Here is a 112,182-nt window from a genome sequence, read left to right on the forward strand (position 1 = left end):
TTTTTGACAAAAACGACATGCTATAGTATGACTTTTTTTATCAGGACCAAATACATAATGTGCCTTTTTTCCAGAAGTACCTTCCTAAGCTGTCTTTAGACACATTCAGAACATTCAATGTTTTGATATATCAAGCTAGAAAGTTCATGGACTTCATTATAAATATCGATAGTTTGTTCTATAAAGTTTTCAGACAAATCAGATGGTTCAGCAGAAGGCCTCCGACGATTTGTGATGGAATAACTATTTTTGGTTGTAATGGCAAATTCGGGGAGAAGAAAAAGGTTAAGAGAAAAACGAGTCCCAAACCATAAATTAGAACTTTGTTTCTGTATCTTTATTATAATTCTAACAATTTATTATCTCTTAAAACATTTGAAATTCATATATATTTATATGAATGTGTGTATATGCATATCACATATACATATATATTCTGTAAGTTACCTTTCATCAGTTCATATTCTCATTTTTTAAAAGATCTCTTAAAGGAAAAGAAATGCTTTCTATAGAGTCAGACCGATTCCCTCTGATCTGAGCTTTTTCTCCTGACACCAGCGATGAGCCGTCACCCTTGATTACAACTACTAAATGCAAAGAAAGGCTTAAAAAAGATTTCTCACCAGTCACTAAACGAGAAGATCATTGTATTAGCGAGAGATGTTTTTTTTTTGTGTTAATAATAATTTCTTATCCAGAGTTCTTAACTGGCCCTATTTACACTAGCAAACCTTTTTAGAGACCTGATAGAAAATGCAACGAATGTGGAGCCACAATCTGCTTGTTTCTTTCTCAGATGCGTGAAAATTACTTCAAAACCTCTAAAGGGAAATGTGAAGAGTCACGGTTGCTAATGGAAATAGGGTCATTGCATAATATGCTGGTAATAAACAATGAGCTGTGAGCATACTGGCACATGTTAGCGACTGCAGAAGGTGCTTTGTACAAACGAGAGGATGCAAATGGCGAGTGGAGCTCTTAACGCTGGACGGGGGGCAGATGCAGAGAACGGGTCGAACTGTATAGAAAGCAGAATAGTTAAATAAATACATTGTACCTTTTCATTGTTAAACATTATTTGGAAGACAGAGATTCTTTAGAACTTTTTGAGACTTTTTTCTCTCTTTTTTTTTTTTTTTAACATCTTAAACCATAGTTAGGTGACCATTATTTTCATCGTCCTTATTGCTATTTCCCTTTGCGTTCAACTATAATCTCTCCTAAACCGTCAGTACAGAGCAAATACAAAAACAAATCACCTCTAGTAACCTTATCTGGTTCACATTTATAGCCTGTGTGTGTCTATATATATATATGTGTGTGTGTGTGCACGTCGAGCAACATGATCTATGAAATCTTTTAATCTTTCGGCAAAAATAGACTTGAGGATAGCAGAGGCGGGAGGGGAGTGAACTCGCCATCGACGCCCTGATGTAAAATGCACGTTTGATATGTGTTCATGGACTCAAAAGCAGCAGGAGAGGTGAAGCGTTGTTCAAGGTAGAGAGGTCATGAGAGAGCCCTTATATTTGATCTCAGCAACAGTAAGACGAGCAGGACTTGGCGTATGATGGGATGTAAATGTGCCATGAGAGCTGATAGGGGAAAAGAAAGATTTCAGAACAATACGGTGACTAAGAGAATATTTAAATGATCAATCAAGAAGGGGGGGCTGTTGTCCAGAATTGAAATAAATCATTTATATTATTCCACTTGTATGAATCATGGGCATCAGTTGCTACATTTTACAGCATTAACTTTTTAAGTGAAAAATTATATTCGTAGGTTTTAACATGTGATTTTAGATTAAAGCTTCACAGTCTGACAACATTTAAAAAAAAAAACAATAAGGAGAAAAGATGTTGGAAAATGTGCTTCACATTTAGTTGCAGTGCTTCTCGTCACATAGAAGCAATGTTCAGGGTACAGTGCACCAATAACACAGTGTGCATCTTTCAATTCAAAAATACATATACATATATTTATATATCTATTTATTTATAACCATGACGATTATCTTCACTATTCGCCATCATAGCCACCAAAGGCAGAAACCGAGACTCTCTGAGGCTGTAATAACAGTAAGGACGATGATAGTAATGATAAAAAGTAACAATAAATCTCTTCATATCAATATCCAGTATTCCCATTTAAAGTTTAAAAATTGTAAGAACAATCATAGTATTAAAACTCGATATAAGCGTTTTTCTCTCGGATCCCCCTCGGCCCGGGTGGCTGCGTGTTTCCTCCTGGATTATGTCGAGAGAGAGAGAGAGAGAGAGGGAGGCCACTCCTGGAAGGAGCAGGGGGGATTGGGTGGGAAAGAACAAGAAAATGGCAGTTTTTACTCTTCCCCTCCCCTCTCCTTTCCAGTCTCCCTCGCACAGAAGGTTCTGAATGAGTGTACAACATTTTGCCTTGACGCCGAGAGAGTCTTTCTCGGTAAATAAAATCCTCTGGAAGATTTCTCTCCGCATTGTCACAAATCCCCGTCTAACAGTTGAAAGCACAGTCTGTCTCCTTTTTGTGTAAGTACATCTTGGATCCAAACATAGTGTGTGTCTATATATAAGGTGTCCCATAAATTCTAACACAAACACTGGTAAGTGCTTGTGTTTATCTGTGTGTCTACATGTTGGTGTATGCATGCAGGCATGTATAGTAGTAACTTGGGTGCCTGTGTGTGCATATCAGTGTGTCTATTTATTTTTTTATGTTGTTGGTCTGGGCACTTATTTTTGCTACAAATTTGTGATACAGTGACCAGTCTGTATATATGTCATTATAAGACTTAAGATGATAAAGAGCTATAGAGAAACACATATGATCCTGCTGACAGGATCTGCAGTGAGGACAGAGCCCTACCAGTGGTGAGGTAAAAACAAGACGTAACCGATCAAAGCCACAGCGAGCCGCCTCGGCCTGAACCGAGGACACGAGTTTTTCCATCTGCGCCTTCGTCACCTCTAAAAGACGTGGAAGCTGTCGTGATATACTGCCCTGCGTCGCCCTACGTTAAATAAAGCCTGCACACACTCACCCTCAAGTACTCATGTTTTAAAAGCAGCATCCACTCACACAGGGAGGGGTGGTCAGTGATTGCACGCTAAATATTCTTGTTCTTAAACCTGAACAGATTGAACCCGCCAGCTGAGGGGCAAGAGGATGACTGCATGACAGAAGACACCTTCATCGTAGCCAACAATACAACCTGCTCAGATTTTTAGGAAATCTAACCGGCTTTTATTGTTCCTCTTAAGTATTTGGTTCGGTTTCATCTCTTGTAATCTCTGCTGCAGCCATAGAGTCTTCGTACACATTTTGGATGAGAGGGTGTTTGTGTTACTCGTGTTGATTAGTGTGACCGTGCATGCATGTATGTGGGGAGTGCACTTGTGTAAATCAGCCTGGCACAACTGGAGAGCGCCAGACGGTGTCTTTATGGATCGTCAGTCCTTCTTCCATCCCCGTGTTCCATCTCCCTTTGGGACTCGAGTCCCTCTTTCGGTTGCTCTCGGTGTGAAATCTGTTCCCCCCTCATTTGTTGTGTGAATCCACCATGGATAGCAGCAGTTGTGTCTTCCTCCCTCATTGACTTCAACCCCTCCTTCCGTCCCTCTGTGCCTCTCTTTCTGTCTCTGCATTTGCAACCTCAGCTTCGACTCCCGTCGTCCCTCCTCCTCTCAGTCTGTCCGTCCCGAGGTGAGAGAACAGAAATGGGAAACGGGCTGCTGGACAGCCTGCGGACAAAAGAACAGACACAGGACACGCGTGATGTTTGAGGCTATTTGTGAGAAGACGATGAAACGTGTTTGCTCTTTCATCGCGTAGCTGTGAGTTGTTCCACTGTATGAGTCACGCTTTTAAAACGAAGAGAATCATTTGTTCATTAAGAATCTACGGTGACGCTTGTAATGGTTACAGGCAACATGAGTAATAAGACTGGGAAAATGTTGGTCATCACACTCTTGACGCCTCAAGAATTTGTCAATGCACAGTTTAAGGTAGAAAAAGGGCCGTCACCAAAAACTAACGAGACAATCACTGATTAGACCTTAGTGTGGCTTTATAGTGCAGAAAGAGGGTGCTGCTGTTTAGTGAAAATGAATCAGAAGCTTTTAAAGGGGTGGTTTGGTGTCTTTGACGTGGGGTTGCATGTGAAACTTATCAACATGTATTTTAGTCACCTAAAGAAATTCTATACGGGTTTAGGCGTGTGCTATACATAAAGTATTTTTACAGTTTTATCTTGTCGTCAGAACGTTCCGATGGGAATCTGAAACTTTTATAGAGCTCTTTGCTCTCGTCAAAGCAACAAAAGCAGTAGTCATGGAACACGGGAGCGGCTGGTCTACTGCTGCATTTGGCTGAACGATGTGGGAGAAATGTCTAACCGCAATTTTTCCTGACAGATATTGTCATTTGATTTGTCATACAATTTTTTTTTTTTTTCAAAAGTCAAACTTCCGTTCAATATTCACTATGCAAATGGATTTAAAATGAGCATTACCACATGAGACAGCATCAAATGTGCGACTGTAAAACAAAGAAGAGAAACCAGTGAACAGCTTAAACCCTGGGTCAGATGTGCTACACGACATTTATGCAACCTTTGTGACTTGTGCTGCATTGTTTATCGCATGGACAATTTAGATTTTTTAAATTGTTCTGCCCGACTGCTGCCTTGATCAATTTGTTTGTGCTGTTGTGAGACTTTAACACGTTACTTCAAAACTAACATATTAAAACACCAGCAACACGTGCTCTCTGAGGTCAAACGATTGATTCGTTAACAGAGTTTGGTGGCTTTGACAAGAGCAATAAACTTCTTCAGTTCCCTGCTGGAAAGGCTTGTAAAGCTTCAACTTATCTTAAACTTTCTTCAGATGGGCTTTTATAAAGTGGCTAAAATATGTTTTGTTTCCGACGCCGTCCACACTAACACACTGCTCAGGATCCTTGCTGCTCCTCCGTCTGCTTCTCTAAAGTGGAGGCGAACTTGTCGACATCTGTCATCCGTCAATCTTGGCACATTCTCAGGCGAATAATTTACACATTCCTGCACACTGCAAATATTTCTGTTACTTTACAAGTGCTTACTCAAAGGGACTCGAAAGGAAACTGGTTTTGTTGGGTTTCTCTACATACGTTTTGTCAGGTCTTCACGTTACTATGTGAAGTGCCGTGATGTGACATATATGTTGTGAATTGGCGCTATAGAAATAATCCCTCGGACTTACATCACCTGCTGTTTATATGTATTCACAACACTTGCTCTTTTTAGAAATCTTTCTCAAATTCCTTGGATGTGCAATCTGCTAGGCAATAAAATAACAAGCCTTCTGGTTCTGATCTATAGTAGGTCATACACTGACTGTGGCTCAGTACCTCATACAGCCCCACTTAAAAGAAACCAAACTATCCCTTTAAGGAGTTTAAGGTGAGGGCAGATGATGAAACAAGAAACTGGCCAAAGGAAAATCATTTCCAATTTGTTTATTTGGAATGGAAGAATATCTAAAACAATGTTTAGCGTACTGGAGTAAAAGATGTGTAGTTTGTTACAATCACAATGACCTCTGTCTTCTGTTTCATATTTGGATCAATGCAGGGAGATTCAAGGTAAAGAGAGGTCAAAGGAAGCTTGTTTCTCCCACAGAAAACACTGCTCCTTACCTTCCTGAAACACCTCGTTTGAAGTCCCAGCTTTTCTTTACTTACTTATGTCACCATGTACCACATTTGCATAAAGTGTGGCCAGTTTGGCACAGCCTTAAACAAAGAATTAGCAGCTTTCTCGCAATCCGCCATTATTTTCTCACTTCTACTCGGGCTACATCTCTCTGCCTACACTCCTGCTCTGCGTTCCAAATCTCACTCAGTACACACTGCAGCTTAAAAAGTATGTACTGTTACGGGTAGTATGCATACAACTGGGACATGCTACTTTATCCTAATATTACACCTTAAACTTTTACCGTCTTAAGCTGTCATCTGTCGCTGCTCTCTCAGAGGCTCAAGCTTGTTTATACTCATACCAGACACTGATGCGGTGACATATGCGGTGTAGCTTTCAATGCTCAAAGGATTGTTAGTCAAAATGGCTGGAAAAGCATGCTGGCTTGCATACTGCAAAATATTACTGGATGTAGTAGGTAGCGCTGAACAATTAATTGATTTTAAATTGAAAATGTGTTTTCTACACATTTGCATATTCACTAATCACAAAGGTTGCAATTGACGGTGTTTGCTCTGCAGCACACTTGACCCAGGCTTTAAGCTGTTGTGTCAGTAGTTTTTTAAAAAGTGATGCTGCCCTGTGTGTGTGTGTGTGTGACAGTCACACTTTTGATTGTGTGCAGTGTTCAAGCTGCATCACATTTTAAATCTATTACACTGTGAATACTGAACTGAAACCTGTCTGAAAAACACATCGCAAATCAAATTGCAGTATCTGTTTTTTGGAATACTTTATTTAAGATTTTATTTATTGGGAAATAAAGTAGTATATTATGTTAGTATGGATATTGGAATTCATCTATAGATCTAGGGTTGAAGTATGTAATCAAAGTTACCTCACTTTCAGTGGGCCATCTGCCCGAATAGAGAGGGTTGGGGTTTTTGGTAAGGGGGACCTAAAGATACTCAAGTGTTTCAAAGAGAGGTGCCAATATTATGCACATTTAAAGGTTCATAACTGTATTTTTGGGTCTACTAAAATATGTTTACATGCTTTAATGTGAACAAATCACATTATTTTTAGCAGCAGCTTTTCTTAGCCTTTGTCTGAAATGCTTCATTTTCGCTGCTGTCTCTTAAGGACCCTGCTGCTGAAAAAATTAGTTTGCTCTATTTGGACCTGATGTACAGGAGGTAGCATTGGTTACGTACCTTAACCCTAAATCTATAAGTAGAGGCAGAGAGGCCTTGCAGAAGCAGCTTTAGTAAGGGAATTATGGCGGCCTGTGAGAGAGTTTTCCATTCTGTTTGATGGTGTGCCAAAGTAACCACAAGGCAGGAATTATGCTAAATGTATTACACGATGACATAAATAAGAAACTGTATTAAAGCCCAGTCATCTCAACCGGTTGAGGCTGATGGGTATCTTCCCTGAGCCTCGTTCTGCTGGAGGTCTGTTACTGTTATAAAGGAAGTTATGCTTTTCCACTTGCAACAATATGCTGGCTCAGAGGAAATCTTTGGATTCTTTGTTGTCGTTTTTTGTCCTGTATAAGGTTGAAGTTTATTAACCTTCATCACTCATGTAATTTGGTACAGTATATAATATTTCAGGGCCTTAACTTTAATATAAAAATTAGTCATGCAAAATGATACAGTGTACAATATTGCAAGGGCGTACCCTCAATATTTAAATTAATCAGCCAAATTTGTATAATATACAACATTGTAGGATTGTAACCCTAATATGTGATAGTCAGGTAATTTTTTTGTTTTTAAATTTAGTATTGTAGAGTCCTAACCTTAATATTACTCAGGCAAATTTGTATTATAACCATAGCATTAAATTATTCAGATAAATTTGTTTCATATACATTATTATAGGGCCTTACCCTTTATATTTGAAGTATTCAGGAACATTTGTATAATATACAATGTTGTACAGCCCAAACTGCAATATTTAAATGACTTGGGCACAGTTATATAATACATAATATTGTAGGGCCCTAACCTTAATATTTAAATGACTTAGGTACATTTGTATTATTTACAGTATTGTAGTGCCCTAACAGTAATATTTCAGTGACTTGAAAGGTGACAATATTGTAGGGCCTTAACCGTAATATTCAAATTAGTCTGGTAGATTTTTGTAGGGCCTGAACCTTCAATTTAAATTCATTCAACTTTTTTCTGTATTATACATTATTGTATTGTTTTAACCTAAATATTTAAACTCGTTAGGTCAATTTGTAATGTCAATAGACACAAATGCTTTCTATTCAAAACCATTTGGGGTAAGTGACTTGTTTTAAATGTGCTTTATAATTACCAGTGACTCGACTTCAAATTAGGTGCTTTAGGCAGGGAAGGAGCAGTGTTTTCTGTGGAAGTGAATAGCTCTCACTGCAAACCTTCAACATGCACAAAAAAAGTTAAATAACATATTTGAGGACCGATAAACTCCCAAAAAGCATAATATGGGCTTTTTAAGAAGCTGCAAATGTGTCTTTCAGCTGCCATACCTGTCCATTACTGTCCTCAGGGCTCGTTCTATATTCATGCGGTGACCCACTCGTGTCACACCCAAATCCAGATAGTCGTCCTTGGTCAGGGAGGGCAGGTGGGTGCCATCAATCTCATTGTCCAGGAAACGCTCTCTGTGTTCACCCAGGTTCAGGTACCCCAGCCAGTCAGCAACATCATACTTGGTCCAGTAGGGCAGCGGCTTGGAGGCAAAAGGCTTCGTAGGGGAAGGGGGCGGCAGATGGGGGTAACTCAAGCAGGGAGGTGGAGGGAGGGGGTGCAAGGGTGGTGAAGAGGTCCCAGACAGGAAATGAGTTGGAGAAAGGGATCGAGAAACAACTAAGGTTGAGTTTGGAGGAGGAGGTGCACCAGAGGGGGCAAACAGGGGGGGAGAGGGAGAGAAATACGGATCTCCAAGAGGGTTTCCAGGTGATGGTGGGGTGATTGAACCTCTGAGGTCATAGATGGCACTATATAGAGGTGTGGTAGGAAGAAGGGGAAGGGACGATGGGCGTGGTGGGCCCAGCTTGGGCCTCTCTGATGGGGAGATGAGGGGGCTGGGTGCTCGCCTACGCTGGAGGATGTGTGATTCTGCTTTACGGGACTCACGACTTGGAATGAACTGGAATTCCAGGGCTTTGGTCCGGTACACAGGTCTGTGTTTGGGGGAGGTAGGGTAAGGGGAATAAGATGTCGGGGACAGCGGGGAATGTGAACGTGGAGGCTGAACAGCTGCTGGAGGCTGAGGAGACGGAGATCGTCCCCAGTTGGGGTACTGGGAGGCAGGAGTGGGGGACGGAGATAATGATGGTTGTGATAACGAGATTGGAGACGGTGACTGAGATCGAGCTGAGGGGGGGCTCAGAGCTGAGGCTGAGTCTTCTGAAAATCTGTGAATACAAACAGAGAGAAACTATTGCAGAAGAAAAGCAAAAATCAGAAAACCATGAGATAAAAAACATGCACACACACTCTAAGGGAAACACTGTCCAGCTATTTTTAGAACCTGTGGATGTAAATTGTTTCATTCTGTCAACATTTTCTAAGTGTAACATGGTTTCCTCTCCCTCCTTACAGTCTCACAACAGGCTGTAAATTCAAGCAGGTCAAAGTTTTATGTTCTTCCAGACAGAAAAACAAAATAGAGTGGAAGTGGCTCTATTACCTGTTTCTGCTTCTGAGTGAAACACATGGAAAAAGCCAGAGAAATAAAGAGAGGTTTACACAGTATAGACACAACACACACGAGACATGAACAGACGATCCACAGACTTTTCACTGAAGGCTTGAACATCAGTTGTGGCACGTATAGAATTCAAAGGTGCCACACTGATGTATTCACATAAGTGAAACACCAATAGAATGGCCATGTTAAAAGCAACAAAAAATGTAATTTATGCTGTAACATAAACAAACTAATGCTAACAAGTATTATCAAATAGTTACCTGTGTCTGCTCAGGGGTCTCTGGCTGCTCCAGCTGTCCTTGCCTCTCTGCTGCAGTTTGCTGCTCAGCTCGTTGATGATGCTGGGCTTCATACTGGATGCCGGAGGATAAATCTTCTTTCCCTCCAAAAGCGACTGGCCGTCACCGGACATCTGACTGTCGCCCCAGAGGGGCTTCATCTCAGGAGTGCGTGGCCGATCAAAGTATGGTGAAGTGGGACGTCCTAAGTTCTGCATGTCCCTTACACCATAACCATCCTGGCCACTCTCATCCTCTGTCACTCCCTCCTCGAGCTCGTCGTCATCCTGTTCATCTCTTCGTCTGTGGGAGTGGAAGGATGGAGGAGCAGTGCTGGTCTGTCTGTGTAGCTCCCCGGCGCGACCTCCCTCTCTGTACCTGTTGGTTTTAGGGTAAGTGGAGGCTGCTGCTGTGGCATTCTGCATCTCAAAAGTTTGTCCATCCAGATAGCTCATGTAAGATTCCAGAAAATCTCCTCCCCTGTCTGTTTCCCCTGTCCCACCTCCCCCTCCCATCCGTCCTCCAGCTCCAACTCTCTCTCCTCGGTCCAGTCTGTCTCCCCGGACACCGGCTCCACTTAGAGCCAGGATGCTGTCCAGGTGATGGTCACTGCTGCTGCGGCTGTCCAGTTCTTCAATCCCAGAGTCCACCACGGTCTCCTGGGACTCTCCTTTCTTGGTAGTGGGGGGAGGACGGTGGTGCTCCCCTGCCCTGCGACCTCCCATGATGCCGGTGGAGGATGTTGTATGTGTTCGCTCCTGGTAGAGCTGAGTGGAGGTGCTTGTTGTGGTGGCAGCAGCGGTGGTTGTAGCAGCACAGCTAGCGGTCGTGGCATGGGAGGCAGTGCCCCTATGTGGGACAGAGGTGGCAGCAGTGGAAGAGGGTGCTTGGGAACCACGGTAGGCTGGAGGAGGTGCGACTGCATGTGGGGGAGGCGTGGGTGAGGAGCGCCCGGGTGTATGTGTGCTGTTGTAAAGGTGGTGGGACATAGAGAAGGGTCTGTGGTAGGATCCAGGAGGAGGTGGGGGTGAGACTGATGGAGGAGGCGGAGGGCCTGAGGTGGGCTGTAGAGTGGAGGGTGAGGGAGGGGGTGGTGGGTTGGGTGATGTCTGTGACGGAGAAGGAGCAGACTGAGTCAGGTTTGCCACTTCACTGTCGTAAGATGTGAGGCTAGAGGCGGTGGAGTCTCCTGCCTGAGGTGAGGGCAGGGGTGTATGAGCAGGAAACCCACTTACAAATTGTTCTTTTTGGGGGGGTGGAGGGGGTGGCGGTGGTGGGGGAGGAGGAGGAGGTGGAGGGGGTGGGACTTGCTGTTGGCGGGAGGCCAGGCTGTTGGAGAGCATCCCGCGTTGAGCGTATCCCGATATTCCCCTGTCAAAGCTGTTAGCAAACTCTAACGGAGGTGGGAGGGGGTCTGCATACACAAATTCATCATCTGCATCAACTGAGGGGGCAGGAGGGGGAAGAACCATCAGGCCGCTCCCAGTGCTCCCAGTAGTGTTCGCTGTCTGCTGTGTACCGGTAGGTGGAGGAGAGGGAGGTGTGAGGGACAAGATATAGGCATCAGCTTGACTTTCCATCCTGAGAAAAGACGGCCTGCGAGGCTGCTGAGACTGAGATGCCTGCTGAGCAGCGCTATCAGCAGCAGCTGCATTAGCCGCAGCCTGCTCTGCTCTCCTCATGTAACCTTCTCTCTCTTTGTCCCTCTCCCTCTCTCTCGATAGCTCCCTCTCCCGTTCCCTTGACCTCTCCCGCTCCCTCTCCTTGTAGGTTGGTTGATACGGCTGTGACTGATAGTGGTGTGTGTGCACCGTTTTGTCCTCAGAGAAGCGAACTCTCAGCCCCTCACGAGCCCCTCCTCCTTCCCGCTCCCTCTCCCCTCCACCACCTTCCTCACCCCAGACACTCCCGACTCCTCTGAGGATTCTGGGTGAGGGTGGCCGGCCAACAGTGGGCGTGGTGGCAGCCAAGGAAGAGGAGGTGACCAGGTAGGAGCTTGAGGACTGGGCAGCGGACGACACTGGCTGAGAGGTGACAGTAGACGAAGGAAACACCACACTCGACATCTGGCGCGTGAAATGGTGCTCTGTTCGACTTCTTAACCTGCTGTCATCCCTCAGAGCTCGTTCTCTGGCAGCCAGGGCAAGACCTAGTGGGGATGTGGGGTCAAGAGCCTTCCCTGTTAGAGGGTGAATGAAGGTGGTGGTAGTGGAGGGTGCTGGCTGTCTGCCTGCTGCTGTGTACAGATCAGTAGGCACAGACTTGGGCTGATAGTCCAGGGCAGGTGAGGAGTACTCAGGAAGGCCAAAGGCGGGGGGCATACTGCGAGTGTGATGGATGAAGGTATCACCAGAAAACATGCCTTCATCAATGGACTTTGACGGGCGCAGCCGTGTTGATGAACTTTCAGCCTGTGCGCTAAGCTGTTGCTGTGACACCTGAGTCCTTGTTACTCCTCCTATTCCATCACTTACCCCCCCAAGACTCACATCCTCCTCAGCAGACATGAACAAGGAGGCACTCTTTCTGCGGGCTTCATGGAACCGCTCCCTGTCTCGGCGAGCTGCACCAACAATGGCAGCCCCAAACTGGCTGGTAAAGTCCAGGTTATCCTGGGCTCGCATAGAAGGCAAGGATGGAGGCGGTGGAGCTGGGATGGACGGTGGAGCAGGGGGCTGTGGAGCAGGAGTGGACGGAGGAGGACCATGCGGTGTTTTGACTTCATCTGCTTCTCCTGATGCAGGAACATCAGCCTCCACACTGCTGCCCTGACTGCTCCGTCCACTGCTGCTGGTTGAAGGGGCCTTGACGATAATAGTGGGGATCGGGATGGAGCTTTTCTCCACTGAGCCTTTGCCCCCCAGTGTACCCTGGCCCATGCGTAGGTCCTCTACCTTAGATTGCTTTACCAGAGGACCCTTACCTCTCCGGGCCCCTCCTTTAGGACCACCCGCTCCAGCCCCAGCTGCACTGCGGTCTGCACGCTGGGGTTGACTCTGGGTAGTCTGTTGTTGCTGGGGCATTACAGTGGCAATGCTGGATGGGGGGACGGCAGTGCTGTAGCCTCTCCTAAGACCTGCTGCCTTGGCTCCTGCACTTGCCCCTATCCCAGCTCCAACAGGCTCCCCAGTATAGGCAACCTTCCGCGAAGCAGTCCTGCTTTGAGCAGTGTGGGCAGTTGCATGTGCATACGAGGTGGTGTGGTCCGCCGCTCCACCACTGGGGCCGGTGCTGGGACCACCCGCCCTCTCCCTGCCTCCATGGGTGAAGTGCACTGCCTGGGAGTAGGGCTGGTAGTGTGCAGAGGTGGATGTGGACTGGGACACGGAGACAGAGGGCTGCTGGGATGACTTTGCTCTCCAACCAAGTGGCGGAGCAGAGGAAAATGGAGGATCCGGTGGAGCTGTGGTGGGAGGAGGAGGGATGTCGTCTGGGCCAGGCACCGACAGACTCCGTGCAAACTTCATGGCTGGAGGATGTAGGAACTGCTTCTCCTCCTCAGGCACCCCTACAACATTCACAAACAAAGAACAAGTATGAGTGAAAGAGGGATTTACAGACGGAGGAAAGTGAGACTCAGAGAGGCTGAAGAACAAGGGAAAAAAGAAAAGTTTTCTGGGGAATAAGTAAGAGTGTCTGTCTAAATCTGCCTGCCCAAGTACCTGCCAGCAAGTCTGTCCTCAATACTTGTGTTTGTTAGTATACAAGTCAGTTAGTGCTACATATTCCACAAACAAGTAGCAAATAGGCAGCATTGCACAGCAGAATTTGTTTTGGTCACTTGAGAGGACATAACTATTTCTGAGGGAAATTAGCAAAGCCTTAGTAAGCAACAAACCAGAAAACATCTTATCAAAATAAGATAACAAGGAGATTAGTGGAACTGCGCTATGTAACAAATAGTAGTAGGGTGAGTATATAACAAACAAGCATCTTATTTTTCTACTACAGGTATAGAGTGACTTTAACGAGTAAGTGTAAAGCGTACAATCAGCTACAGATAAAGTGCACAAATTTTTGGCCACAGACAAGACATTGTCGGCTACAGACAAACAGGTCAGCACAGCATAGACCTCTACTGGCCCAGAGGACAGACAGACAGGCAGACAGAGGGGCAGACGGAAAAAACAGACAACCTCACCGATGGATTTCTGCCGCAGCATACCGTGCTGTGGGGCGTGACCTGAGGTGTACTGTCCACGCTCATAGCCCAGGCCCAGCCCTGACGACATCATCCCCATCCCAGACTGATCCCCATAGTTTGGCTGAAATTATAAAAGTCAAGAGCATGTGAAGGAGAGCACAACACACTGTAGTAGGAGTCATGAAAACCAAACATACAATATAGGAGAGGACTGAACACCTAAAATAATAGAAGAGATTATAATCTGGGAAGAGCAGCAGTTTTGATTTAGTGTTAATTTCAACACAGCTTCATGAAGGTTCGAACAAGTCAAGAATAAAAGACTGATAGCGATTTCTAATTTTGTCTGTCTGTTTATACAGGAATCTACTTATCAATTGGTACAGTTGTGGTTCACTTAGCAACATTTTCATGTCTTTAAATATAACACAAGATGCTGCCTTAGACATTACCATGTTAAAAATCGTTGGATGACACATATCCACACACATTGGTTGTAGTTAAGAGGCCACATGATACAGAAACAAGTCAACAAGTACGTATATGTAACAATACAGGTCTAAACTTTTAGAGTTTCCTGTTGAATCCACCAGTGGTCTCAAGTTTTGCTTTGACATTCTTTAAATGTATGTACTCAATATACTTCTATAGATCTATTTTTGCTGGATAGGCACAACCTAAAAAAACAAACAAAAAAAAAACCCAGTCATCACAGGAACATACATTTCTATCTTAGGACCATAGATTTTATATAAAAGATGGACGTTTCCACCAATGCTTGAAATTTGCCCACTGTGTGTGACATGTGAGGGGTAGATTTGTCTCAGAACTCTTATCAGTTACTTGTCAACGAAAAGGTGCCCCCCTCCCTCAAACATTTCCTGCTTTATCATCTATTTTAATCGAAATGGAACCATTATTTAATAAATGAAAACCATGGTGATAGGCGATAAAGGAGACTCAAAACTACCAATTGAAACTATAAACTGATTTGGAAAATCACTACTGAGGTAATAAATAAAGTCAGAAGTACATTCATTTTCTCATAAACCTCTATACAATCTGACTTCTTTTTCAACCAGCGGAGTTGTCAGAAGAAAAAAAAAGGCAGGTTTAGGGTTCAGGGACTTCTGTTTTACTTTTCAGACTCAGAGGCTACGTCCATATTTTATATACACTTTATGATCAAAACCTGTATTTTGTTTTTCTAGGGTGGCCAGGGGAAACCTCATGAATATTAATTTGAAAAGTGCTACCTGATTGGTCGATGAATGAAGATGTGAGGACTGAGATTGGTTAGAAATAATAAGAATGTTAGGATTGGTTAAGGCTTCGCTAAAAATGTCAGGGTAAGCCGAGCAGAGGCAGAATAGGACGTTTTTGACTTCCTGCTATATTAAAACTCATGCTCAGGATACATGTAAATCAACTGTGGCATGTGTCGCGATACACACCTCATTGCCATAGAAACTTCTTCCCCTGTCTCGTTTTGGCCCCTGTCCCCGTGTCCCTGGTGCTTCATTGGTGCTGATTGTCTGCTGAGCTGCTGCAAGAATTTCATCTAGTTTATCTGAGAGGAAAAAAAGGGGAGAAAGAGACAGACAGGGAGAAACAGAGAGAGAGAGAGAAAGGGACATACGACAATGAAACAGAAAAATGGACGGCAACAAAACGAAGGAAACAGTATGTGGAAAGGGACACACTTGATGAAGGTGGATGAAAAAGAGAGGGAGAGATTCAGGAAACATCCACTGACAAACATGAGCTTCCTTACTCAGAGCCATCTGATAGACTGTCCTCTTCTTCTCTGTAACTTGGGAGGATTCGAATTCTAAAAGAGGAGAAACACGGCATACGTCCAGTAAGACACTGAGTGGCGAGTGCCAAGTCGTTTTGGACAGACATAAATACAATGCCTTAAGCGGGAGTGCACCAGAGCATACCTGATTTTTTTTTCCAAGGGGTAGCAGCTGGAAGGAGGACAAAAGGAGACTTAAGTTTTGGCAGGAGTGAAAGTGCGATAGTGTTGTTACAGTGAATACTAATCATATTCCCCGGAGCCTGACAAACTGAGTCACCTCGTCAGGCTTTTCGATCTTCGATGTAAAAGAGCGTACATAACACCCACACTTTAAGACAGCTGAAGCATGCACACTCATGGTACAGTAAATATGCTGCACACACACAGTATGCTTCTTGCAGTTACTCGCTTTAACACACACAAATGTGGAATTAGTCTGAAGCTGACTCCCACCTCTTTCCACTGTTAAATGGTTAAGATCCCGTCAGCGGTGAAGTGAGGACAAAGGAGACAGAGAAAAGGCAGAATTAGTAGTTAAACCGGTGAACAAAAAGGCACAAGTTCAGCCAGAAGTAAAAAGGAGGAATTAAAAGGTGACCCTTTGCATCCACTGGTGTGAGTGACTTTGTGTGTGTGAAAAGAATAGGGATATTCTTATCTGTCATACTCGAGCCATTATATTTCATAATGTGTGATTTATTGAGCTTAATTAAAGAGGAATTAAATTTTATTGTAAAATAGTTAAACCAACTATGAAGGGTTCTTGAATTTGTTTATTTCATTTCTTACTTGTATGCTGCACAAATCCTCTCGAAAATAAGCCATAGTTTTATTGAAACACATGCCCAAACATATTTAAACAACACTTGCGTGAAATTACTGTCGGCAAAACAACAATTTGTCGACTTAAGTGCACTGCAGGATCCTTTCCATTTTAATGTCCTTGTTATCTTGCAGCATGACTTCTAGGTGAACTGGGACACTGCACCAATCACAGAGGTGAGAAAGTTTAACAGGCGTCACAGCTAAATGAATTCTAATGCATTAGAATAAGCATATGGCAGCAGCTGACATGGCTTCATCAGACATTGTGCTCCTCTTACCTTGATTCAGAAGGAGGCACAAATAACGAGAATCTCAGTTAAAAGGTATCTGGCTGAAAATTAAGCAACTAGATCCCAAGGAACTTGGGATATTTATTGATAATCGCACTTCACATCGAGAAAAAATTGAATGACAAAGTTGAGCATTACATGCTGTGTATAGCCCAATAGAATGCTGCATTTTTTTAGGCCAACAATATTTGAGAAAGCCATATGAGAAAATCTGATAAAAATACAATTATCCCTATTTTTTTGCTTCTTTAAGTATTAAGATGATATACAAAAAGTCTGACATTTTCCATGTGTCAAAGCTAACCTGTGGACAAATTTTGCAATGGTGTCACAGTTTCTAAATGACCTCAAATCTAGTTTGGCATTTTTATGCAGCAATTTCTTGTTACTGACTGACTATGCTGTTTTTAAGTGCACTAAAATGTTACTTTCCATTTATAAGTTTTATTTCTATACTAAAATTGAGTTCTTTGAATGTGGACATTGATTTAGTTGATATATTTTCGAATTTAAAGTAAGTGCAGTGCAGACAGAGTGCAGATCTACTTCAGCAAACAGAGACATTTGAGACAGTAACGGCTAACTTAAACGTTAAGTTCAGTCGTTTTGTCTCACTTGTTATCATTACTAAATTGCTTTATTCTATCAGATGGAACCCCCCACCCAAAACAAAAAAAATAACATCAGCGATTGGCCATCCTATACTCTAAATATTGGCATCAACATCAGCCACTGAAAAACCCACATTGGACGACACCAGATAATACATATAGTATCACTGCACACATACTGTACAGTGATACTGATAATAGAGTATATAGTAGATATATAGTGAGCACTGGGGCAGTAGGAAGGTGCTTTGGGGAGTCAGGAAACCAGTACCTGTGTGTCAGAGTGGGTTCTCATGCTTTGTGCTGGTCAGGTGAGGTCACACCACAGAGAGAAGGCAGGTGAGGGGAGGAGATGGGGGAGGGATGAAGCAACGGCCTGATCTCTACACTTAGGATAAACTTTAGTCAGATCCTGACTTACGGCAGCAGGACATGACTCATTGTAATTGCTGTTGTTTACAGGGTTGGGCAAATGTCCATCACTGTTTGTAAGCGAGAGTAACCAGATTTGGGAACAGCTGACGAAGCCCTACTGATTCTTCTCCAGCAGCTCCACGTGTCATCAGCTTTCATATATCATCGGCTGCTTACTGGGCATGCTCAGAACCAGACAGCAGCAGAAGCAAGTACCATAAATGTTTAGAAGATATAATCCAATCACCAATAAAACACTGGCCAACATTCTGATATGCAAATGGGGGCGTTGACCCTCACCATGCACTCTCCTCCCACTATTTTGCCTCAAATAGAGATGGCATACGCATAGCCACACATAATGCTGTTACCATAGCAACAGACCTGGAACAAAGTTGCGTGTGTTTTTTTTTTTTTTTCCCTTAAAAATTACTCATCTCAATAATTTTATCCTCGGTGTGATTTCTTCCAAATGAATCAAAGACATTTTCAACAAAGGACGATCACAGCAGAAGAGGGACATATATTACAAGTCGCTTGCTCACTGACACGTTATGACCAGATACTTTGCTATGATGTTTGTGGCACCCGGAAACTCTTCGCAGGTGACGCCCATTCCCCTGCAGTGTTACCTTGGCAACAAATACTTGCAGAGTGTCAGCATGTGTGTGTGTGTGTGTGTGTGTGTGTGTGTGTATGAGCGTGTTGAGCAGAGGGGCTGCTAGACTGCTCTGTGGGCGCCGGGGTTAAAGCTGTGGGCGGGCCAGGGAGCAGAAGGGGGGTGCAGGGGGGTAAGAGGTAACAGAAGCGGCAGTGAGAGAGGGATCACAGGGTGGATGGCGACACTTTTTTCTGGGTGGGGTTACCTGTAGTGGGGGTGCTGGAAGTGACAGTGTGGAACCTCTGAAAGAACAGTGAAATGCATTGAGACCGTCATCCTCGGCGACAGTCAATCTTCTTTTCCTCTTGTTTCTGCCACTGAATAACTACAATATCTCCCCCTCTACTGTCTTGTTGTCTAAATTTAGCCCTAGCTCAACCCCCCTTCACACTTTCAGTATCTTTACAACCTCCAACACTAGTTTCACACTGTTTCTATCATTCCTCATTACCTCAATCTGTTTCTACCCAGTAAAGCAACCCTAATCTTTGTCTACACCTAACTAGCAGTCTGTTTCTTTATTCTTTGTAATCCTTCTTGTTTCATCCTCATGTAAGTTTACCAAAGCTTGTTTCTTACCCATCTCCTCCAGCTCTGAAGTCATGGATTTGGATCGTAGGGCAATGGCCGGAGTGCTCAGCCTCTTACTCTGCTGGGGGACTGAAGAGAAAACGGCAGCAGTGGTCAGTCGACCGCTTCAGGAACACCTTCAGTTACAACCAGCAATCAACAGCAGCACTCCAGGGAGAAGAAGACACATTCTTACTTTTCTTCCTCGAACCCTCCTCCATGTCAGGGTTACGGGTTACCATGACAACCTTAACCATGAGGCTGTTGCCACCTTGCCGGATCATGTTGACGACCTGCCGATGACCAACCTTCACCACATTCTGACCGTTGACCTGGAACAGGGACACAGAGGAGGCGTTTACTGATGGTTTTGCAATACTTTCTTAATTGCATTGACAGTCTGACGCTGTGGCTACACTGAACACGTAACGTATGTGGAGCAGCTGCTACATAACTATGCTTCCACTGTAATCAATTAAACTGGCTACATTAGGCGTGCAAGCAATGCTTAAGTGGTGTGTATGTGCTGCTGCAAATGTAAAAAATAGGCCAGTTTTCTCATTATGTTTTTTTATGCAAGATTTACACTGCCCTCATACACAGAAATGGTCATTCAGTGTCTATTTTTGTTTGTTTGAACTACTGGTATACAGGAAATTAGTACTTTGTATGAAACTGTGATTATTTGTGGTTTAGAGTTTTTGGACATACATTCTAGTCTAAGTATATCTAAAGGCAAATGTCACAGTATAAGAAATAACTGCAGGTCTGCAAACTTGAACCATGAAATCATACTGTTGGTGTTCAGCCACATAGCCAGCTATGAGATCCCTCGGTACCGCTGCAGTTTTTTTTTCACCTCTCAGGCTGATGTTTTGCATTCATTTTCTGTGTAAATGGGAAGAAGAGTCACCAAAACTTAGCAAATTTTTTGTATGTTCTTGTTGATCCTCCCTAGAAGACCTATTTCAGCCTTTATAAAACAACTTTGTGTTTTTAAAACAGCACTCCCAGCACCAAAACAATACATTACAAGCCAATTAGAACGTATTCCAGACTGATAAGCAGCTGTGTTTCTGTCACATAATCAGAGAAGTAACAACAATAAGAGCCAACCAGCTGTGAGAAACCTTTTAGTGTCTTCTGGTATTCTGCTTCTTGTCAGTGTGATTTCATGTAACAGCACTGGTAAGCCTCACAATGTAATAGCTTTGAAATGTACATTACCTGTGTAATATGGTCCAACAGAGTTACCGCTCTCTATTTTGGTATTTCAACTAAGTTACAGTAGCCCAATCAAGGTTTGCCAGATAAGATTGGCTAGCTAGTGTGGGTCACCTCAGGCCACTATATTTTTTAACCCACTGATGTCCATAACATGAATGGAATAGTGTACTGATTTTACAGGGACAGTTCAAAATGCCTTAAAGGTGAGTTATTGGTAAGAAAGAAAAGACTGTTTTGTAGCCACACATATAGTAATAGCCTCCTAGAACACACTGTTTGCTCTCAAGCAGACCTTATTATTGGATTAGTTGATTTTAATACATTATCAATGCATCATTCTTAGTGCCAATAATGACAGAACAATGTCTGTATAACACTAATATAAAGGAATCACTGTTAAAAGACCTGTAAACAGATGAATAAAATATGAGTAGTAGAATAAAATATAAGTAGAAATGTACAGCTTTAAAGTAAAACCCACTCATTTACAGTTAGGCAGAAGTGTTTCTGTCTTTGGTTTGGCTGCTGCCTTTTTGTTTTGTTTACAAGGTGTATTCACTTCTAGTGTTTGTCTTTGGATTTATACCTGTAACTTGTGTGTTTTAATCCTGCCTGCAAACTTAGTTTCCTTAAGGATAATATTAAAGCTAAATCTGTCACTATATTTTTAGCACAAGGTGAAAATCCTCTGCAAACCAGATTACTTTGTTTTCAATCCTGTCTGTTTCTTAAGTATCCAAAAAATATATATATTAAAAAAACTTTAGTGGAATTTGGTAAACAGTATAGCCATGAAACAAGCTCAGGTGTGGCTTCACATGTTCTGTAAAAAAGAACATTTTGAACAGAACATTTTGATGAGGTTTCAGACACAACATTTTTAAATAAACTGCCTTACATGTGATAAAAATCCCCACATGAAAGGCTGATGCACCCTTGCACTTTGTGATTGCGATCTCTATGTCTGCAAACTCTCAGAAACACCAATAGGAAATCTGTCAGAGATTTTCAAACCTCATACTGCATGTGTAAATCAGGGTAGTACCTCTATGAGGAAATCTCCCATCCTGAGACCGGCTCTCCAGGCCACTCCTCCCTCGTCGACTGACTCCAGATACTGCAGGGCAGGGAAAGCCGGGGTGGGAGTAAACTCTTCGATCGGAGTCTGAGCTGGAAACACCATGAAAATGTGATAATACATTAACATAGCATGTGATACCATATATTCCATGTGATTAAAACTACCATACATGAGCCACTGAGCATGCCTGCAGTGCAAAAAGTTTGTTTTTATTTCACATCTCTTACCTTTGGCCCCTCTTAGCACAAAGCCGAAACCCTCGCTGTCTTTTTTCTGCAGAAGCACTGTCTTCTCCTTGATTATATAGTCACTAGCAGAGAGGAGACAGAAGAGAGACAAAGAGAGAGAGATGCTGAAATAACACATCCTGGCACATCAGTTTTAAAATCTGCATTGCTTTTCTCATGTCCAACCACACACCTCTTCCTGTGTCCCCCTTTGATGACATCACAACCAATACAAGGTAGAAAGTCATTTTAACTGTACATTGGATTGAAATTGAGCCTTTTTTATATATATAATTAAAATGTATCATGGCCTCCCTCCTATTTTAGTTTTTCTCATGTTGAATTGCTTTTGTAACTTTTCATTACCAATGCACTGTTACAATAATTGTTAAAAATGTACTGAATTGATAATTGTTTGTACAATAACTTTGATTTAGAGCAGAGCAGATAGAAAGGTGACTGTTGTCAAACAAGTTTTAAACTGATTATCAAAAAATGTTGCAGTTTCAGCTCAAAATTACTGCAATCAGCCAAAATATAAAGCAAACGCTAACCACCAATAAACTGCATTATATTTCATGATTGCTAAAGCACAGTGGCAACTTAAAGCAGTGTTTTGCTGTCCTTCAATTTCCTGTATGTTTTTGACAGAGAGCCCAGAGCTGGTTTCTACCAGAACCTCAGTAAGAGATGCTATATACAGTACGATGGTGCTGCTTGTTGCCTCAGCAACAGCTAGAACTGGACGCAGGGAAACTTGGGTAGGTCTACAGCAGAGCCAAGCTATGTAATGGTAAACTATTAGTCACTGACAGCAGAGAACAGGCACTGCATGCTCACAGGTGGAGCTCTTATAGCATGGTACACGTTCTGCTCTGCACTGTGGCACAAACAGATGGGAAATATGCAACTTGTGGTGGAATGCAGTAGTTCAGATTTACTCAAGTACTGTACTAAGGTGAGGAATTTTGCCTTCCATTTCCATTTTTGACTGTTTTTGACTTGTTGTGAGCAACATTTTAGGTGGAAGTGTATATTATATCATACTAGTTAAAACCTACTTTTCATCTAAGATTTCCCTCAGGTTAGAGAAACATGCACTGATGACAGTTTAAGTAATGGTTCTCAACCATTTCGGCTTGTGACCCCTTATGAAAAGCTTTGTCTGGTTGGGTTTTTTACTTTGCTTCACACGCCTGTGAGGAGTTTATCAAAGAGGTATTCACCCTGTTAACTTCTTAAATGGTTATATTTAAATAACTATTGAAAGCCCAAAGCAGTAGCGTTATCCAACAACTCAGAAAAAAAGCAAAGCTTACAGAAAACTAAAAAAACATCACAAATTTCAGAATTTAGGTGTTCTGCTTTCCTGATCTGTTAATTATCTCCATACCCATCAGACCTGCCTTAGAGAGGCACAAGCTCAAGTTTGGGAACTACTGAATAAAGTAATGAGGTCCACCCCTACCAGCTACACCAGCTACAACAGTACATTCTGTGTATTAATGCTTCAGTATTCAAAATCTAATAAAAAAAAAAGTAAATGGGGATATTTTTCTGTATCATTGTGTTTCAGCTTTTGATATTTTAATTACATTTTGTTACTGATACTTTTTGGATCATGAATACCGGAACTTGTTTTTAAAGGAATATTTTGACATTGTAGTATTTCTACTTAAGCAAACATTCCTCCATCACTGTAAGCAACGATGAAAGACAATCAAAATGCACTTGCCACAATCCATCAAGTCCTTCAGAAGGTGTGTTTTTAAAAAAAAACAACAACAAAGAAACATATCTGTGCAGCATGCATTCACAATCAGAGGCTTTTGTTGACCTCCTAACATTAGCGATCAGATGTGAGACATTTGTGACTCGGTGGGTTTAAACCACTTTGGACAAGCTGGGTAAAAGGAATCATCTCTAAGCTATTAGGGACTCTGGTCTTGTTATGAATGAAAAGGCCATATGAACAGCCATTCAGTCAGTCAGTGAGTCAGAGAGGTATATATACGGTGTCAGCTGTAACATACTGTAACCACATGCTGATAATCCCATCGTGCACCAAAATAGTCCCAGCCCACTCCATCTGTTCATCCCTCTCTCTTTCTCTCTTCACTGGCTTTTCTTCTTTTTACATTTTTCCATCCTGATGGCTACTCCATACTGCTCTCTAAATTGGCTTCCTGCCCTTGTTCTCCAAACTTCTAATCATACACTAACTTTCCTTCTAATCACATTTCCTCCTTTTTCATTCAGTCTATTGAGTGTGTGATGCTCTCCACAGGCTGTGAGAGCCTCTCTGTCTCTGCCAAAGCTCTGTCTCTTTGTTATTCTCGTCTTATTTTATCCATTGCTGCTTCCCATCCCAAACCTCTGAAGGACCAAGTTATTACACAGTGCACTGTACACATTAATACACTAACACATTGTAGAAGTGAATAGTGGCACAAAAAAAAAACACTATTCCCACACTTAAACAGTAACTATTTCACCTAAAAAGTAAATTGGCAGAATGGTACAATCAAACATCGGTAAATGCAGACACACATCAAATTCACACTGTAGGTGTTTCCAACTCTGTCCCTGCTGGCAACACAAGCAACAAGTTACTGGAGCCCATTCATTTATTAAGCTGAACTACAATGGAGATTCAGAGAAGTTCAGAAATTTCACCACCACCAACAAACATATTGTTAAGCAGGATTTAGGCTGATAAATAGTAGTTCTGCACAATGAAAATGAAAGTTGTGATTACCATAGAAGAAGTTTTAAATTCTACATGAGAGACTGTGTGAAAAAAAAAAAGTCTCAAAAATTACCCTTGAAGAACTATCGCATCCGTCACTGTGGTAACTAATAAGCTCTGAAGTAATGGTCTTGACTTTTTTGTTATTTAAAACAAATGGTGCCTTACAATTGGCTGGCCCAGCTCTACCAATCCATCAGCATCCTGTAACATTATGAAATGTGATAGGAAAACAGAAGAAAATGCAGGGTTTTCTTGATCAAAATGTTGAGGACCACTGTGGTAGCCCCGTCTGAACGGTCAACAGAGTGACACCGAGCACACCAAATCTTCAACAATGTAAAGTAAATAAGCTTAGCAACTGCTTTAAAATGTGCTTTTCATGAAGAGCTGGAGGATGTGTCTGATCATATGCATGTTGTGCTCATGCTATACTGACTCAGGGTGTCAGCATGTGCTTGTGTGAGGGATTGCATCCCATCTAACCTAACTATCTCTTACTCTAACTCATGCTCTGCTGTGTACAAGGATGTCATCAACTTTAAGTGACATTAGCTCCATCCCAGTTCAGTGGCTAGATCCTCTGAAGTCCAAATTTCAAGACCGAATACATCACAAATGGCCAACAAGGCCTGTCCCATTTCAAAAAGCTCCCAGAGAAGAAACGCAGCCGACTTTTGCTCACAAGCTGCGCATCCTTGGAAGCGTCAAGCGTCTCTCATTCCAAGATGAGCTGCTCAGTGGTTCAGTAGACTGTTCAGACAACATGTATAGTCAGGGAATGTTGCATAAGGCGGTCATTTAGCAGGGTTTGCATTCAGGTAGTCATCAGTCAGTAGTAAATATACTACATGCAGGATGGTGCAAGGTGTAACTCACAGAAGCCAGCAACAAACACTTGTTGTTAGCAGTCTAGTTGTGCAGAAAAACAGAACTTGAGTGTGTTTGCAATGTTTCTATAAAGTACTTTTCAAACTTGTACGTATCCCAGTTTATATTCCCACTTCTTGGGGTTTGGAAATTGTTCTAAAATCAAGTTGATACCTGAACACAACATTGGTGTCAGTTTCTGTGAGGCTCCACCATCTCATTTAGAGATGAAGAGCACATTGTGGACTGCATCCTTCAGCGGATCCAGCCACTGTCCTGGGATACAGAACTGTCATCAGAGAGTGACCAGGCTGGACAATGCAGCATGGTGTACAGTGTGCCACATACTGCATAGGTGAGAAGTCAAAGCATTAAACAGGTTTGGGGCAAGCAGGCTCCCATAGAGGTGTCAGAAAGAAGCTGGAACTTGTCATGCATGCTGCATCGTTAAAACTCCCTCACCATGCGCTGTTTCCTTTCTGCTGGCAGTCTCCCTCTCCCTATCTCCCTCTCTCTTTCACACACACGCACACACAGAAACAGTGGTAAACATACAGAAACACACCACACATAACACAAGAACACATGCATGAACTAGCCAAAAGAGGGGGGGGGGGGAAATTTGCCCTCCACACCTCTGTTTTTGTGATGGACAACAGCAAACACACACACACGGAGCACGCACACACACACACAGACACGCGCACACACACACACACACGCACACGCAGATATTGGCATGCATGCACACAAACAAACACGCGATCATTCTGCACATCACTAAAAGCAGCGAGCATCACTTCTGCCAGTGCAGCATTGCTAGAGGACATTTGTTCAGAGAGCGATTCAAAGAAGAGAGAGAAAGAAAAAACGACACACATACACATGTTCATACAGCGAAACACAGAACGACTGCACTGCTCATACGCCGGGCTGTGCAGCAGCAGCTCTCGTCCGTCTCCACACACATGCATCACACACTCAAGCACATCTGTCTGCAAGCATGCTTTGTAACATCTGTCAATCTATCTCATCGATCCTGCCCTGACATCCATGATGTCCACATGCATGCATCCCTTCCTCCGCCTCCCCCAACCTCCCCCCCCCGGCAACTGGAGGAAGAGAGGGAAAGAGAGGGAGGGGAGGATAAGGGGGGGTATAAAAAGCCATGGCAGGTACCTGTAAATGAACCAGACGCTCCTATTCACAGGGCCGAGCGACGGCCAGGAAGAAGAGAGGGAGAGGGAGAGGGAGAGATCCTCCTCGCCGCATGCCCCCATCGCCATTTCCTCCCCTCCCTCTCCTCCTCCTCCTTCTCCTGCTCCTTCTCCTTCTCCTTCTCGTCTTCCAGCGAGACAGCAGCGAGCGCGAGCCGCGAGAGAGGAGGAGGAGGAGGAGAGGAGGAGGAAGAGGAGGAGAGAGAGATGGAAGAAGGGAAAGGGAGAGGGAGAGGGCCGAGCTCTCCCAGCCCCTTCATACTTAAGACAGAGAGAGAGGAGGACTGGGAGAGAGAGAGTGAGGGATGGAGATGGTTTGCTGTGACTGCGACACAGAGAGAGAGAGAGAGGGAGAGAGGAAGAGAGAGGAGAGGAGGGGGGGGAGAGGAAGGGGAATAAGGTGGTTTAAAAAAGGAGAGAGAGAAATGAGGTAATTTAGAGAGAGAGAGAGAGAGAGAGAGGTGATTGGGTTTGTTCACGGGGGGCTTCATGCACAAACATACACATACAGTCCAGACACACCAGCGTTCATGCAATCAACTCACACACAAAACCCCACGCACTTTCTATCCTCTTCACCTTCATCCTCATTCTCTGCACTCCTCCACTTCCTATAGTTTATATGTATAGTATTCACACTGCCTATTTATCACTGTCATGATTTCCCATTCATAAAAATGGATGCGACTGAGATAATGCCATACAGTAATTCATTCAAAGGGGGAGGGGGGGGAATGATGGAGGCCTCTCAAGTGACTGAAGAGGTATCATCACCATATGACATAATGTTAAAGAATAAACCAAATTATCATTATGTAATGTTACACAGGAAAAAAAAAAATGCAATGTTTAAGAATAACTTTGTGCAGATCCTTCTGGAGCCTCTGCTGCTGTCCTCCTGCTGTTATTGACCCCATGTGCCTTTAAATCACACTTAACTAACCTCACCCACCCCCCCTTTTTTTTTCTCCTTCTTCCTCTTTTCTTCCCAGCCTCCAACATGCACACACAAACACACACACATGCGCACACACGCACCCTTTTCTCACATTTGCTGTAAACAAAGCATGAATGAGAGGGTAGAGCAAAGGAGAGAGGGGTGGGTGGGGGGTATCAATGCAGACAGGAAGAGGAGAGAGGACAGAGAAACAGCTGGCAGATGAGTGGCGGAAGGAGGAAGAGGAGGAGGAGGAGAGAGAGGAGATTCTCTCGAATAGGCACTCACATCATCTCTTAGTCAGAGCCTTCTTCCACGTATGTCGAAGTTGTCCTCCGTCGCCTTGCCCTCCCTCCCTTCTTCCCTCTCTACGTTTGCTCTCTCTATCTCCCTCTCTTTCTCTCATCCTCTTGCCTCCCTCCTGCATTCGAGGATGATCACAGCTCTTGTCCTCTCTCTTCTCACATCTCTGCCTTTTTGTTTCTCTCCCTGCATGTCAGGCTATACCACTGTGATTCTGTGTGTACAGTATGTCTGTGGAAGCATGTGCGATGAGAGAGAGAGAGGGAGAGAGGTGGGGCAGGAAGCAAATGTTGACAGAAGGTCCACATGATTGTGTCTTTATATTTATCTGCATATCTGCTGAATGTGTGTGCATCAGTGCATCTGTTACATATGAACAAATCTAGACACACACTCTGATACCTTTGTCCCTCTCTTTCTCATATTTCAGCCAAAAAGTATTTTAAACGTGTGGAAAATATAAAAGATGACATTCAGCGACTGCTGCTTCATGCATGCACATGTGAAAGACAATGCTCGACACAACGAACCGCCACAGCAGTGTTTAACAGGCTACTCTGCAGCGCTCTTCCAAACTGTGTACTCGCTTGTCCTTATTTGACCCACTGTTGGCCCAAAAATGGGCTCGTGTGGACTGGCTGAGGAGCAGCAGCATGTACAGATTGTGTATAGTCGAGTGCATCTGTGGCAATGACATCAGTTTAGAGCTTTTAACTCTTTTAAAAAAGAGCAGCAGTGTTCAGAGTGTTTTTCAAAGCTCATTCAAAGCTAAGCATGTGACAAATGCAGTGAAAATGCTTTAAAACAATACCAATATTTTTACCAATATTATTTTAGATGCTGGTGGTCTTCATGTGAGTGCAAGAAGCACACCATGCATATGTAACACATGAGAGCAGTAATTGTCACAAGTGAGGTGACTGACAACGGCATGACCTATGTTAGACATATTTTTATGACTAACGGTTAGTGTGCATTAATAATTTCCTCACTAACATGAACAGAGAGCAAACGTCACATTCAGTATCAGTCAGTAGCATGGATGATCCAACATTCATGTGGAGGGTCATCATTGGTGACTTGAGGTGGGCCTGCAGCTCCAACACAGACACTAAATAGCAGTTTCCATAGTGGAAGAGCTGCAGTCTTCAAGACCAGAGAAGGTGTCCGGTCACGAGTGCATGCTCGAGTTTGCTTGAGATTTACATTGTTGTGCAACATGAATGTGTACCTCAAGGTTGGACTGTCAAGGCAGAGTTCTAGTGTGACGCCCTGAGGTGTCTGATTGAGAACATTTCGTCCAAATCACCTGAACATTGCCCACCACAGCACAATCATTACACCCTACTTGTGAGACTGGGCTCCGATGCGACTTCTTCCTCTTCCACAAAATGATATTCAAGTTGAAGAGTAGCTGTTTTGACACAGACATTCAGCTCCTATCATAGGATGCACTAGGAGACTACTTTGACAGGAATGGCAGGCAAATATAATTCAGAAGCAGTTTGAAATGTTTATAGGCATAATCTTGGAACTTTTTGATCACCCCTCGTACATTTTACTGTACATGCAGTTAGAGCAAGGGTATGAGAGAGTGTAAGTTGCTATATGTTTATAAGACTCCGATACAGTCTGCATGAAGTAAGGTCTTACACCAGTGAACCTCTTTTAGATGTATGGGTAGACTGGGAGAGCTCAGAGCACTGCAGTGTAAGAAGACACAAACAACAACAACCAACTGCAAAAACATTTCCACCACTTTGACATCACATACGTCACACAAAAAACTGCTGCGTACATATTTACTGCTCTAGTTATACTTAAGCAGCATAAAAACATGTTGACAATACGACATGTCACATAAGCAGAGAAACACTGCCAGTCGTATTTACCAACTGAACACATTTATACAGCAGTTTAAAGTAGTTACCAGTGACTATGATCAGTTTATGTTGCTAGTTCTACAGCAAAAAAACATAAAAATAATTTTAACATCCTAAACTCTTGCTTTGAACATTACCGTCATGTGGTCAGTGTGTTCATCACTTTTTAGAAGAACCACAGTCATTTTTTTTGCGCAATTCTGAGTTTCCTATATTTTCAGCAGGTTTCTTTGTGCTGCTAATGTGCTGTAAAGTTGGAGAATGTGTTTATCAGTGCTTGTGTTTCATTGCACTGAGCTGAGTTTTCCTAAATACTTTGTAAATGTGGTCACAGAGGTGACAAGGTCTGGTCTATTTACATGTGTTTTCTTCAGCCGCAGTGTGTTGAGCTCTCTCTGTCCACTGTATGCAATGTATGATGGCCTTCTTTCACAATTGGCTGTTGGAGTTTTATGAAACATCACATCTAAATTGCAATGACTAAAAGCTGTATTGACTGTAAATTCACATTTCTTACTACAGAACAGGGGCTGCAAGGTGGCTTGGTTGTTAGCACCATCGCCTCACAGCTAGAAGATCCCCAGTTCGGGGTCTTTCTGTGTGGAGTTTGTATGTTCTCCCTGTGCAGTTTGGGTTTTCTCCGGGTTCTCTGGCTTCAATTGGTGATTCTTAATTGTCCATAGGTGTGAATGTGAGTGTGCTTGTTTGTCTCTCTGTGTAGCCCTGTGATAGACTGGTGACCTGTCCAGGGTGTCCCCTGCCTTTGTCCTAAGTCAGCTGGGATAGGCTCCAGCCCCCCCATGACCCTCGTGTGGATTAAGTGGTGTATAGATAATGGATGGATGGACTACAAAACAGACATGATGAGGTTTCATATCATCCAAATATTCAATCATTTCTAATTTTGCACAGACTGACAAACCTGAATTTGCACACATAGCATCTTTAGAACATAAGGAAAACAGAAAAAGTGTGGAATATTAGTACAGCCATTCAAAGGGGAAAAGGCTAATATGGGTGGAGGAGGAGAAGCAAAAGGGATGAATGATGGAAGTAGAGCGAGGACAAACAGGCGGCGTGATTAAAAAGACATCTGAGGTGAAGGGGCATGGCAAGTGTACATAATAATTCTTCATTTGTTTATCATTTGTCACTGATGGCTTCTAAGCCGTCGTATCCCCTAGTCCTTTTGCTCTTGTTAATGTAATCGCCACATCACATTATCAAGTTAAAGCAGTTCATCTTGCAGACTGCTGGGTTTCCCTTATCACGCTTTGTTATAATATCGCAGCTCGTCCCGTGCAGTAACCGTCAATTGACAAAATATATACAGCTTTTAGGAACAGGCAGTGGGACGGACAAGAGGTGAGGATGAATGTGCAGCAAAGAGGACAACTCTGTTCATTAGAGATGAGCCAAATGTTGATATTGTGGGACATTTATAAAAACACTGAATATCAACCCTTAAGTCTTTTCCAAACACTTCCATTCCAATCACAGTCAGCTTTATATATTCCAGGCTATACGACAAAACCAACCTTAAGTGGGAAACTTTTGAAAAGAAAAAAAAAAAAACTTTGTTTCTCTTGCAAAAGGAAAGTAAACTCTTTGGCAATAAAAGGCGTCACTGGCTTGATTTAATGTGCTTAGATTTTCTTTTCTTTTTTTCTTTTGTCGTCTGGCATGACCTGCTTTTTTTTTTGTGTCAGAGTCGTGCTTTGGTCAACTTAAACTAAACAGAAGCTGCAGTTTAAAATGTACTACCTAAAAAACAGTTTCTTCTGGTTGTTAGTGGCTGTTTATGAAAGAAAATCAGTTTCTGCTACAACCATAATTTTGTCAAAAACAGACATATAAACTGTCATATGCTACACAGCATAAAACATCTGTTGCTTTTTATTGGAACTTTAAAAATGTATCTATGAAATCTATCTGTGAGAGAGAGGTTGGCTGCAAGCAGTCCTCAGAGTATAGTTTAACTGATCCCTCTAAAAAATGCGTTCTTTCAACAGACAACTTTGTTTTTCAGGAGCTTCTCTTAGAAAAACACAATCCTAGAAGAAACACTGGACACACTCTAATTAAAATATCAGTTCATATCACCCAATCAGTCATGTCACTATGGACAAACTGTCTGATGGGATTTTTAGCAAATAGGTAAAGAACAGGATCATAACTAGACTAAAACATTTATAGAAGTCTAACTTTGATCAGGATGAACAAAGTGAAAACAAAGAAGAGGGCCGCGTTCTTTCAGATTTTTTCTGCCCTACTAGACCTCCTGTTGCATGCACATGAAACCATTGATGTCCCTTTCCACCCATTTGTAAGCACGGGATGCCTTTCTTCCTCCTTCCAAGCTCTTCATGCCTCTTTCCAATCCCCCTCTCCCCTTTGAGTGCCCTTCACTGTCTGACCTCCAGATGGAGACACCACAGGGAGGACAGGGTGATAGAAAGAAAATTAAAAAGTACAGGGGGGTTAGCAATACAGTGATGAATAGAAAGCGAGGGAGGGATGCAGAGATGGTCAGGAGATGTGGCCAAATATAGAGGGATGAAAAGAGGAATAGGTGAGATATTACATGTAGTGATAAAGGCTGTGAAAGTAGGCCCATGTGAGGGCGGTTCTGAGTCAGCCATGCCTGCCTTCCTGCCTGGCCAAACAAACAGTCTCGGGCTCCGTCTATGCTGCAACACAGCTTTAATTATCTATGATGTGTGTGCTAGCGTGTGCGTACAAACATATGTGTGTGAGTTTGCATGGCTGAGCGTGTCGCTTGCATGAAATGTCACTGTTGATGAAAAGCGTGTTAATAATAAATGATAGTGTGGGTAAGTCTGTGCGAGCGAAGCGCAGTTAGAGGAGAAATTATAAAGAAAAAAAGCAGGTACAAGTTAAGGAATTATGATGAGTGAAGGAATGATAAAAGAGGGAGAGCGAGAGGGAGAGGAAGAAGGCATGATTTGGTGTAAATAATACATGTGATTGGTAATGGCTTTATTTCTATGTAAATAATTCTCTCTTTGCTCAGTCCAGGTCCTGGACACTGAAATGAGTTTGCCTCAAAGCGACTCACCATGATGCAGATGCAAGACATTAAAGGGAATTACATTATATTAGGCTGAGTTAATGATGAGAAGTCACACAAACAAAGTCAATACAGTGTCAATGCAGTGTTTTCTCTCCAAAGAACAGCCGAATATGAACATTTTCCTTCCCATATTTGCTTAACTCGGTTGTCATCAATAAAATGTTAGAAATTTTACCAACAGAAACTATGAGGAAAGTTTTTTTGTTTGTTTGTGTTGTTTTTGTTTTAATGGTGGACTATGACCAGAGAAAACAGAATATTGAAGGGCGTGTCACTCTCAGTGTAGGTGCAAAGGAAGGAAGAAAACATACTTAACATGCATGCTGTATGCTTTCATTTTATAATGATAAAACGCCTGTTTAAAATCTGTGAAGTTGCCCTTTAAGATTGAATAGCTGTGTAAGACTGGATGCTGATTAAGTCGCAGTGGGTGGATGGTAGCTGTATTACCGCATAAAAGCCTAATAACCTTCTGTTAAAAGTTAAAGATCTCAGCTGCTGTATTCGTGGCTGGTCCCATGGCACAGTAATACATATGCAACACCTCAGACTGCGTGGTCACTGAGGGCAGGAATGATCATCTGGTGATTTCATAACAGTGGTCAACACAAAGAAATTTCAGGCTTAGTCATCAAAGTGGTCTGAACGCACCAAGAAGTTCAGCCCACCCTAAAAACTGCAATCTAGCAAAGCAGCTCTGCACCTTGGAGCCAAAATGCAGACGTTCAAAAGGAAGAAACTTGCTCTAAAATCCTGATATGAAAAAAAAAAATCTGCCTGTCTGCCCAGGTTGAATTCAGCAAAACCAACTAGTCAAAACACAACTGGTAAACCTCTGGCAATGAGGATGACTCCAGTATAAAAGCAGGCGGATCAGTTTCTAGACCGGAGGCAGCGAACCCTCGCACATCGTCATCCTACTGCATGAATCACTCACAACACATTACATCATGCAAAGTATCACTGGAACTTATGAATCATCTTATCTGGGTAGATGTATACAGTATGTCACCATACAAACAAATCCCCTGCCAGGATGTGCTGTAAGTTTAAACAGTGAAGCAGCGGGCTCATAATGAAAAGGCTGTCAGTTTGAGTTCCAGAACCCACTGGGAGGATGCACGAGTCACATCATGCTCTTTAGTAAAGTACTTAACCCCTCATTTCCTGAGCAGAGCTGCTCAGCTGCTCAGAGGACAACAATAGGAAACAGTCATGGTTAAACCTTCATTTAACCAGGATCGGATGCTTTCTGGCAGCTGCAGCATGTAAATGCCTCTTTTGTTAATCCAAGTGCCCCAAACTTCTTTTGTATTTAGTTTCAATACATAAATGAATAAAAACAAAAAAACCCTACCACCAGTCCTGTAAATGGACAGTGGTATAGAGTTTGTTTATGCCCACAGTGTTTGTCGAATCTGTGCACATCACTGCATCTTTGGATAAAACAGGCAGTTGCTCAGTTTACTGTTTAGTCGCAGTTAATGGAAAGCTCTTACCTGGGAGCGTCAAAGCTGTCGTAGGATCCCACAGTGTAATGGCGGAACAGCCGCTTGGCTCGTTCTCCACGGCTCTCTGAAACACAACATCACAGGGACTTCAGCACAGTTAGGCCTACGTTGACTTTTCTTGCAGGACTTAATGTTCGATTACATTACTGCTATCACTGTAATAATCTATTACTGGAGCATCTCTATTCTACAAGCAGCTTATTTTTCAGGTCACCTATAAGCTAAAACTAAAGCTATGACTTTATTATATATATTATTGACATAAAAACTATTTTATAGTGGTTAGAAGCTAAAATCATGATTGTGATAAATAATTCTTCCCGCGTGCATCAACAGGTGTGTATGAGTCGGACCTCTAACTCTCTGTTGGTTGAGGACCGCACATGAGCTCAATAGCTCGCTTTACACATCAGGCAGGAACCACTATGGCTAATGCAGTAGCTGCGTGTGCTGGTTAAAGCAACAAAAAAACAGTTAAATCATCACCATACACTCATACAAACCACAGGAAATTTTAATTCTCAAAAAATGTCGAGCATTAAAGTTTTATCTTGTGAGCAATACCAGTGTCTGCGGTCCCTTCCCCTTTCCTGAGTCTGCACACTATGTCAGTAAACATTAACATATTTGCAAGATTCAGAAAGTAATCTTATTCGTCAAAAAAGCTTTAAGGTTCTTTTGTTTCCCATGTACTTTGTACGACAGTAGTCGAAACATTCAATGGTCGATGCAGAGATGACTGCTTTAAGTCAGATCTTGTAGTGTTTCAGTGGCAATTACAGGATTACAAATGGTAAATAAAAGTATAAAAATTATTAATACTGAAAAGAATTCTGCATTTTAGGGGAGAGCAAAAATCCTAAACTTTTCAACCACATTCCTGACAATCTACAGCCATTTAAGTTTGGATATGCCACTTGTGCTCAAAAATGGGGGAGCATGGGTTACTTTTAAAAAAATCCAAACTGTTTGGGGGTTTCGGATTATTTGGACAAATGAAAGATGTCACTTGAGGCCAGAAAAGTTATGATTGGTCTTGTTTTAGCGCTAGAGAACTAGAGCTGTTAACATCTTGTCAATAGGCAGGGCATGGTGATAATCAGTAAATATTAGCATGCTAACATAGCAAACTAAAGTGGTGACTATTATTTATGCTACACATCAGCATGTAAAATCATCATTGTTACTGTGAGCACGCGGTGTTAGCATTTAGCTCAAAGCACCTCGATACAGCTTCACTAAGCAGCTATAGCATGATTGCAGACTCTAAGTCTTGTTTAATTATTTTAAAATATTTTAATGGAAAAAAAAAACCTGTTAATCCAAACAATTCATATGTTGATCAGTAACTACAATAACACTCTTAGTTGCAGACCTGATCAGGTTAAATTCGCACCAACCTCCTACAAAATTCAACAGCAGACCATAGATGTCTTTTGTACTCCAAATCTTTATAGTCACATGAACTCAAAACTAGCAGTTAACTCATTGTCAGGCTTTTACAAGACACTAAACTAGATGAATGGTCAAGTGGAGGATAAATGTGAAATTCCCTGCCAAAAGAAATGCTTTTCAGGATGAGCCCGCAGTGTGTGTCTGTGTGCGACCGGCGGTGATCACCTGATCGGTTGTCTTGGCTTCGAAGCATCACTTCCTCCACACAGTCAGAGGGGAACCAACCTGTGCGACCCCTGACCGTCCCCTCCCAGTACCCGCCTTCGCCAACACTCAGCACTAGAGGTGGGAGCAGGAAAGAGCAGCTTGTCAAGAAAAGGCGACACAACATGCACCAAACCACACACATACACACACGCAGAAAATCAATGAGAAATGAACACACACAAAAAGACAACAACGTTATACAGACGGAAAAAAAAAAAGAATGTGGACACGCACACGGACATGCAAACCTCTTACATACTCACCAAGACATACATACCTGGTGACACCTTAGACTCACTCACAAACACACACATATTCACACCTGCAGACATTAAATACAAACATATATAGAGACCTTACACTCATGTTAGGACACAACCATTTTACAAACTCATCTGAAGACACGACTTGGATCTGGCCTGGGTGCTGATGTGCTGCCTATAAACCTGGTGTTAGCATCTTCTGTCAGACGGTCTACCAGTCTGATTCTGACTTAAATATCCCAACAACATTAGGTTGGATGACTATGAAATTGTGTTTAATCATTCATGGTCTCTAGCAGATGAAGCCTACTAGCTGTGGTGAACCTCTTTTTTTTTCTCGTCTTCTTAGTGTTCCTAAAGTCATCAAGGGATTCTGAACAGCCACAATGCATGCCTCTCGCAGTCAACCCATCTGTAGTCTCCAGGCTTGAGTGAATATCAGAGGTTTGCTACCAACGCTGAAGATTCACAGAGATTTTTAGCCACTTTAGCTCCTTTATAGCCTTGGTTTTTTTGGCCTTTACATAGCACAGTGGCTAGATCTCACACAACATCACTCCATACATATTGGAGGCAGTAAACAAACACAGAAAAGCTGTGAATTAATCTCATGGCTAGACATATAACTTTAATCAAATGCTTATGCTGCTGTGTGTCTGCTAGATGTACTGTACGATAACATGTTCGCAGTCACACCTTGATTAGTCCATGACTGTGTCCAGGATAACTGCATGTTCTGGGGATGCAGCATCTGGCTTTGTGTCCAAAATACTTTGTCAGTTAGCTAAACGGTGTTAACTTAAAAGCTGTAAATTAAATCTCACCTCTGAAATTGTTAAACCCCTGCAGTCAGCAGCTTAGTTATTATATGGAGCTGGTTGGGGCCATGCCAAAACCCCAAACAGAGACAGGCTGCGGCACATGCAACCTCATGTTACATTAAATCTTTTAAAGGTGTCTGTAAAGTTGCTTTATATGTCTCTCAATGTGCTTTCAGTGTCATTTTTACAAGTGTACGCCTGTCATGTAGTAAATACTCTTCCACATACCTCTGGAAGTAACATAAGCGAGCAGAGCTTCAGTGGTTTTTATTACAATCCAGTCATGTTAGTACCAGGGGAAATACAAAGTCACAAACAGATTTGAAACCAGACAGACACCTTGGGTTTACATAGAAGACAAAGTGAAGTATATGCTTCTGCACACATACACACACACTTACGCATGGAAAGTATGATGATATGAAAATGCACATATATCCACCTTTGACCCTGTCTCCCTTATTGAAGCTGATTTCTCGCTCTCCCTGTGCAGAGTGTGCTCGAGTGGCTACAAAGACTCGTCCTGGGACGGCGCTGTAGAGGCGTCTCCGCTGGCCTGCGGTCTGTACAGTGGTGGTGGTGGCAGGGGCAGGTCTGTGAGGAAGGAACAGAAGGTGAGCAGGTGATTTGAGACTGCAGTTTCAAGCTCAAAGCTCCCTATAGGTGTGTGCGACTAAATTACTGCATGCAATTTCTACTTCAAGAGAAATCTTTGATAGACTGGCTACTTTAGGATGGAAATGTGATGATTATTAAGACTTGTCAGCCAGATTTTAAATAAATTTTGACTGAAGAGTGAATTTTGAAGGTTTAATTGTACAAATGTAAACCATTACTTTTTTGTTAAAATACAGCAATGTGCAATATCCAGGAGTGTAACATTACTTACACTGCTGCTTTTATAATGCTCTAATACACCAAATATGCAATCTTTACATCAGTGCATTTTTGTTGTGTGTGTGTTTTTTTTAAACACTTGTGTCTGGTTGTGTGAATGCAGTGAAATGATTGTTCATATATGTTGCACATTGTACAGTGTAATGACAAAAAATGTACTTCTTTTCTACTTTATTCTAATAACTGACATATTGATTGAATTCTCCCTATCAACAGTAATATTGTAACTTATTATGAGTCAGATTGAGTTTTTGTTTTCAGAAAAATTGCATTGCTCAGGTCTCCAGAAGATGGCATTCCTACAGTTAAGCTCAATTCCTTAATTACATTCTGAGAAAACCAGGATTGAATGTCAGATTGCATAGGTGACGTATCGCGAATTAGTTTCAAATCAACATGCCTTCATCATTTATTTTATTTCTTTCCAACTGTCTCAGTCAACTAATTATAATTTAGATGGGAGGAACATGTAACCTTGGTAACCCAGAAAATGTAGAAGAAGCTTCCAACACATTGTGAACGAGTATGATTTAACCTAAACCATATTTTCCAAAACCTAGCCAAGTAGTTGTGGTGCCTAAACTGAACCAAACAGTAAGTGAAAAACGAAATTTAAGTGTAAAAATGATGGTTCTACACAGAGCACAAACCCCACTCTCCTGGGTCAATGTCCTGCCCTAAGTTTTTTTTAGTATCTCTCCCTATAACACTACTACACATTTTAACTGCACACAATACATTTGTAGACATCTAAAAACACATGTTTAGGACTTTTACAGCTGTTTGAGAAACTAACTCGTCTAATCTGACCCCTTTAGGACTTGTACACACCCAGCTGAAAGACTCAGGGGTACTCAACCAATATGAACATGCAGCATTCCAAACGGTGGAAGGAGACATCCATGATCAGCAGCTCCTTGTTCTCAGACTTCTCCACTCACCCCTGTCTTCGACTCTGCCTGCTGCGGTCCTCCTTATCTCCAATCCTCCCACGGGACGGGGAGCGTGTCCTCGCCCCTCTGGGACTGCTGGAGCTCCGCAGGGTTCCTGTATGCTTATAGCCCTGTGAAAGACAGAGAGAGAGGGAGAGAAAGAGGTGAGAAAATATAGCTATATGTACATATATACAAATATACACACATAATAGTGTCCTCATGAATTGTTGAACTATACTGTATTATTTCAAATAAATTCGCGCAAGCTACACAAATTTCTTGTCCTCTTCAATTTTCATTGTTAACCATTTTCTCCTATGTGGTTCTGACAAATTAACTTTCTCTGGCATTAACATTTATAATAAGTAATGAAAGCAGTCCTAATTCCTATTATCTGTGCTTTTAAGAGCATGTGTACATATTAAAACATCAACAGGAATAACAACATGATAAACATAATAAATTGCATGTATAAACGTCTTATCAATCATGTATTTTATTACATTTTTCATGTTTATAAACTATCAACCTAAAGAAGACGATAATGAAAGATGATTTATTTATTTTCTGCCCCAATGCACACAAGAACTAAAATACATGGAAGACTACAGATAAGGTGCTGCAATTAGTAACGTTCACCACTAGAGGTTGATAAAGGTCATCTGTTTCATTGTATTATCATGAATAGTTGGAACAAAGCCATTCAATGCTCCTCCTGTGCAATGGAAATATTCATTATTTGGGCATTAACCATTTCTCCAAGCTGTCAGGTTTAGAGGAAATGATGAAACTAACTATAGCTGTTCTTCTATTGGATTAATCAAACAAAACGTAGAATGAAACAGGCAACTCAACAGAAATCTAAACTTCAAAGCCAATTTTCTGGCCGAGCTCTTTTAAGAGTTGTTCAAGGACTTCAAAGCTCCTGGTCAAACACACTCCTAGACAGAAAAACACCAAGCTCCACATCACAGCAGCAACAGCATGGACAGTTCCGCTGAAAAGTCCTTGTTTTTGATGAATTAAATTTTGATGTAACGTTGCTTTTGTGCAAATTGTTGTGGTGTTACAGCAGTCACACTAAAAATGAGCTAATATGCTTTCAAAGCCTTCTTAAATAAACCTTGAGGAGCGATTGTTTTGTTAGATGCTGATTCCAATGTCCATAATCATCCTCCTCCTGTGGGTCAACATGGATATCAGGTCTTCTAGGACAAAGTTTGAACATCGAGAGTTCAATGGCACAGACTCAAATCAAATCTTTTGAAGCAGCAGCTACACTGACTTTCTTGTGAACTGTTTCCAGTGTCAACAATGTAGACTGTGAACTCTGTCACACGTAGACAAACACAGAAACCTGCACAGAGACGATGTTGGTGCTCGGGGCGTTGGGCACTGCCATCCAGTCTGGCAGGTTCATGCTGCTGTCACTGTTGGCCCGGAGGAAGGGGTGAGGATGGGGTATTGTGAGCGTCCGGGAGCTCTCCCGCCTCTGGGGGGCGTACTTTGGAGACTCCACAAAGGGAACTGGGAGGTGAAGGGAGACAGGAGAGAGGAAGCATTGATCTTTTTTTTTCTTTGTCACTGCTCCTAGTTTCCACATCTTCCTACATACTGTGGCTCATGTTTCTTTATACTTTCTATCTAAACATCTCTAGCCATGCTACTACAGTATGTTTCTGTGTATATTCTATTGCCCTTTCTTTTTAATTCATCCATCCTTCAACCGTTATTGACTAAATAAAGTTTGAAATACCAACATGGATAACCTGTGTGTAATTTTAGCAATGTCAACGCACATTACAGAAGATCACACATTTCCAAAGCCATGTGAGCCATCAGCTACAGCACTCACCCACATCTGTATCCCGATGGTTCTTAATAATTTCACCCAGCTCAAAATGGCCAGACATAACAGCCACCTGATGAAAACAAACACACACATATACAAGGTAGTATTGATGGCTGATATTAAGCACTGTAGCTGTTCAATCTGTCCAATCACATACAAAAAATGCCTCATTTTGCAGGTTGTCAAATAGGAAATTTTTACAAGTGATGGAAACAAGATTTATTTTGTGTTTACATCATAATTAATATTTAAAAAATTGATAATTTCCTTGATGCACAAAATCAGGCATTTTTTTTATGTCTCTCTACTCTCTTGTTAGTACACACTTCTGCACAATGTGATTTTTTGTAATTTTACTTATTTGTCAAACTACACAGGTCATCGCACAATTCGACAAATTTAAAAGCTTTCTCTATGCTGTTTTCTCTGCTGTTTGTGAGTACGCGTCTGAGGGAGAAAACAACAGATTGTCTCAGCTGGCGTTTTCTGCATAGATAGAGTTAATGTATCCAGATTAAGGGGTCACATGCAACCCCGCCACCTGGGACCTCTGTGTGCATCGCAGCACAATAATGGTTTAAAGTGAAATTAGGCCCTGGCACTTTCTGCTACGTTAACTTAATAACACACTAAACCATACAGCCTCCCAACATGCATAATTACCCAGCCAGACACTCAGCCATTACCTGAAAGGGGGTCTGCCCACTGTTATTCTTTGTGTCTTTATTTGCTCCCCGGTAGAGCAGAATTCGTGCACAGCTTTCCTGCAGAAAACAGCACTGATTAATGTATATTTAATGTGAGACAATAATTGTATAATTACTGCTCCACATAGAAATGCATGTAGTTTGTTTACAGTATGCATTGGCTTTAGACAGTACAGTACTCTCTTCTTGTGACATTATGCAGATAATTTTGTGTATGTTAACTTCTTTGCTAAGTACATACATATTTATAAAAGTATTTCAGGATAGAAGGTGTTTCAAGATTCCAAATACTGCAACTAAAAAGTGAGTGTCTTACTTAAAAACCAGTATACCGCATTTGTTTTACCAGAAGTTAAATAGCCTTTAAAGGAGCTGACATTTGGTGTCTACTCAGTAAAATACCTTGTTGTATAAAGCACAGATGTGCAAGGCAGTGTTTCCAGAGGCATTCTGGGAGGAAGAATCTGCCCCATAGAAGAGGAGGTGCTCCAGATGCTGCGAGTTACCATTCTGACAGGCCTGAGAATGAACAGATCAAGGAGAAGAGGTGAAAACAGTGAAAAACAGAGCAGCAGAATGTTGTAAAGGATTTTCCAATTAAAAAGAAAAAAGAAAAAAGTGAGAGACGTAAAAGGGGAAAGATTTATGTGGTTGTTTATTAAAGAGAAGAGAAAGGCATAGATGCAAACAAGGATAAAGAAGAGACAGTGACACAGAGAGAGGCACAAGGTGACAGTTATAAAGTGACAGCAGATTTAATTAACACCACCTCCGAACTCAGAGGGCGAGAGAACAGTGAGAAAACACAAGTGAGATGCCACAATAACAATAATCGCAGCTAGAATAATAAGCCTCATCATTTTATGCACACACAGACAACTGCATTATAGCTACATATCAAAAAGTATATTTTTCTTACGTTTTTTGTTGTCAGTATATATGTTTTAATGTTATTATGATATGGCAAATAATCTTATGCTGCATGGAGAGCCACGATACTTCCATTTCATGCTACATGACTGGTTTAAATAATAAATGCTGATTTCAACATTATTCTTAGTAGTAAGGAACCATGACAAGCATGATAATGAACTAAAAGTCTTCAAATATTTAAAAAAAAAATGGATACAAGGGAGGAAATTTCCACCACCATATCACCCAGTACTTATAGGAAGACAGGCGCAAACACTTAAAAATTAGAATAAAGATAATGCTTGAGTGTATCTGAATTCCTGTTGCTCACCATAATCAATGATCCATTATCAAATCAAGTCACTAAAATTTTAAGTTACTTGCTCACACTTAATAAATCAGTTAAAATAATGTTAATTTAACAGTTCAGACAATCGATATGCAACTTAGCTGAAATTCAGATACAAAAAAGTTTATGAAAGACTTGTGCATTTGCTCAGTCTTTCTGAAACAAAGCAGTACCTGTTTTATAAAAAATATGTAGCTTATTTTTTTTTTTAAATCAACGATTTAGGTTTTAGGAGGTTGTAGGATGCAACTTTTACATAAATAACCAATTAATAAACATAAATATAGTTATATAAATATATTTTATGTATAAAACTAAAAAAAAAACATTCAGCACATAGATGCAGTACAAAACACAATAGAATTGAATTCATATGAGTTTCAGTGGGGATTTGTGGCTTTGGTGCCACCATGACAACAAAAAACACATTCAAACCCTGAAGCCTTCAAATATGGCAGATGAGAATATACAAAACATGTCTGTCTTTGGTGGATCAAATCCAAAAATCTCAGCTACAGTGGTGAACCTAACAGTCAAATCCACACACTTACAGGAGGGCGCATGTACAGGGCACGCACACACACACGTACACGTGCATGCAAACAAAAAGAGGCAGTGTATCATGGAGTCCATGACTGGCAAATAGAGCTGAAGAGACAGATGCTGATGTAGTGAGTATGATCACAGAGATGACCAGGCTGATACCTTTATTTTTTCTGTTGGCCTTGCCTGTCCACTTCACAGATGTTACATGAGGCCACAGAAGCAGGATGGGTAGGATGAAGGGTGAGAGGTGTGGTGGTTCATGGCGTGAATAAGGTTTGACGTGGACACACACTGGAACACAGAGTACACTGCTACATTACAAGAAGTGATGCATGCACACTTGTGCAACACAAACTACAGAAACTAAAACCCCAACCATCCTGAAGTGGTTTTCTGGTGCAGGACTTGAATTAGGCCACTGACCCCATTAGGAAGTTTTGCTGTTGTAAAGTTTTACTGTTGATTCAGTTTAATCAGTTTATCTGTATACTCAGTACATAGGAGATTATTTGCATCAATTTCTAGCAGACTACTTTTAATTATATTGTAATATCTTCTTATTTTTTATTCAGAATCTCTGGAACTCCCCCTTTAAAATTCATTCCACATTCCCTTTAGGGCTTGAGCACACATTTAAAAATTCACGTTTACCTGATGCGTCTCATCCCAGCCGTTCTCATCCCTGATGCCTAGCTTGGCGCGGTGGTAAAGCAGTGTTTCGCAGCAGGAGGTGTCGCCCCCTGTCAGCACAGTGTGGTAAAGTGGCGTCAGCCCTCTTCGGTCCTTGTAGTCTGGAGACGCACCCAGAGAGAGCAGGACCTGCAGAAGGAGCCAGAAATTGAAACCTCACGTATGGGCCATTCTGAAACCCTGATAGTAATGATAACAGTCAGGGTGTCTGAGACACTATGCAGTGAAATAATGATGCTTTAAAACTTTTATGAGCTAAAACAATAAGAAAGCATGAAGAAAAAATATCTCAAGGTGGTTTTCCAACTTCAAGTCGAGGAATATTCATGGAATTTAAATCAAGATGGGAAGACATAGCCAGGGGTTCAGAGAGGTCATGCAACACCTCAGGCTAGAGAAAATTATGTATTCAATCAGAGTCTGATGCAAACTCTAAGGCAGTTTAGCCGATTTTCTTTCCTTTGTGGAAAACATGGGCTTTCTCAATGCTACACATGCAATTATCTCCCTCTGAATGAGTTTCTCCCCAAACCGGTACCTGTATTCTTGGCAATTTGGGAGTTGAAAACCTTGATAAACAGCTAAAATGTAAATATGCCACACGCCTTAAAAAAAAAAAAAAAGAAAACAGGCAATGTGAATGTCTTTTTTTCTTCTCTCGCTGAAGAAAATAATAGAGCTTTTTGTTTGCATGCATTTTGTGTGTGGGTGGGTGTGGATTGCTGAGTGGGAGGGTCTGTTTATTCTGTCTTCAGCTTGTTTACTTATACAGTACCACAAATGAGGATAATACTGTATCAATTTCAGGGCAAATATCCATCTTGCAGACAAATACTCTGGTGTAGGTTGGATTTTCTCCTTTTATGGCCTAAGAAATGGAAACTCATTACATTTTACAGCTGAATAGCAGCATTTCTACAAAAGGACAACACTGTGTGAATGCTTACCAGCAGGGCTGTATGGCGGTGGCCTCGAACAGCCTTGTGTAGCGGTGTGAGTCCATCTTTGGCACGGAAGTCAATATGAGCCCCTCCCTCCACCAGGACCCGGATGGCCTCACCTCCACCTGGCTCACATTGCACTGCCAGGGACAGAGGAGTCTCTAAAGAACACAAACAGAGACAGAGATAGAGCTTTTAATAGTCAGAGGGACGGGCATCTCAAAATCAAATTATTCAGAGTCCTAAAGAACAGCAGTTTTCTCCTTGCAAATTAGACCAAGAACAATCAAATTAAACTCCACCAAAAAATAACAACCCAATCACCTCTGTTGAACCTGTTTGTCTTTCAGGTAAATCATGCTTTTAGGTTTAAAAAGAGACGTTCTTGTTTTGTTGATTTCAAGCAATACATTAAAAGATTTTTCAGTCTATAACAAGAAAGCTTGTCATACACTGTAAAAATGTGGGGTATGACAATGCACTGTTTAACTTAAACCCTTGTTCTTGTTGCATAAATTAAAGAAAAAACAAAAATCTGTGATCCAATTATTATAAATAATGTGTTAATGATAAAAAGGTAAAAACTTAGGTGCAGTTTAAATCAACATGTTGTTTATATTCAGTGTATCTTACCAAAACACAATAGGAGTAAAGTTTCACAAACGTGGTGAATGTAGTTTCTTCAGCATAAGATGTGTGAAAAAATATCAAGTCTTCTTCTTCACAGCCTTTCATGCTGCATTGCTACATTGTATGTGGCAATGTGTGTCTCACTGGTGAACAGCAATGAGACATACGTATAAAAACATTTCTACACAGTGCTACCTCGAGCTAAATGCTAAAGTCACCATGCTGGCATGAGCACAATAGCTAACATGCAAAAGTTAAGCAGTTATTCATTCACTGTGTTAGTTTAGCATGTTCACGTGGCAAAATTCATACAAAATGCTCGACACATTAGTCATATTGGACAAACTACATGTTTGATCAGCTGTTGGTAGTCGAGGTAGAGTTGGGGATTAACAAATACATGATCATTTTGTCCCAAGGGAAGTATAAATAACTAACAACTTTAATGGCTATGTATCCGACAGTTATTAAGACTAAAGAAACGTGTAAACTTCACGGTGGGACACGACGAAAAGCCAGGAGATCACCATTATCATCATCATGCTGGAAACCATGAATGCTTGTACAAAGTTTTCTCCAAGTCTGCAATAGGAAAATAACTGTTAATTTTTTCAATTGTTGATTAGTCTGAGGATTATTTTCTCAAATGATGAGTTAGTCATTTGGTCTGCAAACTGTTCGAAAAACGGCAAAAATGCCAGTCAGTGATTCCCAGTAAACTGTCATGGAGGGGTAAAAAAAAATAAATGTGACTTTATTTTCTTTAAAAAATGAATAAACTAATAAATCCATCGTCAAAACAGTTGGCTTTCGAATTAATCATTGGTCTAAAACTCTATGGTGAGCCAGGGGCCACTAATCCAAGCTCCCTATTTTACAGTTTCAGATGTCAAGACACAGCATCTCCATAGATCACACATCAATCCTACATCTCACGATCATCACTTTTCTCCCTCGTCACTCCACTGGACATCCAGAGACATTTGAGCTAACAGTAAGTTGCAGTTGTTCATATTCTTTTCTGCTAAAGTGTCAGGGGAAATAAAAGCTACTCTGGAGATTTACCTTTAAAGATTGGTTTCATCCTACAGCAATGTTGGCCTCCAACGAAATTCTAAAACTGTTGTTCCTGCCAATGCATTGACACTTTGCTGTTACACAGACATCAAATGAGGCACCAAAGCAGTGCTATAAAATTAATTTAAAATAACAGCAATGCTGTGTCACACTACTCTTCACACACTCGACCCACTTCAGCAAGAAAATTCAATGGCACCTAGAAGAATAAAAACATTCAAAGTGTTCCCAGTAAAAACAGGGTACAGAGCACTGGCTGCCATGGTGACAAGAGATTTTTTTGGCAAAGAGGAAAAGGACTGCAGGCTTTTATCTTTGAACAGCGTCAGTAAATCTCAGGTACAAATTATTTGGGGAAATGTTTTGACTGCAGTTCCTCTGAAGCTACCATGTCAGGATGACTTAGGGAATGCCCATTTAGCAGTTCCCTTGGCAGAGATGGAAGTGAGCCCCTACTGACAGGAGCCAGTCTGAATCTGGCAGAATTATTTTATGTCCTATTAAAGGAACTCACTGTGAGGCTTCTGGAAAGCATGGAGAGAGAGTTTCAGGGAGACAGACAGGTCAAATGTAAAAAGTGTTAACAATGGAGGGATATCTCTGTCCCAGGAACACAAAACACCATGTTTTTCTCCAGGTTTTGATCACCTCTTTGCCCTGCTTGCACAGACCGAACGCTGCATTCATTGTTCATGGACCTACTGTCAGAACACCTTGACAAGAGAAAGAAGAGCAAACCATTGCAAGTCACAAGGATGCCATGGTTGACATTTTCTGTAGATGTTGGTTGATATTAAACACCTTTTCTAACACACCGACTGCTCTGTTAACCCCTTAACATCCAGCAGTTTTTTGTTTTTTGTTTTTTTTAAACTAAAACTGGCTCCAAGCTCAAAAATATTTTGCCTGCTGGATTCCTACAGTAAAACTACTGTCCAGGAATGTGCTCATATGGATGACAGAGAAGGTAAGAAATTACCATTTTGCCGGGAATTTATTAGAAGATAAAAAACTGCTACTACTAACACTGTGGTATTTGGATCTTAAAATCAGTTGACTCATGAGGTTTTGTGCTTTGAGATGACGATTCAGAATGACCAATGCCAATGAAAGTAGTGGCTGGGAAATGTTAAGAGGTTAATGGAAGGTTTTCTTAACAAAATGACAAATCTTGTGAAATTCATTTATCTTATTCTCCTTATTTGAGTAATTTTCTGTACTTTAGTAAACAATTTCAGAAGAAAGGATCCAATATCAAACTGTGATGCACCATGTAGTATTAGCCACCTGAAATATTATTTTTAGACGTATGGCTTGAATGTGCTTTCCTTCCCAAAGGATATATATGAATATGGCATGTTTGCGAAGGGTTCATCAGGGCTCTCTGTTGCCCTCATGTGTTCTGCAGTGGGAGCATGTTTCACACCCATGATGACAGGCTGCGTTTTCTGTTTTGACACTTGCTCCTAGAACGGCTGGAGCGACACCGAGCAGCACACCCAAACTGTAAATGAGCCGTCTGCTGCGCCCCTTAAGTACCAACAGGACCTGAGAAAAGCCACCAAATTGTGAACAGCATTGGCTCAGATCCTTCACAGTGTTAGGCCAACATACCACAGAGCTGAGGGCAGAAGACATAGGGGGAGGTTTGTTGCTTGCAGACAGTTTAAAGGTTGAGTTTAAAAAGCATAGCCTCAGGTCACATAGCTGCTGGCCACCAGTGTGCTAATTTCGCTGCTTGGGGATGCTGAAACACAAATACACATTTATAGTGTATGTTTGGTGCTGCGTTGTGAATGTCTATGAGGGACGACTGCTAATCCTTTCACCTTTATTAATAAACTAATAAATGTGTTGATTTTGTTTTGCAATACAAGCATAGCCTGTTAATGCTGTTTGAAGAAAAGAAATGATCGTGTAGATTAGGTGACTGGAAATGAGGTAAGTGCTAAATGACAGAGGCAGGATGACAGTTCGCCAAGCTCTGCAGCACTCCTTACCGCCAGTGTCGGTGTCCTGGTAGTTGGGATCAAGGCCCTTGTCTAAGAACTTGGCCATCTTGTCCACAGCGCTGGTTTGAATGTAATCCATGAACTTCTTCAAGCTGGCCTGCACGTCCAAAGAAGAGTATAAGATGGGTCAGAGCATCACAGACACAGAACTACAAGAATTAGGGAAAAGAAGAGCAATATAGTGTAGCAGTAATGCGGGTTCATGAATTGTAGAGAAACCAAAAAGTGTGTTTGTATAACTTTCTGGAGGTACAAATGGGATAAGTGAATTTTGGATTAGCATTTTGTTTAATGTGCACACATGACCATGCACAAATGGATACACTGACATTCATAATATAGCTACAATAGTGATTCTCACTCGCTGGGACTGTAGCAGTACATTTATATGACACACATCTTATGCTAGAGATAAGGAAGATGGGTTTCATACCTTAGTGTGCAGTTTGGCCAGTTGCTTCTCATCCAGATTGGTCTGTTTGTACACCCTGGTCTTATAACGAAACTAAACCCGAGACAGAAAAAGAGAAAAGGAAACGAAGAGGTAATCCTAACACATAGGGCCTTTGTCCTCAATTCTCTCAGCTTTTGGCCTAGATCCACAAAATGGAGCCTGCAGATTTATTGTCAGAGTAGCTTTATCTGGTTTGCTATACAAGCTTCCTTCTCTACTTCACTGAAGACAAGACATGTGAAAGAAACGGTCTGGCTTTACAGCAGTTTAAAAACGGTTTAGAGCCTCCACTGGATAGTAATGTAGCATGAAAAGAAGGTGACTGTAAAGGCTGGATAAGAGATTAGCAAGTGTAGCACTAAACAGATCAGGGAAATGAAATAGTTCTGTGATGCTCCTAAGAAGTGTGTCTGAGACTCCATTCATAAACCAGGGATTTATATAACCTAACTTACATAACTCAAGGGGCAGCTACAGTAGATGTAGTCTGTGCAGCTGTCTATTTGGATCTGAGTGCAAAATGTTGGACATAAAATATGAGGCAAAAGGCAATCATAATCTACTGAATAGATCTCCAGGCTGTAAAAATTAGCATCTTTGTTGGGATTTGTCTGTTTGTAAAATACATTAGTGCCTCTTCAGTTCATCATGTTTGCAGCTTAGCAAGTGGTTGATGATTGAAGCTGATTCAAACAACAAAATTCAACTTTTAGGACAGTTTCTTAAACATACTGCAGAATTATTTAAATTTGTTTAGAAGGAACCACATTAAAATCTGTTTTTGTTGCACAGTGACATCTTGAGGACATTCAGGCAACATCACATGCTTTGCAGTACAGTAGAAGTGTTTGTTGCAACTGTGTCAATACAAGACTGAAATAGTACCTCCAAATACGGTACCCCCTTCTCAAAGGACTGTGGGTACTCTCTGAGCAGCCTCTCCTCCTCCAGGAACTTGGCATCATGGCCGTCTGTGGCGGGCTGGAACAGACCATAGTTGAGTACATCTCGCAGAGATTCGGTCAGGGAGCAAAGCACCTGCTGCTTGGCCTTCCACACTGTGGCATCTGGATTAAACCGCAAACATTTCTGCAAGAGATACAGAAGCACATATAACTCACTGTTCAAGCGAGAAAGTAATATAGTCAAGGAATAAAAATCACCTTAAATCTCAAGGATGAAGCATTTTAAAAACAGCTGTGGTTTACAAGATATTAATAAATAAATTGAGAGCCTACAGTAAGCAGTGGTTAAGAAGAAAGATGTACAAAAGCCACATTTTCAAAAGACACATATTTCACTTGCTCAGAGGGAGTCCAAAGGCAACTTTGGATTGTTGGGTTCTCTGTTTAAGTTTGTAAGGTCTATACCTTACCATGTTAACCACTGTGAGATGTCTACATTATTGGAGACACATGGAGCCATAATGAAAACCATTGTCATTTTTAGCTAATCTAAAAGACAAAATGGCTTAAAGGAGTCTTTTTTTTAATTATGCAAAAATTCTGAGAAGCCACCTGTAAGCAGGTATATTCCAACCTTTTGCTGTAGCTCCAAACTGTGGTCCTGTTTCCTTTAATAATCCTTGAGATGTATCTAGAACCTGACTGGAGTCCACCAGTGACAACGTGAATGAATTAGAGTTTCGAAGGCTCCACAACTGTGAATATAAGACCCCACAATCCACACAGCATGTCAGGACAAGAAACAGCCATGACGTCCAACTCTCTGTAGACCTTCAGGATAAAACTGGGGTGAAGCAGGAATCAGGGCAAGGGCATAAAACCTTTTTCAAAAGCCTTGAGTGTTCTTAAGAGCGCAGTGGCCCCAATAATAGTAAAATGGCGGAGTGACCCAATATGCACTTAAGCAGTAAGTCTCTGGGTTGGGCATTCTTATCTCACTCCACTGTCACCATCTGATAGACAAATAAATAATCTAAATAAATAAAGCAATAATTGTGAAACGGTATAAGTTTGGAATCAGGACTCTTTTTAGAGTTAAACTGAGTAATGGAGCAAGAAGGCCCTTCGTCATGGAGGTCACCAAGAGTCCAGATGTCTTCTGCAGAGATGGAGGACCTGCTGGATGAATGACAATCTATCTCAGCTGCAATTCATCAATCAGGCCTTTATTGTGGAGCAGCTAGACAGAAGGCAGTCTGTTTGGAGCCTGCCAGACTCAAGCTGATGAAGCTCATGAAGAGCATGAGGAAAAAGCTTATCGAGTTTGATGGGACAAAATCTGAACTGAACAGAACTCCAAGCACTATGCCTGCTGAACACCAGACACTGATCATTACCTGCTGACTTCCTCCCTATAGCGAGGCATGGTGGTAGCAGCATTATGGTATGAGGGTGCTTCTCAAACAGCAAGAACAGGGAGACTAGTCAGAACTGAAAGAAGGACGAATGCAGCCTCATGCACAGAGGTCCTTGAAGAAAACCTGCTCCACAGGCCAGAGACTGTGGCAACGCTTCATCTCTCAGCATGATAGTTAGCCTAGGTGTACAGCCAAGCATAAACTAGAGGGCTTCAGGACAAGTCTTTGACTGTCCTTGAATGGTCCAGCCAAAGCTGAGACTTAAAGTCAACACCTGAATATGGCAGTTGATAGACATTTGCCATCCAGTCTGACAAATTTTGACATAATCTGCCTGGAAGAATGAAATGAACTGCTCAGATCTAGGTGTGCAAATCCTACAGACTCATCCAAGAAGACCTGAACTTATAATGGCTGCTAAAAGGGCCTCTACAAAACTAATGAATTAAGGGTCTGAATACTTTTGTAAATGAGAGTTTTCACTTTATGTTTTTGTTTTAATTGCATAAATGTCTAAATACGTGCCTTTTCCTCTGCTATTACTTTGTGAATCTAAAAAACATATCTTAGGGTGTTTTGGAGAGGTCCTGGCCTCCAGCTTGGAATAGTCGTCCTCCAGTACAGCTATGTGACAGTGGGTACTCCCACTGACTGCAGCATGCTGAGGTTCTTCCCCCCCTGAGCCAGGAGGGGGAGACAGTGCCAGAGTAAAGTGAGTGAATTCCCAGTTGCCTCAGTTAGCACACAGGATACGAATGTCAGTTTGGTGCAGCTCATAGTGTCTCTGGTGGGGTCGCGAATGGCCAAACGCATAACGGCTAAGAGGCTCAGTCAGCAAAGTGGAACGTAACTCACTACACAGATGGCTGACAGAAGGTTTTTGGCACTGTTCCCCTCCCACCTCTCTCTTCCCCCCTCTACATCTCTCCCTCTTCATGTCCAGAGTGGAGTTGGGTTGCTTTCTGACCTTGAGGCAGCGGCAGGATGATTGGCCCACGCAGAGAGCCAGCAGCTGCAGGAATCCCTGCCTCGTACTGCATTACTGCATGTGCTCTTGTCTCTAGCCAACACTTCTTGTAACACAGAACATTCATTCATTCTTTGTCACTCATCTTAATCTCCTCACACTCACACGTTTGTGTGTGTTTGAACGTGTCTGTGTGGTTTTGTGTGTGTGTGTGTGTGTGTGTGTGTGTGTGTGTGTGGTTGTGTGTGTGTGTGTGTCCTACAAAGAAAGAGATAAAGCCCTGCACGGGGGTTTGTGCAGAGGAGTAACATAACATTTTCTCCCTCTATTTTATTCAGTGTCTCCGTTCGCGCACAGCCAACCCGGTCACCATGGCAACCGGTTCATTAGTGGAGCAAGCTGCTTGTTGCCATAGAGACATCCCTGTGTTCCCTAGGAGATGGGGTACTGGGAGGGCGTGCTGGTGTGCGAGCATGTGCATCAGTGTGCAAGGGTTTTATATGTGTATGTGCATGTGTGTTTGGTGTGTGTGTTTGTGTGTATGTGTGTGAGTGTGTGTGTGTTACAGCAGCGTGGCGAAATAGAGCAGAGTAAAAGGGAGGGGAATGTCTAAGATTTAAGTATGGGAGAGCGCAAGAGGATGAAGAGGTGTGTCTGTTAGTATTAGATTAGGTTTCTCACACACAGATGCGAGCACGCGCGAACGCACACACACACACACACGCACGTACACACACAAAGAAGCACACACCAGCCTTCACACTCCACTTACAGTCCCATCAAAGGAAAGCAAGCAAACATTCTCAAATGAATCTCTATCACAGCAGGCGAGCACGAAGGTTAAGGATTCAGTTATTATACAGGAACAAGATTCTCACAGTCAACCATGACAATATTATATTACAAAACACATAATTATTAGGTTTTTCGTCATAACTCTGCTTTTGGTCTAAGGTGTTTTAGAGGCTTGGTGATTTCACTGAGGCAGCCATGTTTCTTATTGATCTGTATACCTCCAGGAATGTTATTGATCCTGAAGCTTCTAACTGGCCAGCCAATTAGGGCTCATCACACATTCATCATCCTTATCAGGTTCTCGAATGCAACTTGGTTCTGTAAACACACAGTTTTTCCACAGATTCTCCTTATATTGCAGACAGTTCTGTACTGTTGGAAATGAAATAGTACAGTCTGTACACTGCTTTATTAACAGCACAGACAGCCTTGCAACAAATGCTTCAATAATTGTGCACTTGCAGTTGAGTGTCTGAAGCCCCCCCTAGTGGTTAAAGAAATGTGTGTGTACAGTCTCAGTGACAGTATATATATTTTTTAATGGAAGATATAAATGCAAAGGTGTGTTTTCTTTAAATCTATGCATGCTTGTATGGTGGCTTGTCCAAATTACACAAAGAACCTATAACACCAAGTGTAGTGGAAGAAAAACTGTGACAAAACATCCTATTACAAGTAAAAGTGCCACATTCCCAATCCCACTTAAGTACAGAAGTATTATCAGCAAATTGTCCTTCATATCTGTTCTGATATCATAAAACACCTTACTAGACTGTCAATCCTAAAGCATCGGTGCACACAGCCTTTCTGAGAAGAACTCACAAGTCAAAAATATCAGGAGCCAATGATTTTGTGTAGGAATCAAATATTTGTTTTATTATATTGTATTAATCTGAAAAGCAACTGGCTGTGAAGTTCATGTAATGGACTGCAAAGTAGAATTTTGCCCTCTGAAATGTGGTTGCACAGAAGTATAAAGCAGCAAAAAATACTTTCTGAGTGAAGCACAAGTGCTTGGGTAGAGTGCTTGGGTAAATGCACTTCCTGTTGCTGATGTATCATCATTTAGGAAAAAAAAATAAGATCAGCCAGGACTGACATTCACTTCTTTCCGGTTATTTATTTCCTTGTTTGCATAATTATAACAGCATCCAGATTTCTGACTGTTTGTCTGCAGGTGGGCTTTGACTCATTAATATCTCAGGTGCATGTTTCAGAAGAGAACACAGTTTGGTTTCTGACTGTCAGAACTCTTCTGCATTTGCATCTCTGCTGGATTTGGCCCTCCATCTGATCATTAGCAATAGTAAATGAGAAGAACAATAAAATGCATGCTCTGTGTTACAAAGTCAGACTTTGTCTTCTTTTATAACACTGCATGAGGTGTTGACATGCCTAAACATGCAGATTTCTATCAATGTACTCCAGCTAGTACATCCAGGCATCTTAAGGGTTTTGCATCACAAAAACAGGAATGTAATGTAGACATGGTCAAACATAACTACAGTAAAAGTGCACATATCAATGCACTCAGTGTGACATCTTTTACATTACTTACAGCTTTCATATGATTTTCACATTACAGTTAATGCGGTTTTAAGGCCTTCTGTTTCTCTCGTTGTTTTATCATTATGCAGACGAAAAATTCTGTCTTGCCTCCTAACGCTGTGATCACACTTTCCCACTCACATACGCCCACTCACTCTGTCCATGCTGCTCTTTATCTTCCCCTGCCTATCTCTATCTTATTCTCCCTCCTCCTTCCCTCTCTCTCCATCTTTCTGTAACAGCTCTGTCACTTATCTATGCAGAGATAGGAGTCACTCCTCTTTCTCTCTCCTCCTGCTCTGTCTCTAGGTCTCTCTATCTCTGCCCCTCTGGCCTTTTCCTGCAGGCCAAGTGCAGGGGGACTAGAAGCCTTTAATGAGATCTGTGGGGAAATAACCCCCCCACACCCCCCCTACCCAACACACACACTCACACACCAGCCATGTCGCCATTTAACTTCTCTCTCCTCTCTATATCTCACTCTGTCTTTTTCTCATTCTCTCTCTAAAGCACTCCAACAATCCCCTTTCCCTCTGCAGCAGTTCAGAAGAATTAATTTCTTTTAAGCATTCCTGTCATCACTTCCCTGCCCTGTTCTCTCTTCCTCCATTGTCTTCATCATCTTTCCCTCACTCTCACATGCTGCCCTCCCTTCTCTCTTCCTCCCATGCTTCCCTCTCGATTATCTCAGTCCCCCCTGTTCACCTTTGGGGCTCATCTTTTCATTAACATACAACCTCTACAGTGCTGTAGTGAGGCATGGTGGACTCTGTCCATGTCTTGTAGTCTGAGTAGTTCTCATATCTTGACTAGGCGCTGTAATATAAGTGTGTGCCTTTGCGTGTTGCAGTGTTTGTGAGGCCAAATCCTGCCTGAGGGCTGCTGCTTATACTTCAGAGTTTGCAAGAATTCAGCTCAAGTCAAATAGCAAAGAAAAACTCATTTGTTTCATGCTGGTTAATGTGCTCGGCAGGCAAATGCCGACTTGACTGCATGTCCGTGAGTTTGACAACCTAATAAACCTGCAACCAAAACTGCCTTGACCTCCTGCTGTGATGGAATCATATGAACAACTCATGATACACTGATATGACTGTCGTTGTGCACACGAGTTAATGAACCAGTGCCTTTTACATTAGCCACCAGTTGAAGAGGAACGATCAGGACGTATCAAGGTCCACGAGCACTGCTAAGTCAAGGATCTAACTCATCAGTACCACCTGTCCTACTACAGCTATAAAATAAGTGTTCAGATAGTTTATTTAAATAGAACGCAACACCAAAAACATTGAAATACTCTATTACGAGAATGGATTTGTAATTTTACACATTTATAGCAGTGCATCATATTTGATTTGTTGATCACATATTTTGCATTCAAAATTATAATCTGCAGATTAAAAAATATTTAGCAGTTTTCCTGTTGAGATGCATCTAAAGTCTAAAATGCAAGTATACAATCTATATAAAATATAAAATAGCATTGCATGTAAATCTAAAAGTAAACAGTGTGTTACTAAGTGAACTATTAAGTGACCTTAACAATCTCAATAATCACCAAATTGGTGGTTTGCAGGTCAAAAGGTGTGTGGACGTTCAAACTAAACTACATTTGATTAAATTACACTGTATAAGAGTAGATAATAGCGTTTCGATCTGAAGAAGGTTGAGATGATAATATATTAAAATACTGATGGCCTCTAAAGAATACTGACCAAATGAACCCTGTGTTTTAGATATGTCAACGCCTTAACACAAAAACTGTGCTTACTTGGCACACTGACAGTCGTATAATCAGTTTCTTCAATACAGGCTTGATATGCTCGACGTGCCTTGACCTTTAGCGGATAAAATGCAAAATGACTGTCACACTGCAAAATAATAGTCTACATAACTCCCTGAATTGCTGTGCTTGTTTTCCAACATTAGATGACGGACAGATGACCCAGCTGGATTTCTCCTGGACCGATAACAACGAACTCCTAAAGCCTAGATTTTGTCTACATGTAGCAATGCCCCAAATCCCCTCATGACAAATATAGTAGACTGATGGATCTCCTGCTCTCTGTCAGCTTCAGTGCACCTGCATTGCAGTCTTGATTGACAGCGACTTGAGAGTGAGCTCCCCAGTGGGCTTGTGCAGCTCTCTTAAGAGAGTTTTAAAGCAGCAAAGGTAAATGTGGGCAGAGAGGATGTAACCCCACATGTTTTCTCTGAGCGTTCGGTGGAAATGTTTCAGGAGAGAGAAACAAATGCAGACTTTTGCCATGTTTCATAAAAATACTCTGAAATCCACACCAAACTGTGAAAGACGGCTTCTCAAACAGTCAGAAATAATACTAATGCATTACAAGTTTGATGCTCAAGGTTGAGGCTTAGTGCTGTCTGAGGAAAAAAAGTCTGGAGTAGCTGCCAGTCCAAGCCTTTTTCTGTGTACTTTATGCCATTAAGTGCTTGTATTTGTGGGCATTTAGAAAACATAACATTTTCTAACTTCCCTCCCTCCTTTTTTCCTTCATACGATCTTTATTGCAAGGCTTTATTGAGGAATTTCTAGCCCCAAAAATACACTCCACACTCTACATGAAGTCATTTCTTCTACCTCAGGTCTGATGTAGAGCAGTCCACCAGAATCACAATATAAATTGCCATATCAGAATCAATTGGTGTGGGTAAATTTGTAATCAAACTGCAATAAATGCATCATTTCAGAGATGGACAACACTGATTGGTAAATATTCAACATTACAGCCGGATTTCTTCCAAAAAAGGCTGATGAAATACCAGCCATATCCTCCTCTCTCAATTCATAACATCTGCATTTGCGTACTACAGTCACTCCCTTGTCTCATTAGAACACAATTAACAAGCAATTAGAGTTTATTGTGGGTGAATTAGCTGACGTGTCGAGCAGACTTAATGTACTGGGAGTGTAAAGGGATATTACCCGCCACCAGTGAGAGAAGTAGAAAAGGAGAGGAGGAGGAGGAGGAAGAAGAAGAGGAGCGAGGGCAGGAGTTGGACCAAGAGGAACAAAAAAAGTGAAGATCAGAGGCTTTTGATTCTGAAAGTACAGGGTGAGAATAAGAGCAGTAAAGTGAAAAATTGCCTGAGGAGGTTGAGCCAAGATAGGATGAGAGCAAGAACGAGAACACGACAGAATAAATGTCAGAGTGATGGTACTGGGTTCTAACTCTCATGACCTTGGGGAATAAGACAACATGTACTGAGTCAGTACATGTTGGCAGTAAGTCTGTAAGGTCATGTTTTAGCTCTGTCATATGTTATGTTTATCTGCACGTCTGAGTGTGTGAGTTTATATGGATACTCCGCTCAGGGTGAGGAAGGGACACAGATCCTAAATATAGGAGAAAAAAAATACATTATAGTCATACTTAGACTAATCTGTTGGGTTAGTATTGTTCTTGTAGTAAAATATTTGTGCCAACCTCATCGTGAGCCAGTGTAATTACTATCATAACAAGCCTTTTAGAAACTTTTAAGGTTTATTAAAAAAAAAAGAAAAAAAGAGGAAGAATAAAAATAGAGTCCAATAAATGGTGTGAATGTAGCAAATAACACTGGCTACTAAATCAAAACCTTCAGCACTTAATTACTTGAAAAATATGCAGTCGTTTATTTAATTTGCACCTCCTCGCTACTTGCAAAAAAAAAATAATCCAAAAGATTTGGAGAGGTATAAAAATATTTTCTGTTAAAAGACTCACTAAAAGGCCAAATGGCTCATATAAACAGTAGTTATAGTCCAGGAATGCCTTGTTTTTTTTTCTTGTGTGTGAACTGTTTTACCAAAGTATTAAAATGACAAATATTACACATTTGGTTTAAAAGGATGAATGCTGTACTGATTTTCTGTGAGGTCAGAGGCTGAACTTCTTCATTAATCTCGAGGATAGTACTTATTAGACAGCATTTATTGTCTGTTTGAAAGTGGAATGTTTATAGCCTTGTACTGAAAACACTGTTTTAGGTGACTGCTTGTCTTGGCAGGTGCCTTTTTTTTCCCTTTCTTTTTACAAATTACAGGGGATGAGAAAAAGGTCAAATCTAATAATTATAGAAAATACAGCATTGAAGTCCACATCAATTTGTACTGTCTGTTACTGTCTATGAACTCCATTCTCATTCCACCTTTATTTATTTCTGTCAGCTTCACTTTATCAATCTCAATCTATCTCTAAGTTCTAGATCATACAAGCTCCTAGTTACCTCCTATCTACTTTGATCTACCTCTATCTCTGTCTGTTTCCATTTACCTTTATCTCTATCTTCTTTGTACTTCCATCTGCTCTGTCTCCACCTCTTTCTACCCATCTCTAAGTGCCACAGTCCGCCTCTGTGTATCTTTATCTGTCTTTGCTGCCTGGCACATTTCTGAGGTTTTGACTCCGAGCATGAGTGAGCATTCTCCTCTCAAGCATCCCCATTTATCCATCTTTTGACAATTAAACTTTGATGCCGATTTGTTAGAATAAATAGGGAGCAGTGAATTATTTATGGTTGGATTTAAAAACACTGAATCAAGCACACGCGCTCACACAACCACACACTGCTGAAAACACCCATGCACAGATCAATAATAAATCACACAGCAGCAAGAGGGAGGAAGAAGCGTTGAGCGAGGCATTTATAGTGCACTGGGATGGTAAATATAAAATATGGACACGCATACACATAGGCAGTAGTCTCAAATACATATATTTCATTTGCAGTTTGATTCTTGTCGATGATTTATAGAGCCTATGAACACACAGAGGCCTTGATCGCTTTACAGAACGAAGAAAAGAGACAGACAGCTAAAGACTGAGGAATGGAGGCTTCTTTTTGTCAAGCACTAAGGTAGTCTGACACAGCTTTAATCTAGAAATGAGCAAATAGTGTCTCCTCTTTGTCTCTCCTCCTCCCTTCTTATTTCTGTTTTTTCCCTGTTCAAACACAAACTCAGCCTCAGTCCCTTGCATCCACAACTCTCTGCTCTTCGTAATTAAATTATCAGTACAATTGAGCATCTAGACATGATTCACTTTAACAGATCACTCATCGTAGAAACACAAGAGGGAGGAAACGACGGAAAAATATCTGAGCCTCGGGAAGCGGTGACAGCTTAATTTTTGTGTGTTGTTAAAGTGCGGGAGGATGGCGTCGTACTGTACATCGAAGCAGCCACATCTCCAGCCTGCAAAAGCCAATTTAGACACACTTGTGATGGAAGCTTCCGTGCTGATGTGATGTAACGCCGCATCTGGGAAATGGAGGGCGATGGCAGATAGGTCTATCGTGATTCAGGACAGCCCTCTTAAAACCAGTCACACCAAAAAGGGCTTTTCACAGCATACTTTATTGCACCGCTTAAAAGCTCTTTGGCAACATTAAGCCAGGGGCAACACTTCCCCCACTGTTACCCTCTTCTGTTCACTTCAACTTCCCTCTCTTTGAATCCTTTCATGCTTGTAGTGTTTTTTAAATCAAATTCTTGTCCACATAGTCTCATCCTGCTGTGCTCCTGCATGCTCTCTCTCTCTCTCTTTCTCTCTGAAGCTGGGTCACCTTGAAAGTCTCTCTATCGCTCTCTCTCTCTGATCACTCACTTTGCTGACAAGTATTTGCGCTTCTCTCAGTTTTCAGCTGGTGATGCAGAGAAGAGAGAGAATAATACGCCCAATCCTCAGAGACTTGCAGTGTTTCTTGAGCGCTGTACGTTGCACATTTCGACTGAACTGACCCAACACACTGATCAGCCACAACAATAAATTACAATGACAGTTGACATTAACAACAGTGATCATTCCGTTACTCTGCAATGCTCTGCTGAGAAACACTGGATGGTGGCATTCATTTGGATGTTACTTTGACACATACCATCCACCTAGGCATTGTTGCAGACCAGACACACTGCCCTCATGGCAGCAGCACTCCCTTTTACCATTGGATTCAACTGGGATTGACACGCTTTTGGAGCCTGACTCAAGCGGCCATTTGAGGAACTGTAGTTTTTGGCAGTTTTGCATTGGCTTAATTTGTCAGGTAGCAGTTAGCATATAAATGCTCACTTCTTCCAAATGAGTCACGTTTAGTTTGCAAGACAGGCTTTGTTAATCATTTTAAGTCTCAACCCCATGCTGAGATCATCAGGATTACCTAATACACTGCTGCCCATAAAAGTGGAATAATTTTTGTTTTCACACACATTCCTCTTTTTATTTCTATTTAGATGCAATGATGAGATATTGAGCCCTAGTCCCAAGGTAAAACAAATTCTGACTTCAGGATCTGACCGAAGAGTGGGACGCACTGCCCATTGACACCATCAACAAGCTTGTGGACAGTGTTCCGCGATGTCTTAACGCATTGATCCATGACAGAGGTGGCCATACTCAATATAAGTGACATTTGAAAAAGTAATATTGGACATTCTTATACATGAAATCCCCTTGAAAAATGTAAACAAAACCCCTAATCCTACTGTTCAATACTCCCAATTTGTTTAAGCTTGAATATGCAGTTTTCAAAAGTTAATTGTGGTTTAATTTTTACTGTGATATGTATTGTATGTATATTGTGATATCAGTAAGGTTTTGAGAAGATATACACTTTATCTATCAAAATTAAATTGCATTGTCACAATCATTTCAAGAGAAGAGGTTAAAAAAAAGTATTTTATTCCAACTTTATGGGCAACAGTGTATATGTGCTGTTAGGTGCTGAAACGAACGGGGAAAAAGCAGGTTGGGATTGAGGCCCTATATGTTTGTAAACCTGTCGGTTGTTATTTTTGTGGGTGTGTGTAGCGACAACACTAACCGTTTGCTTTATGTCTGGAATGCCGATCCGAAACACCATCATGGCGATGTGGGCGTCCTCAGATGCCACTGAGCTGGCACTGCGATCCTTCAGCCTCCTCTGCTGTTGCTGCTGCTGCTGTATCTGATTGGCTGGCTGTTGGTGTGTGGGTCCAGGGTTGGACGAATAGGGGTTAGCAGTGTGTCCAGGGTTTCCTGGCCGGATCTGTCTGTCCCCAGTGGGTCGTCCAGCCAGTTTACCTGACTGCCTGTGTCCCTCACCTCTGCCTCTTTGTTGCAGGCCTCCTCGTCGGACCTCCTCCACCATCTCCTCCTCATCGTCTTCCTCTTCCCCCTCCAGCTCGCCGTTCTCCTCCTCTTCCCCGTCCTCATCGCGCTCATCTTCTTCCATTTCCTCCTCCTCCTCTTCCTCCTCCTCTTCCTCGTCTTCTGCCCCAGGATAGAGATGTCGATTGTTTCCCAGCATCCTTTGTTGCTCCTCGTCGCTGGACAGGGGGCTAAACGGCATCGTCATGGCGACAGAGAGGGCGGCACCAGTGGCAACACCATCATTCCCAGAGAGACACTGCAGGGGAAAAGAAACAGGAGAGAACATGATCAAAACAAAGACAAATTGCAGAAGAAGTTTGTAAGTAGAAAGGTTCTTTTTTTTCCCAAGTGCTTGTAGGTCTCGATACAACATCACTGAAACTCTGGTCTCTATGGGAACAGACCACTTCACTTACAGACATGCAGTACTCCTAACCCTCACCACATGATGACATACTATTCACACCTCATGCATAAATGAACCATGAGCTATTACACGCAAGACTTTCCTGCAGATGTCTGAACTTTTTGAAGCTTTCTGTCTCTATGACAAACTGGTATTAACTCTGAGAAATAGCACCATGCCAGTTAGTATTACTACAATAGAAGAGACTTCTAAGGAGATACTATTGTGACACATACTAACTCGGAAGACAGTACTACACAGAATAAGTTAGCACTGGGCAGAACTAGCCTTATTAAGGTTATACTTACACTATGACATTGACAATAAACAACAAAACATTTCTCTGTTGATGTAAAAGACATCAGAGAGTTGACTTTGATATTTCTGCTATTATAGCACTGAGGCCCAAGGATAATGAAACTAACTAGTGTCTCTGATAAGTGCAACTATCAGGCAAGATCGTCCACATTTACACAAGTGCATTCAGAAAATTAATTCTTCCCCTTTTGAATGCCCTGAAACCTTTATTCGTGAAGCCAAACATATCAACTTTGCATCATTATCTTGGTACCTTCAATTGTGAATAAATCCATATCTGTTTTTCTGCTACTTCTGTCAATTTTATCCTCCAAATACCAACCTTATTCCCTTTATTACCCTTTAAAGGTAAAGTCAGCAATTCTAGTCCGATACAGTTTTTGTCACAATTCGAGAACATCTCCTCATGTTCTGCTTGCTGGCTAATCTATGCGTTCATTAAATAAAGTTGATGTTTGCACTATTTCAGTGTGTTGTGTGCATGTTCACGCTCATGCATGTTCATGTCTCAGTGGAGAGGGAGGGGACGGTGGGAGCGAGAGGGATGATAAATCTGGTACATGCTAACTATCTAAACATGCCAACTAGCTAAGTATTCGCAATATTTTTGGAAAATTGAATTATTGCGAGCATTGTTCTCATAAAAAACAAACAAAAAAAACATATTATGGAAATATTTTGTTATTGCAGTTTCAGCATCTTGAAGCGGAGTGAAAAATCCAACAACATCCTCAATAAACCAATGCACAACCTTACTCTACACAGCAGACAATTGTCAGTGCACATCTGCTATACAGACACTCGTAATGCACAACAGCACTTCATATAAAAGACTATACACTCTTGCTCTTGCCATCACCCCTGAGAGAGCTGAGAAGCCACTTCAGAGTGCCAGTGAGCAGGATAACAGATCTGTCCCTGAAGGCCTCTGCTTGGCTCTGTGCGCAGTTTCAGGATTTTCAGCACCACTACATTCTGGACAGCTCCACACAGAACCAAACAGCTGAATAACAAATGGTGGGAGGGATGACGCTTTTACACAGGAGGATTGACCAATCAGCAGCAAGAGATAGTAGAGAGAGCGGCAGGAAAACCAAGAAAACATCTCGTTTCGAAGTAATTACACACATTTATTCAAGTAGCTGTAATTACTAGTCACTTTGCAGATTCAGGTTTTACATACAGATGCGAATACCTCTTTCACCACTGATCTGAGAAAAGTATGCAAAAATGAATTTGTACAAAAATGAATTGCAAATGATGGTTTCTCATCTGAACATTTATCTGGAAAAAATATTAGCATCAAGCTTGTTTTCATTTGATTTAAAATGAATATCAAGTACAGAATAATGAGACGGCTTTGAATTATAAATTGACTTCTGTGTGTGTGTGTGTGTGTGTGTGTGCATGTGTGTCATGAAGTAAATGTGAGAAGCAGGGGGAATTAGAGCCATGTTGTGATGGAAAGAAATGTGTTAGACTCGCAATGTTGACGCTTTCCTCATGGGACACTAAAAGAGAGTAAGTTCTACGAGCTGTCCAATTCAACGAGCAAAAAAGGGGAAGAATGATGGATGGCAGAACGATACGTGTGGCAATAGATATTCAGTTTAAGTGTTGCTTAGGCTGGTATTAAGTCTTAAAATGGTATTCCTCTTGAAATACAAAGATGTGGGAGTAAAGGGCGAGTATTCCACCTTTCTATAATATATCTCACGCCAAGAATTTTCTTGAAACAAGTATCATTTATTTGATGCCAGTAGAGAAATGCGTACCTTGATCTGTGCTGTTTGGAGGCAATACCTCAAATAAATTAAACTGCTTTACAGAAAATTGGAATTTCTTACCACAGACCTTTATTTGATCGAACGAAAAACACCATTTTAAACCTAAATTAAAGGCGAAACAGCTTGTTAACGTGATTTTTTTTTGGGGGGGGGGAATATACGTCAGTTTCTCTCTTTCTATTTCTCCTCACTTCTCACATACACAAACAAACTCACTGAGTGCAGAACGGGTTGTGATAAATACTGGCTCGCTGGCAACAAGTCTGTCTCCAACTTTTGAAAGCCTATTAGCAGTCGAACTTCTGTTCACAGTCATGAAGAAAGACGGAGATGGCAGACAAGTGTGCAGTAAACTGTAGTACATAACATCCAGATTGTACCACCCACTGATGTCGAAAAAGAAATGGAAAATGAATCATTATTATTGTTTCGTATGCTATCATGTTTGAAGCATAACCATTTTGAATATTTGTCTGACAGCTTCACATCAATAGATCCCATTTGTATCTCATTTTCTGTTTTACATGTAATTTTTTATTTTTATTTTTTACATCTACTGCAGTAAATAATGACTACATCTGTAAGATAAATGTGGTGGAACAATTAGTGCATTACATTGAGTATAAAAATGCATAAAATGTACCTAAGAACCATAAAACTGCAGCACTTCAGTAAATGTAAACATAAATGGGTATTAACTAGGCTGTTTTTATATAGCTGCATCAGCCATTGCATTTTTGAATCTTTGGTAAAGGTTAAAAAAGCCTGACTTAAATGTAAATGAAAATTAATGAGGCCTCTTACATCAAGCTGTTTCTGACCATTTAGAGGAGTGCCAGAGGAATGAAACAAAACCAATGAAATTAGAACAAGCTTGTGAGTACAAACAGACAGCGAGTGAAGACGAAACGGGAGGAGAAAGAGGCTGGAAACAAAAGCGAATTGATGAATAAAAGACACAAGGGCAGAGAGAGAGAGAAAGAAGAAGAGGGAGAGAGCAGGGAGGCTTCTGCAGGCTTTTCAGAACGCTGACCAACCAGAGAGAGGTACCTACAGAAGATATGATAATAAATGGAAGTGAACAATCCATATTTTTGCATAGTGCTGAGCAATCAAAGATAGGGGAAGCTAGAGAGGGAAGAGGGACAAAGGGGGAGGTAGCAAAAAGAGAGAGAGAGAGAGAGAGAGAGAAGCAAAAGGGAGACACAGACATCAAACAGGAAAGAGAAGCAAAAGTTAGAGGTAATAAAGCAGAATTAAGAGCCCACAACTATGATCGCAGCTCGTAAGGGTCAGTGTGACATAAATTTTTGTCACCCGTGTTCGTCAAAATTTGTACTACAAGCACGCTGACTACACATGAGCTAGAAAAGAAGCCTGATACCTGCTTTCTGTCCTATCCATATGTACTAGTGTTGTCACAATAGCAAAAATATTACTTTGATGCGATGACTTCCTAAACATAGCAATAATGATGCTAAAACAATACCAGATGAAGAACCTAAAACATCAGGAAAAGCAATGGAATAACAGATGACAGAGCATACAGGAGAAACTTTCAATCTTAACATTTGGACAATATCAATGCGAGGCAGTGGCAGTCATAAGACGGCAGGAGTGAAATATTGTATTGAAGTGTTTTTCATATCCAACCAAAACCGGCAACAACTTTCTCCCTAAGATGTCTCTTTAACTGTCATACTGCCGCTTATAAAAAGATAAATCCTAGGAGCAGATCATTGTGACTGGTATTTCTGATCTGCTGATATGTGAATCCTTTTCATTTAATTACATTATATTAGTACGCAGCTTAGAGAAGTTACCAGTGTTGCGGTTGCATTAGGGATACTATTGATTATCGGCTTATTGATTAATTGCCTTTGATAATTTAGCCAATTATCATTTTATGAACTGACAAGGCAGAAGGTGAAGGACATGCGTGTCAGAAAATGCAGTGTACATTAGCAATAATGCCTGGTGGTGCCACCAGATGGAGCCTCTTACTATTTCACACTGTAGTGACCCCAGGAGGCTGTTGCTTGGACTACTAGCTGGCCAAGCAGCAAGCATTGTGGGAGTTTAGCTAGTAAAGGGCCACCATGAAAAAGTCCGTGATGCTTAATCCCTACCTTCAGAGGTCTCTTTTATAGGTAAGCTGAAGTGTGCTAAGACAGCATCACTGTTGAAGGTAGTTGATAATCTTAGAAGCAGAATGTCACGTGGCATAAGCTGTTGCAGCAGCTCATGTCACATGACCTCATTCAATTCAGTTCATTTCATGTCATGTCATCGTTTAATCAACAGTTGATTGATGAGGCTGTTGATAGTAGGTTAGGAAATTTGTCCAAAATTTCTATCCCTAGTTTGTATATAGAGATGTTTGTCACTTTGGTAAATATATAAATAAATAAATTACAGTTAAAATAGAGCGTATTATTGCCCTTCATTGCCAAGTCATGCTCTGATGGTAAATAAGGTTCACTTGTCACAAAATGAATCACTCTTTGACGAATCTGTAGCTCTAAGAATTCTTTGAACAATGTTGCATGTGTGTCGGTGAGATGCTTTGCCAGGTTGGACATGTTGGCTCCCTCAGGTTTCATGGTGTGTGTTTGTGTGTGGTCTTGTCCTGACTAATGGCTGCAGGCAAAAATAATGCCATCGTCTACGTTTTGCATTTATGTTGTGGACAATCCGTGGACTGTGGGCAAACGCAACTTGTATCTGGAGCCATGCCTCTCATTTAGCCACCATGAAAGCTGCAGTGTGCTTATGAGAGAAGAAAAAGCGGTTATCATGCCCACTATGCCTGCAGGAAGTGGAAGCAGAGCACTGCACACACACACACACACACACACACACTGCCCTGCTGTTACACATGAAAGCAACTCACGGGTAATACAGCCTCTATTAAAACATTGTAATTCTTAAGGTACTGATAAATAAAATAGTGTAGTTTCTAATGGCAGGGTATTGTAATATCTTTCTAGTATCCTCACTAACTAGCTACAAATAATCACAAATTACACTAAGGCTGATGAAAAAGTCATTTGTTTGGCTCCTTCAACAAAAGACCAAATTAGACATGATGCTGGTGCAAGAGGTGTTACCATTTATCTTGATGAAGAAATGAATGCACAATTGACAAAAACAGTTCCCTTAAAATTATAATTGTTAATGGCGGGTCTGTACAAAATGTCATCCACTGCAATAATTGACAAGATAACTGAGTCAAAATAAAAGTGGTAAGCCAACCAACCAACCAACCAACCAACCAACCAACAGCCGGACGCAGCCATCCCTAGAGTCATACTGCTAAAAATATGAGGCTTTCAGCTAAGGGGAGAGAGCAGCATATCACAAAAAAAAAAGAAGACAAGAAAATGACACATGGATGGAGAAGATAAAACAGGAGTGTGAAAAAGGAGGAGAAGAACACAAAAGAAAGAGATATTTAGATGGAACAAAAGAACACTGAAGGAGAACAGCAAGGACAGGAGTTGAATGTGAGAGGTGGTTGTGAAATCAGAGGTGTGAACTCACAGAACCGGATGGTTGAGAGCAAAGAAAAAGAAGATGAAGGTGGGTTTGAACCACACAACCGCTGCAGAGTCAATACTTAGATTTGCCCTTTTCCTACATTTTCATGCCAATAAAATGTAATGAGTCCCCCTTTATGCAGAATTTATTTCTTGTCATGTTGGAAAAAAGGCTCTAAAACGTATTTAGACACTCACAAGATGTTCAAAATGCGCCACTGAATGCCATAATGACATTCATTTTACGGTGAGGAGCTCCTTAAAGGAGGCTGGTTCCTGTGCAGGTTTTTACAGACAGAGACCTTGAAGCTGTTGAGTAAAATCCACCCACACCGCACAGTGATCATCAGCCTTCTTAAATAATAATCTGAAAGTGGATGGCGTGACAGACCTGTTTGTCACGCATTCTTAGCTATTTATTCACATTTTCTTAAGGTACATTAGCTTGATCCCAAGGGATGGAGGTGAGAGAATGAAGGCGAAGCTAAAAGGCTGAACCCAAACTTTTGAGAGAATCACTCATTGTCAATTAAGCTGGAACAGGTCGGGGCAGGGGGAAAATTATGAGATAGAACGTGATAATCAGTTCCCGAGAGAAAAGTCATGACTCATACATAAAAGACGTTCATAATGAATGTGTGTGTGCGTATGTGCTTATGTGTTTCTATCCGAGTGATGATGAAGAGGGCGATGAAGCGATTAGATATTGCCTAATGCCAACAAGTGATAATCATCTCCTCGTCTTCATATCTGGCTGTAAAAATCTTTATCTCTCACCATTCTCCTTGGAGAGCTGTTTCAGTTTCAGGTCATATCATTAACACTTTCAGTCAGCTCTGCAACTTAAAACTACATTAACCCTGCTAACCCTCACCTCATCTAGCAATCAGGGATGTTAGCTCCACGAGGGAAGTAAGAACACCCTGTAGTGATGGTGAAAGTCAAAGGAATTTCAAATTAAAAATGTATCAGCTACAATGAGGGAACACATGACTGTTTTTACACACAATCCTAAGCAGATAGATACTGTTACAACTTGTTAATGTGATATTTTCCTGTGAACACTTTGCAGAAGTTGTTTTTGTATAGCCACCGTCTGCTTTATTTACTTAAGTAAGATGTCACGATGCATGAAAATAAAGTAAGGGACAAGAAATTGCTGGATTCAACTGTAGGTTATACATCCTGCAAGCGATGAGTCATTTCAGCGTACAGCATACACCAGTTTACTGTAATGAATATTTAAAAGAATAGTTAGACCTTTTGGGAACTGTGTTTATTCGCCTTCTTGCAGAGAAAGATCAGAAGATTATAAGGCTTTCAAGTCTGTCCAGTAAATGTAAAGCCAGCAACTGGTTATCTTAGCTAAGCACAAAGGCTGGAAAAAGGCAGAATAAAGCTCCCAGGAACAGCGCTGAGCAATTTTGGCAAAGGTTCTAACTTGGAATAAGGAAAGGTCTATGGGTCAGAAATTATAGAAGCCTGAGAAACTTTTCAGCATATGCACCAAGTGAACTGATTTTGTATGAAGGAATTCACGGGGCACCATGTTGGATTAGGATATTCAGTATGTCTGTATACATGGGAGGAAACAGCAAGCCTGGCTCTCTCCAAAGGCAACACAACCCACCTAGCAGTATCTCTAAAACTCACAAATTAACACATCTCTTTTATTTATGTCTGTAAACAAAATTAAGTGAAAATAACAAGTTGTAGGTTTTATAGGCTGGTGTGTGGTAGATGAGTTTTTGGTAGGGAGCAGTGAGGTACTGGTAGGTGGACCTGTTTAGCTGCTTATTTACCATAAAGACATGAGTGTAGGATCAATTTTCTTATCTAACTTTTGGCAAGAAACAATTAATGTAATGTCCTAGAATGCCAAACTATTCCTTGAAATGTAAATGTGCTTCGATCAATAAGTGCTGAACCTGAGTGTGTTGGGCAAACCTTCTGAGCTAAACATGCAGGCTAAGTAATAGAGTAGTGAGTTATGGGACATTAAGACAATAGAAGACTTTATTTGTTTGACTGCTAGCAGTGTTGTGTATGCATGCCCCTGCCTCAGCACATTTACTTTAGATTCATTTGTTCTCTTGCAAAGATCTGACAGCTTTCATATTTATCTGTTCTGTTGGCACAGTCGCTCTCAATAGTGTTTGTTGTCTAGTCTCATATTTCAGACACAGCAGTGTGTTATGCACACACAGACTATGCCAATCTTGCTTTTTATGATCTGTTGACATGCAACTGTGTTGTGCATACAGTAGGGATATTTCTGAATTTAAATCACCCACTTAAATTCTTTAAACAGCATGTGAAAAAAGTATTTTGGTAATTCATTTTTGCTCTTTCGGTAGTTTAACTGATGATAAATGTGGTGCTCGTGGGCTTTTTGTGTCAGTTTACGTTTAATCATTCGATCCACACTACGTACGGTACCAATCCTGATTTTGGCAGCCAAAATGATTACGAGATATTGGTTACACATTGGGAGTCTTGAGCATAGACTGCATTGCATTATGTTAAAAAAAAAACTACAATACTAGGACACCACAAAAACCTGAGGATGATTGCTGAGCTGGAAATATCTCAGAGTGACATCTTGTCATTTAGGTTTGATCAGACTGTGACGGTGAAGTGAAAAAAAAAGCGCAGAAAGAAAGGACACATTAGCATTGGTTGTTTTTGGCAGTGCTAAAATGTTTTGTGCAGGGCTGCATTGTAATGATTTGTAGCAGAATGTGAATTCCAGTGGTAAATTTACTCAGTATGCGCTCTAGCACAAATCAACAAATGAAACAGGTGGCTGGCAGCTCTGGTAGTAACACCCTTGTCAAAAATGAAATGTTAAGATATTCATGGATGGGGAACAAGTGAGATGAGCCATTAACATCTGTTTTAAAAAGACGCAAAGCTCACGGGAGGAGGTGGCATGTTTAGCAAATTTGCGTTTTGGCAAGGGAAAGATGGATTTGATCTGTGTTTGTTAACTCAACACGCAGCTACCAGGTGTCAGTGTAATCCATATTAATCCTGTCTCATATACAATCATGCACTCACGGCGTACTTGAACTTTCCACTGGTGGCACAAGACGATGAGCAGCGAGAAATGGGGTTATGAGGCAGCATTTCCACTTGGACTTGAGAGATTTTCATGTGAGAGGGGAAATGAGGTAACTTTGCAGGGTGACTTGCCAGAGTCTTGACCTGGTTCCACTAAGCTTCAATCTATCTACAGTCTGTGTGATGCCATCAAAAGACTGATATCCCACCAGCACAGTGACATTTACCCTCCCTCCCTCCCTCTCTTTTTATCTCTCGCAAACACACATGTATCTTCATGCTGTCTCTCTCTTTCTCTCTGGTTCACCCTTTCTGTTATGTAGGACATAGTGTGTATATAGATAGATATTTTCAGTGTCTTGGTCCCCAGGAAATTTCACTGGGAAACTTCCAAAGAACAGATCGCCCCACTTTCCTGCCAAACTGGAACGGCCAATTTCCCTCCCTCCTTGTTTGACATCTACACACAAAATGGCACTCTGATGCGCACAAATGGACACAAATCTCCTGTACAGCCTGTTTGTGTATGCAACAACAACTCACATAAACATTCACCACCGCAATCCCCCATGAAGATGTGGATACACATGGATAGAAGTTAATAATGTGTGTAAACTCTGACCCTCTGGTCAATTGTGCACACATGTAATCATCCTCCAGCACCAAAGCCCCACCATGTGGGATCTGTACGTCACATAAAACACCAATCTAAACTGCAGCCACTCCAGGGAGCTCGAGCGAATGAGAATGAAGCCACGTGTTCTACACACGTTCTGCTGTAACCATCCCTTGTGCTATTAAACTAGGGTGAGCGCCGGTGGAGGAACCTGGTTTGAGTTTGAAAGCAAAGGGTGGGGTGTATAACAGCGTCACTGGTGTTCTCATCATGGAAATTTCGCAGAATTAGGCTCAGGACACCTCTGAAAAGAACACCAGCACATCTGGTGTCCCAGAATCTCTCGTCAGTGCACCCGACACTCACTCATCGCATCATATCTACACTCGACATGCAAACAGAAACACTAGTAACATGCCAGTCCCTCTGTAAGGCTGTACAGGGGTGCTTTGAGCTTAATACTCACAATGACAATGCAAACATGCTGGTGTGTAACACCCACTATGGTTACTACATTTGCAAATTTGCATTGAACACAAAAGTGCAGTTGAGGCTGATGGGAGTCAATTCAAGTTTCATGACAACGCAAATAACGGTTTTAACACTAAAAGCAATATGAGGGAATGTCAGAAGAAGTTTTTAGGATTCATCCTCTGGGCACCAAGACAACAGGTACAACATTTTGATGGCAATACCTTCAATAGTTGCTAAGATATCTCAGCCCAGACCAACGTAGTGGACCTATCAACAGACTAACATTACCACGTACCTAGCATGACTAAAATCCACAATCCATCATTACCAACCGGCCTTCTGCTTTCAAACACCCTGTTCCAAACTCATAAAGTTACTTGAAGCCATCCTGTAGCATAAACCAAAGCAAAAACGCCTTACAAAAAGACATTCTTGCTTACAAGAAATCAAAAACCTTTCACACCAACATTAAGCCCAAAGACATCTATCCAATTCCGCCTCTCTTTTTGAGCATCAAAAGAAACAGCATTGTAGTACAGGAAGAAGATTTAGAGACATGTTGGGGAAAAGCAATAAAACAACCCCCCAGAGGGGCTCCCTATATATAGACAACAGTGGTTTATAGTGAAGACATGAGTGGGTGTATGAAACTACACAAAGACAAAAGAAAGAAATGAGTGTTGTGAGTTCTTCCTGAGGGGTAAGAGTGACCTCATAGCCCATTTCCCTGTGGTTCAAAACTGTGTTTACTTCAGGCTACCGAATCCAACCTCCCAACGTAGTCATTTTTAAAGTACTTCACAGTCAAAGCCATGTTTTCCAGACCATTAACATCAATTTGATAAATGTTAGCTGGGACCACAGACAGCCATAACAGAAAAAAATCAGAATTAAGTACAGTAATTTGTAAAGATTTCTTTCTCTCTTATGCCTTACAGCTGGTGTTTACTCTCCTTTTTGTGGACCTCATAGGTCACTTGTTATTACAAAGTTGCTGGTGTCCTTTGAGCTACAGGTGTGTTCATTTGCTTACCTATTGATCAAACTGAGGTCAGATTGTTTACTTGTCAAATCTTGACAGCTGATGAATGTCAGAGCTGCACACAAAGCTGCTCCCATTTTACTGAGCAACCAGCTGCAACTATTATTCTGCAATACTAAAGTTTTGCCAGTGACAGGACTGCAAAGGCTATTTTAGCTGCAGTTTACACAGCATCACTTGCTTTCAGGTGGCTTTTAACTGTTTTTCATTTATTTTAATGGTGACCAGTCCTAATTCTGCAAAACAAGCTGAAATGGAGATACTTTGGTTTCTGTTGTGGCAGGTTTGTTTTTGACCTACCAGGCCTTTCATGCATTAAATATTGAATGTTAGATCACAGCTAAAGTCAGTATTATGTCATGTCAGTTAGTGCAGAAGCATGCCTGTATATGAAAGTATTACAGTTTGTTACTTTTATAAGAAGCTGTGCTGTTCAACAAACTCCTAGATTCTTTATGTTAGACACAAAAAACACCACTTTTTGATGCAAATTAAGTTTAACAGAATATTAAAACACTGTCATGTTTAGTCCCACTAACATTCCAAAGTCAAATATATGAAAGAAGGAAGAAGAGCAGCACATCCTCACAAATGACAATGTTTGTTATTTTTCTGTTGATCTACTACTTGATCAATGAACTAATCATTTCAGCTCTACCTAATGAAGCAAACTCTTGTCCAGGCACAAACAGTATTTATCTGTATGTATGAGAATAAGGCCACTGTGTTTGCTAAAGCTCCTCTATTCTCTACAGAAGAGACAAAGACAGTCAATCAGCTGGGGAGCTCGAGAGCTGAGATCACATTCAAATAGCCTGCTAATTAATTAGCTTTATTCGTCATCTCCACTAAATCTCTGTGGGACTGCAAAGAATCTGTTCATGTTTTCTGCTAGCAGCTATATATGCTGCCTTTTTTCAGAGAGCTGAGTAATATCCTAAATCACACAGTCTCATCTCGCTTGTCTGGCTGCGGAGCTGAAGTGGGGGCTCGGCTCAGAGTGGCAGGACCCACTTGCTGCTATCTAGGGCCTCACTGAGGGCCAAGTTGGGGCTATTAGTTGGCAGTGCATGGGAAAGTCATGAATAAATAAACCACAATGGGAGTAGCTGCAGGGGAGGAGACTGCCTGAACATATGAGGGGCTGTGAAATATTAAAGGTGGATGCTGCTCCACTGCTCCAGGCGCCAAATGGGAGGCTGCCCATGTGGCAACCTTCAGGTTGTCCGTTTTTATTTTTTTTACAGGCCAACAGAAAGCAAATTGTTCGTCCAGTTTCACATGTCTCAGTGTCGGTCACATTCATGCGAGCCTGCTGGATTTCTGTTTTGCTTCTCTCCTCAGAACAACATCCTTTGAAGTCTTGTCAGAAAGTGCCAACCATCAGCAGAGTCGAAGTAGCAATGGAAGTTTTGATCTCGACCCGCTGGGAGTTGACCAAAGCTAGGGTTGTGATGAGCGTGCAGCTCTGACAAGAGTAAAGGCAGGTTTCACACAGTGGTTGGAATTCAACACCTTTTATCAGGGGACAGGACTAGAGTGATTCACACACATTTAAACACGCTCAAAATGAGGTAGAACGAGCAAGGGGCCAAAAGACGGACAAAGCTGTCTCTGTTTGAGAACGTCTTGTCTGACGAAGTGACGGGAGCTAAAAACTCCCTGAGGTCCAGAAGTTGCTGACTCGGCACATCTTCCAGGAGGGTCTGTGGTTTCACATTTCAAGGCTTTTGAATGAAAAATCTATTTCCTCAGACAGATACAGCATCCCAAATAGTCACATTACTTAATCAAATCTTTATACTTAGTATATCTTCGCTATGGGATTCCTACAGACTAAACAAATCCCAGTTAATCACTAAAATTGACTTTTATATCAATCTCACACCTCAACTGCACATTTAGATTCTTTATTTTAACAACATTATTATGACAACCACATGCTAGACTAAACATTCAGCTCCAGGTACTTGCAGTTTATTTGAGATTCCTATTTAAAGTTACTAATACATGACTACATAGGAGAGGCAAATATTGTACTTTTCACTCATGTATGTAGGAGTTATAGGTTTTTTCTACTTTGCATGATAAGTTTGGTTTATGCAAACATCAGTCTGCCTCTTAAATATAATTCACTGTACAACATCTGGCTGTGCAACAAATGTTTTGATGAATGCAAATCTGCTTGCTTCAATTCTTTTCAAACAAAGTTTTACTGTTCATAATTCCAGAGCTGCATCATTCTTCCTTGTTTCCATCCTCAGACACTCTGAGACCATTTCAAGCTAACTGATGTAAAACAAAAATGAGTTGAATACACAGTTTTGTTTGCACTCACAAAAAGAAGCGTTTGAAGATGTAATTATATACAAAAACATAAAACTAAATATAAGTCACACTTAGGTGCCTATTAGTGTCCACAGCTTCATTGATGCTACACCATGTATAGGGTCTTTTGAAACCTGGACCTACTTTACATGAGCAAGCTTTGCCTACTTTTACTTAAGGATCAACGTCCTTTCACTGCTCAGAGTCACTTCTAAATCAGCAAATCTGTGCGCTGATACGTAATTGTCATAAATTTGTGATGAGTTTTTGCTTTTGTCTTTCCATGATAGCACCGCCTTTCATTTCCTACCAACCCTGCAGTCTTGCACAAAAACAAGTTCACCTCCTTGTCCTCCACTTCAATAATTCACTGAGACTCTTCTGATGCAACTGTCATGTGTGTTTCTTGTTATCTGGCTTGAAAACGACAGATAAGTAACAAAAGCAGATGAGAAGCTGAATGACTGCGAGCCACAGATTCAATCAGACTTCATAAACTCCAACCACAGAGGGGGATAGCCGTCACATGCCCACAGTTTTAATCTAAGCTATGTAGGCCAATCAATATGGCCTCACATCAAACGACTGTTACAGGCTGTATCTCCTTTGCCTCTATCCATGTCTTCCTCCCTCCATTTTCAGCTTGTGTGTACTTCTTTTCTCTCTGTTGTATTCACTCTGGTCCTCTTCCTTGGACTAACAATCTAAACAACTTTTTAGTCATCAGTAGCACTTCTTTTTTTTTTGCTAGCTTCGTCTGATGAAACACCCTAAGTGCAGGAGAACTGTGTGGAACTGTGGGCCCACTGTAAGCCTGAGCGTGTTGCAGTGAATTCAGTGTCATCCCTCTCCCTGTGTTAGCCAAGCACTGCCTATCATGAGACACCTCACAATGTCTGATGTCCAGGCAAGCTGGCAGGATGTACTGTATCTCATATATCACCTCCCATTCACGCTGCCACAGCCCCCTTCCACTGTTACTATAAATACTGCCAGCTGTGTTTCCATTATTAATGCAGCAAGACGCCCAAGCCTTCCCTGGCCCGAACATAGCCGATTCATCATCTCCCATAAACTTTAAAAACACCTACTGCTGCCTACTGCTGGTGCAAACTGACACACATAAACAAGCAGATAAGGTGCACACACACCAACACGCACTCCTGTCCATGACAAGTTCATTAGTGATGGAGGAGGCAGGCATGGAGAGAGAATCAGCATGAAAACTAAAAATAGCACAATGCATCTTGATGACAGACCAGTTACAGATTGAAAAAGACTGGAATGCAATATGGAGTCCTGCAGCTCAGTGGGGATGAATTAAATTCATTCTTTCTTGCTGAAATGCAGCAGCAAATTGAGATACAGTGGTGTTGAGGTCACAGAGAGAGGAAGAGGAAATCATAAACAGTTTTGGTAATATCAAAGCTAATCCCTTTACTGTAAAACATAGAGTCAAAAGCTTTACCATGCTAACTGCACTTTCCTGCAGCTGCAGCTTCCTCCACAACGGGGTTACACTGTGACAAAAACAAGGCGATGCAGCTCGACACCTTTCAATCACAAGCAGCTAACCTGACACTAGTTGAAGTTTGCACAAAGCGTCGAGTCACACACAGTGACAGTAACGTCAGCAGAAATCATAACAGCGCCACAAAGGTCTCGGTCTGAGCTGACCCAATATTTGACATTAATTCTAGCATATGGACACTAACTTTTCACTGAAACATCATAAAACAATCTAAAATCGTTACGTGACATGCAGCAACAAGCACTGCTGAACAAGATCAATTGTGGTTTCGATTGAAACAGTTTGACTTTTACATATAGTATAATGCCTTCTACAGCTTACACAGATCTTACACATTTCACAGTTTGGTGAAATCAAATAAGCCTCTCACAGATAAAAGAACATGAAAACACTCGCTGTGGTTGGATACTCTGAACGCTGCTCACGATCCTGTCAGTCTGTAGTGCTGCACTCAAAGCTTATGGGAATAACTGTGAGAACAAATTTAGGATTTCCAGAAAAACATTAAAGTGTTTGTGTATTTGAACTTATGAGATCAAAGACAGAACCAAAATTGATTTTATTTTTTTTTTCTGGAGATTTTGTATTATCCTTTACAATTTTTCTGTTAACACGCATATAAATCATAGATGACAGCTCAGAATCCATGTGAATACAGCACATCAACCACTGCAGTCTCACCTACTCATTAAAGATTAACTTACTTGGGCATTTAAATAAAACTCAGATATTACTTCAAATGCTTCATTGCTTCCATTAATTTACTGTACTGTTGTTGATGCTGCCAAATCTCATATTTACCACCTGACAGCTGATACAAACAGTGCTTTCAAGTAGGAAGCTCATTTCTGCTGTCTCTCCCACAGGACGTGAATGCAGCATTAGATCCTCCGGCTGATGCTTGTGCCACTGCCTTCAGTGGTGCACAAACACACAAACGCACACACAAATTACACCCCACCCTACACTCTGATCATCATCCTGGGCCGGCACTGCTCCACTGCCGCCATGCATCTGCTGTTGCTAAATATAGCCACCCCACTTTGATGATGCAGCGGTGACTGTTGGGAGAACTCAAAAGCCCCCCTCCACGCCTCTCAATGGCGCAATTAGCCCTAATAAACTGAGAGTGAATTCATGATGCATGGAGGAGTCTGGCCAAAGCCCTCCACCTCTCCAACTCCCCAAACAACCTCCCCTCTAATTACCATCAATACAGTCTTTGCAATGGGACAGATGGGATCTGTTTGTGAGGAGACAAGGAAGGAGAAAGAGCAAGAAAGAGCAACATCGATGGAGACAAATGATAATGTATGCACCTGAAGACTATACGCGCTCTCATCAACCTCATTTGGACTTTGTGTCTAGTCCTATTTAGGAAAAGTTAGGATGTAAACACTCAACTGCACCTCAGTTAGCATTAATGATATTTATAGAGATATGTCACAGGCCTCAGAATGAATGACTTGAATAGTTTCGCTGATCCCAAACACACTGTAATTACACTGTAATCACAACACTAACAGTCCCATTATCATGTACTTTGTGCTACAGTAGCAAGGTTAGCATGTGGATTAATATGGTGAACATGATTATACCTAAGACCAGCATTTTAGCACTGTTATTGTGGACATGTTAGCATTCAGATGTTAGCATTCAGCTCAAAAAAAAATCCTTATACAGATACACAACATGGCTGCGAGCTTAGTCATGAAAAAAAACATCCCCAAATTCAATCAGTAACAGCTCCACAGCTGTGAAGTCAAATGAACAACCTTGGGATCTATGGATAAGAGGCACTTTGGAGAATTTTGAAATACATCAAGTGTCCTTGTCCCCATCACCGGGCTACAGTGAGATTTGGAAACACTCCAGCAAAAACTGCCTTTTTTTTTTACTTGTGCTGCATCAAACCTATAGAGAGTAAACAGCCTCAAAACGATGTGTCAGTAAACCCTGATGTTTTGAACCTGTTCTACTAAATTTAATAAAACAATGCATCTATTTCAGTCATAGTCGTACTAGGCAGCCTCTTCGTTGAATATGGTGCCAAATGCGATCACCTTCTACAAATGGCATTGGGTTGTGTTTAAATGGCAAATTAAAAAGGTCTATATCTGCCACAGAGGCCTCCAGGGTGGAAAAGGTTACTGAGGGCTCAAATACAACAAAAATGTCTGTATATTTACTCAGACTCAATGAAATAACATTTAAAAATACCTAAAAAAAAATGTATCCTTTCCACAGATTCCAATCCCATTTACCAGCGTGAACACAGATAGCCACCTCTCTGTAATGAGCTAGTATTAGCCCATAATGTTGCCCTGCCAGTATACTGTTTACGTTTTAACAGAAAAAGTACTAGCCACATCACACTAATTTCTACCCACCTAACACAGGGTATTTGAACACAAAAACTCTGACGCTACTCTTACTCCTAACCGTGTCCTCCCTTCAAATCAAAGGGGAGGTGCGTCATGACTGGGGAGCATCAATTTTCTGCATCACGCCAGGTGAAGAAAAATGTACCGTAAGTAATGATAGCACCTGTGTCTCCCAAACACCCTGACAGCCTATTAACACCAGACAGAACCATCACTCCGGTATGATGAAACAGTTGCAGACGGTGAAATGATTAATAGAGACCGAGACAGAGCAAGTCACTAAGAGATAGGTGGATAGAGGTAAATGACAGAGGAAAAGGAATAAGGAGAAACAAGTGAGAGGACAACGCTGAAGTAGGACAGAGCGCAGGGGAGGCCTGTCTGTCCCAGATCAGTCGTTTACCACCGGCAAGAGAAGGAGAAGGAATGAGTGAGACAGAAAAAAAAAAAAAAGAGAGAGAGAGAAAGGAGCGAGAGAGTAAACGAGATGGCTAAATCTGGAGTTATGAACTACATCTCCCCCAGAGCAGTGTAGCAAATATTGAAAAGAAAGTTGAGTTCCACTCCCTGCACTTGGGCAAATAAACCAGGAGAGAAAGTGAAAATAATAGACGCAAAAACCTCAGAAAAAAAAATATGGCTCTGACAATGGAACTCTGACAAGTTGTCAGCACAACAGCCACTGAACAGAGGAATAATCAGTCCAAGACACAGCGTTTACCCCTTTCTCTCCTTCCCACGCCCCTGTGGAAGAGGATTCTGAATAAACATGGCTTTAAATAATCCAATTAATTCCAATTAATCAAGATTTATCTCCGTCAAGGCCTGTTTTTCTCTATGAGTCAGGTAAGCTGTGCCCTGGTGCACTGATAAATCCTCTTTTCTGCAAAGCTTTGTTGAACTGAGTGAGTGGCGAGAACAGATTTTTGTCCCCTGATCCCCAACGAGGGATCTTCACGGATGGAAATGTCAACTTCGTGCTGTGTCCTCTGTATACACAAGTGGAACTAACGTGTGCCGTTCAATAATACTTTTCCAACCAAGAAGGAATTAATGGTATTTCCCTGCTAACATCAGCCGAATGTTATTTCAGCTGCTCGGGCAGCAAATCATAGCTGTTCGCTGGACCTTGACTCTCTTTGTGCCAAACAACATCTGAAGCACAATTGACATGACAGTCAGTTAATCAACACTCATTGCCGGCTGCACTGGCCTTTTGAACCAGATGAACTCGATTTTTCACAGGCCAAATTAACTGAGCTAGCATGGAGAGAGAAAAACTGATCTAGATTCGGCTTAACTGGTCTGAAAGTCCAAACTTTACACTGTCAGACTTCCATTTGATGCTATTTCAGTGTCATCTAGGGGCTTCAAATATTGTATTAATCTGCCCAACCTGAAGACTAACAAACAGCGAGATGTTTAGTGAAAGACTCATTCGACAATGCCTTCATTCTTTAACAGGTTGTCTTTTGATGAGGCAACATCAAGCCATAATGGTGTGATCTAGTCTACACACAAACCAAAATTCCTGTTTCTTACTTTGTGCCAGAAAAATGTAATAGAGCAGCTGTTTCAGCCAGAAAAAAAATGATCAGGTAGCAGGCCAGCATACTGGAATGCCAGTACATGATGGTAGTACAGGAGTTTACAAATATATATAGCTTTTTTTTTTCTTTTTTTTTTTTACAGAGAACATTATTCATTTAATAGCTGGTTGTGAATTTTCATCCTACCACTGATGTCTGAGTTAGACTTCAACACAGAGCCTTGTCAAGCCAGCTCATTTCCAAGGTGCATGGTTTTCTCTGTATGATTAGATATGGACAGTATATTGTTATATGTCCAATATTTCAGTTCTTTTTCCTGGCCTTTAATGAACACTACACCCTTTAGTCCTTGACACTTGTGGGTTAAATGTTAGGGTTGAACGAAAGAGGCAAGTTCATGGGCTGCTTGTGGGAATGTGGTTAGCTCAGACGTGTCTGTAATAACAGCTGGACAGAGAGGGATGAACAGTGTAAAAGATTTGAGACTTTGGAAGACTGCAACACTCAAAAATCTGCTTTACAAACTGTGGATTGGCTAATTACATTCAGCAGCCATTGCTTTGATTATGGGCGATGTAATGTGTTTGGCAGATCAACACGCTTCTTTATATGAACAACTGAAGCGGCGCTGACTCTGATCTATGTAGGGCTGGTAGCATGAGTTAGTGTGTAGCAACTGCTTGACATCAGTATTTGATGAGTGTGTTTGAACTTAAGAGCACCACTTAAAGCAAAGACTGAGTTGTGCATCTGTTCGCTTACACTTCACAGAACCATCACTAGACATTGACCATAGCACTTCATTTTTATACATCAGTACATACTATAAGCCTCTCCAAAACTTCCTTGAATGCACTGATTGTAGTTCAAAGTTTCACTGTTACAAATTGAAGTCAACATGGACTGTCTATTGATCTGCCACGCTCCTGTCCCGAAGGTGAAATCACACACAGAGCATGTGCACTTCTAAGTTCTTATGAGCGTGTGTGTGGGTGATGTATCTGCTGTATTACTGTCCGAACCTCTGCGAAATCGAAAACTGAACCCACAGTCACATCTCTCCTGCTTTGAACGCCCGATCAGCAAGTTATTTGCAGTTACATTTCCACTTGTGCTACATTATGCTGAAATCCTCCTCAGTGCTCCTTGCAACACTCTGCAATACAGAAGCAGCTTGTGTGTAATTATGAGCACCCTGTAAAGTGACCTGCCGTCACCTTTCTGTGGGGCTGTGCTCAGTGCAGACAAAGGCATCTATAGATAGACTAAACTCAGGTGAAGAGATAATGACAGTAGCAGACCAAACACATGTTCCCTGCTGACAGGGTGACCCTTTCTTGTCGAGGCAGCCACTCAAGTGAGAGGACAGCAGTTTGAACATCCGTTTCTGCTGTTTAATGCATGGGGAAACACCTTCTATATCTGTTCGTGAGTACATCAGCCTACATATTTTAAATGCTCGCGTGCATCCGTGTGCATGTTCATCCATGCATACCCTGCCTTTACACACTACGGTCAATATGGCAGTGCAGGCAAAGTGTGGTTTAGTGGGTGATTTTATGCACTGTTTAGCCTTATAATGTGAACACTGAGCAGTAAGCTGCTCTGTGCACCCAATCATCAGCAATCTCTGGCATGTATGTGGGTGGGATTATCAGTTTTGATACAGTGATAAATCTAAGATCTGACAAGTAGCATATCTCACATATCTACCTATCTGTGATTTTTATATCTGATGCCACGTATTCTTTCTCATTCTCTGTCTTGGCTTATCTTGTTTTCTGTTTGCTTCAGCCACAAATCTTTTTTTATTCCTACTCTATTTTATTCCCCCACTTTCCCTCTTGCCTCCTCTTCTTTTGCCTCTCTGTAAAACTGGGATACACTATTTCATCTGCTGGCATCAAGGAGTAATCCACTGCCAAATTCTGCTTCGTTTGCCTTCCTTGTAGCTGTGCATCCATCAGCAGATCCTTCCAAGACTGTTGTGGTTTTCCTTATTTAATTTTATTTCCATCCAGTTTATTTTGCAACATTTTCCTTTAAAGCCGGGTTTCTGCATGCATACACAGCCATGTGACAGAGGAATTAATGTTTCACATCAATGCAGTAAACTTGAACATGCAAACCCCCTCCCACCTCCTGCTGCACACATACACATACACCCTTAAGACTCCACTATTCCTCCACAAACACGAAATCATGCTCTCCTTAGCTCTACCATGCAACCCTCCTTCATTCACATGCATGCCAAGAAAGAAAAAGCGGAAAAGACAGAAAACATTCTTACTGTTTTCTACAATCCCTGATGAAATACAGAAATCCCTCCTCAGGAAAAAAAAAAAAAAAAAAGGGACAGAAGTAGAAAAGAGAGGAGGGGAAGCCCAGCAGTTGCCAGTTGCAGAGGAATAAGGAGTGAGTAGGGTTGAGCAGGAAGATGTAATGAAAAGGAAAAAAAAAGAAAAAAAAGAAAAGACAATCACTGCTGCAACAATGAAGACCCTCCTCCCCCACAACCGCCACCAGCACAAGAAATTACAAGGTGTCCGGCGTGCTGCTGTACGCTGAGGGATGGAGCATTATCCTCGGCTCCCAGCCCGTCCTCCACCAGCAGCAGCTCTGTAGTAACACTTCTATCTCTTCGGTCCGGCAATCTCCCCATCCCTCGCTAGCTAGCCTCCCCTCCTCCCTCCCTCCAGCTCGTTCAGAGTGGCCCCCTCTCTCTCCTTATACTGGTTGGTTGATTTTCTCCCTCACCCCCCCCTCCCTTACCTCTCCGTCTCTCTCCATCTTTCCTTCTCTCTCTCCTCCATCATTACCCGGATACAGGGCATACCCCTCCCTCCTTCTATCTGTCTCTCCCTCTCTCGTTCTCCCTGTGTCTTTGATGTTTTGGAGTTAGACTCTTAGCTGTGAAAAGAATCTGCTTTTTTTTTTTTTTTCCTTCCCAGAGAACAGAAAGCACCACTGAACACAGTGGGATCCACCCAACAGTGCAGAGAGGCACACACACACACACACCAAACACTCTCACACACACAAACACACATAAAAGAATATCCAATAATTACCATGCAATATCAACAACAAAACCACACGCATCAATTAGAGCAAGAACCTTCACCAGATTCCTTCCATAATCCAACAATTATATCCAAATCAAACATATAGGGCAGCGCGATCTGCAGCAGAGCAGTCAACATGTGTATTCTCACACACACAGAAAAATGAATAAGGAATGAAAGAGATGTGTCTAAGAGGATGAGGGAAGCCACTGCTGCAATGCTTATTATCATACATAGAGGGGGGAGAGGGAGCAGAGGACTGTGGGTGGAGAAGGAGCTTTCTACTGACGAGCTGAATTGAATAGCAAGTAGAAATCAACTCCATTATGCCAATCAGTGGGAAGTGAAGCATGTCAAACTCGCCAAACAGGCTTTGATGAGCTAATACCCCTTTAATAGTTGAGAGCTCGGGTGGAGTGGGGTGGGAGGGTCACATTTGTCGTATATAAGTGTATAACAGCAACGATCCCAAAAGAAAAAAATGATGTTTTTCAAGCGTCAGATCTCCCGCTTGTTGTTCAGGGTGATTAGAATAAAGTCTGTGCTGCTGGCTTGCTCTTATGGATATTCCAGTGAGATCTCAATGCCCCAGAATTACAGAAAAAAGGGAGAAAAAAAAAACATGTGCTAGAGAGATTCCCTCGCCGGGAAACTGTCTGGTTACAGTTGATCTTGACGAGTGCAACGCTGCATGTGAAATATTGACAAAATATCACAGATTCAGAATCCAGTGCAGAAGCCTTTTGGATTTATTTAGCCTCTATCTCGGTGGATTTTCTCGAGGCTCATTGTATAAATCTTGCCAGCTTTTGCTGCACATACTAAATTGTTTGACATTTCATTGCAAATTTTTTATTTTTTTTTGATGCCGTCTACATTCTCCTGGAATATTTTCCAGTCTGTCTGATCTTGCACGTCATCCTATTACTAAGATAGTGGTAACATTTTTCCTGTATAAGGACTTTTCAGGAAACAATATTTTAAGTGTGCAGGATCTACTCAACCCCACATTGCGGTGCCGTTTTATTTGATTCTACACAGTGTCTTCCTTTTTCTTAACAAATGCCTTTTAGTCTGACAAAGCTGCACAAACTAGGAGGAAGATATATAATTGTGACTTCTGACAGACATTGCAATTTGATTTGCGATTTATTGATTTAAAGTAAGGCTACGGTTCCATATTCACTGTGTAGTAGGTTTAAATGATGTGACAGGACATTAGCACATATGAGACCATCAAAAGCGTGACTGCCTGACAAAGAGAACGGCTTGAATTTGTAAAATTACTAACAAAATCATTTAAACCCTCAGTCTGTGGTCTTGCTTCATATATATCCTGAACTGCAGCCTTTTGCAATTTACTAAGTGTAATGTTTCAAACAGTGAAATCGGTTTGAAATCAATTCAGTGTTCAGCCTGATTATAACTCTGGGGGCTGATTCTCAACGTAATCTGCCTCTTTCTAACTGAACCTTGCACTCTGTACCTAAATATAGCACAAGATATGCACACAAATAAGCTCTGCATGGTTCACAGTATAAACATGAGTGAAGCAAATGCCACGTCATGGCGTCATTTCTCCGAATGGCGAGGCGCTTCAACTCAAAGGTTACGTTGACAAGAAAACCCTGACATCTCCGTTCTTTACAGTGGTATTAATGACTATAAATATCACCAGCCTTCACTCTATTTTTCATCATTAACAATACTTCCATTAGCTCCAAGCTGTGCATTTAGAAATGGATGTGAATGAAATGAATCCCCACACAGCGGAGGCTGTCCACCTCTTCATTCAGTCAGTGACTCATGCGGAGGTAACTTTCACACACAGTATTAAAACTATTACACCATCTAATCTATTGGTTTCTTTAAATTGGGTTTGCATTGAATCATGAGCCTGCGACTGCCGGCACTCCTCCTTTGACTGATTGAGTCAATTCGAATCGAAAGCTGTGTTTAACAGGTTTTCCTCATCAGGCTCAAGCTGGACCAGTAGTATTAATTGGATGAGAGTAAGAGAGCAGTTGCAGTAAGCTAAAAGGATTGCTGTGCTTCATCAAAATGACACAAGCGACTGTAGCTTGTATAAGGAGACAGTGGAGTTGCCTTAATAGCAGACAGTTAGATTTAACAAAGAAAGATAGCTATAATAATGATAAGAGCAATATCCCATCTTCTATAGCTCTCCCCTCTGTCAGACACACAGTGTTTTGTTACAATCATAATTTACACTAATGCAGTGACACCCCAGCCAGCAGCCAGTCATTTGAAGCCTGTGCCACCTGTCACCTGTGAAATAATGTGCAATGCCAATACACCTCTCTAAAGCTCCCTCCTCTGTATGTATTAGATCCTCTCTTTTCTCAGCCTGAGCTTATTTCTTAGCATTAGCTACTGTGTTTCCGAGCTACTTCACTACTGATGACAGTGGTGGTTCCAGCGCTCTACAGTCTTAGCTCAACACAGTCAGCCATTTTGCAGGGCCACAGCTGGCACACAAGGCTCACATCCCATGACAAATTATAACCCCCAGAGTCTTCAACAGAGGTAACATGAAGTCATGTTGCTACATACATACTGTACATGCACTTCAAATTAGGGTTTAATAGAGCTGGGATGAACTCAAGACTAAGATGAAAAGCAAGTGAAGGGACTTATTGATGAATAATTAAAATGCAGAATCCTAACGGAGTTAAAATGGCAGGAAAATATGTAATGTGCCACAAAATGGAATTCCACAGTGTTTTATATAAAGCAACGCTGCAGGGAGAAGATCAACACAGTAGTGGGCAGCAGTGGTAAAGGAAGTATTCAAACCTTTTACTATGCAAAAATACCAACACAACAATGTCACGTAAAACGATGTTATGCGCACGTCTACATCGTGGGCATAACATCATGCGTGATCAGCATCACCCTGAACATCATCTGTTCCACCTGCTGCCCTCCAGAAGGAGATACAGATCCATCTGTGCCAGAACCACCAGACTGGCCCAGAGCCTCTATCCTCAGGCAGTGAGGCTACTGAATGAACAGCCCCATCTCTCTCTGCCCCCATCCATCATCACACACCACACCACAGAAATAAATGTAAACTAGATCCTGCATTGTTGCAACTTTCACACAACACCTGACTCCTCTCCGTTTACTGCCCCGACCCCGACTATACCCTACTTTCTTTTTTTGTGTGTTGTTTGCTGTCTTGCTGTGCAAAATAGTACTTTTTTTTTTCAACTTATTTTCAATATCTGGGAGGCACTTTTGAATTTTTTAATCTTTTACTATGTCAGTTTTAAGATGCTGAAAAGCTATGTCGTTATTTATAACTGTGTAATTATGACAATCACAACAAGGTATTAATTATAAATAAGGAATTTAACTGAATTGAGTAAAAATATTCTATTAGAAGTTAAAAAAAAAAATCCTGCATGAAAAATATACCTTAATAAAAGCACATGAATATTAGCAGCAAAATATATCTAAATAAATAAAGTCATAAAACTGGTTTGGTCTCTCTGCCTGAGGTTGGATTAATGCATTAATCATCGTCAAATTATTAATATGAGAGGGGGAAAAAAAGGTTCTGATGCATAGTTGTCAGCTTTTGGACATTTTCTCTGATGTCTAATTTTTGCTAAAATATTGGATCATTTGAACATTTATTGAAAAAAAAAACAATGTGGGAAGTTTACAGAGGAAAAAAACACCATTTGGTGGAGCTGATAACAACATCTAAAATGTCAGCCCAACAACACTGCTTTTTATAAGAAGCCAAAAAAATATATCTGAAGAGTTTTTTCTATAACATACACTTTGTAAAATCATCATTTTAGAACTAAAGCCATCCAAAAAAAAAATGTAGTGGAGTAAAAAGTACAATATTTCCCTCTGAAATGTAGTGGACTAGAAGTATAGCAAGTACAAGTACATAAAAATAGTACTCCAGAACAGTACTTACATGTACACATAAATGTACTTAGTCGTAATCTACAGCTGAGTATATTTATCCAAGAAGTAAAATTTTGAGGTACTGACCTTACATGATTGCTTCCCCTTGATGACTGGCTTGGTTGTTTGCACTGCCGCCTCACAGCCAGAAGATCATCCCGGCTCAGACGACTGGGATTCTGTGTGGAGTTTGCATGTTCTGTCCGTGCAGCGTGGGTTCTCTCTGGGTTCTCCGGCTTCCTCCCACACAGTCCAAAAACCTGCTGAGGTTAATTGGTGATTCTAAATTGTCCATAGGTAAATGTGAGTGTGCTTGTTTGTCTCTCTGTGTAGCCCTGCAATAGACTGGTGACTTGGCTATGCTCCAGCCCCCCTGCTAGTGAGGATTGAGCGGTGTACAGATAATGGATGGATGGATTCTATAACACAAAGGGAAATATTGTACTTCTTACTCCAGTACACTTACTTTGTAGACTTTGACAGAACACAAAAACCACATGATATCATTGTACAGATAAAGATTTTAGCTTATATTACATTTAAAAAGATGTGTCATGTGTCTACCAGTTCCATCTAAAAGCCATTTCATTCAAGTTTCTGAATGAAGGACAGCAGTGGGAACACAAGGGCTGGTTAATCTGGCACATGCTAATGCATGAGATTGAACGATGTGGAGAAAATTTCTAATTGTGATTTTTCCTACAGATTGCAGTTTGATGTGCAATATAATTTTACTAAGTCAAGCTTCAGTTCAATATTGTGTAGAAGGTTCAGGACATGTGATGAAGCGTGGATTACATCCGAGAAACCATCAAAAGCATAACTCTCAGAGAAGAACATATATCAACATAACATAAAAACATAAATGGCAGCCTTTGTGATTTAATTACATTGCTACAAATTGCAATTTAGATTTGAAACTGATCAGTTGTTTAGCCCTGCTAAATACGCTAACTAGACAAATGACAACAATCTTTCTGTGGAATTAGAGACTCCAACTATAATGTAATTTCACTTTTAATTATGGGAATAATCTGACATCATGATTTTATTGTGTGCTGCAACCAAACTGGAATCACTGCTGTCCTAATGGGTGCATGAATCTAAGCAGAATAAACCTGTGTAGTCTGGTATGACAGCTAATTAACCCAGAGTCTTGATAGCACACACACACACATTAATGTGTGTCAGTTTGATTCCTGTTTTGTTCTTTTTTTTCTGTCCCTTTAACTGTACAATCGCCAAGACGCTCATTCTCTGACTGCTATAACAGATAATCTCTCCCTCTCTTTCTTTCCGTCCTCATTATGACAAAACTGTTATACTTGGCAACAGAATTAGCTGCTCGGCTGGAAGTGAGAGCTAGAAAGAAAGGAAGAAGTGGGTCATATGCTGGAGGACAGGAGGGGATCGATGGGAAGACGGGAAGAATGCTGCTAGGGTAGGATGAAAGCGCAGGTAGAAAGGAAGGAGGTAAAGGCTGAGCGCTAAACCAGAAGGGTGAACACTGGCCCTGAGCTTTGAAATTAACCCAATGAATATATTAGCACAGGAGGAGACTGAATATGAAGCAGGTTCACAAGGAAAATCACCGGGAGAGTCTTAGTAGCTGACAGTAAACAACAACTTTCTCTGAACACTTGGCTGCAACATATGATTTCTGGATTATTACATCTTCTCCTGATTGTAGGCTGTGGTGGGAACATCACATACAACAACAGCTCATATGTAAACAACAAACTTCATGTCTGTTTAACATTTGTGGGAGTTCTCACATCCGATTATAACACCAAAGTGTAGAGATAGTAGGTTACAAGACACAGTCTTGCCTTCAACATTTGACATAAAGAGTAGCATCAAAAAAAAAAACACACACAAAGTACCAAAAGTAAAAGCAGTCCCTTTGCAGAGTTGGATTATAATTATTTATTATTTAACATGTAGAAATTACTTTAATGCTGCAGCTGAAACTTAACATGATCATTTATTATTTGAGTTTATTCTGAATTAGAAATCTGAATGTGCAAATTAAGAAGTAAATGTGTGTGAAATGTAACAACAGTCCTATAGTGTAAATGTACTTTCCATCATTAATAGAAACCAGTGTCAGGTGGATTTCCAGTAGCAAATTAACTAACTTGAAAAGGTCCAAATATTGGGGGGAAAAAAACACCATTTACTCAACAGTTTCCCCACCTTAAACCGTAGTCTGGTAGCTGAGTCCAACACCGTACCAAATATCCAACTTTCAAGCTTTACAACGGTGGTTTTTCCGTCGGTATCTAAACGGTTTGTGCAGCTTTACAATCCTACTGTTGTCGAGATATTGCTAAAAAAAAATCTCCCCAAACGTACGAAAACAAAACGAAGAGCCTTTTCACAACAGTGCGGTTTCAGAGCTGCTGGTCAGGTGCATGAGCCACCTGAGTCCAAGTGTGAACAAAGATTGTCTGACTATAGTAAGGTCACTTTATTTATAGAATATGTATGGTTTCATGTAGCTGTATGCACGCTTATACAGCCGTACTCATGCTGCAAAAGTTTTTTTTCAACACTTACTATTACCTATTTTCAAATCTAAAGGCCCTGTGCAGTTGTCCTGTCACAAAGTGATAATCTCCCAGTTTACATACATCCTACTAATACACAGAACATTACGTCTGTGGTGAAATCTTTTTGAAACTTTAAATTGTTTACTTGTAGCAGAATATCTTATGACCAACTAATTATTTGCAGTTTAGAGGCTGGCATTTAAGATGGTGTAAGAGCTGTAACGATTAATTGATTAGTTGTAATTAGAGATTAAATTCATCACCAACTATTGATTAATCAGTTTGAGGTTTTTTTTTTCTTCTTTTTTTAAAAAGTCAGAATTCTCTGATTGCAGCTTCTTAAATGTGAATACTTTCTGTTTTTATTCCTCATCTGCAGCAATAAACTGATTATCTTTGGGTTGTGCACGAAACAAGACATTTGTCATATTGGGCAACTAATTGTTCAATCTAGAAAATCTAGGCAGATTATTCGACAATTAAAATGATCATTAGTTGCAGCTCCTAATTTTAGACAATATTATAGTATTGTGTTTGTATTTTACATTCGGTGTGACTAAAATCACTGTTTAGACTGTATGGAACATGACTTACAGATTAGTTTCATATAGCAAATAAAAAACAATAGCTCTTTTGCAATTACCTTGTGGCCAGTAAGCTTAAAATTATCACCGTCATAAATTAAATAATTCATTTTAAGAGCTACAGAGAGGCCCACAGATCTTATTCTCTGCAGGTAGAGGAACATGTTTGTTTGGAACAGACTGCAGCAAAAGTTACATCATCATTTTTGTATTTGTTTCAGGGAAAATAAATCCAAAGATAACCAATCAAATTAAAATCGTGACTCACATTTCAACTGCAATATCTGTAGAAATATTTGAAATATTATGTTTTGCTGTTTTTGCACATAGCTGAGCACTACAGCAAAGCTTCCCTCTGTCTCTGAACTTCCACTGTTTTAACAGAGAAAACAGATTGACTGCATCACCTCTGGTAAACGCTCTCGTCCTGCCAGCGCTGCCACTGCCCGGATAGGTTAGGCATCCTCTGAAATCAGATGGTGGAAGATTGTGTAAAATTTGAAACATTAGGTACGTATCAGAGTAAAATATAAAGTTATGAGAATTGAGATTTTTGTATTTTTTCAGGATATTGCAGTGCTGATGATCTCTTCGCTTTTCATCTGCCGCTTTAAAGATTTGTTATATTTAGGCTTGAGTGTAGTCACACCTGCCTGTCACCTAACAGGTGGGGCTAAAACAACTTCAAGGCATGCAATCATTTCAAGTTCCAGCTTCTCAATAGGGAAGGCGTAATACTGTTCTTTGTTTTATTTGACTAGAAATTAAATCTCTTTTGACAGCTGTTAGACACAACAAGTGAATGAAGATGTTACCAAGGGCATTTTTCATTATTTGATTAATTGTTGATGAAAAGAATCGTTACATGAAGCCTCAATTCTGGAGACAATGAGGTGAATGATTACGAGGAAATAAAATAAAACTGTCATGAAATTTATGGTACAACCTTAAGAAGGATGTGATGGATGTCTGACTAATGTACTAAATGATTACAGGCATCATTAATCAGATCAGCCAGCTGGTCACAGCTAACTTCATCTATATTAATACATTTCATCATCATCATCATCATGTCGCTGTTTTCCTATTGGCAATATCTTATCCAGATCTATATACACATGTATGTTTGCACCCTTCTTCTTTAGCCATCCATTATCTATACACCGCTTTATCCTCACTAGCGTTGCAAGGGGGCTGGAGTCTATCCCAGCTGACTAAGGGGGACACCCTGGACAGGTCACCAGTCCATCGCAGGGCCACACTAGAGACAGACAACCAAGCACACTCACATTCACACCTACGGACAATTTAGAATCACCAATTAACCTCAACATGTTTTTGGACTTTGTGGGAGGAAGCCGGAGAACCCGGAGAGAACCCACGCTGCACGGGGAGAACATGCAAACTCCACGCAGAAAGATCCCGGGTGTCCTCACTGGGACGCGAACCGGCGACCTTCTTGCTGCGAGACAACGGTTAACCACCGAGCCACCTTGCAGCCCTTCTTTATATGTCAAGGATAAAATACATGTACTATTGTAAAACTTCAGAATCAATGTAAACCGTAAGAAATTTAGTGATAACATGCACTTAAGTATTTCAAAAAAGAGTCAAAGAGAAAATCCCCAAAAAGAATTAAGTATCTTTAATGATATAGGCTACATTTGTACATTTCTACAGCAGACTTTCAGTAAGACTAACTGCCAATTAGAAAACAAGACAGAGAAAGTTTTACTTGTAACAACTGAAAAACTGGATAAGATGTCAAAAGGCTTTGAAATTAAATACTCAATGTAAATATTCAGTTCAGTATTTTGTCCCATTAAATAATAATAATAAAAAAAAAAACATTTAATAGTTTCGAACAATCAATGTGAAATATAAATTACATTAAAGCACCTTTTCAAGAATGAGGATATTAAAATAAATAATTGGCCTTTCCATATCAAGACAGTACATTTCATGGTAGTAATGTAAGGCTGTGCAGTCACACTGAACACTCCTGCCCAATGATGTAAAATGGGTTCAACATACAGTACATCATTACATGAGGGGAATGCTCACGTGAGTTCCACAATCAACAGCAAATAACTCTGGTTACAATATAAACACCTATGAATGTGTAGCTCCATCAGAAACAACAAAACAACAGCAAGTATTGTAGATGATGCACAATTTATCCTTCTGTTTCTTTCCTTGAAAATATGACCAAAACGAGAAAAGTGAGCTACTCTGTAAAAAGATTGTCACTTTTTTTTTTAATGCAACATGACAATATTTAAATGTTTCTCTTAGTCTGCCAGCTGGGAATAGTCCCATTACAAAGATCTCATGTTGCACTATCCCTCAATCCATTAAGCACAACTGGCCTGAAAAACATATTGCAGTCCCCCCCCCCGACTCACTCATCCACATCTGTACTCAAGAGAGCAGCTGTGAAAAGCTGCAGTTCATGAAACGTGTCTTTACCCAGTAGAGTTGCCCTAGAATATACTGTTTCAGGTTGTGAAATTGTTTTACTGTACACTGTTCCTGCACTAGCTTTTCATTTTTGCACTAACAAACTTACATAAATCTGGCAAAGCGACAGTCACATGACCAGGTATGACGACACACACCTTACTTTGATCCCTCAAGACCCGCTCGCCAAATGCATGCAGACACTCGCACACAAAGACTTGCACGCACACAAAGTGAGAAAAGACCTTACTGTGAGTATAAAAACGAGGGTAGACAGAGTGTCAACAGGTGCTTCAAAAAGTCACAAGAACATATCAAAGTCTGAGGCACAAAGCTGCCTTTTTAAAACCCACCAATACAAGTACCAGCGACCGGTGAGGGTGGCTCCTGTCTCTACTGCCATACATGGTATAGAAAAATTCATACATCTATGCTACAGTACAGTAAGAGCGCTTTCAATGTTTACAGGGCCTGTAGGTTCACACTCCCACTTACGTATTTAATGCTTTGCTTTTCTTGACGCATTTGAAATTTGGTATGCTATGCAGATTGTATTCAGATATTTAGTTTTTAAAAAAATCATACAGTAATTAAAACACTCCAATAAGCCTCCTCTACATAAACCCTGTACAATTTAATTCGTACATTAACAGTCCATCAAAATAATGGTTTAGAAAAATGTCAGTCAGTTGACTTTAATAACTGGTAGACTATGAATTACAATGTTTACAAAAACATTTTTCTTTTTTGTGGCAGATACTGTATGATCCCCCTCGCGGAAAAACAACATCCAAATGTATTCTGGAATTCCTGCGGGTATAAATCAATCAGAATACTGAAGATCTAAGTCTACTGTGCCGTCTGTCACCACTAACCTCACCCTTTTGGGTTTTGTGGCACCCATGGAGTGAGATGTTGGAACAGGTCCATAGTGTGATGTGCCTTGGTGTTCTCCAGGCTGGCACTGCTGCTGCATGTCCTTCCTGCAGTGTTCATCCTGACCTTTGAGCCCTGAAAATCCACCCAAGGCAAAAGACGCTGGGTTCGACAGCTGGGGTCCACAGGGCTCGAGAACCAGCCTCCCTTGTGTGCCTGAAGGTTCCATCAGGCAGTGGTAGGTGTAGTTTGCTGAGCCTAATCCTGGGTAGCCCTCAGCGCCATCCCTGAGACCCAGGGTCAACGAATGATCTCCGCTGAAGTTTAGTACGTAAGGGGGACCTTGATAGCCGTAAGGGAAAGAGGCTGAGGAGGCTGAGGACTGACTCTTGTTTGCTGGTGCTGGTGTACCAGGAGGTGTACTGTGGACCACTTGGGGGCTGCTGTGCTGAGACATGGGCGAAAGAGAAGATCCAAAGCTGAAATCAAAAGGGTCTTGCTGAGTGTAACATGGCTGGTGTTTGTCTGAGGTTGGCGTAGTAGATTTATCCTGTTTCAAACTCTTGTCTTGTGGTGATCCGTAACCATCTGACACTTTGCTTGGAAAGAAGAAGGGTCTTGGCAGCGCAGAGAAGTTTTTGTATGTCATGTTAGCTTCACTACTTTCGTGTTTGTCAGATGACATCTTACTTTTACTAAAAGTGTGAGAAATAGAGGAGTTGGGTTTGTTGAAATGAAGATTGGACCTGCCGAGGTTTGTGGAGGAAGCAAGATGGCTGACATCCTTTCCAAATCCATGTACAGAAATGTTGCCTTTATGATGGCTTTCTGTATTAACACCAAATTTCTGACTTTGCAGGGTCTTCTCAACAACACCAGACTTTGTACCGAGTGTTCTGGACGTGATGGTCGGGCTGCCAGCAGCCGTGGTGTCTTTACAAGGTGCACTATACAAGTTCTGACTCGGGTTCCCCCCCTGAAACTTAAGCACCCTGTGAATAACTGTAGAGGTTTTCTCATGGAAGTTTAATGGATTGTCCAGAGGATTGGGATTTTTCACAGTGAAGAGTTGAGGAGAGAGGAATTTATTCGACATTTGAGAGGATGGGACGGACTTTGTCAAGCAGCTCTGGGGCACTCCTCTCACTGTGTTTGGCTGACTACTTGGAAACGTTTGAGATTTACTAGGAATGGTCATTCGATGGAAGGGGCCCTGTGTTTTGAAGTTAGACGGGGTTTTTAACTGGCTGGTGCTAGGCTTGATATTCATAGAGTGTTGAGTCAAAGTAACAGGATTTTGAGATGTAACAGAAGATGTCGCTGCGCCAAGCAAACGAGGTTTGTTGGCTACAGGAAAAGACTGGGGTTTGAGGTCTTCTTTGTACATCCTCATTCCCAGATTTTTGCTCATAATTCGATCCTTAAGTAACAAGTCGGGGTTGCCCAGAGCTGAAAAACTGAAACTGGGGTTGGGTGGGTTTCTGTCTTTGGAGGTATCCTTTGCTTCACATTCCAGAGGAACAGAGTCACTTTTGGAAGAAATTAGGCCTGGAAAAAACTGCAGATCCTCACTGGTAAAGTTATTTCCTGGACTAGGAGGGCCAAGGTACGGTGTTTCAGTGGTCCATGTATCAGAGGGGCTGTGAGAGAGGGGGCTGCTGAAAGGATCTGTGGGGGGATCCAAGGAACACAGATCTGATGGAGACGATGGAAGTATGTTTTGCGGCTGATAATACCCCTCAAAGTTAAGACATTGAAAATCTAGAATATCATCACAACAGTTAGTGAAGTTAGGCTCACCAGAGAGCATGTTATCTGCAGTTGTGAATGGAGGAGACTGGGATGGGGGCTGGATGACAGAATTAGAAGCACTGGAACAGGCTGTGGGCTTTTCCAGAGTCTGAGATGAACACAAGCCCTCAGAGAGCTTTGAGAGACTGTTATCAATTTGCTGGAGAGTGTGACTAAGGCAAGTGGTGGGTGTTTCTACAGGCCCACACTTGCGTGTTCTGTCCATTTTGTGCCTCGGTTTCCTTCCTCCGCTGTTCATCTCTGGCCTTTCAGCGATTCTATCAGCAGCCGGGGATATAACTTCAGCTTTATTGTCATTAAGAGGCGACGACAGTGACAGTGGTGATAGAGACAGAGAAAATGGAGGTGGTTCTGTTTTCATAGGGGCTGAATGGCTGTTCAGCCTCTGAGAAGGGGGACACTCTTCTTTCAGCTTGTTAAAATCAAGGCATCCTTTCTTTTGCTTCCCTAAAATGTGACCCTTCATCTCAATCTTGGGCTCTATCTTTAGCTCGGTTTGTATGAGCTCCTCTTTGCTGTCCACTTCCCAAATATCCTCCATTTTCCTTCTTAGTTTAATTACTGGTAATGGAAGACCATTGAAATCCAATTCCGGTTCCTGCTTTTGTTGCGACCCACTTTCAAACAAGCAGCAATTCTTTACAAAACGATCTTCAACTTTTGTTTCCAGCCCTAAAGCTAAGGTTTCACTGTCATTTTTGTTGCTGTCGATTTTTTCTGACAGCTCCTTGACTCCAACAGGAGGCTCTCTGTCAATTTTCTCTTTAACTTCGACTTTGGCTGTGGTAGATTCGCTGTGCCCGCATACACTTTCAACGTCTTTGTCTGATTTTAGAACTGTGGAGAAATTTACGGCTTGCTTGTCATTCAGCCTCTCCCTTCTTTTTTTTAGGCGATGCAGCCTGTTCTTTGACTTCTTACTAGCCTGCACATGAGCCTGAGCTGCCTCCATCTCCATGTTTAAAACTGATACAGAATCCATGATGGCTTTAAAAGGATCGCATGATACCAACTCATCTCCCTTCTCAGTTTTTAATGCCATATTTTCAAATCCTGCACTTTGCATCTCCCACACTTTCCCCCTTCTCCTCTTAAGACGAATTTTAAAATTAAGGCCGGGCTTTGTCTCCTCTAAATCACTTTGTTCGAGCAATGGTCTTTCCACCTGCTCTTTCTTTTGAGATATTTTTAAAGCAGATTTTTTACCACTCCGCTGCTGGCTTTTAGCCAGATCAGCATGTTTGCCCTCTGCAAGCTTATCAATCTCTAGTGTCTCAGCCTGGTTGACGTCATCCTCATCTAGCCTCTCTAACTTACACATTCGAACCTTCCTCAATAAATGGCCTCGCTGTGCTTCATTAGCTCTGGATCGAAGGACTCTAGCAAAGCAGTTTTGTTTTGTGATCCTTTTGGGACCTAGCTTTTGGACTTCGGTTCTCCTAGGTCTAGCTTTCACTTTGCTGCTCTCCCCTAAACATGGAGGGAGGTCCTTTGTTAGTGCTGTAGATAAATTTAGTTCAGCGGGTTTTTTAGAAACCGGATCTGAAGCAGACTTTAGAGTTTGTTCAGAGTCTATTTCCACAGAACTGCGAAATGTACGTTTTTTCAGAGGTATGTTGGACTGTGTGTGGGCCTGTGGATTGGTGTCTGGTGTCTTGTGAGGTAGTGGATTGAGGCAGGGGGTCGGTGGGTTATTGTGCCTCTGTGACGACTGAAGTGGCAAACTTTCCACATTCAGCTCAGTCTTAACTGTAGCAGGAACTTCTTCGCTCAAGCGTCCCTTTGCACATTGCTTATCTTCTGCTTTTGCTTTTGCTGCTCTGGGCCTCATCTTTCGTCTTCGCATAATCCTCCTCTGCACTGAGCGATGGTACCTCCCTCCATTTATTTCAGCTTCTTCTGCTTCCTCCTCAGCACTCTGCATTTCTTGAGAGGCTGAGATAGAGAACCCTCTTCCGACAATATCTCCCTGCAATCTCTTATCAATTAGGGATTTATCTTTTCTTAAAATATCAGATAGCAGAACTTTTGCTTGCTTGATAACAATATCTTCTTCATGCCTGCTTACTGCCTGTTTACTTAAACTGCGAGTCATTTGTGCTGATACTTTAAGCAGTCCTTTCTGCTTACATGCATCCCTGACGGTATTTTGAACACACTGAATGCTATTTTGCCCTTTAGTTTCTTCACTGGACACGGTTTTGCATTCAGACTCTTTCACTTCTTCAAGAACTCTGTTACTTTTACATTCTACAACTGTTGACGCAGAATTTCTATTTTCCTTCTGCCCTTCACTTTTGTCTTTTGAAATGTTCTGCTGCTCCTTTTGTACACAACCTTTCTCTTCTTCTGACACTGTTTGTATTTCAATAACCTTGTCATTCCTCTTTTTCTCACTGTGGGATGAATCATCGACAATTTCATCTAGACACCGCTTTCTTACATTAACTTTATCTATGGCCTTGAAAAACATTTCCCTCACCCCTCTGTTACCTTCAGCTGTGCAGATGTCTGAACTTTCTCCTTGCCTCTGCTGAGACCTGGACACTCGTTTTTCTACGAGTTTCTGAGTCACTGGTTTAGGACTCTGGCTCTGCCTGCTCCTTCCTCTTACGTCCATTCTCCCTTTCCTGTCTTCACAGGTCTTCCCAGCTTCTAAACTTTGTGGCATAGATAACCTCGTTAGATTGACTGTAAGGTATTGCTTCAGCGATATTAGTGGATTGTCCCCAGCTTTCTTTGATTCATCTGTGACGCTCTGACAGACCTCGAACAGGGATGATGCTCTGATAGTCTTGCGCTCATTTTGCTCAGCAACAACCTCAGCGATGATGCAAGTTTCAACGCTGCTGCTTTGACTTTCTGTGGATGCATTTTCAGTCTTCTCTTGTTGTATTGCACTGCAGGTTTTGTCGACCTCAACAGGTGGACAAACAGTTGTAGTGTTAGCTGTGTCACTGGACTCTGTCTGGTGTGTGGACGTTGTGCAAGCCACATTCTTTGTTCTTGAAGAGGTCCTCATGTGTGCCGCCCGCCTGCCCACCACTTTGACAGGCTTCCCATTAAGTGCTGCATTACTTGCAGCAGGTCTGCTTCTCTGATGAACTGACATGGAGGAATTTAGAGTGAAAGGCTTCAAGTTTAATGCACTGCTGTCGTTTTCTTCACCAGTCGAACTCAGTTCATTCAGCCTGTTATCTTTTGGCTTCACTTCCTCCAGCTGTTGCAGCAAGGCCCTTTCCTTGCTTTTGGGATCCTTACAATTAAGTAGAAAGTCCACAGAGTGGCGCCGTACTCTGATTCTGAGGTCCCTCAGAGTAACCTGGGACAGAAGTGGAACTGTCCTACGCTGTTTGACTGTGGAGGACTTTAGCGGATGCTTTCCTGACCATCTTTGCTTCTCCCGTCTCCACTTCTTTGTCTGACTCAGTTTTCTGTTCTTCAAGGCATTTCTCCTCATCTGCTGTGTAAAGGAGTTCCTTGAGGGGATGGCTATGAATTAAAGACAACAAAGAATCTGTTGAAGTTCGGCTTTTCTGTACAAAGAAATTTCTTTTGTTGATGTGTGTGTTTATTCAGCAATTAATAGCGTGTTTAATATATTTTTCAGCAATAAACCATGTCATACTTAATCAGATATTAAATTATTATTAGTAATAACAATAATAATAATAATAATAATAATAATAATAATAATAATAATAATAATAATAATAATAATAATAATAATAACAATAATAATAATAATAATAATAATAATAATAATAATAAATTAAAATAGTCATTGATATAATTGTCAATTTTCCTTTATCTATCCTGTGACTCATTTACTGAACAGAAACATCCTATAATGTTAACCGAGCATGTGATAAGCTGTGGAAAGCATTAAGCATCAAAAATGTTACACCTTCTGTTTTGTCAAAGAGGAAACAAAACTGAATGCTGTCAGTTAATAATCCACACACTACCTAAACGGTGTTACAACCTGAAAGCATTGCAGCATTCATAGCTTACAGCAAAGCTGCTTCCTCCATCTACAAGTTAAATGTCCAACAACCACAGTAGCAGCTCTTGTGTTTAAAAGATGCACACATTTCTTCCTCCACCTTCAAGCTAGTTCTTCAAGCGAAGCATGATCATATCCAGTCTGACCAAAACTATAACACATGTATGAATCAATAATGTGTAAAAGTCTAAATATTATAGTTAAGAGTTTTAATATATTTGTGTTCAGTCTCACTTATTGTGTGTGATCTTCCCTGTCTGTCCCCAAGGAAGATGCTCATTATTTTCAATCCTACCTGCTAAATCCTTTGTTTTGCCATGATTACATAAGCATATGTTTGCTACTTTAAACCAAACAATATTATCTACAAATGTAATAAGCAATTTCGTTAAACTTGTTTGCAGACTCCATGTTACATGCAGTCGTTTGGTCATGTGGAAGCAATTTATATTAGATTATATTGGATACTAGGTAATTCTTCAAATATGTTTACAGGTTATGGATGACTGCATTCACAGTGATTATAGAGCTATTCCAAACTCCCATCTGGCCCCTGAATAGTAAGACAAGTTGTTCATTAACAGCCAACTGGCTGCATAAGCCGATCTTGTCTCTGGTCTATCAAAATATAAAAATGTCCTGTGGACTTAAATGATTTTTCGGTAGCAGATAATGTATGTTTTAAAGTAGTTTATCGGCCACCTTACTGATTTTCCACCTACATTCTACCACTGTGGACATTTGAAAAGATCCTTGTGTCTTTTGACAATGATAGTATCATCACAGCTTTGCAATTTAAATATGTGAAAGCAGCGAGTATGCAGAAATTTTCTACAGACGTATTGTTAAAAATTAGATGCAACAGTCACAATATAATTAAAGCAGGCTCATTATTTGCCGGCTCAACATCTCTTAAGAGAGACCTTTAATGAATCTTTTAGAACAATGCTGGAATATATCCTTTAGAAAAAACATTTTACAGATCTTTTGTCGTCTTAATTTTTATGAACTCTTAAAAAATGGAGTGAAAGCCATGTTTCGACTCATTTAACACTGAATGGACAATAATGAACAAATAGAATCAGTTGTCATTAACGCTTTCAATTTAATGACGTTTTTAACAATAGCTGAAATTATGAGCGCACATTGTCAAGTTTTTACTATCACAACTTGTAGCATAGTTGCACTCTTCAACTGTAATTTCTGTTACTTCTATAGTGCTGACTACATTTTTATAAAGTCAATAAAGCACATCTACTGTTTGAATTACGTGACAGTTAATATTTTGAGATTTTCATTTTAAAAGGATTTAGCAATTTTAGCAATGCTGAATTATGAATTACTTTTTAGCTTACTTGATTATTTGAAGGATAATTTTAGAGAAATCCTCACGTGGTTACCTTTAAAGATACCTGAGTGTATTCCTGGTGTTATCGGCCTTGTAGGAAAGTGACCTTTCTCTCTGTGGTGACGAAGATATCTCTCTCTCAGGCGGTACTTCTGTCCCACAGGGTCCTTTGTTTCCTCACATTCAGGCTGTTTCCCTCTGTGTTTGAAGTGACCCTCTCCATTCCTAAAAAAAAAAACATTAAAAATTACTAAATTAAATATGACTTCAAACACTGATGAGATTTTAAAAAAATCAATAAATCATTTACACGCAATCTTCTATTTTGAACAAAAACCAAGCTTTGTTTAAGAAAGTCTCTGATATCTGATAGACACACCTCTCGCAGGTGCAGCATTCACACATTTCATTGCCTTCACCAAAAAAGCTGGCACCATAGTAACATGTGATCTCTTCCCCAGGAGAAATGGGTCGAATGACTTCAACACAAGCAATGTTCTTTTCACCAGGGATAAACTGGGCGGGTGGAAAACATGGTAAAAGAGAAGGACAAAGGCTGGTTAATCAATGAGACACAACAACAAAGCAGTTAGGAATATAACCTGTCAAATTTCTCAGTGACAAATCTTGACAGATTATGAAAATAACATTTATCAATGTCATTTTAATTTGCCAAAACTCATTACTGCATATGATAAATTATAATTGTGTATTACCTTGCAGTTTGGTTTGCAGTCTTCAACCCAGAAGGACAAACAAAAAGAAACAGAGATCAAAAAAAAAATTCAAGTTATTAATTTAATCACCACAATGAATAAAAGGTACAGCATTTTGTTGATCAGCTGGCCTATACTGAATTCCTTTTGCTAAGCTGATTAACTTTCAAACACTGTTAAAAGAAATAGCCCTCTGAGTGGATGGAACAATTAACTCAAATTTCATAGGACCTTTTATATAATTGCAGTTCAGTTCCCATTTGAGACTGACATGTTGTCTGTGAAGAGCAATCTGCATGGATTTACCTGTTGACTTTGTTACAATTACTTTGCTGTTCATGTAATGAATTATGAATTCATTAAAATCATATTACATGATGGGAAGAATCTGATTATGATTTGTAACTATAATCACTAGTAAGATACAGTCACAGGTACAAAACACAATCACCATTGTAATGAACTCAAAGTAAAACAGCAAAAATGTATTCATTCTCTGAACTTAAGTCCATAGAGTATACAATAATGCAGGAGTGACACTTTGCGCATCTTTGAAAGATCAGAGAAAATGAAATTGCTAAATCAAACTCACAGCAGTGTGCTGCTAAATCATAAAATGAAAAATATGTACGACCTAAATTCCCATGAAGACTGAGCAAAAAACAACAACTCTTAAAGATAAGGAGAAGTGTGACCTGTTTAAAATTGAAGACATTAACAACTATGTTTGCCATTGTGAATAATCATAATACTTTGGCAAAGGTGAAAGCTTAATAGCTAATATGATGTATTATTTCTGATTCTGATCAAAGCAGAAAAAACGACAAGTATCTACAATATGCATCACAAACAGCATGAAGAAGGTAGTGCTAATCTCCTTTCCAAACATGTGTGAGGATCAATAAAATTATTTTCACCACTGAGGATACAGTACTTCAGTCATTTTTATTATCATTCATTTTATTATCTTTTATATATTTTGACTTCTTTTTATTGAACATGAAAAATCATCACTTTTGAGTCCCTTAAGTTCTTGGCCTCGTTCTGTAAGGTCAGTAGTCAACAAGCATTGCAGAATAATTTAGCAATACTTAGTTGTTGTGAAACATCACTGCAAGTAATAACAGTCCCATCAATCAATTTAAATGTGACAGAAGCTTGGATGAGACTGTGCCAGTAAAAAAAAAAAAAAGAAAAAAAAAGCACTCTTGGTGAAATGATCTGCTAAACTCATAAGCAAACACTTCTATCAGCTATGAAAAATGTTAACTGGTATGTATGCGTGCGTACTGGAAAAACATTAGTGAGGAATGCAAACAAACTCACCGTGGTTAATAAAAGCTGCAGGCCCGAGCCAGAGCTGAGCACAGCGCTTGCGTGTGGAATACATCACGCTAAAGTCATTGACTCCTGCCCTCAGCACGGCACTGTCAGCGGGGCTCAGCTCTGCTATGCAGCCCAGCAGGACCTCCACCCGCTCTCCTGCAAACCTGCAGAGCAACAATTCAACAGTCACATAGCTACAATTAGTAAAACACTCACACAGTTCACCACACAGTGCTGTAACAGTAGCAGTTATTGTTACCGCTTTCTTGACAAATACAATGCCACAAGTGTGAGCGATTACCAGTGCCGTGTTGAGGTTATCTTTGCTCCGTTTGTCTCTGAGGAGTATCTGTCACAGGACTCTATCTTGACACCGCTATCCAACAGGAAGGCACTGAGGTAGCGATAAACCTGCAGACATCACAGATGGATTAGATTGTGTTCTCACATTCAAGTGACAAATTTAAGAGTCGGTGACATATTCCTATGAGCCTAGCATAGACTTCCAAGCACAAATCCTTACATGTTGTCTCAGCAGCTCCTGTCGATGGTTTCCCAACGCATTAAAGTAGTCACCAGCCAGTTCGCCCACTGTCAGCGCTTCAAATGTAGCGTTGAAGTCATGCGTACGTTGAAACCGCAAGAGGGTTTCTTTGAGGTTACCCCAACGCCGAACCTCTGGTTGGGGACTGAAGAAGGACAGATAAGATATAAGAAGAGCAGCAAGAGCAACAGGGCAAATTCTAAACAGCCTGAGTTAGTCCAAGGTGCTGAATTTTAGATACTGGTTTTAGATATAGAATTTTTGTCACTTGTGTTTTTAGTCATCAGAGCATTTTTGTGCTCAGTTAACACTTCTTGGCATGATCAAAACAAGACGCAAGATTAGAAAATTACATAAACAATCACATTTCTTAACTATTTGCATGTTTTTGATTGTTTCCATCCTCCTACAGTACAAAAAACATGTTGAGGTTACTTGGTGATTCTAAATTGTCCGTAGGTGTGAATGTGAGAGTGCTTGTTCGTCTCTCTATGGAGCACAAGCGGTGTATCGATCATGGATGATTGTTTCCAATTTATCACAACTACTACACAACATCAAAAACACCAAAAGCAGTTACTAGTTAAGCTTACAACGTATGAGGGCTAATTCACACCCACAAATATATTGTTATAAATTTAGATAATTGCCACTTGTGCATCTTTGCCAGAATGAAAATGATATACACACAACATATTCCAGTGTGACTACAAAACTGCACAAACTTTAACACTGCGTTTAACAGTGGCTACACAAAAATTACTTACAACAAACAACTATTAAAATAATTATAATGATCAATTATTATAATTTGCATTCCTGTCATCCAACAGTAGGTTTTCCCTTTAACTGAAATTCCACTTACATCACTTGCAAGTAGCCTGTAGTGACAATGTACTTAAGTTAGAAAGTCTCAACCACAGCATTAGCAAAACAAACAAAACATGACTCATAATGCAGTTTTCTTGTGAATAGTGAGGACTGTCCTAAGAATTTAGGCTATTTGCCTGAAGGCAAAGTTTTAAAACCGAGTGCAATTTGCGAATTCCACAGGTTTTGTTGAAAATGACAATAGTTTTAAAAACATCCAATTGATTTGTAAAAGAAGTAGAGAGTAGGCGTCGACCAGCATGCTTTTTAACAAAAAACTTCAACACAAATCTTCACTGAAATGGCGATTCTTATAAGATAACTTTGGAACTTTTAATTGGTAACTAAAGAAATGTTAAGATTCAACAATCAGCCTAGCTAATAATCAGTCTTCATCTAGTGGACAGTGTGCAGGAACTATGCTGAACTGGGCAGTAAACCAGGGCTATATGATTTGACACAGTATTGTCTTTAAATAAAACAAATCATTACCTTAGGTCTATGCATATATATGACTGAATATAAGACACATTAAGGACGGTTTGGGGTATCATTGCATGCCCACACATGTCATAGTAAACATACAATCAAACACTCAGAACAGAGACCAAACCAACAGTGTCTTAAAGTGGAGGCCAAAAACACGTTGTGCCATTGGGGGGTATTTTAGATTCCATGCATGTGACACTGTTTTGTTTGGCTTGGCATTACCAGAGTAACAGATTACCTGATGTTCATCTTGTGAGTGCTGAACCCCAGTAGAGGGTCCAGCACCAAACCGGTGGCCAGATCATCGGTCTCACACAGCTCCTTCACACTCATTCTAGTGCATCCGTCCATTGCCTCCCACCATCAGCATGCTGCAATCACAGGGGTCAAAGTATCGCTATGGCAGCAACAACAACAAACCACAATCAGCAACGAGTTTTGCATTTCTGCACATTTAATCTGCAGATGACATAACATTACCGGATCGCTTGCTAAAGTTAGCCCACTACCCCATCGTGCAGCCCGATCTATATCTGCATTCAGTGTCTACTACCGTGCAGTACGCAGCGGATGATAAGGTTACGTGAGATAGGAATGTGACTGTGTTCCTTTTAGCTTCCATAACACATTAGCTTAGCGTGTCAGCTTGCTGGGAAAATACAGTGTGGAGGAAGGAGGCTAACATTAGGGCAGCACTAGCGTTGTGCAGCTAACTGACTGCATCCGACCGTTGATGAAATCCTGTTTCTGAGATCTGTGAAGCAATGTGCCCCTACGGTGATGTAGAGTGGCATACACATGCGGCGTTCAAAAACCTACCTGGGAGTCTTTTGTAGTAAACGAAGGTATCGTCAGAGAGACAGTTTATCGCAAGCTGCTAGCTTGCGATGGCTCCCGTTCGCCTGGCAGGGAAAGTTAGCCTAGCAACATAACCAGCTAGCTTTCCGCCGTCTTGATGGCTAGCCCGAGCAGCCGCATACGAAAATGGAGGCTCCTCGTCACCTCTGGAATTTGCTGCTTTGCTGACGATAGTAAATCCAAGTTTGAATTTCAAACGGCAGAAATGCACCGCACCCAGCGACGAATTAGCTTAAAAATGTATATGTTTTGTAGCTGCTAACTAGCTTTGCAAGGCTCGTCTAGTAGCAAAAGTTGATGAGCGACGTTCAGCGCAACCGAACTTATCGCTGACCACGCCCACATGCTGCGCTATTCGCTCAGGTCAAGGTCAATTTTACAAATCAAACCCAGCAGCGAGTTTGAAGCTCAGTGATTGGTCAGTCTCTTTATGGGTGGGGCCACTCATGTTGTTAGATCTGGTACAGTGGCCTCTATGGCTGCAGGAGAGCATCTCACTGAATCTCCCACAAGAACAGCTAACCAGGGTACAGTAAAGGATGCAGTCACCAGCAGGAAAACCAGTACCAGCCTGCTGGAATGACAGAAACGCCTCACATGCTTAGCTTATCTACTGTAAATGACTTGTTTAATACCAGTCTTGCTAGAAATAAATAAATAAGTAAATTAACAAAATAAAATAAACAGCTATTTGCATAAAATTGAAATTGTGATGAGGAACTCAATGCATAGGATTGGTGTTTCGGAGAAGTAACAATATTTTTGTCTCTAATTAATATTATTATTAATAATAATAATAATAATAATAACAATTCAGGGTTAATCTATGGGCATCCATAGCTATGTAAGCCATCCAAGCTGAAATTACTATGATTTCTAAGTTAAAGGGCCAATCCAGTTTGTCCCTAACTATCAATCTGACGCATCAACTGATCAGAGTTATTAAAATGTGATTCTTTGTGTTGCTCAACTTTTAACAGTTCAAAATAGAAACATGCTTTACGACACTGTTTGCAGATAATGAATGAAAATAAACCCTTACAACATCAAATGCCACATAGGTTTAGTTGTTTTTCTGTTAAATGACCCACTAGTCACTTTCAGTGAGATAAAATGTTGTAATCTTTTGTAAAGTACATGTTTAAGACTTATTGCTAAAACAGCCATCTATATAAAATTGTAATTGGTAAAGAACTCATTGTACTTGGACTGGTGTTTCAGAGAGGTGCAATTATTTTTGTTAAAGTTGACACTGCAATTCAGGTTAAGCAATGAGCACTCATCACGTTATAAACCAGCTGTCGTCAGGAATTTGCTGCACTGCAGGAATCACTATGATGTCCAAGTTAAAGGGCAAAGCCTCAGTTTGTATTTGGCCAATAATAATCACAAATGCAGATGTTTGGATTAAAGTTATCAAAAAGCAATTCTTTGTGCTTCTTAACAGCAGTTCAAAATAAAAGCATGCTTTAATGTGTACAAACCTTTACAACCGTAACAACATCAAATACCACACAGGCTTGGTTGATTTTTGTAATAAATGCTCCACTAGTCAATTTGAGTAAGATAAAAAATAAAAAAAAAATCAAATAAAAATGTTGTAATCTTGTGTAAATTACATGTTTAACACTAGCAGTGCTAAAAACAGCTATTTGCATAGAATTGTCATTAGTGGGGAAACTCAGTGTACTTGGATAAGTGTTTCAGAGAGGTACAATTATTTTCGGATGGACAACTAGTTACAGTTTATAGACTGTAATTAAGGGTTAAGCAATGGGCATCCATTACTTTGTAAGCCAGCTGTTAGTAGGAATTCACTGCACTGCTGAAATCATAATGTCTGAGCTGAAGAGCCAAGCTGCAGTTTGCTTTTTCCCATCAGTAATCACAAATGTAAGCACATGTAAGTTTTCTATGTTCCTTAACTTATCACATTTTAAAATAAAAGCCTGCTTTACGGTGTTTGCGGCTAACAATGTATACAAACCTTTACAACATGAAATATAACACATGTTGAAGAATAAGAATAAGACGGATACCCCAGATATTGCTCAGAAAAAAATACAGTAATATGAGAGTAAATGCACTGCCTAATAGAACAACCATAAGATATATGTACGAAACATTAGCTCAAATAAAATAACTAAGCTAAATTTAAACTACAATAGAAACTTAAGACGTTTTGCTGGCAATGATACTGATAAAAAACAAAGCACTATAGTGAAATATTGCACACAGATTGATCACACTCTTCTAAAAGGATTATTGCAAATGATATTGACATCATTGCTCCGTGTTAAGGATGCAGGAGATGAGAGGCGTTGTCCATAATTCTGAATAGTTTCCTGGGATCCTTCTCTCTGACACATGTAGTTGATTTCACTATTAGTCTCTGTGTTAAGTTCATGTTGTATTCCTGTATACTGAGACACACTTCTCTTTACATTTGGATCGCTGCTTGTGCCTTATGAAGACTCAGTGTTAACCTTAAAAGACCGCATTATCTCCCACATAATTTTAAATGTAAATAGGGCACAACTTCTGATGGAAAAGACATTTACCTTTACATCGATGCAGATCCTTAATTTAATAAAAAAAAATGAATAGGAAAAAATAGCCAGTTTTGTTTCCTGAAAGAATTTTCAAAGCAAGCTGTTCCACTGTAAGACCATGTTTTGTGTGACAGCTGTGTGTGTGTCAACTATTTCAACACCCTGTCTATCTATTTTGAGATATACTGTAGCTACAGCTTAATCTTCTTTTGGATTTTTGCCAGCAGCTCATCTTGAGTGTTGAAATGTCTTGGAAATCAAGAAGTCCCCTGCACCCTCCACCTCCATCCTGTGGACAGGTTTCAACTGGAAAACAATCCAAAGTGCTGCATACTTTAAAGGGTGTCAAGCATTCAAGTAACCAAAAATGGCAACCTCCAAGGACTTGAGGTAGAAAGCGCCCGTCATTCTATCACCACAAAGCTACAGCTACGTGGTTGGATGAATGAATTCACCACGTTATGGTCCAGTTATAAAACACTTGTCAAACAGCGTGTCTTTCGCCTCCTTGGAGCAGCAATCGGTTGCTTCCTTCAGCACCTGTGCCTTCGAGGCAAACTTAGTCACTTGTTTTTGTTTTTTTTCCTTCAGTTCACACCATCCTCGTTTGTGTTCAGTTTTTTTATTTTTGGTTGGCATTAAGAACACTGCATGCACAGTGTTTAATCTGGCTGTCTGGTGAAGACTTATTCATGAGTCTGATTCATAAATCAGCTGGATGATTTATGAGTTGACAGGTGGTGACTTCACTTTGTGTCGGGCTGCATCACCATAAATCCTGACGTGAAGGTTGAAGGTATCGCAAGTCACCACGCGTCAGGTTTTTCATAAGAAACTAGTGCCGCTTCTGCTAAAGGACATAAATAAGAGGACGTACACAGACAAGTGATGAATTGAAGCCAAATCTGAACCCTTGACCCCTACACAAGGGGGTCGGGTGGCTCTTTTATTGGCATTATTTGGGTCCACTTGTGCCTTTAAAGAGAAGGGTCACTGCAAATCAATACGAAGATGCTCTATCCTAACAGGAGTGGTCTCCTCCAAGATAATGCCTTAATCAATATGGCTCAGAAATGATGTGAATCATACGCTATAACCTTTGAGGTCACCAGATCTCAAGCCCAATGGATATTTATTGAGGATTTTGGGAACGACACCATCATCAAAACACCAAACAAGAGAATATCTTTTGGAAAAATGGTGTTCATCCCTCGAGTAGAGCTCCAGAGACTTGGAGAATCAATGTCAGGACACAATGAAGCAGTTCTGGTGGCTCGACACTGCACTAAAACACTGCTTTTTTCCTTCTTTTTTTAACCTGCTTGTTTCTCTGATTAGTACAATGGAAAATGAATTAAGAGCAATTAGGGTGTGGCTGTATCGCAGTTTAAAGCAGTAAACCGGGGTTAAATTTAGAATCACTCATTTACATGTGTTACTGCCCTCAAACTTTTTCACTGCAGCTGTGGCGTGTTCCCTAGTTTGTTTGTTTTTTATTCTGGTGAGCGCAAGAACTACAAGAGATAAGCAAAAAGGCTGAGAGAAAACAGCAAAGACAGGCAGAGAGATGGAAACAAACCACACCGCCCCACCCCTGGCCCACTTTTTTAAAACAGAGGAAGGAAGAGGCTGGCAGCGTGGACGGAGAAAGTCTGTGCTGCCATTTTTTTTTTTTTTGTCACAAGCCAGTTCACACCAAGCATGGTCAGGTGATAGACTATCTGATTTTGTAAAATGTCTCTCTGTACTGTCTGAGCCAACTGACGTCTAATAGATAAATAAATAAATACGCACACAGATAAATGGGCCACCCATGCCACTGACTCATACTGCAAATGTTTGACAGACAATAGAGGCAACCTCCGCAAAAGAAACAGAGAAAAGAAAAACAGCCTTGAGGCAGGAAAGACGTATAAAAAATTACACTCCCAGTCCCCTCGTATGAGTCGTTTCAAACATCTTTCACATTTCACAAGAAACTGAAATGTTTGATATTTCTCACATTGCAGTCACATTTAAAAAAAAAAAAAAAAAAGGTACAAGGAAAACCAGACAAGAATGTACAAATTCTAAGTTTTATTTCTACCTTGTAACAGAGACAATTTGTGATCGACTTGAAAACAAATGAAATACAAATAAAAAATACTGTTAATTTCTGTTGTTTCTTTATCTTAATTGTAATAATCTAATGATTTTTATATCTACCCAGCGACAGTGCATGGTGCAAAACATCCCTGATTGATTAAAAAATCCTACACTAATAAGCTTGCAGTATCTAGGGTTAAATTTGTCAGTAAAAACAATATGAAAAGAAAAAAATGATTAGAGAGCAGATTCTTAGAGGTAACAACCGTAAATATAGAGTAGCAATTTAAAAATGTCATAAGCAGAGGTTTGTACAGCTATGAAAATGAGCGTGAAAGTGGACCATTTATTCAGGAGACAGAGATCTGCAAGTTCCATAATGTTTCAGCTCTGTATTATCTCTTACATGAGCCACATAATTGTTTTGGATTGTTGACAATCACTCTAAAGTGAAGATGGTCTCCACAACATCATAATTCTCAAGCCTCATATTAACTTTTTATTACCCCATTACACTTTAATACCACAAATTTCCAAACGTCGCTCTAAATCATATCACAAAGAGAAGGTTCATGAACAAATTAAAAGCAATAACCTTCTAAACAACAGATCAATCCCAACATTTCTTCCCCATGCACTCACCAGCATGCTGTGTTTGGGCTCAAGTCATTTCAATTCCGCCTCTTTAAAATGTGAACAAAAAAAATGCGAGTACACTGACTCGCACGTGTCCTGTAACAACAGTGTTTATGCATGTATATGAATCACACCATTGCGCTTCATTTTAATTTATTTAAATTTCGCTTCCTGAGTTGATCTTACTTGATTTGAATCGGATGTGAGCACACAATGAGGACTAATGATTTGTTTTCCCAGCAGCCCTCTCCAATACAAAGTATCCACATTGTTAGAAAGCCACACAAGATGCTGAATGAACCTTATCTACACTGATTTGATAGAAGAAAAAAAACAAAAACTTCATTGACTGAGGTACCGAGTAGAAAACCTCTGGCTGAGAAAATGGAATGAGAAAAGATGTGGCAGGATGACGGCTGAAGTCCAGCTTCCCCGCCCTCTGCTTAAGTACGTGCTTATGCACTGCCTTTACAATCTGGAGGGCTGCGGTTGCATGTGTTCATACTTGGACAGAGGGCTGAAGAATGAGGACACGCAGCAGACAAATAAAACCAGACACACCAATTATGTAATAGGGCAGAAAGCGTGTTTAGGTTATTAGAAATGGGCAGTGAGATACCCTGAAACACTGCACAAAGATTTCTTCACCAGTTGCAACAGCCTGTGCTGAACTACGGCCTGCTTTCACTGGGAACACCCTGTATGCCAACTGAACTTAATGCGAGTAAAAGAAACGCAAAATGAACCATTTGTGACAGTAAGTGGTAAAATATATTGTTCCTATTGTTTTTAAAAAGCCTGTAGAAACAAGCAAAAATCTAACAT

At 40.9% G+C, this 112,182-nt stretch overlaps 2 protein-coding genes across 5 annotated transcripts; both read right to left on the reverse strand.

Moving 5' to 3' along the window:
* Positions 1-2,439: 2,439 nt before the first annotated feature.
* shank1 (SH3 and multiple ankyrin repeat domains 1) lies at positions 2,440-61,797 on the reverse strand. The gene is made up of 27 exons (XM_008295314.1): positions 61,285-61,797; positions 49,715-49,918; positions 48,809-48,880; positions 48,364-48,472; positions 44,663-44,817; positions 43,677-43,844; positions 41,621-41,737; positions 41,198-41,275; positions 40,515-40,581; positions 40,017-40,186; positions 38,666-38,787; positions 37,270-37,421; positions 35,702-35,815; positions 34,070-34,145; positions 21,518-21,600; positions 21,255-21,379; positions 19,179-19,314; positions 18,992-19,072; positions 16,065-16,073; positions 15,754-15,780; positions 15,585-15,641; positions 15,265-15,380; positions 13,808-13,931; positions 9,649-13,174; positions 9,368-9,376; positions 8,202-9,092; positions 2,440-3,740 (listed from the first exon to the last, which is right to left on the reverse strand). The coding sequence occupies exons 1-27, from the start codon at positions 61,795-61,797 to the stop codon at positions 3,653-3,655; spliced, it is 7,389 nt and encodes a 2,462-aa protein (XP_008293536.1). The 3' UTR covers positions 2,440-3,652.
* A 28,811-nt stretch (positions 61,798-90,608) lies between these two features.
* On the reverse strand, positions 90,609-106,402 carry kmt5c (lysine methyltransferase 5C). Of its 4 annotated transcripts, none has more exons than XM_008295319.1 (9): positions 106,046-106,402; positions 105,465-105,597; positions 103,847-104,012; positions 103,625-103,734; positions 103,324-103,487; positions 101,998-102,017; positions 101,661-101,797; positions 101,334-101,506; positions 90,609-91,245 (listed from the first exon to the last, which is right to left on the reverse strand). In XM_008295319.1, the coding sequence occupies exons 2-9, from the start codon at positions 105,575-105,577 to the stop codon at positions 91,235-91,237; spliced, it is 894 nt and encodes a 297-aa protein (XP_008293541.1). In that variant the 5' UTR covers positions 105,578-105,597; positions 106,046-106,402; the 3' UTR covers positions 90,609-91,234. The 4 variants fall into 4 exon arrangements, with proteins under 4 accessions (XP_008293541.1, XP_008293540.1, XP_008293538.1 ...); XM_008295318.1 differs by lacking the exon at positions 90,609-91,245 and adding an exon at positions 92,404-99,419 and having other exon boundaries at positions 101,346-101,506; XM_008295316.1 differs by lacking the exon at positions 90,609-91,245 and adding an exon at positions 92,404-99,419.
* Positions 106,403-112,182: the final 5,780 nt, after the last annotated feature.

This window comes from Stegastes partitus, unplaced genomic scaffold (genome assembly GCF_000690725.1).
Source record: "Stegastes partitus isolate 25-593 unplaced genomic scaffold, Stegastes_partitus-1.0.2 Scaffold1038, whole genome shotgun sequence".
Taxonomy (NCBI): Eukaryota; Metazoa; Chordata; class Actinopteri; family Pomacentridae; genus Stegastes; species Stegastes partitus.

What these genes read in the sequence shown, in the direction of transcription:
- shank1 (XM_008295314.1), bottom strand. Translation starts at nt 61,797, where the DNA reads ATGACGATGCCGTTTAGCCCCCTGTCCAGCGACGAGGAGCAACAAAGG. An exon ending in GAAGTTTCTATGGCAATGAG is followed by an intron (nt 13,932 to 15,264) that starts GTGTGTATCGCG and finishes TTATAATTTCAG; the next exon opens with CCAAACTATGGGGATCAGTC. An exon ending in GCTGCGGCAGAAATCCATCG is followed by an intron (nt 13,175 to 13,807) that starts GTGAGGTTGTCT and finishes TGAATGTTGTAG; the next exon opens with GGGTGCCTGAGGAGGAGAAG.
- kmt5c (XM_008295316.1), bottom strand. Translation starts at nt 105,577, where the DNA reads ATGGACGGATGCACTAGAATGAGTGTGAAGGAGCTGTGTGAGACCGAT. An exon ending in AGGAGCTGCTGAGACAACAT is followed by an intron (nt 103,735 to 103,846) that starts GTAAGGATTTGT and finishes TGATGTCTGCAG; the next exon opens with GTTTATCGCTACCTCAGTGC. An exon ending in ACTGCAAACCAAACTGCAAG is followed by an intron (nt 101,798 to 101,997) that starts GTAATACACAAT and finishes CCACCCGCCCAG; the next exon opens with TTTATCCCTGGTGAAAAGAA.